The sequence below is a fragment of the Sitophilus oryzae genome, unplaced genomic scaffold (assembly GCF_002938485.1).
Source record: "Sitophilus oryzae breed Bouriz unplaced genomic scaffold, Soryzae_2.0 scaffold_476_pilon_pilon, whole genome shotgun sequence".
Lineage (NCBI taxonomy): Eukaryota > Metazoa > Arthropoda > Insecta > Coleoptera > Curculionidae > Sitophilus > Sitophilus oryzae.
This window is the reverse complement of record NW_022147058.1, coordinates 1-105023: the sequence shown is the minus strand read 5'-3', so window position 1 is coordinate 105023 and position 105023 is coordinate 1. Positions and strand designations below refer to the sequence as shown.

The window sequence follows — 105023 nt, the reverse complement described above, 5'->3', positions numbered from 1 at the left end:
AAAAAGAGAAGAGATATTCGAATATCATTTACCCTGGAGTTCGATTGGGTCCAATTTTGGTATACTTGCGTTTCTTTATAAAGATTTGTTTAATTAATAATTTTATTTATTTTATGAAACTTTTAAATTATGTGTTCGATATGTCGTGACACAGTCAGCCTTTATGCCGAACTAATCATAGTTATTAACTGTACTGTGTCACTTTTAAAAATCTACCTAGGTCTAAATAAATAACAATAACGTGGGACAAACGGAAGGAAAATCTTTATTATCAGTAGTTTGTCTTAAGTCAGCTTAACATTTTTTGGTAACTTGCATTACTTTGAAGTTAAATTCATATTTCCGATATTTCATTACTAACTGTTGTTCCAAAGATATATAGTAGACTTAGAGCATCGCCCCTGCGGTGTATGGTATGTTATTAATTAAAGGTAACCTGGAGAGGAGCAAAGGAGTGATTCTATGCTTTCGTTAAGATTATACATTGAATAAAGTATAAGTGTTATACTATGAAAAATGATATATGTTGTTTTGTAATTATTATTTAAAAAAAAAAAAACTGATTTTAATAGCCCCAAGAGGAAGAGTAAATAATATAAGGTGTATCTGACAAGAAAAAGAAAATAATGAAAGAAATCACACTACTGCATTATAGCTACCAATAAAGCAATTGGGATGACAAGTGTCAAGTTTGTTTGAATCTGGCAACTGAGCATATTTAACGCCGAGCTAATAAGGCCGTCGACGAGCTGTCGATGGACCACACCGGGAGAACGTTCAAAATTCTAATTATTATTCTGATTATATGAGTATGGATCGCTGCCATCCTAGTATGTTTGCTATTTGTGACAATTTTAGCTCTTCATTGAGTTATATTCATCTGTTGCGTTAGCTCTAGAATATTGGCTCTGTTGATAATGGCCTACTTGAGGGTGTTCCTTGTAATCTCATCGAAGCTGACCACAGCACACTTGGAGTGGAGATTCCACAATACTGAATAAAATAAACATAGATTGTCCAGTTTTGTCATTAATACTCATCATAGGGTAGAAAGTTGATTGTTTAAAGATTAAAGACTATTATCAATAGAATATTGATTTTGAGATTTAGGCTGACTCGATACGTACCGATGCGAACTTGTTTATTATCTTGGTCTTCTTCAGGTTCATTTTCCGGACACTAGGTTCGCTGCTAGTATATTCGTATAATCCTTTACACCAGGAATACAACAAAGATGAGGTATAGCACCAAAAACACACTCTACTTAAGCTTTATTGATGGACAATTGTTCGAGTCTTAAACAAACACACAACAAAAAGTCACGATGAGTAAAAAATGTATGGGCACTTTTTGAGTTTAAATTGGCACTGGTAAAACTTTCATTTTAAAAAAAAAAAAAATTAATTTTTCATTATTGTTTAGTGCAAACCGGAGAGTGGCCCATAATATCTGGTTGTAGTTTATGTCACTTAAAACCAAAATAATTAGTTTTTTGCACTACAATAAATTTAATTCAAGCAAAAATTCATTGAGTTAACAATCAAAAATCAAACCGACACAAATATGAAACGTGGAATCTAAACCCAATATCTAAGTCATGTACGGATACGCTGCATGGAAGTAAAGCAAATCCGCCCTTTGAGGCTGAATGTGGTGGCTTGGGTCAGGAAGCATCCGATTCTGGCCAGGCTGAGCTTTAAAGAGACGGGCTGTCAGGAATAATGCAACGGAGTTTAGATTGGATAAAGGTGCGCTCGTGAATCAAATCAGTGGTGGGTCGCGAAATTGTTTTGGTTCGCGACCGTTATACGCGCGATCTGGCGCTGCTATAGCGGTCGCTATAGGTCGCTAAGAACAACGGGAAACAAAAACAGAAATAATACTGTACTTCTCAGGATGTGTCAGATAGGGTCAGAACTGCTTACTCAGAAATCTTCTATAATAATACTTGATGCGCAAAATCTATAAGTTACAACCGCTCTCATTAAAGAACTTTCCGAACTGTGTTATCGGGATGATCAGGTGGATTACTGACGATGTACCTGATGTCCTACTTCTTTTCTAAGTACGAGATCGATAGTTCTAGCCGGAGCTGTAATCCCTTAGTGTATGATGTGGAATTATCTAAATTTCAAGGTTTTATTCTATCATTCCAAGTGACCAGCGTATCGATCGATTTGGTGAAAAAGTGCAGCATTAGGTAAGAAGAACTTAAAAGAAGTCTGTGGCCTAGTGAATGTGATAAAACATGCAGAAAACCATCGTGGATCCGTGGCATAGGACAGTCGTTTCTCCAAAGTTATTGTGATAGGCATGAGTATGCTCATCTAAGCATGCGTCTAAACACAGACGAATGCGTTATACTTTATAGAAGAGATATTACCGATCACTATACAGTTATATTTTAGAAAAGTAATTTTAAACTCTTTTTTTTTAATTTAATAAATAATTAGAACAAATCACTAAGTAATAAGAATTTGCTGAGTACAGGATAATTAGTGGCGCGATAGTAGTGTCAATTCGGAATAAAGCGAACAGCAGCTCCGAAAAATTTGTCTCATAAGTGTTAGGTGCGCTGTGCTTGACCGTTGCAGGAGTGACTAGCGCGCACAAAATAGTGTTTACACTGTCCTTTATGGCCACTTTCCAATCTAAACTTTGTTTCATTTATCTGAATGGTGCTTGAGTCCCTTGGACCTCTCTCGGCGAAAGCGGATGAGATTGAGGAATTCAAGAACAGGTTAAGACCAATGGCTGACATGTCTCTATCGAAAAGATCAGCCTCCACGCGGCGACTGTTTGTTTCTTCCATCAGACTGTACCATACTATAGATATTGGGCGTTAAGATCTCTGTATTCATATTTTGTCGGTTAAATTTTCTGGATTATTTTTGTTATTGTTCAGTGCACAAAAAACTAATATGAATTTGAGCGTGTTTAAGTGAGCATATAGTATTACCACGATAGGTATTACGGTCAACTATGACTCGGTCAGCTCATGTTGCTCTCATAAAAAAACCGAATATTCAACGTTTTTTAAGTGCTTTACAACCTAATAAGATGGCCCATCCAACATTTTTTATTTATCAGTAGATTTTTTGTTGTGCTTGTTTTTTTAATGTAGCTTTAACAATTCATCAACTAAAAGACTAGGAGTGCTGTTTTTTTGGTTGCTAGATCATCATATTTGTTGAATGTTCCTGGTGACAAGCGATAGCTTATACCCTAGGGGCAAGGCACCTGTTACAAAGTATCCGGGAGAGCAAAAAAATAACGCTCGGGGTACGAGTTATACATGGCAGGAGCGAGTATTCTATGTGGAATAACGACCTTCTTGGTGAATAAATTTAAAAATGATATGGAACTGCTGTGTGCTCCCACAGAGGTTGATTTTTTAGAAATCGGATTAGAGTGACTTGGACAAGCAGTATACTGTTTTATTTTATTATATTGGTGTGAGAGAGGTATCTCGCACTGACCAAGGTTGTTAGTATGGCAGTTGAAGTGGTGATCCGGATAGAGTTGCATGTTGGTATTAATCAACTATGTTAGAGTTAATAGTAGACAGCTGACGTAGTCAGGTTCTAGTAAGGTGTATTGATTGATGCTTGAGTGGTGCTGAGAGGAAGAGCTTTATAGGAATATTGTCTTAAAGATCAATGGTATAGAAGTGGATGTTATTATGTATAATTTGACATGGTTCCAAGAGGTAAAGAAAGGGAGGGTCATTGATTGTAGTGCTCTCAGAGGAGAAAGAAGTATATAAAGTATGTAATAAGGAAGAATTTGCGCGTCTTGTCTTTGGTGGTTGATAAGATAATGAATCTGGTATGTAAAGCGATAACTATATGTCAGTATGCTCCTTGGTTCGAGGAGGCTGCTGTTAGATTGTGTGATTAACTTGCGTGAGAGGTCGTTGATTTGACTATTTAGTGCCGCATACTCGAGCGTAATGATTGATGGATCGATCGGAAATAATGCTTGGATAATACTAGTGAAGCGAGGTGATCTGTGCTGGAAGATACAAGCTGCGACATCTACAACTCCGGTAGCTAATAGTGTCTATCAATACGATGACGATAGATTTAGGAGTTATGTAAGAGTGAGGAGAGGTGTGGACTTGTGTCCGTAACATAAAGGTAGCTGCCAGATGAGAATGATAGCTGCATGATTTCCTTTGTTGCTTTAATTGGGTGTCGGTTAGTTTGGAGTGTGGTGTATCTTATTGTAGCTACGAATTCTTTCGTAGATAGGGTGTGAAGGACGTGCGCTTGTATAGAAGTATGTAGATCTTGTTGAGTTGGTAGGTGGTGAACTGATCGCAAGGAAGCGCGATGTGGGGGTTCGGGCTATGATCGATGGTCCGAGAAGGAGAGTGTCGGCGATCACTAGACAGTGTATGGCGAGCAAGTAGGAATGAGGAGTACGAGATGGCATCAATGACGATCGATCACCGCTGTCTCGTAGCAGGATGTAAATATGTAAACAGTGCCCACTTGGAAATATAAGCAGTCTATAAGCTAGGAGACGATGTGTCTGTGAGCAGAGTGGAATAGTTGTGATATTTCTTGAGTGCGACACCTTGTTTCTAAAAGTCCTATGACTATATGACAGTTATTTTATTTTCTTGGATTTAGGTTCGAAAAAGGGTCTGATAAGTTTATCACAGAAGCGTGTAGGTGTGGAAGTTTTTGCATGTGTCTTTTGACGTTCTGGTGTGAGAGAGAGAGGTTTTGACTAGCGAACAATTAGTTATACTTGGCCTTTCTGGTCAGTTCTCTGGTGCACAGTGTTGTCTGCGTCATGAGTAGCATGTCTACGATGAGGAATGCTCATTGGGTCTAAATGCGTTAGGTACATGCCAAAAATTACATATAAAAATGATAGTGTTTAGCTGTATGTCGGCGAGCTAGCGCACCACCTGAGATCGAAGATTAATGTGTCTTTCTTGCGTACTGTTATGCTTCATATATCAGTTGGTATGTTCGCGCCACTGATAAAGGATGGTTGCCGAACATTGTGAGGATATCGTTTTTGCATGTGTGTGGAGAAGAAAAAAAATCTAACGAAAAATATGTGGTCCATGCTTTTGCATAATTTATACTTAGTAGTTTTAATTTAAATTGCAGTAAACCTTATGTGGTGTGAATATTTTATATGTAACTTTTTTGAGATATAATATTCGACACGTAATTTTTTTCCATATGACAACACACAACACTGAAGAAGGCTATAGTTAGCCGAAACGTTTTGTTTTAAACCAATAAAATAATGAAAACCAAAATGAAAACTTAAAATACAGCGTTTTTCCGAACCTAAAAATCCCAAGAAAAAAAAAAAATTTTAGAATACAATTTACATATAAAATGCCAGCGATCTTCATTTTCAATCACACGCAATTATACTTTCAATTAGCAATCAGCAAATACAAAATATAATAAATTTTAATATAATTTTTCGAGACATTGGTACTTGTGCAAAATAATACATATAACGAATTTTGTGAATTTCAATAATGAATCATTCACTATTAGTCAGATATTAGGAAGTGTTTTCTTGTATAATTAACAATTAAAAGTTAATCGATTTTTCAAACCCCAAAAATTTAAAATATATTCTAACATTTTACACAATATCTTATGTAATACATTTTTGGTTATATTGTAAAAACATTGCTGCATCTGTATGGTTCATAGTTTATTTGCCAAAGTATTACTTAATATATAATCAGGTATATATGTTTGGTTTATAACTGTATATTATGTATAATTTCATGTAAACTAATGATCATTTTTAAAAATACAAACCAAAAAATCGAGGAATAATTCATGTTTTCGCATGTATTTATACAACATATTTATTATCCGTAGTATCTACTAGCGTGAGTCATAAATCTCGCTCCAAGCTGTTTTCTATAAGAGGACTGGCCATTGATTAATGTCTATCGGGAGACTTTGAGGGTGCAGCCACACAATCCTAAAAACGGCGTATCGGCGTAACGGCGTAACGGCCTTGATAAGATTTCCAGTAATTCTATTGGCTGAAATTTTTGACAGATGAATTTGACAGATAAAATTTCTGACAGATGAATGTTTCAGCCAATAGAATTACTGGAAATCTATTCAAGGTCATTACGCCGTTACGCCGATACGCTATTTTTAGGATAGTGTGGCTGCACCCTCATCCGAGTTCTACGCACCGGACTGTTTGGGACTGTTCCACGACTGTTCATTCAGCCAAAAGTGTCCGCCAGGTGCTAAAACTACTCGCTTTGTGACGTCATTGTAGCCCTTGTCATGGTTATTAGTCCTTATCCGGCAACCAATAATACACACACCTGCATTATTGGTTACCGAATGCAAAACGTTCATTATTTAGTTCTGTTTAGTTTATTTATTTAAACACCTTATATGCACAGTTGCCAACTTAGCGGAATATCCGCTAGATTTAGGGGAATTTAATTTGATTTGACGGAAAACTATAAGCAGTTCATATTGACAGATGAGAGAGAAGTGTTTTACTGGTTGTATTATTTTCTCTATTAATACAAAGGCAAATTATTCATAATGTCAATACGTAGTTTAGTAACGTAGTTGTCGTGTAGTTAAAGAACAGGAGAACACATAGTTTTTGAAGAAAAACGACACGTAGTTAATTAGGTAATTTACGTCTTAATTAGCCCTACTCACTCTTTATAACACTTTTTTAGCATTAAAATAACTGTAAACAGCACTTATACTTTTACCCTCAAATTTCATTCGCAATCTTTAAAAGTAGTATCATGGACGCCAGAAAATTCTAATAATCGACCCAGTTTCCAAGACTTCACGCCCTGTAGCTACGAAACCAACGAAACACAAAGTAGAATCGGACCTATGTTGATATGACAAAACATACAATCTTATTCTTTACGTGAGCACTCCCCCCACGCAAAATGGCAACTGTTTTTTGAAAAACCCTGTATATTGTATATAGGGTCGCTGAAGTACTTATAGGACACAAGTCCGATTATTGGTAAATAATGAGAGGTATCCGCAAAAGTTTAGTACAAACTTACTAGGTTTTTTAACCAAGTATCTATTACGGGATCTCAACTCTAAGTATACAGGGTCGGTCACATCACACACAGTCGTGGCACATCAAAGTTTATTTTTTTAAATAACTAGGGTGATTTCGCCAGTAAGCCGGCCACCTCCAGTGGTCGGCCAAAATATTTTTATTGCTTATAATCTTAAATTTCCCGCGAGTTTCAGCTCGCTTCATCGGGATTGTTTTGTGTCTACTTTGACCTTTCCAGGTACAATAGCGTATCCAAATATTCTCTTTCTACTGCGGGTAATGGAGTGTACGAGGTCACGGTATATAAATCACATGGCAGGCCGACTCGCTTTTGCGGGAACGCTACGCACGTATATCCTTGCGCACGCCGTCATTATGGGTGCCAGCCAGGTGCCAGCAACAGAAATTAACCAATGTCGTAGTCAGTCGCAGTCAGTCGTAGTTTTTGTCATCGACAACAAACAGTTACGGCTAGTGAGCGTGCGGGTTTACATTATTTCGTTCTATTTTATTGACTTAACCATAACAACATTAGCCACCCAAGCTGGTTTAAACTCTCTGCTCCTCTTCTTCTGGTCCTTAAAACCTACAATATTATCACGACCACTACTTACAAATAAATTGCCTGATCATCAACTACAGAACACAAATATCGATCATGTTCATCGGTTCATCGAAACTTTTGCACTTTTCTTTTTAGAGTCTTAAATACACTAAGATTTTCTATCCAGATTTGAATATCTGATGTCTAAATCCACTACTTCCGATCATATATTCATTATTTTAGTGTCTCTGGGTCTCGTGAAAGATCTGAACGTGGAAGACAAAATAGATCTGGTCAGAGCATCTTGAATCATTTTTTGGCCCCGGGAAAGTATATCGTCAAACATTTAATAATTTAAAGTTCACAGTTACTTTTCCTGTTGCCTTTAGCTGAAATCTTTGCTTATTCTGTCCATTGAATATTAGACAAAATTTCGCTGTCCATTGAAGGGCATAATTTGTACGTAGCCTCTTTATAATCTGTTCAATATATATTTTATTGGATACTTATTTCTTTAATTCTTGTTTGTAACCTCGGGCAACGTTTTTTAATTTTCAAATTTGTTTTTTTTTTTTTTTTTTTTTTTTTTTTTTTTTTTTTTTTTTCATTTTTACTTTTTCGAGAGAGAATGCGCGTTAACGCGATTTCCCCCCTTTGTTTGTTGACAAAAGTTTGTGTGAACATAAACAATTCAGTTTCAGTCAACTACAGTATTTTTTTAATAGATTTTTTTTTTTTTTTTTTTTTTTTTTTTTTTTAAAAAATGTTTTTTGATACGTTTGTAATCCGGCCCTTGCACTCGGCACCCATAATGGTGTTTTCAAGGTCAAATTTTATAGAATTTTAAAACAATTTTTTTTTTTTTTTTTTTTTTTTTTTAATTTTTCAAGTTTATAAGCGCGAGGCGGCGGGGCGCGGCGCTGGGTAGAGAATTTTTTCCTGCTGCGAAGGGACTGCGCCCCCTATAGCGCGCTTTTGAAAAGCGGCAACGCTATTTAGCTATAGTCGAAGTGTTTTTTACTTACTGCTAAGTTAGAGTTTTTTAAAGGGCATCGAGTTCAAGGTACGGACGAAGAAGCGTATTTTTTGTGCTCTTCTAACAGAGTAAGAGGAAGAGGGGGTCAGGAAAAGTTTGGACTCATGCGATTAACAAAAAAAGAAAGAAGTTTGGAGAATTTTACAATCTTTTTCCAGATTTAATGAAAGACAAAATCATTTTTTTCAGTAATTTACAAAATATAAAGAAACATTTTACGCACTCCTCAATTGAGGGTTTTAGAAGAAAAAACACGGGGTATATCTACTCATCATATTTTTTCAAGAAGAGATAAATTACTAATCATTTTGTCGGGTAATTCGTTATTTATATTCTGATGTTTATATTAGTTATGTGGTCAATAAAAACCCTGATCTTTTTTTAATAATATTGTCAAGGATGGAATTATACGATAATATAAATAACACTATTGTAATATTAATATATTTCGTAAACAATAATTCGATTGAAAGGAAAGTATAAAACTAATTAAAGTCCTTGGCAATTTACCCAACAAAAGTAAAGTTTTAAAAAATCAAAGTTATAAGCATAATTGGCAATTGCGAAAATATTTCCTTTCAATACTACGAATTTTTAAATCATCAAATCAGCACTAAGGCGGTCATCGCACCGATATACCAATAATGCTGATTCGATGGATTCGACGTAACGAAACCAATAAATCAAAAATGTGCACCTGTTTTGGGGGAACAGTCCACAGTCGACAGTCGACAGTCGATATTCGATAGTAAGTTCGATAAGGTCGAGGTCGAGATTCCGGCATTGTCGTTACACTACCCTGACACTACCCCTGAGCCAGTGATGATGTTCGTGACCAATAAATTATAATATGGTAAGTACAACATTTAGTTTTATAATTATCCAAAGAAGAGCAGCTTGGGCGCCTGCCACCACATCACGGAGAATGTGTAATGAAATTGTTACTTTAAACCGGCGCCTCCCCACATATGTCCACACACCACGATTTTTGTGGGTTATGATTAGGGGCATAGCAAATAATCAATACTTCAATTACTTAATAATCAATTTAATTATCTACGAATAATACATTAATTATAAACACTAAATGTGTACTTAACATATTATAATTTTATGGACCCCGAACATCACTGGCTCGGGCGGTAGTGGTCAGGGTAGTAGTAGACGCCAATGGGAATCTCGAACGCGACCTTATCGAACTTTCTATCGACTATCGACTGTCCACTGTCTGACTGTGTGACTGTCCCCCCAACAGGTGACTTTTTTGTATTTATTGGTTCGTTCGTCGAATCATCGAATCAGCATAATTGGTCTATCGGTGCGATGACCGGTGCGATGACCGCCTTAGTGCTGATTTGAATGATTTTTACAAATTGTGTATTGAAGGAAATAATTCTTTCGCAATTGCAATTATGCTTATAACTTTGATTTTTAAAAACTTTATTTTGTTGCCGGTAAATCCGGCCAATTGAACTTTAATTTTTATCGTATCCCTTTCAATCGATCTATTAATTACGAAAATATATTATATTAAATACTGTTATTTTATATATCCGGATATTTATATATTATCCTTGACATTTATTAGTGTAATTTAGTTATTATTTTAAATGTTGTATGATTGTCACTTTTGTTAAATTTATTTTGGTATGATTCCAGTTGTTCTTCTTCTTAATTCTATTCCCTCAATTATATTAAACTCTTTGACTAGAAAGGCATCTTCGGTTTCCATCTGTCTCTAAGTGAGGGAAGACTAAAACAATAATCATATTCCCTTTAATGAAATCGATTTGCCCCTAATTTACTTTACTAAAATAACAATTCGCATTGATACAATAATCACTAGTTCCTAGTCAAAAAGCCAACTGAAAAGACTCGAATGCAAAATTATTTCCTTTGTGAGTACGCACACTGCAACGCGCCGAAACGCGGGATACGGAAAAAAGTTGCTAGAGAAGTCTTCCGAATTCTTGACGGAAATCCCGCGGCGCGCTTCTGCGCTGCGCGATCTAATGTGCGTTGGTCCATTTAAATACATGACAAGCAGACAAAAGAAATTTTCACATGGCGCCGCGCCGCGGCCTAGTGGGCGACAACCTTAAAGGTTTCCACTAGACCGCTGGGCGGCGCGGCGCTGGGAAGAGAATTTTTTTCCGGCTGCGAAGGAACTGCGCCCACTATAGCGCGCTTTTGAAACGCGGAAAGCGCTATTTAGTTATAGTCAAAGTGTTTTTTACTTACTATAGTTTATTTTTAAAGAAATGAGTTCAAGTACGGACGAAAAACCGTATTTTTTGTGCTCTCTATCAGAGGAAGAGGGGGTAAGGAAAAGTTTGGACTCATACGATTAACAAAAAAAGAAAGAAGTTTGGAGAATTTTACCCTCTTTTTCCAGACTTCTAATAAAAGCACAGCAGATCATTTTTTTCAGGTATTACAAAAATATAAAGGAAACATTTTACGCAGCTCCTCCAATTGAAGGGTTTTTAGAAGCAAACACTGAGTTATCTCTACTCATCACTATTTTTTCAGCAAGAGCACAAATTAACTAAACTACTTTTGAATAATTCCTTCATTTATTCTGAATGGTATTTAGTTTTTTTATGTGGTGAAAAAACCCTGATCTTTTTATATATTTAGGTTAATTTTAGAATTTAAAAAATTGGAGATTGGCACTTTTGGTTAAAAAGTGGAAGATTGCCGGTTTTGCCTCTACACCCCCCAATTATATTAAATCTTTGATAGAAAAAACATTTCGTCCATCTGTCTCTAGTGAGGGAAGACTATAATATAAATTATCATATTCCTTTATGAAAATCGATTTGGCCTAATTTACTTTAAAATAAATTTAAGCCAGTGATAGCTATCACTGCAGCAGTTCCTATGTTCTAGTCAAAAAGCCAACTGAAAATACTCGAATGCAAAATTATCTGCTTTGTGAGTACGCACACTGTAACGCGTCAAAACGCGGGAGACGGAAAAAAATTGCTAGAGAAGTCCTCCGACTTCTTGACGGAAATCCCGTGGCGCGCTTCTGCGCTGCGCGCTCTAGTGTGCGTTGGTCCATTTAAATACATGGCAAGCAGACAAAAGAAATTTCCACATGGCGCCGCGCCGCGTCGCGCCGCGTTCTAGTGGGCGACAACCTTTAGCCTGCCGTGTGATTTATATGCCGTGGTAGAGGTTTGGTTGCTACTGGGTCAAACCTTATCTCCCTAAATTGGCGCGCAAAATTAACCGTTTCGTCTGTGTCTTTGTGAACAAGTATTCAAAAATGGAATAAAATAAAAAAAAAAAAAAAAAAAAAAAATAAATTTTTACAACACGGATACGACTTCCCAAAACAGTATCCATTATTTTAACTCATTGTCTTGGTTCAAAACGGTTTTTTAAGACGATAGAATAATATGTTTTGTATAATTAATATATGCACCGAAAATATGTTTAGATTCATCACATATAGTAGAGATTAATAACATTATGACAAATAAATATAATATCAGATAAACACAGAGAAACACAGGACATCATATAGGATAACGGACACACAGACCAATAAAGGCCGTGATACTACACATACACAGAACACATACAAAAAAGGAATTTTCTTTTCTCTTTATCTGGTTAATAAAAAATTGTAATAATTTTTTTTTTTTTTTTTTTTTTTTTAAGTATTTTGTATGATATCTACAATTATAAGTTAGATAAGTAAGTTAAGTAAGATGAATAATAATACAATTTCTATAGGATGTTAAATTTGATGGCCGATTACTGACAACAGTAGAAATTGATGAATGTACCAGTTGTCGGCCATAACGCTCTCTTCTCTCTCAGGAGATCGTCTATTTATATATATATCATGCTATGACCGCCCTTGTCTGCTGTTATAATAAGCTCTCTCGAAGTAAAATGTGTGGTTATAATTTAATTCCAGAAATAATGCGACCCTAGAAACGATGTGATAGAAAGTATCATCAATATTCTGAAGAAAATATTGACAAGGCTTGGAATTCTATAAGAACGTGCCACGAACTTCGCGGTGAAAGCCTTGTAGGAATTACAGGTGTTCCACGTACACACTGTATCAGGACCGGCTTCCGGGACGGGAACTTAAGTAAAGGCCCGGAAATAGGAACCCTGATCCTTACTAAGTATTGCTAAAGACGAAAAAAAAATAAGTAATTTTTAATATATTTAATAATGATGTGGAAGAGAAAATTATGAACGCGATAAAAAAAACAGTGGAACTTATTTCGCGACCGATGCAACATAATATGGTTTTAAAAGAGAAATTAGCAAACTCCATTAAAAAAACGGCAAACAGGGAAGAGAAATGGTACTACAGTTCGTACTCCTCTTTTCGCCGTAGACATCCCGAAATATCCGACCGTTTTGCTGATATTATTAGTTTGTTACAAAACCTATCATTCATGAAAAAATAAAAAAATATACAAGTCCAAATACGGGTCTGTATTCTCAAAAGACGCAAAAGAATTTCTGACGGCCGAAAACTGGTAAGGTCGCGGCCGACTACTAGGTCATTAAGGGCCGACTACTAGAAAAAGTGCTATTTCAGAAAGAAAATAAAAAATAAAATATTTTAATATTTTCTAGGCTATTTCTTTCTTACTCCCTCTCCTAGTACATGTATATGCTTGAGAAAGAGAGGTATATAATTATTTTAAAATCAGAGCAACCCAAATTATTAAAATACATAATACACCATGATCAAAAAAGGCCGACTACTGGCGAAATCACCCTATTATATTATTGCATATTTCGATTCTTTCCTCAATTCTAAGCAAAAATGAAAATACACACAATGTACTTCAAACCAACCGTTTCCGAGTTATTTACTTATTTTGAAAATATCACTTAAACAATTTTATTTAATTAATTTCGATGTTTGGTTTCATTTAACGATGCCATTCTGCGGAAACTGTGATACTTAATAATATTTGACATTAGTTTCCAAGTTAGCATTTATAGATGTATAAAATGAGATAATTATCAAGTCTGGAAATGACTAGATTTTCGTTTAACATGTCAAAATAAAAATTTCATAATTCGGAAATGGTTGAATTTAGGTCCATTTTGTGTATTACGATTATGAACTTAAATTCAATAATGATGATCGACCCGAGATTGTTGTATTTTAATTGTTTAATTTTTAACGTTATTTAAAACATATCTGGGTCGATGTCATGAAGGTAACCGATCTCTTGGGCCTTATTATTTTATCAAATTGGTTTACTAGAATTATATTTTACATGATTTTTCCCAAATTGATATAAACCCAAGTTGACATATTTATTTAAATATTGACAATATGAAATTTATCGTGGCAACTACAGCAATGTCCAAGACCTGGAAAAAGCTATCAGGCAAGATATGAAGAAGGCTTTAAGACATTTGCAAACCCATTCCGTTATAAAAAAAGAACAATATATTCAGAGATTCAGTGGTAACAGTTTAAAAGTAAAATATTTCAGTACCAAATAAAATTTTAAAGTGTATGAATTTACTTCCCCTGGGAGATGCAAGACCTTGTCGTTGGTGGGAAGCTCCTTGTCAGGTGCTGGAGGCATCTCCTCTAGCACTGTAGCTCGGTCTAAGAAGCATCTCACTCTCTGGTCCCTGGCTGTAGTGTCGTGGCCAGGGAATTGCACCAAGACATACAACGATGCCGGACATGGCTATCCTGTCTCCTGTCCCCTGTCCATCGTACAAGGCACCCTTTACTGACTGTGGTCATGTTTCACGGGTAGAAGTGTGTGTGTGGGGGTGGGGGGGATCTTGGCTTTATTTTCGAACTTCAATGTAAGTACATCGAGTTGGCGAGTCATCAACTCGAGGGAGGAGGGTCATGGTCAGGTCCTCACAATAGGAACTGACCTCAAATCCAAGGAGGCAATAGAGGAAGAGGGACATATCCTCTATTATAGATACGGGACAACACCGGTTTCAGGGTTAAGGAGAGACCAAGTTAAAGAGGTGGAGAAAGTGGAGACAGATCTTCCAGCCTACACCCCACGGGTACCTCAGGTGGAGGTGGAGGCAAGCTCCTCGGCTGTGGAGAGAACGGAGTACCAAACTCCAACCGTGGAAGGGTGTGTACCCTCGGAGCCCCGGGCTATTACCTGTCCTAGTAACTAATTAAAAGACTAGTTCAAGGGAATCTATTTAGTCGGCAGATCCGAGATATAATACAAGGCGACGACGATGGTTCGGCCTAATCTATTGCCACAGCCGGCGTAATTACCACGGAAAATTGACGTGGATACTAGTTTTGATTTTTAGTTTGTTCTTTGAATAACTTATGGGAATATTTCACTTTATATATAGGTATATTTCACTTTATATTAAGAAATGTCTTATAAAATAAAGTAGATATTCTGCATTTTTAGACAAAAACAAAAAGCTTGAAGTAAGGAAAAATGCAATTTTTTGTATTTTTTCGTATTATTTGCTCCAATTGATTTGTGATATAGTTTTTTAACTCTGTTCTTTTTTATTTTTTTTATCTGTCATAAAAAACTTACTTATAGCCTTGTTTATATATTCTTAGTTGTTCAACCGACTAGACAAAATGTGCTGCCAACTGGAGGACAAATCGTGAACCTTTCGGGGCGAAGTCAAAAATATCGATTATTTTCGTTATTTTCCTCAGAGTAATGTAATAATATAGCCCCGGGTTTCTGCGAACTTTAATAATGCTCAGCTGATTAAGAAATTTAAACGAAACTTTTATTTTATTGTAAATTGTGGATTATTTTTGCCTGTTATTTTAAGAATTCTAAACCGTATTAACAAAGAAATTATTATTTCGATATGTTGGTACATTATTTATAATTTATGATAATGCTAATTGTTGTTAATTAATATGTAAAAAAAAGTTACATACCTATTTTAATTTGATTTTTCAGCAGGTTTATAAAAGAATCATTTCATTCTTAGATTATTTTATTCTAAATTGAGTGCTTACGAATTTTACGATATTTTTTTTTGAAAACGTAAAACTTTTTACATTTTGATGCCAACTAATTGGCATGGTATTATTGGTATGAGAATTAGCCAAGAAAAGGAAGGAATTGGCTATAACTTGTAATTGTTAGAAAGAAAACATATTATACCTATATCGTTGAAAAGCTTAAAGAATGGCACTTTTTATGAAGTCATGGCCAACTAGGATTTCCATTTAAAAAACATAATGTTTGTGTCATATGTCAAAAATGACAGGCTTTAGAAAAAAAACAGAAAACACAAACTCATTAGGTATGTGATTATCTACAACTTTTATCTGAAAACTTTTTGTCTAAAATACCATATGATCGAATAAAAACGGCGTCAGCGTTGGCTATGAAATGACGATCGATGATATTTCCCATATAATTTTCATATAAAATGACAACGATCTTCATTTCATAGCCATCGTTGACTCCGTTTTTATTCGATCATACGGTAGATTATAATGGAATTAGAGACAATTTTTAAAATAGCCAAAATTTGTGTTGTTCGAAATATCTAGTAAGCCTTGAACTTCTCCGAAAAATCCGAAAGGCGCATATTTACGCATATTTATGACCCCACAAAACTGCAATTCTTTCCCCATTTAACCGACTCTCTATCTCCAGTAGTTTCCGAGATACCCATAGAGAACATCGTAGGAAACTCATCCTGTATAGTATTTAGAAACTAACTATTATTTTTATTTGACTAGATTAATGTGATTAATAAGACTCGATTAATTTAATTTAAAATAAATTTGATCAGATTTTTTTTTTCGTATATTCTACTACCAGAAAACCAAAATTATATGATAACGCACTTTTCAACGAAGTTGAAGGAATATATTGTAGCGTATCTATCACAATACTTAATAGAATTACTACAATTAGAAGAAAAACAAAAAAAAAATACCCAAATACCTTCACCTACTACTCATGTACAAAATAAACGAATATAATCTCTTATAAAAACACTACACAACTACTTCTTGTATTTTACACTGAAAAATTATAAACTTACTAATTAACCAAACAAAAGAAAAAATAACCAAATTATCCCTTCACCTACTACTTAACTACAAAATAAATAAACTATAAAAACACTACTAAACTATTTCTGGTATTCTACACTAAACATTATAATTAAACTTAATAAAATTAATCTAATTTTACACTACAACCACAACAACTATAAAGAAATAAGAACGTTTTTTAAAACTAGAAGAAACAGAACTTCGATACGTGCGAGCAGTATAATAGATCAAGCGGTCAAAGAATATAAAATACTTTAAAAATGTGCATTCAGAAAGAAAAAATATCTCGAAAATTACCTAAACAAACATTTTTTTTTCTTTTTTTTTCTTATCAGTGAAAAACATCGGCCTCGTCGGCCTTGCGGAATTTGTCGGGTATTTACAATGGTCGAATTGTATAATTACCAGCTTTTATAGCATATCTAATATATAAAAAGTATCTGGTCGATTAGTAACCAATTGGCACAGTCCGAAAATTATCGATTTTTATTTTCTCTGTTTTTATTGGTAGCTTCAAAATTCAGAGTAACAAAAAATATTTTTCTGTAGGGAAACCGGTCCTGCCATCTAGTAGTCTTAGTCCATAAACGTCTTAGGTTGATCTACTTTAAAAATATATATACAAGGCTTATAGGTACCTACATTTTTAACATACGCAATTACACGTCTCGTTATATCTCGTACATTACAAAAATTATACAGATCATACTGTGAATGGTTCTTACTGACAACGAAACCCATTAGCAAGCAACGGGGATGTTAAGTTAGTCGGGAACTATTGTGAACTAAAGACCTAGTTCACAATAGTTCCCGAATCTAGTTCCTCTCGAGGAACTAGATATAAGGAACTAGTTCCTCTCGAGGAACTAGATATAAGGAATTAGTTCCTCCCAAGGAACTAGAATTCCCACCTCTAATCACGATTCCCATATCACAATTATGGCATGGCCTGCTATAGTCCTAATCTCAATCCTAGTGAACGCCTTTGGGGCCTACTAAAGAGGAGACTCCAAAGTCGACAAGTACCAAACGTTGGCAGAACAATTTCAAGAGGGTTATTGAAAAGCCTTTCCTCAAGAGATTATTCAGGGCCTTATTCAGTCTATGCCAAATCGGTGTGAAGAAATGCGCAAAAACCGCGGAGGACACACTATTAATATAAAAAGTCTTTCCGTTGACAAAATTTAGATAAAAATTGTTTAGAATTGTTTTCAATATATATCGTCGTTGTGTCGTCATTCATAACATCATAAAATTATTTTTTTTAGCAATTTCACAACTTTTTTCTCTATGAATACCAAGGTGAATACTACACAAGATACGTTCCAACTTAGTGCCTAAGGAACATATTGCAAAATTTATGTGTTAAAATAAATATTATATTTTCTTTCTTTAAACGAAATTTAATAAAGTGATCCCTAATTCGTTTTCACTAGTACAAAATATACATGACGGTCCGAACTGTATTCCGGAAACTTCAGCAGTATATTCTGTAGATAAAAATAAGTAAAAAAGTTCTTATTAACGTATGTTCTAAAATGCTTAGTTTCGGAGATACAGAGTGTAGAAGTTTCATTTTTATTTCGACTTTAAATATTATACAAAGTGGTCCGAACTATATTCCGGAAAATTCGGCAGCATATTCTGTAAATAAAAATAAGTATAAAAGTTAAAATGCTTAGTTTCGGAGTTACAGGGTCTAGAAGCTTCATTTTTATTTCGATTTTTTTCAAAAACTTCTTTCTTCTCAAACTCTCCTTTTCAGGAGAGAGATTTGCGTTGCCTAGGCTGCCAGGACCATTCTGGCAAAGTACTTCTCTGCTTTTCTTTTTTCTTTTTTTTGGGTGGTCACGTTTTATGAAGTTTCACCGATTTATCTTTCTTAACGACTAACAATTATTGAGGCTATTAAACAGGTTGCTTTAAGCTCTGCAACTATTCAGTTATGCATGCATTCTACGTGTACTAAGCAGCTCTAAGTCCCAATAATTACTGTGCATTTCAAGAAAATGTGATTATGACATTTCAAATTTGCGGCTAGTTTTTTTTTCTTGATTATAAAGTTAATTTTGGCTAGATATTAGTAATTATTTAGAGTTTTAAATTACTAACATTCAAAAACAAAGCGATTTGTTTTATGTCTTCTGTCTTGTTGAATTTGAAAAGGATGTCATGCAGGGAAATCGGTTCTTGCTCTATCTCATTGTCGAAATAGGAATATAAGATTTTTTGGTGATTATAATTATGTGGACAAGCAATTATCAAATGAAAGACATCAGCAACCTCTCCACACTGACCAAATTATCTCTATTAATTCTGATTTTATAGAGATGTGAGGGGGATAAGCAATGGTTTGATCTGAGTCGACACATGGTGGTTATTTGTTGCTTTGTCAAGGATTTATATTGTTTGAACCATCTGAAGTGACGTCAATATTTGGATGAAAATTGGTGCCTGGTATAGTTTTTTGACATGAGGAATTTGATTTTGATATCAGTATGATTCCTACTTATAGAAGGCGCCACCTACATATTTTTTAACTGGTTTGAAGAATAACTTTTCGTCCGTATCTGTATAAAACAACTGAGTAAAAAAATATACATTTACGACGTGTAAAAAAGGAATATTCGTTAAATTCGCTACGAGTAATGGTTCGCGAGATATTTGGAATCTAAACTACCAATTCTTTTCATAATTAACATAAATTAAACGTGTTAACTAAATAGTTATTAGACTGAAATCGTAAATATGAAATGTTTTTGTGCCAAAAGTTCAACAGAAACAGTTTTAACCTCATTTTTTTCAAAGAAAAATTTTATATTATTTTGATAAAATAAAAAGTTCCCAAATTTATTATTTCGGTCAAATAACTATCTACTCAACCCGTTTATTTTTTGTCAATAATGACATGTATTGACTATTTCCATTCTAAATATCTTAAGAACGGTTGCTCGTAGCGATTTTTACCTAGACACGTTTTTTACGTAAAAAATCACGGAAATTTATATTTTTTACCCAGTAGTTTTATACAGGTGCAGACGAAAAGTATTACTCTTCAAACTGTTAAAACACATGTAGGTGGCGCCCCCTACAAATAGGAGTCTTGTTGGCATCAAAATCAAATTTCTCATGTCAAATAACTCCCAGACACCAATTTTCATCCATATATTGACGTTACAAATAGTGATGGGAATATTGGTTCCACATGAGTCGCGTTATAATAACGACCGTTCCAGAAAAATACCGCGATTTTGTAACCGAGGTTCCAACTTCCAAAGTGTCGCGGTCCTCGCGTATGCAGTATTTCTGGCATTAGTACCTACCTAGTCCCAACCAGTATTGTCAGGGTTCTTACAATTCTACCAGCTGTTACAACCATTCGTGCCATAGACTTAGGTACAACTGATATTGGAGATGGAGAATTACCCTCTATAAAACCGTCCCAGGCTTTTGTCAAAGCCCTGGGACTGTATGATGAGTTATAACTCAAGAAAGGGGGACACGATAGATCTGTAAAGTCGCAGTGATTAACCCCCTCCCACTCGTTCTACATTCTACCAGCTGAAAATACATTTTGCTGAGATTTACTGACTTTTCCACCACCTTTTTTCACAAACTGCAAATTTTAAAAATTAAACTTTCGTAATGATATAAATTGTAGTTTTAAATTTATTATAGAAAATGATAGAAGTTCTGGCAACACTGCTCCCAACCCTGCCGTTATCTCTGTACCCCTGTAAATTCTTAAACAATTTCATAGAAAAATTTGTAAACAATAAAGATGGTTAGAAGAATTTATGACAGTGGCGATACGTTAGGTTTCAATTTTGGAAATTAAACTATTAAATAAAATAACAAAAATATGATCTATTCCTATTACCCCAAACTGACGTCTAGTTTTTATTATTTAAGCACGAAAAGATTAACTTAAAATATATACATGCATTTATTGGTATTCAATACTTTTTATTCGCCATCTATTCTTGAGAGTGAAGAATTTTTATTTTTTCCAATAATAATTTAGATTTATATTCTTTTGATCTTTTTACCAACAACGCTATTTTATACCATGCCTAGTACATACCAAAAATCGCTATTTCGAAAGTAACGTTGCGACGCCGACGGGAGCACCAACGCCAATAGTAATCGACCAAATCGCGACAGGAAAAACCGGAACCCTAGAAGCACTCCAGCAACCGCTGGCGCTGGAACGAACTACGTCGCCTACCGACGAAATCGCGACGGCTGAAGCTAAATACGTCGCTATGCGGTTACTACGGTTCAAGCTAATGTAATGGAATATTTTAGAGCAGACAACAAACCTAGCTTGTTAAAAGTTTGTCATGTGTTTCCGCCCTTAAAATGTTTTTTTTCAGAAGATCGTAAAAACTGTTTAGAATGAAGGACCCGTTTCTCTGGGAAAAACTAAATATTTTCCTGTTGGGTTTAAAATCCCACGTCCATAAATTAATATAATATTTGCTTTGAAACAGCTAGAAACGACTAGCATCAATCATTAAAGCTGTAAAACCCTAAATTTTAACTTCGAGGTTATATAAGCAAAACCCCTAGAAAGCAATAAAACTCTAAGGCCCTTCTCACGATAGACTTCCCTCGGGCCAATACAAACAGATTTTGGATAAAAACAAGTATAATTGTTAATTTAAATATTAAAGTAAAGTTCACGTAATGATATTCTGAAAGTTAAGGACTGTCCTCTTTTTTTATCCAAAACATCCAAAAGTATGTGAAATAAATAAACATATACGATAAAACAGTGGAATCTAATGAAATCAAATTATAAATGTGATTTGTTTGGTTTTTTTTAAGGACAGACCTTAAAATACACTTTAGTTAGGGTTAGATTTAATCATGTGTAGTTGTGTTTATGGTAATTATAATATTTACACGGATATATTAGTAATAATTTGGAAAATAAAGTAGAAATGGTCATAGTAACGACATCTGTGACAAGTAGGGCGAACTAGACCGGGAACGACAGGGTAGTTGAGGTTTTCTCAGACCAATCAGACGGTTCCTGAAAAGCGAACCCGGAGAGGATTTGAGAATGGCTCGGCTTTTGGTGGTTCCCTATTCTTTTTACCCGCCCATTTTAAATATTTCGAGGTTTAGGAAAATAGATTTTTGGATCAGTTCGGTACTGACTTTTAAATTAGACGGTCGAATTTACTCCGTGAAGATCTTATATTATCCAGTGGTTTCTTTTTAATGATTTTAGTAAGTTTTCTATTTAAAGATTTTCTTAAATATTCAATTCTCAAGTTAGGAAATTTTAAACATTTCATGTATAAAGATTTTTAATTTGTTGTTTTAGATTTTCTTTAATATTTTTATTAACGATTTAAGACTTTCTGTTTGTTCTAAAGGCTTTAGTAAAAGTTAGATATCATTACACAAATAATTATTTTGCAATTGTTCTTTTTATTAAATTCTAATTTAAATCCAATTGTTCAATATTTTTTTGACATATTAATTTTCTGACAACGAAAATTCTAAGAGAGATTTGAATTGATGCTTATTTTAGATAATTTAGATTAGACTAATAAGAAGAATATTTTGTATTTTTAACTTTATCACTTCTGAATTTTTATATCATTCATTAATTATTTTTGATTAAAGTTCTTTCCTTTTTTTATATTTCATTAATTATAAATGTCTTGTTAAATCTTTTTCTTTATTTTTATTTATTTATTTCTTTATATTAAATATAGTTAGGTGTTGTGAAAAATCGGCATTTTATTTCTTAATTTCACCTTTTCACTAAAATATTAAACTATCTAAAAAAACACTGTGATAACCGGTCGAGTGGTTTAATCTAAAGAATGAGTCCAAGACCGAAGCGGTAGATCTACAAGGGGATCAATGAAATCTTCGACATGTTCTTGTTGTTGATGAAATGCTGACGAATGTTGACGTAATAAGGTAAGTGGCAATAGAGTTTATAGTAACTGAATTTAGAAAGAGCCCTTACCATAAAAGTGGGATACCTTAATTTCTATTTTTAGCTGGTTATATTTTGTTTTTTATATATAAACGATAAACTATATTTACGCTCTGAAAAGACGGTGCTCTCATTAATCCAAGTTCTGCCTACCGCTCAATAAATTATTTTAATTATAATAATTATATAAAGGCCACACTACCATGATAACGGACAAAATCGTGAAAGTTTTGTCACACTAACTTCAAGAGCGATTATAAATAATTTATTTGCAAATTATAAATAATTTATAATTTTGTCGTCATTATGATCGTCGTTCTTCAGTAACAGGTTCCTGATTCGTTGTGGAGCGCGACACGACGTTACAAAAAAATACCGCTCCAAAATCGCGTTACTCAAATACCGACACATCACTAATTACAAAATTTAAAATGTTTTTCTCCTCCACTGCTAAAGTTCTGTTACAAAAAAATTGATTACCTTCCATATTATAAAATATATATATTTTCATATATGTAGTAAACTAATATACAAGTTCATACCAATTAAACTTTTAGTCACGTGATTAAGCTTGACCGGCACAGCGTTGTCCATTTTTATACAGGGTATTTCAAAAAACATGTGCCATCTCTCGTGGGGAGATTCCGCACGTATAAATAAGACTTATTTTTCATATCAACGTAGGCCGGATTCTGCTTTGTTTCGTAGCTACAGGGTGTCAAAGTCTTAATATTTTTTCGATTTATTATAATTTTCTTCCAAGTACTTTTAGCGATCCTAATGAATTTTTGAGGGTAAAAGTTACTATAAATGCGACATATTTTAACGCTAAAAACCTGTCAACATATTCACCAGGGACGTGCATGTAGGTTATCTCTGGAATATTTTTCGAAAAAAAAAACATGGACGCAACTGACTTTTTTCTCTTGTTAGCGAAATAATGTAGGCTGTTTAATGTCGATTAAAAGTTGTCTCTTGATATTTTGTCCATTTCGGCTTCCTTGATGAGATAAACGCAATTTTATTAATTTGCCTTCATCCAAGTCTAATAGCAATAATCTTTAAAAAAAAATAATATCATTAACTTGCGAAAGTTTTAAATAAGTACTCGTTGATTCCTCATCAAAAAATATGAAAAAAAGCTCCTATAAACATAGGTATGGAAATGCATAGTTTTAAAGTTACAGGATGTTAAAACTTTTTAAAATTAGGTTTTTTGTAATTATCTTCAATACCATTATTTTTTTATTTGAAATTGCTGTATGTTGGACTAATAGTATTAATAACTAACAGTAATAATATTTAACAATAAATTTTTAATGTAAAATGTATAATTTATTAATTTTATTTTAATTTTATTAATTGTGATTAATAAAATTGCGTTTATCTCATCAAGGAGGCCGAATTGGGCTAAGTATCAAGACATAACTTTTAATTGGCATTAAATGGCCACCACAATTTTTACATCAAAAGAAAAGTCAGTGGCGCACATGTTTATTTTTGAAAAATATTCTAGTGATATCCCATATGCACGTCCCTGATGTATTTATTGGCACTTTTTTAGCATTAAAATATGTAACACTTATAGTAACTTCTACCCTCAAAATTCCATTCAAATCACTAAAAGTACTTGGAAGAGAATTATAATAAATAGAAAGATTATTAAAACTTTAACACCTTGTAGCTACGAAAAAAAGCAGAATCGGGCCTATGTTGATATGAAAAACAAATCTTATTTTTACGTAAGAATCTCCCCACGAGAGATGGCACATGTTTTTTGAAACACCCTGTATACCGGGCGAGTCTCAAAAGTGGCTGACCCCTATAACTTTTTTATTTTTTTAGTTAAAAAAACGAGATTTGGTAAGTTAGTATATGACATAAATTAGGATTGATTGACGTATTCAGTTGTTTTCGGTCACTTCCGGTTTCACCGGAAATGACTACGACTTTTGATTTTTAAATGACACCCCCGGTATTTTTTTACTTTATTCGATAGAAAATGTCACACTGAATAGAATGACATATCATATGTCAACTATCATATGGTTTATTTGCAATTATAACTTGCGGTTCGTAACGAAAATTTGACTCGAAATACCAAGTGTGTGGTATCAAATTATTCCTAAAAAAAATGCTTTTTCAAAATATGCTAATGAGCCACCCTCGTTCCATTTGAAAAAATTGAGATATGATTAAAAATACGATTTGAGCATTTTCTAACTGGCCAGGACAAGACACTAAAAACTAGTAGTGAGAACTATCGAATGAATACTACCGAAACATTCGATAGTTGCAATTCATTCGAATAATTCGATAGCTAGTAAGAAAACATTCGTTGAAAACTATTCGAATAAAAATTATCGAATAGATCCGTCATCTGCCTTGAAATATTGTATTCTAGTAATTCGGCAGCAAAAACCATTCATTTATAAAATTCATTTATACGTCAGGATCGATTTTAATAAAATATAAACTGGATTTTAGTTGTCGTCCGGCGACGTAGGTTTCTTTCCGAGAAACCCGACAGCGGTCGGTGGCAATGCTATGAAAGAAGCCGGCATCTTTGATTTTTTGCGGAGTCATATAAAGATAAGGACACATTATTTTTTTTATTGAGGTGCTAGTATTTACACAGAAAATACATTATGAAGGGCGCTGTTGCCATATATTGGTATTAGTTGATATTAGCAAAGAATGTTATTGTTTAACTTGGCTTTAGTTAGTTAGGGATAGTATGTCTATATATTTTGCATTTTTTTTATTAATATTCTGTTGTTACACTGCAATAATACTTGTTATTTTGGATGTAGGAAAATGATTTTTAATGTTTTTAAGCAAAGACTGATTTAATAAAAATAATAATAACAGTAATAATTTGTTATACCTATTAACAACAAAATTTAAAATAATTTAATATAAACATTTTTTACGTAGTAGCAAAATATAAACAACAAATTAGATGTCAAAATTATTTATATTAGATCCTTTTTAAAAATAATATAGTCTTTAACTTTTTTGGCAACGTTGGTTTATTAAATAATAATAATTACAGAACTAATTTGTTATATTAACAACAAACTTTCAAATCATAAAATATAAACATTTATTAATTTCCTAAGCATGCAGTGTAATGGAAGGAGAATATAAATAAAAAACTAGAAATCAAAATTATTTATATTAGGTACTTTATATTACTATTTAAAAATAATATTTACTTTTACTGGCATTTACTTTAAAAAATAAATGAAATATTTCTTCGCAAAAAACTACATGTAAGAGAATTAGCATAAACAAAATACGAACATCGTTAACATATTTTTTAAATTGGCACGTGTAAAACTTTCAATTTAACTTTCTCATCCCATAGTTTGAGTTTGATAACCCCATTTACTTAACCACATTACTTAAATATGATTATTAAGTTCAACTAATTCATATTATTAAAACATCTAAAATACAAATATGTATTTTTAAAATTAATTCTAAGTTCATCTTATCTCTCTTAAAAATTGCTACTTCTCAAAATTTCCCATTAAAAAATAGACCATATACCATATAAAATAAAATAATTGGAAGATCGGGCTACGGAAAATCACACAAATTTTCGGAAAAATTTTGACACCTGCACACGCACACAATCGTCAATTAAAAAAAACTACTATTTTAGTATTTTAAATATTTTAATAAACGCAAAAATAGGACAGTATTTATAAGGCGAAGTTATAAAAATTTAGAAGAACTAATAATGCACTGACGCACACAAAAATCAAACGAATAAATTTCATTAATCAAAAGCATTCGATAGTCGTGGCTTAACGATAACCATTTAGTCGCACGGCGAGGTTGTCACATATGCTTTAGTATACAAATGAATGAATGATTTTATTCGAATAAAACCATTCGATAGCTGAAATCATTCATTCAGTAACCATTCGATAGTTTAATTCATTCGATAGTTCCCATCGCTACTAAAAACATTAGACGATCAAATCTATTTTTCCAACGCTTATTAATGAAGAATTAGTATTTTTAATATAGCCATGGCACTCTAGATTGAATTTTGAAATACAATTTTTTATTAAGCGAGAATGTCAAAAGTTGACTTATGATATGTCATTCTATTCAGAATGTCATTTTCTATCGAATAAAGTAAAAAAAATACCGAGGGTGCCATTTAAAGATCAAAAGTTGTAGTCATTTCCGGTGAAACAGGAAGTGACCAAAAACAGTTGAAAACACCGATCAATCCTAATTTATGTCATATACTAACATACCAAATCTCGTTTTTTAATCGGAAAAAAATAAAAAAGTTATAGGGGTGAGCCACTTTTTAGACGCACCCGGTATTGTAAAAATTACCAGTTTTTGACATTTATGGCAATACCAGTGTCCTATATTCTTTAAACAAGGGTAATACATCTTAAAACAACTAAAAAATTTGTGATTTTTGTAATAAATGTATTATCTCCAAAAATAAATAAATATAGTAAGCAGTTAAAACTGGGACAAAATAAAATGCTAACATATAATATGATTTGCTACTTATAGGTTGTTAACATCATCAGTAGATGATTAAAACCGAAAGTAGCATCATGCATTTTGTGATATTAGCGGTTGCAGTATTGTAAAATATTATCCATTTATTTTGGAACACTTTAAAGGTTCATATCGTCAAAAATAAACACTCATAGCCTTATGTTTATAAGTTTGTTTTTGGAAAAAGTTTCTGAAGGACGAAGGACGTATATAATAGGGACATATGGAGATAATAAACAAACCAAAAAAAAAAAATGATTTACTCTCATATTATTTACTTTTGTCAATATATTCTTATGAAGTATCTTGAGCCTTAGCTATTTGTTCAACATTAGCATTATTTTCACATAAATCAGACTTCCTATGGAACAAGAGTTGCTGGTACTTGACAAAACCCAGCTCGCAAAATTTGCAGAAGTATTTTTCATTGTTTGGATGTTTACGTACCATGTGTTTGCGTAAACTTTCATTATTTTTTAAGAATTGATTACAGTACCTGCACGGAACACCAGTCTTAGCATGGACAGTTCTCATATGCTTTTTAAATGCTTGTACAGAGCTGAGTATTCTGTTACAGGGAGTACAGAAGAGTTTACTCGGATCAACTGAACACATTTCATTTTCTACATGAAGGATGTAAAACTTGAGGAGTGTAAAAGTTTTATTACACTTTCCACATTGCATATAAGACAAACATCTTCTTTCATGCCTTATTAATTGGTTTGAAAAATCAAACAAATCGCCACAATGTTTACATTTAAATTTACCTCTTTCTACATGATTGGATACTTTTTTGCTCTTATGAGACAATAAAATGTGTTTTTTCAAACTAATGAGCAAAGAGAATGATTTAGAACAAGCTGAACATTGGTATGCAGAGTAACATTTTTTATAGTGGCAGTAATGCGTTAATAACCTTTGGCTACTAGTGAAATTCAACTTACACCACTTACATGCAACCACATCTTTGTTTTTCTTCGTCTTACAATACTTCTTTCTGTGCTTTTCATATTTTGCATGACCAACAAATATAACTTTGCACAACTGGCATATAAACTTTTCATGGAATTTTCTGTTGTGCACAGTATATGACATATAAGTCATAGCTGTTTTAATGTCACAATCTAAAAAAAAATTATACTAAAAAAAAGAAATATTATAGGATATATAAATTTACCTTTCTTTTCACACACAAAAGATTTCTCTAAATGTATTCCCATATGTCTAATAGCCTTTTCCCTAGAAAGAAATACATATTCACATTCTTTACAAGGAAACAAAGAAATCCTTTCACAATCTTTGACCTCATCATCTGTCATATTTAAGTGCTTATTAAGATGGAAATAATAAGATTTCCTATCTACCAATATACCACATAATAAACATTTCCTAAAGTTTTTATCACTCTTTCCTGACATTCTCACCTGAAGGAGATTGTTTTTTTATATATTTTACAGTTTATATATTGTTACAGGTAAAAGTGAGACTTCAGTGAATGTAAACAATTACTAGTAAAAGCTGACAGTCATTAATTTGCTAAAATTAAGCCAGTAAAAATCCAATAACTATTTTTGATTATAGTTAGGGGTTGGAACCTTTGGTGTTTAGAACAGCAAAATAAAACACTAATTACACCACAATACATCAAAACGGTTTACTTTTGCACAGGACGCGCGTTTCGCTAACTACATGCTTCATTAGCAATGATTAAAACTAACTTGTTTCGTTAGGTGTATTATGGTGAATTAGTGTTTTACTTTGCAACTATTTTTGAAACAAATTTTACTAGTTATTGCTAGCATTCATTGGACTGGAACGTAGTTGTATGTTTGAGAGGAAAGATTAAATTTGCAAAATGTGCATTTTGTGTGGAAATGCAAAGCAAAATGTACCGGGTGGCCAACTAAGAATGGACGCCGGCTTTATCTCAGAAACTACTTATCATATAACTTTGGAAGAAAAATTCTAATAAGTAAATCGACCAAGAGAATTCGCTGTAAATTATTTTACTATTGTAATAATCGAGAAATTTGTAATTTTTTTGATATAGAGTGTTTTGCTCTATCTCATAAAATAAAGTGGCGAGGGAAGGTTAAACTAACTTTTATTAAAATAAGGATAACTCTGGTTTGGGTTAACCGATTTAAACAAACTAGGGCTCGTTTAAAAGAGCTTTTCTTCCTTAATGATCTCCAGTATAAATTTTGTTTCCACATTTTTTTTTTCGTGGTAGCTAGAGGGCGCTGTTTGACATCATAACAGCATATTGCGCTTTTGCGTAAAAAAATTAAATAGGAGGCTATATTTCTCTTTGCACAGTTAAATAGAGCGCAAAATTTCCAAAATATCAGCGCCAAACACTTTATTACACAGGACTATATTATAGTCTAAACATTATAGTAGTAGGCTAGGAAACAAAAGAGGTTGTATTGTGTATTGGTTACGTCAAAATATCAAAACGTTTAAGTTCAGTTTTCATGCATCAGAATTTCGGGCATTTTCTTAAAAAAATGACGTCATAATTATTTAAACGTGTTTATGTAACATCATTATCCATCCATATAATTTTTACGAATTTCTTGGTTAATTATATATACGTAAGTAGTTCTCAGATTAAAATGTCCGGAAAAAGTCGAACAATCAATAATTTTATTAAAATTTCTAGGAATTTTGTGCCACCATCACCATATTGCTTTTAACAGAAACCTGCCGAATTTCGTATTGTCGAAAACTAGCGGTTTATTTCACGTAACATCATTTAATTATTAATCCATGTTCGTCCTTGATTTCACTTGTTTTCGTGTTTTACCTGTTATTTGTGTTATTTATTATTATATTATAAAGTTTATGTCGTTTGGATCGCACCAAACGAAGGTGCGAATCTTAACAATATGCACTACTGATCCAAATCTGCCCTTGATGTAAGTAGTTTAGCACCCCCCAAGACCGTTGATCGGTAAATGTTTACGCAGGAATTCTAGGATAGCGAATGATTGGACTTTTTTAATTATCTGAATGAAATGAACTATTACAGTTGAGGGTTGGAACCTTTGGTGTTACACAGCAAAATAAAAACACTAAATCACCACAATACACCAAAACACTTTTACTTTTACACTGAACAGTGTAAAAGTAAAAGTGTTTTGGTGTATTGTGGTGATTTAGTGTTTTTATTTTGCTGAAATGAACTATCCATAATTTTTAAGAAATGAATTGCCAATTTTGTTAGAGGATGAAATTGCATTTGTTGCAATTTCATCAGCATGAATGCAGTTGAGGCAGTGGTGCCGCTTATTTTGCTATGAATGTGTGGGGCTTCTTGGATACCACTTACTTTAGTAGATAGAGACGCTGGAGCGCCATATTTCCATGGCCAGCTGGGTCATCGGATTCAATATGCCTGGGTTTTAATTCATGGGGTCGAATCAAGAACGAACATGGATAAATAATAATTAAATAGCATTAAAATGAAATTAAAATATATATTTTGATATTTTGACGTAACCAACTTACCTCTTTTTGTTTCCTAGCCTATTACTATAATTTTTAGACCATATAATCCTAAGCGGCAGCCTAACATGATTTGTTCTCTTAATATCTCCGGTTAGAGAGAAGATAGAAACTTGCGGTTTGCGCTGATCTTTTGGAAATGTTGTGCTCTATTTAACTGTGCTAAGAGAAATATAGCCTCCTATTTAATTTTTTTACGCAAAAGCGCAATATCTGTTACGATGCCAAACAGCGCCCTCTAGCTACCACGAAAAAAAATGTGGAAACAAAATTTATACTGGAGATCATTAAGGAAGAAAGGCTCTTTTAAACGGTCCCTAGTTTGTTTAAATCGCGTAACCCAAACCAGAGTTATCATTATTTTAATAAAAGCAAATCTAACCTTCCCCCACCACTTTATTTTATGAGATAGCAAAATACTCTATATCAAAGAAATTACAACAGTAATATTTAAAATACCTGTTCACCTGCATATTTTTGAGAAAAACTCTGTTTTCTGATTGGCTATTAGAGAAACGCCCACTAGCGGGAAGTTTTCGAATTTGATAATAATTTCCAGCGATTTCTCTTGGTCGATTTACTTATTAGATTTTTTTTCCCAAAGTTATACGATAAGTTCTTTCTGAGATACAGCCGGAGTCCATTCTTAGTTAGCCACCCGGTACGTCAAAACGTCATTTAGAATTGCCTTGAACCTTTGAATAAAAAGATTAAGGAAGGAGTATGCTATCCATATATTAATGCATGGTCGACGGAAAGAGGACTCTAGAATGGAGATCCTTGACAGTTCTGTTTGACGATTAGGGTGTATCCATACCATCCTACTATACCATTTTTGACCGATGAATTTGACAGATGAAATTTTTGACAGCTGAATTTTTCAGCCAATAGAATTGCTGGAAATTGACTCAAGGTCGTTACGCCGATACGCCGCGCCGCGCCGTTCCGCTTTTTCTAGGATGATGTGCAGGGCCTATTTTACCATAAGGCCCATAAGGCCTGGGCCTTGGGCCCGGTGGTCTGGGGGGCCCGTTAAAGGTTGTAAAATATTCATAATTTCTTGAATTTTATTGGATAAGAGAATTTTTGCTTGGCCATATGAAAAATAGGCCCTGATGATGTGGAGGCACCCAATGTAACAATCGCATTTTTGTATCACTACTCATAAACAAGAAACTCTGTAAAACACACAAAAATGGGACACCCTCTACATTAGAATTTCAGACTTTTTAGAAAAACCTTTAGTAAAAGTTACTGTTACTAGCGACTACCAAAAATTACTATACCGGGTGCGTCTCAAAAGTATTTCACCCCGATAACTTTTATTTTTCAGATTGAAATTTGGTATGTTCAATCGAGATTTGGTATATTAGTATATGACATAAATTAGGATTGATTGACGTATTCAATTGTTTTTGGTAGTAGTACATTAGAATTTCAGACTTTTTAGAAAAACCTTTAGTAAAAGTTACTGTTACTAGCGACTACCAAAAATTACTATACCGGGTGCGTCTCAAAAGTATTTCACCCCGATAACTTTTATTTTTCAGATTGAAATTTGGTATGTTCAATCGAGATTTGGTATATTAGTATATGACATAAATTAGGATTGATTGACGTATTCAATTGTTTTTGGTCACTTCCTGTTTCACCGGAAATGACTACAACATTTGATTTTTAAATGACATCCTCCATATTTTGTAACTTTATTCGATAGAAAATGACATACTGAATAGATTGACATATCATATGTCAACTTTGACATTTTCGAATATGGTTTATTTGAAATTGCGACATGCGATTAGTAACGACAATTTGACTCGAAATACCAAGTGTGTGGTACCAAATTACTCGTAAAAAAATCTTTTTTCAAATGTGCTCATGAGCCACCCTCGTTCCACTTAAAAAATTGAGATATTATTAAAAATACGATTTGGGTATCTTTAACTGGTCAGTATAAGACACTAAAAACATTAGGATCAAATCTATTTTTCCAAGGCTCCTTGATTAAAAATTAGTGTTTTTTACACAGCCATGGCACTCCAGATTAAAATTCAAACTTTACTTTATTACAGTGATCAATATACAATAAATATAATATTACTAATATTATTTTAAAAGTCCTGAAATTTCATTATTAGACACCTAGATAGACAACCATCTGTGTGTGCCATTTTGACATTTGCATTATTGAATTGCTCTAATATAGTACTATAATAAATCAGTGTCAAACTCTCTAAGAAATAAAATATACAAGATGTATTAATTAACAATAATAAGTTTATTTATCACAATATTTACCTAAAAATAAGGATGAGGAAAAGAGTACAGTGGTAAATGATAAACTAGTAATGAAAAAATATTTAAAATTTTTAAAACTTAACAATAGGACAATTGGTGGAAATTAAATGTCTCTAAAAAGTGCATTATTCTGCACAATAAAACTTTTACAGACCTTCGAGAACCTTCTGATGTTAGTGATGCTCTTTATGTTATTTGGTAGCAGATTGTAAACTTTCAGAGCCACATACATGTGACAGATTTTAAACTTAACGAATTACAAAATAAGGCAGTATCAGATATTTATATATTATATTATATATATTTATTTATGATTTACATTTTTTTTTTCAGTTTCATTTTTATGTATAAAAATACAGATTGAAATGATATATAAGTTTTTAATATTTAAGATGTTCTCATTACATAGTAATTCTGTGGGGTAAAGTTTATTTTTATGAAATATAGCTTTAAGAATGTAATTCTGAATTACAAATAATGGTTTTAGGTGTGCTTTATATGCACCTCCCCATATCAAATAGTATACGGTATTCGTATTGCTGCACAATTTGTGGTTTATTTCTATTAGTAAAAGTTTTTTTTCTTTTATTTTCTGAATTGAGTGTTAAGTTTAATATGGGGGATTCCAGCGGTGGTGATAAAGAACAAAGAGTTACCTCTGATATTGAACAAAAAAGAAAAACAAGAAGTTTTTCGGTTGGATCGGCAGATATATCAAGAAAGGATATCGAGCATATCATCGGAATTCCTACGATAAGAGACAAGCCAAAAACAAACGTTGATAAAAAGAACAAAAAACAGGTGAATAAAATACAGACTACTGAGAAACCGAATATACCAGGGGCGCACGAGAAGACCGATCTGCACTTAAAGCAAAGCATAGATGACCTAAATGTAATATTTCAGCCAAGGAAATCAACATTACGAACTCCCCCGCATAATTATGAGAACAAAGAAGAAAAGGAACTAACGGAATATGGTAGAAGGTAGAGAAAAGAGGTAGATCAGATTTCTCACCAGACGTCGAATACTTAAAAAGACCGAGTGGTGGAACTATTACAACAGACCCAGTAATTAAAAACAATGAAACTGAACTTGATACGGAAAAAATAATTTCAAACGCATTTTCGGCACTAGAAAAAATGTATGAAGTCGCAAGTCACCCATATCTTCAGTTTCAACAAAACAGTCTCAACCCGGCAAGTTTTGTTTTTTTGTCGAGGCATAATATAAAATATAAAGAAATATACAAACACGAACAAAGAGTTAACGATGGAATATTAATTAAAGAACGCGCAACAAATTTTGAAAATAGAATTAAAAAGAAAGATAATAAAAGGAAATGTATGTGGGCTATTTGTAGGGAAATAAACGGTAAATACCCTTCTTCAGAATTTGAAGGAAGCGGTGACTCGGAATATATAGCAAACAAGTATAATGAGTATTTACTTTCAATAGTTCCAGAACTTGTGAAAATTTTAATTAATATTCCCTTTGACTGTGAAGTTATTATTATTATTTTTTTTTTTTTTTCACTGCTCAGAACAGGTTTAAAGCTGCCTTATCGGTCCTGGGGCAAGATAAGGTGCTATTGTTAATCACCTAGAAAGGAACGAACAATGTTAGCAGCATCAAGCAGCACAGATTTCTGCATTAGGCGGTAAGTATTTTCAGGTATTCCAATTACTTTTAATTGTTCTTTCAGGTTGACCGGGATAATTCCAATGGTCGAGACAATCAACGGGACTACCTGGACCGATTCCATTTGCCATATATTTTTTATTTCTATTCTCAAATCTTGATACTTTGTTATTTTTTCTGTAAACTTGCTTTGTATATTGTTGTTGTTAGGAATAGAAATATCAATTAGTAAAACTGGTTTTTTAATTTTATTTATAAGCGTGATGTCCGGTCTGTTACTTCTAACGGTTTTATTTGTTAAGATTGTTTTATCCCGGTATATTTTGAAACTATTATTTTCGACTACTGGTGGTGGATGATATTTGTAGTAGGGCTCTTGGATTTCTCGGTCAATGTTGAATTGTTTGAGGATCTCCAAGTAGATGATTGATGCGACTCTGTTGTGTTTTTCCAGATACTTTGTACTCGCAAGATTATTGCACCCTGATAAAATGTGTTCTATGTTTACACTTCCAGAATCACATCTACGGCACTTGTCTGATATATTCTCCTTTAGGATGAGTTTCCGGTAGTTGCGTGTTGGAATAACTTGGTCTTGCATAGCCACTATGAATCCCTCGGTTTCTGGGTAGAGATAACCCGATGTTAACCAGTGCAATGATGCCGCCTTTTCAATGTGATGTTGATCTAGCTCATTTGGGTACCGTCCGTGTAACTCCTTGGCTCCCCAAGTAGCTATTTTATTAGTGATTGATGTAGGAGTTGGAAAAGCATCATATTGTTTACTACTGAGGTTCAAGGGGGTGTATTTGACATCAGCTGAAGACACCGTGACGTAAAGGTTGCTGTTCTTGGTATAAAAGTATTCTCTGAGGCTCTTTATTTGCTCCCGACAGACATTAACAACATCCAGTAAACCTCTACCTCCTTTCGAGGGAGGGTTACCCGTTCCGTAGCGCTTCTTGGGTGGTGATTTCTAAATTGGTTAAGGTTGTTCGTACCAGGCGATTTAGGGATTCCAAGTCTGTATGGGTCCATTTGACTATTCCAAAAGAATATGTAAGAACCGGTAGGGCATAAGTGTTTATTGCTTTAAAGAGGTTCTTAGAATTCAAACCTGTCTTTAGAAGGGAGGTAAGTCGCAGTCGGAAGGCGGTCGATAGGCGGTTTTTAATAATTCCATGTTCTATTTTGTGTGTTTGTAGCATTCCAAGATATTTATACGGCTCAGTCGACATTGCGGAGATAATAGTTTTCTCATCTAGATTCAATTCTGGTGTTTCGCATAGTTTTCCTCTTATGATTGAAACAGTCTGACATTTGCTCGTACCAAAGGTCATTCCAATATCTGCGCTGATTTTATGAACGGTACGCAGAAGGTTTTCAAGTTGGTTTTTTGTTGCAGCATATATCTTCAAGTCATCCATGTATAGTAGGTGTGTAATGAGATGACGTCTGTTTCTCGTTCGTAGTGAGAATCCATAACCTGTTTCATTGATTATCCGCGATAGTGGATTTAAGGCTAGACAAAACCAAAGGGCGCTAAAAGAATCCCCTTGGAATATCCCTCTACGAATTGGAATTTTTGGCGATGTTATGTCAAAGGGAGCAGACCTGAGGTTGAGGGAGGTCGTCCATGAAGGCATGATCTCTTTAAAGAATCGGCAGATTTTGGGGTCAACATTGCAGATTTCTAGAACTTGCAACAGCCAGCTGTGTGGTATGGAGTCGAACGCTTTCTGATAGTCAATATAGCCCATGAAGAGATTTCTTTTGTTATGTCTGGCTTGCTACAAAACCACCGAGTCCATTACAAGCTGTTCCTTAGAGCCCATTGCCCTGCTTTTGCAACCTTTTTGCTCTTCATGTAGGATGTTATTGGTGACCAGGTAGGTATATATTTTACTGCTAATGCAGCTTGAAAATATCCTATAAATTGATGGAAGGCAGGTGATGGGTCGATATTGGGAAGGATTATCTGGGTTTTTTGTTTTTGGTAGAAGGTGAGTAATTCCCTCCGTTAGAAAGACGGGCATTTTATTGGGGTCAATCAAAGTTTCAGTAAATTCTCTCGCTAGGTGGTTGTAAGTAGCGGAAAATTTCTTGAGCCAAAAGTTGTGAATTCCGTCATGCCCTGGACTTCTCCAATTAGGTAATTTTTTTATTGCACTTTCAACGTCGCGCAAGGTAATTATTGTGTCTTCCATTCTTACGTTCTGATGTTTTTCACGCTCCTGGTTTATCCATGCGGCATTTATTTGATGCTCTCCTTGAGACGACCAGATGTTGTTCCAGTATTGATTTAGTTGGTTTGAGTCTATGGCATTTGGATGTTGGGGGTTTTCTTTATTTGCCTTATTTCCAAGGTTGCGGTAGAAGCACCTCTCGTTTTGGGTGAATTGGGCGTTGTGCATCCGTCGTAGGTGGCTTCGTTTGTACCGTTTGAGTTTGTCTGTATGTACTGCTAGCTGTTGTTTTAATGAATTTAGAGTATCGATAACAAAGTCTTTCTGGGTTTGGCCGCTTAGTTGACGGAATCTAGTCGTTATGTCTTCTGATATCTTCTTTAAAAGGGTTTCACTATCGTTTCCTTTTAGAAAGTTGTTGCATGCGACCTATGTCTCTACGTAATCTGCTGATTTTGTCAGACATTCTTTTTCCCAGGGTGGTATAGGTTTCTTATTTTCCTTAGGACGTTGGGCTACATCTTGACCATTATACCTAACTGCCAGGTTGGGGAAGGTTGACAGGATAAGGGTAAGTGGAATTTTAGGAGAGCGTGGAAAGATAGGAGGTTAGGATAGGTCAGCGGACAGCTGGCGATACTGGCAGTACCGTTTCCGCATACGATAGCGGTAGGTATACTGCTGGCTACGGTACCCTTGCCGGCCAGACTCACTTTTATTATTATTATTATTATTATTATTATAATTATTGCATATCTTAGCAAGGACTCTGCAAGACACTTGTATATTAAAATTGTAAGTTTATAATTCAAAAACTCTCTAACAGTATAAAATTTGTAGATAAATTGATTAATTTTCTTAGTTTAGTAGTCAAATAATCAATATGAGATGTCCATTTCAAGATCTAATATAATTCCTAGGTATTTGATTGTACCGTATGATCGAAAAAAAACGGCGTCCAGTTGGCTGGGAAATGACGATCGATGACATTTTCCATATAAATTTACATATAAAATGGCAGCGATCTTCATTTCATAGCCATCGCTGACGCCGTTTTTTCTTGATCATACGGTATTTGGGGATTTTAGGCTAAGTTTTTCATATGGATCAAACTCAATTTCAGAAAAAGTAGGTCTGTCCGCCATAGTAAGAGAAAAAGCTAAATAGGTGGTCTTTTCAATGTTTAGTGACAATTTAAAAGTTTGAAGCCAATTTCTAACAATATTAAACCCTTCATAACTTTCTCTCCAACCTCCTCCCATGTAACCCCTTTAAATACCAAGGTCAAGAAGTGAGTTTATGTAAATATTAAATAGTATAGGTAATTTATATATTATATAAATTTAAAATACAATTTTGTTTTAAGCGAAAATGTCAAAAGTTGACATGTGATATGTCATTCTATCGAGAGTGTCATTATCTATCGAATAAAGTATAAAAATATCTAGGGTGTCATTTAAAAATTAAAAGTTGTAGTAATTTTCGATGAAACAGGAAGTGGCCGAAAAGAACTGAATACGTCAGTCAATCCCAATTTATGTCATATACTCACATACCAAATCACGTTTTTTTATCTAAAAAAATAAAAAAGTTATAGAGGCGAGCCACTTTTGAGACGCACCCGGTATAGTAAAAGCAGGGTTTGCATAAAGGCTTTTCGAAATCCCGGACAAGTGAACTCAGAAATCCGGGCAAAATCCAGACAAATAAACTGGACGTCGCGCGTCGCAAAAAAGAAACTAAATTTATTTATAAACTTTTATAGGACGCAAATAATACCCCGTAATCAACAAAATATAAACAAAAAAAACATTCAGTTTCCAGGAGTGCATAGAAATGGATACTTTCTATCATGCATCGCTTAAGAAGAGCTGTTATGGCACTGTAGTGATTAAAACAACATTCAACAAAGTAGGTAGAAGTTAATTCAACTATAACTGTAAAATATTTTACTAAGTTAAATTGTTTTTACGGTCAGGTTTCCCGGATGCTTTTCTAAATCCGGGCCGGACTGCCCTGGACATTTTAAAAATCTGGACATTGCCAGGTAAATCTCGACTTATGGAAAATGGAAACCCTAAGTAAAAGTGAACAAATTTCTTTAAAATATAACATTCACTGGTCCAACGTGTAATTGTTAGCATTTCCTAGTAATAATTTTCACTTTTTTCAAACACCAGATTTCCAACTTTCACCTGTAACATCTCTTCTAAAAAAAAATCTTACCGCACGAACAACCTGTATTTCTCCTCTGCTTTCATGCATTTTTTTATGTTTTAAATAACTCCACTTTGTATTAAATTGCTCTGAACACACTGGACATGTTCTGAAGTAGTTTTTTAAATTTGGATGCTGTTTTTTTCGATGCTCCTGATAACTGAATCTATTGTAGAACTCAAGTTCACATAACCTGCATGAAAAACTGACACCATTTTCATGAACTGTTTTTATATGTCTGTTTACACTTGAAGATGTCGCAAATCTACCTTGGCATATCTAAAATTATATAAACTGAAGTTATTCTAAGAAGAAAATCTTAGAATGCAACCTATACTTGGCATATATACTTCTTTTCTTCCATGTGGGTGTTCATATGAGTATATAAACTACTGTTCTGTTTAAAGGTCTTATTACATATGTTACATTCAAAAGGTCTTTCATTGGTATGCACTCTTTCATGAATGGTAAGTTGTTTTTGATCTGAAAAAGCCTTAAAAAATTGTTTAATATATAATAGTCCGTTTCTATACTGAGATTTCATTTTCTTACCTTGTTACAAAAGGAACACTCATAACATTTCTCAAATTTTTTGTGCCAAGAGATATGTTTCGTATAAAGCTTCTTCATGAATAAAATTTTGGGGCAAAAAGTACACTTTAAATAATTGTTTAGGTGTGATTCAATATGCTTTTGAAACCCATTTTTTAGTTTATAACTACGCTTACAAGTAGGACATTTTTTAACACGCCTATGTATATAATGTATATTTTTGTGCATCTCGTATAACTCTATTGCCTGAAACTCCTCCGAACAATCCTCACACTAAAATAACCATATTCCAGATTATGCATTCAAGTTATTTTGTTAAAATTCTGACCTGATAATTTTTACTTTCATTATTTCTCTCATTATCAATAAATTCAATTTGTTGGCCATTTACCGCATGTTGATATTCCTCCACTAACTCAGATTTTACACTACTAACATCCATTTTTTAGTTTTAAATACAAATTCCTCCTCTAAACCATTGTGGGGATCTTGATCAGAGATAACTTTCTTACACACTTTCTTGGTAAAAGCAAGGGGTACACTGACGAAAACTGCGCATCGAAAACAAAAATACTGACGAAAAAGACCAGTTTCAATAAGTAGTTTTTAATAATAAAATTTGAGGATTATCGCGTATTTTTTAAAATATTAAATAAAAATGTTGGTAGTTGGTACCATGTTGGTACTATTTGACGCTGCGGATCAAGGCACAGATCAAGGACTGTATCACCACAGAATATACTAACGAAAAAGAAGCCCAAGTTCCTTGTAATAAATCGGTTCCATTTTCGTAACGCCATCTCTCGACAAAGCTGACATTTACAGGTTAGCCAAAGGGGTGCGGAGCCGGGGGGAATTGTAAAATACACTTTTTTATTTTAATTATTTTTATTCGCTATTTGCAATTTTATTTTTAAAACATATTATCTGAAACGATCACATAATATGTCTTAAAAATAAAATTACAAACGGAAACTAAAGGAATTAAATAATCTGAAAATCTACAAAGTTTATTGATAAAAAAGTTAGGCCACGGCATATAAATCACACGGCAGGCTAACTCTGCCCAGATCCCATTGTTTAAAATTTCTATAAAATATGACCTTGAAAACACCATTATGGGTGCCGAGTCAGGGCCGGATTAAAACGTATCAAAAAATTTCCCAGAAAATAAACTATTGCTATACAGGGGTCGTATTAAAAAATACTGTAATTGACTGAAACTGAATTTTATTTACACAATACTTTTATCTAAACAAATGAATCGTTAACCGCGCATACTCCTCAAAAAGTAAAAATGAAAAAATCAATTAAACATTTAACTTTAGAGAATAGACAATTAAAATTAAAAAACATGCCAGGAGTTACAAACAAGAATTAAAGAAATATCCAATAAAATATCTATTGAACAATCTAAAGAGGCTACGTACAAATTATGTCCATCAATGGACATAGCAAATTTTGTTAATATTCAAATTGCACAAATTAACAAATCATTAAAGGAAGAAAAGTAACTGATGAATTTAAATATAACTGTTTGACTATATTTTTAAAAACCGAGCCGTCAAAAAAAAATTTGAGCCGTCAAATTTGACAGCTGTCAAAAAAATTTCAAAATTGTCCGATTTTGATAAAAATCGGTATATAGGATGGCCATGGGCTAAAATGAAAGAAAAAAAATTGAGCTGTTAAATTTAACAGCTGTCAAAAAAATTTCAATGATGTGCCGATTTTGATAAAAATCTATATATAGGATGGCCATGGGTTAAAATGAAAGAAAAAAAAATTGAGCTGTCAAATTTGACAGCTGCCAAAAAATTCTTAAAGTAGTCCAATTTTGATAAAAATGGATATATTGGATGCTCCCTATCCCATAGTCGGTTTTCATTTTATCTGTCTCACATTTGAACTGTCAAATTTGACAGATGTCGTTTTTTTTAAGTTCTCCTTTTTTTATGAAATCGATATACATATAATTAGGATACCCATAGGAAGTTATTTAAGAAAAAGAATTGAGTTTAAGTGTGCGGCACTGAGAAACCAGCATAGCTTAAAAAGTAAAAAATAAATTTAAGAAAAAAAACTTTTTAAAAACAAGCTTTTATTTAAATACATTAAAAAGAAAAATAATAATAAACTCTTTTTTTATAACTTTTATTATGAACTTATAACGTCATTACACAATTTTATATTATATAAAAGCTTGTCGCGAGATTTGAGTGTACAGTTGCATCATAAAAATCTGGTACAACTTTATCTTGTAATTAGTTATCTAGTAATTCTTCTAATTCCAATATATTGTAAACCTGTCATTATTCCTATCCAGGATAAATTCATCCAGTTTAGAAGAACATTTAAAAACTTTGTGTCCGAATATTACATACGGGTACTGAAAATTGCCAAAATGATCTGGCAAACATCTTATTAAAAACGGCAGACCTTAATAATTAAAAAAAAAACGAGACTTCTTTTCTTTTCTCTCTGAATTGTCATGAGCTATCCATAAAAATTAAAAATAGATACGGATAATCAGAAAAACAGTAATTTAGAAATTAATCTTGTTTGTCATTTTGCAGGATACCTAATAATAAAAATTCCTTTGAATGCCGTAGACAATGACTGAGTATTAAAACTAAAAGAATTTCAGACTTCCATTGTACTACTAAACTACATAAACCAAATATATCACACAATAAACAAAAATAAAACTAAAAAAAAACAAAATATATCACTCAAGAAAAGAATAAAATAAATTAAGCCGCACGCTACTGACTCAAAGCTGCCGTAACTGTATGTTCTCGATGACAAAGACTACGACTGACTACGACACTGGTTAATTTCTGTGCTGGCACCCATAATGGCGGCGTGCGCGAGGGTATGCGCGCGTAGCGTTCCGCCAGTTGAGTTGGCCGTGAGTTGGCCTGCCGTGTGATTTATATGCCGTGGTTAGGCTATGCAAATTGCTATATTAAGTTTTGGTATAACATTGTTAAACAAACATTAACAAATCATAACATATCAGATCATAGAACTAAAAAAAGTACTATTACATAAAAACAGGTGATATAATACTTCAAAATTAATTTTAACATAATATCACAGAATATCTAGCTACGCAACAGAAGCCTCGTTACATGTATAAAATCGTAGGTCTCAAAAGGAGACAGGCTTTTAAAGCCTGTCTCCAAATCAGATATTTTGATGCGGTAGTTTCGCTACTACATAATAGAGGGCGATAAATTTAAAAGAAAACAGTTTTCTACAAACAAAATTTAAAAGAATTTTATGCAGTGTTACCATTGTGTAATTTATATTGTAATACTTCCTGATAAAGCCTACCTTCAAATTTGCTACATCATTTAAACATCTTAAAATAGATTAGAGCTCTTTTTTTTTCAAACGTTTAAGTATTTAACTTGCCATGTTAGTTGGAGTTAAATCTTACGAGCTGAATTAAAATCACTTCCTGACTTTTGATTCTAACTGAATCCTGAATTTTGATTGTAATTCGACTATTATGACACCACTTCCTGACGTTCGATTGTGTTCATACCGTATGATCGGGAAAACACGGCGTTAGCGATGGCTATGAAATGAAAATCGCTGTCATTTTATGTGTGAATTTATATGGGAAATGTCATCGATCGTCTTTTCCCAGCCAACTGGACGCCGTTTTTTTCGACGGTATTTTTTGACGGTATTTAACATATACTTGCGTATTTTTCATGACATTGCAATATTATGGTACCATGAAGCATATCCAGTGATACCGTAATATAGTACCATATTACGATACATGGCGTTCGATTGGGCTTAAACTTCTCTTCTTCTTCAGGGTATATTACGTATCTTCAGTGACATTGTAATATTATGGTACCATGGAGCATATAAAGAGGTACCTTCTATAGTACATAGGAGGTACCATATACGATAGTGGTACCATATACGATACCATTTCCTGGCGTGCGATTGGACTTATACTTGGTATAGTAAGCATTCGGTGACATTGTAATATGATGGTAGTATGATGCGATATAAAGGTGGTACCTTAATATAGGGTACCATATTACGATACCACTTCCTGACGTTCGATTCATTACTCATATTTGATTATACTTGCATATTTTTGATGACATTACAATATTAGCGTCCCATGAAGCATATCAAGGGGTACCATAATGTAGTACCATATTGCGACAATTTTACTCTTGACGTTCGATTGAGCTTAAACTTTGTATGCCACTACGTATTTTCGGTAACATCGTAATATGAGTGGCACCATGGAGCATATAAATTCGTACACCTTCTATAGTACTACCATATTGTAATATACCACTTCCTGACGTTCATTTGGGCTCATATTTGATATATACTTATATATTTTTGATGACATTTACAATATTATGGTACCATGAAGCATATCAAGAGGTACCATAATAGTACCACATACTCGTGATACCATTTCCCTGGCGTTGCGATTGGGCTTAGCTTGGTATAGTAAAGTATCTTCGGTGAGACATTTGTAATATGATGGTACTATGATGCATCTACTATGATGCATATATAAAAGTGGTACCCTTAATATAGTACCACATTACGATACCACCACTTCCTGACGTTCGATTGGGCTTATATTTGATTATACTTGCGTATTTTTGATGACATTGCAATATTATGGAAGCATGAAGCATATCAAGGGGTACCATAATGTAGTACCATATTACGATACCATTTCCTGGCGTTCGATTGGGCCCAAATTTGATATACTTGCGTTTCTTTATAAAGATTTGTTTAATTAATAATTTTAATTTATTTTATGAATTTTAATTTATTGTACGATGTCGGTGACAGCAACTTTTATGCTTAAGTAATATATTATTAATTGTACCTGTGTCACTTTTTAAAATCTACCTAGGTCTATATAAATAACGTGGCAAACAGAAAAAAATTGTTATTATAGTATTTTTTAGTCAATTAACATTTTTTGTACTGCATTTTAATAAATCGTTTCCATTATTATTAAACGTATATTTCATTACTAACGTTTCAGCATTAATAAATATCACTATCAATCGCCCTGTATATTATTAATTTTAAAGGTAGTTAAAGTTATTTTCTTAGTTAACATAATAAAGTAGTGTAGATATATTAAAAATGTATTTTGAGAGCATATGTTTTCTAATAATATACTTAAAATTAAAACTATTTTAAAAGCCAAACGAATAATTAATATAAGTGTATCTGACAAGAAACGAAGAATAGAAAGGAATTATTATACACCAGAAAAAGAATGGGATGCCAGTTAAAGTCTGTTTGAATCTGGCAACTGTGCATTTTTAGCCGAGCTTCAAGGCCGTCGACGTGCCGTCGATCTACATCGATCCAAAACCGAAAGTTGAAAATTTCCAATTATATTCTGATTATGATATTGTCGCGCCATCTAGTATTCTATTTGTGCAATTTTAGCTCTTTCATTTCGAGTATTTTTCTGTTGCGTAGCTAGATATTCTGTGATAATATCAAAACCGAAAAATCAAACTGCAAACACAACCACACCATAGATAAATGCAACAAGTTTAGATTGGAAAGCCCGTAAAAATGTTGGGTCGCGAAATTATTTTGGGTCGCGACCGTTATACGCGATTTGGCGCTGCTATAGCGGTCGCTAAGAACAACGACAAACACAAACAGAAATAATTTTCTCTTGTCAAAGTCAGAATCTTCAAAAATCATAATAATCTTTCAAAATCTAAACCGCTCTCATTAAAGAAATTCCGAAAAGTGTTTATAGCGTCTATTTTCAAAGTAATAATTGCTATCTTGTGAGTTTAATTCAAGTTTTATATACTCCAACCGGTAATAATTGTGAAAAAGTGGCATTAAAAACTTAAAAAGCTGTGCTGTGAACTGTGAACTGCAAAAACCATCGTGGATCGTGGCATAACGTCGGTTTCCAATGTTTCATAGGTATTTCATACATGCGTCCTTATATAAAATAAAGTTTCTTGTACGCAACACACTGTCTTTTATTTATAAAATTAAACGAAAATAATAATAAATTTGAATAAACAATATTTGGCGATATAATTCCGGAAAAAGCCGAACCGCTCCGAAATTTTCAAAAGTTTTGGGTCGCGACCGTTGCAAGAATAGCGCCAAATAGTGTTTACATTGTGCTTATGGGCACTTTCCAATCTAAACTTGTTTCATTTATCTATGAACCACACTTATCACGGTAAAGGTGTGGATCCGGTGGCCAGGGTTCGGAAGTAGTTAATTAAGACGTAATTTACTTGATTAACTACGTGTCGTTTTTCTTCAAAAACTACGTCTTTTCCCGTTCATTAACTACATGAAAACTACGTTAATAAACTATGTATTGATATTATGAATAATTTTCATTTGTATGAGGTGTAATAGAGATAATATGATGTAAAATATTATATTTAAAGCCATATTTCTTCTGTTTTCTTAAATATATTATGTGTTTTTAAAGCTTCAACTTATTATAACCTCACCTCAAACCTTTGATATTTGAAAGTTACATACATAGGTTACATAAACTACACCCTCTACGTAAACTACATTAACTACATGTAATGTAGTTTATGTAGTTTTTAAAAGTATCATGTAGTTTTCCGAACCCTGCCGGTGGCTGACCTTGAAGCCCATATTTGCTGCTTTTGATCATCGATACTACGCAAGCGCACATCGTCGATGTTGCCAAATTGCAGTTTATTTTCGAATTATTTGCAGTTGAAATTTTTTTTTGCGTGTTAATCAATAATAATACAAATTCTATAATTTCAGATTTATCTTGATATCCAAAATTAAGGTAAGAAAGATAATGAAGATTGTGAAATGAAAGTATTATGAATATATAAAATTGTAATAATAATAACATATTTATTTATATATCTACATTAAAATTAAAAATGATCATTTACGTATTTTTTCTTAATGGTTTTAAACTTATTAGAATTATTTTATTTCTTTCAAGTTATTTAATTTCTAGTTATTTACAGGCAACAACAGTTTTGATTATATGTATTGATGTATCGAAGTACTACCATGACGAGTCTTATAGAACAATACACGTCAATGGGAGATAGAGGTAACATTTTACCTATAATGTTACTAACATATACTTTAAAATATACTTTGATTATAACGTTTGTATCATAATTTCTTAAAAATATCAAGTTAGTGGATTAATAGCAATTTTAGACATATATTTTATCGAAGAGTGTGCTGATAAGACTAAAATAAGCTTTATGTTTTATCTTTTTCTCTTTAGAAGGGAGATTGTGTCGTAGAATACATTACAGTATTTAATATCGTGTATTTTGATATTCTTTTCTTAATTTACTGTAATTTCTTGTTTCCAATAATGCCAAATCTTGACAATATGGTGAAGGTTGAGTCTTATTTTATACCTCTGTTTATACAAAACCAAATTAAGACTTAGTTTGTGATTTATATTAATATCTTTCTTATAATATTTGTTATCTCTTAATCTTAATACTATATTATAAAATAAATGTTAAAATATCTTAATTTTGCATATCCTATTCCATCCTTCCATTAGGAAAAATATGGTTTATAAATCATATATGCTATTCTAAATTAGGTGTAAGAATAGAGAAATCTTAAGGTAGCAGAAATTAATGCAATATATGTATAAGCAGAATTAAACAAGGTAACTGTTAATGTTGCTGAAGCTGATTCTACAATTTTAATTACGGAGGCTAAAAGGCCTTTTAAGGCCTCCGTAGTTTTGATGGAATGTTAAAAAAATCTATTATGAACATGACATGGAGCTACAGCATTTAAAAATTAAAAAAAAAGAAAAAATGTGGACACATCCCTTTTAATATCTCGAATTTTTAATAAAGCACTTTTTAAACGTAGCATAATAATCTAGATAGGAATCTAGAGTTTTATTTCTATATAATTTTATTGACTGAAAATACATAATAAGCGTTCACTTGTTGTGCGATATATTAAAATAATATACCGCGTACTATGATTGAAAAAAAATAGCGTCAGCAATGACTATGAAATGAAGATCGCTGTCATTTTATGAAAATGTCCTCAATCGTCATTTCCCAGACAACTGGACGCCGTTTTTTCGATCATACGGTATATATTGACAAAAAAACACTGAAAAGCATATATTTGTTTTCTACTGAAAATAATTCCAAAATAACTCACAATCTGGCAACATCGAAGATGTGCGCATGCGTAGTGTCTCTGATTATATGCAGCAAAAACTCGTTTCAAGGTCAGCCACCGGATCCACACCATTACCGACATATTATAAGATTGTTTCACATAATATGGTTTAAAAATGAAATTGCAAATAGCGAATAAAAATAATTAAAATAAAAAAGTGTATTTTACAATTCTCCCGGCCCCGCACCCCTTTGGCTAACCTGTAAATGTCAGCTATGTCGAGAGATGGCGTTACGAAAATGGAACCGATTTATTATAAGGAACTTGGGCTTCTTTTTCGTTAGTATATTCTGTGGTGTTAATTTCTGTTGTGATAAGGGTAATGGTGTGGATCCGGTGGCTGACCTTGAAACGAGTTTTTGCTGCATATAGTCACTGACACTACGCATGCACACATGTTCGATGTTTCCAGTTTACAAGTTATTTTGAATTATTTTCAGTAGAAAAACAAATATGGTGCTTTTCAGTGTTTTTTGTCAATATATACCGTGTGATCGAAAAAACGTTCATTGGCTGGGAAAATGACGAGATTGATGGACATTTCCCAGGTAAAATTACACAGCGATCTTCATTTCATAGTCATCGCTGGCGCTTTTTCCATCATGAGTACTCGGTATATTATTGTATTTTAATATTTCGCACAAACACGTGAACGCACAGTATGTATTTTCATAGTCAATAAAATTAAATAGAAATAAAAACTCTAGATTCCTATAGCAATTAATCTAATTGCTCTAGATTGTTATGCTGTATGCTTAAAAGCGGCTTTATTAAAAAATTCGTGAAATTAAAAGGGATGGGGTCCAAGTTTTTTCTTTTTTTAAATTTTTAAATGTTGGTAGCTCCATGTCATGTCTCGTGGTTTTTTTTTAACATTCCATCAAAACTACGGACGCTTAAAAGGCCTTCTTTAGCCTCCCGTAAATAAGGGAGAATCGTAGCTTCCAAACAACATTAGCACAGTTATACATATAATTTTGTTTAGAATTTTGCTTATATATATATTGCATTAATTTTCTCTGCTACCTTAAGATTTCTCTATTTCTTACACCTAATTTTATGTGATTTTCTAGCATATATGATTTATAAACCATATATTTTTCCTAATGGAATGGGATATGCAAGAGTGTAAAAATATTTTAACATTTATTTTCCAGAAAAAGTATAATATAATATTAAAGATTAAGACATAACAAATATTATAAGAAAATAAGACATCTTAATATAAATCACAAACTAACTAAGTCTCAATTTGGTCTTGTATAAACACGAATTATAAAACTAATAAGATCATAACTCAACCTTCACCATAGACATGTCAAGATTTGGCTATAGGAAACAAAGAAATTACAGTAATTAAAGAAAAGAATATCAAAATTACACGATATTAAATACTGGGTAATTACCAAATACTGTAATGTGTTCTACGACACAAACCATCTCCTTCTAAAGAAAAAAGATAAAACATAAAGCATATATTTTAGTCTTAATCACACTTTTCGATAAAATATATGTCTAAAATTGCTAAGTAATCCACTCAACTTGATATTTTTAAAATTATGATACAAAACATTATAATCAAAGTAAATTAATAATCAAAGTTCACAATCTTCATTATCTTGCTTTACCTTAAATTTGGATATCAAGATAAAATCCTGAAATTATAAAAATTAATTATAGAATTTGTATTATTATTGATTAACACTAAAAAAAAATTTCAACTGCAAATAATTCGAAAATAAACTGCAACTTGGCAACATCGACGATGTGCGCTTGCGTAGTATTGTTGATCAAATACAGCAAATATAGGCTTCAAGGTCGGCCACCGGATCCACACCTTTACCTAAATTTGAATAAACAATATTTGGCGATATAATTCCGGAAAAAGCCGAACCGCTCCGAAATTTTCAAAAGTTTTGGGTCGCGACCGTTGCAAAAATAGCGCCAAATACTGTTTACATTGTCCTTATGGGCACTTTCCAATCTAAACTTGTTTCATTTATCTATGGAGTTATCAAGAATAGGTGCCCAGAGACGGCGCTGGCTGCCGGAAAGCAGAAACCTGCCTCCACTATGTTCGTACCCTAAGGCACAGAATATCTAGCTACGCAACAGAAGCCTCGTTACATGTATAAAATCGTAGGTCTCAAAAGGAGACAGGCTTTAAAAGCCTGTCTCCAAATCAGATATTTTGATGCGGTAGTTTCACTACTACATAACAGAGGGCGATAAATTTAAAAGAAAACAGTTTTCTACAAACAAAATTTAAAAAGGAATTTTATGCAGTGTTGCCATTGTGTAATTTATATTGTAATATTTCCCTGATAAAAGCCTAGCTTCAAATTTGCTACATCATTTAAACATATTAAAATAGAATTAGAGCTCTTTTTTTCAAACGTTTACTTAGAATTATTTAACTCGCCATGTTAATTGGAGTTAAATCTTACGAGCTGAATTAAAATCACTTCCTGACGTTTGATTCTAACTGAATCCTGAATTTTGATTGTAATTCGGCGACAATATAAAGGTGCGTATTCATTATCCGCACGAACGAACGAACGAACGAACGAATGTTCGCTAGTGTTATGGACGGGGACCGCACGATAGGACCGCACGAGAAGACCGGAGGCATTTGTTGGCGAACGCCTTTGATGTACCGGACTCGAAACGGATGGTCGAGCGACGGACGAACGAACGGCCGCATGCGTTCGGTCCCCGTCCAACATACCGCAGCACTTTCATTCGTTCGTTCGTTCGTTCGTTCGGATAATGAATACGCACCCTATTATAAAGTATTGTTCTACTATTGACACCACTTCCTGACGTTCGATTGTGTTCATACCGTATGATCAGGAAAAACGGCGTTAGCGATGGCTATGAAATGAAAATCGCTGTCATTTTATGTAAAATTTATATGGGAAATGTCATCGATCGTCTTTCCCAATCAACTGGAAGCCGTTTTTTCGGTATCGTACAGTATTTGATATATACTTGCGTATTTTTCATGACATTGCAATATTATGGTACCATGAAGCATATCAAGTGATACCGTAATATAGTACCATATTACGATACATGGCGTTCGATTGGGCTTAAACTTGGTATATTATCTTCAGTGACATTGTAGTATTATGGTACCATGAAGCATATCAAGAGGTACCATAATAGTACACAGAGGTTCCATATACGATAGAGGTACCATATACGATACCATTTCCTGACGTGCGATTGGACTTATTCTTGGTATAGTAAGTATCTTCGGTGACATTATAATATGATGGTACTATGATGCATATAAAGTGGTACCTTCTATAGTACCATATTATGATACCACTTCCTGACGTTCATTTGGGCTCATATTTGATATATATTTGCATATTTTTGATGACATTGCAATATTATGGTACCATGAAGCATATCAAGAGGTACCATAATAGTACCATTCGATTGGGCTTAACTTGGTATAGTAAGTATTTTCGGTGACATTGTAATATGATGGTACTATGATGCATCTACTATGATGCATATATAAAGTGGTACCTTAATATAGTACCATATTACGATACAACTTCCTGACGTTCGATTGGGCTCATATTTGATTATACTTGTGTATTTTTGATGACATTGCAATATTATGGTACCATGAAGCATATCAAGGGGTACCATAATGTAATTTTCATATTACGATACCATTTCCCTGGATTTCGATTGGGCCCAAATTTGATATACTTGTGTTTCTTTATAAAGATTTGTTTTAATTAATAATTTTTAATTTATTTTATGAATTTTAATTTATTGTACGATGTCGTGACAGCAACTTTTATGCTGAACTAATATATTATTAATTGTACCTGTGTCACTTTTTAAAATCTACCTAGGTCTATATGAATAACGTGGCAAACAGAAAAAAATTGTTATTATAGTATTTTTTTAGTCAATTAACATTTTGATACTGCATTTTAATAAATCATTTCCATTATTATTAAACGTATATTTCATTACTAACGTTTCAGCATTAATAATTATCACTATCAATCGCCCTGTATATTATTAATTTTAAAGGTAGTTAAAGTTATTTTCTTAGTTAATATAATAAAGTTGTGTATATTAAAAATGTATTTTGAGAGCATATTATGTTTTCTAATAATATATTTAAAATTAAAACTATTTTAAAAGCCAAACGAATGAATTAATATAAGTGTATCTGACAAAAAGAAAAGAAGGAATAGAAAGGAATTATTATACACCAGAAAAAGAATGGAAGGCCAATTAAAGTCTGTTTGAATCTGGCAACTGTGCATTTGTAGCCGAGCTTCAAGGCCGTCGACGTGCCGTCGATCTACGTCGATCCAAAACCGAAAGTTGAAAATTTCCTGATTATATTCTGATTATTAAAGTCCCTAGATATATAAAGTACCGCAAATGGTTTGTTCAATGTTATTGGCGCCAAAATGGCGGATTTTTGGGGTATTTCTGGAAAAACTGTAGTGGTAGGACTGTTTAAATGTCACATTTGTCTGAATTTGTCATGTCAAATGTTGAGAAGCTGTCAATTTCAGGATAAAAATATTTATCCACATATTTTAAAATAATTATAAAGCCACTAAAATGCTACAAATTTATTAGTTAATAATGTATAGGCGTCGATATCTTTAGTGAAGAAATGTGTATTACACGAAAAATTTGATGTGTTTTCTAACATCGTCGATATTCAATATACGTTAGGTAGTGGATTGAATTTATTTATGCTCCAGTGAATATTTTTAACAATCTTATTTGTAGTATAACCTATTGGTACATAAACTTCATTATAGAACAAGACAAGACCACAATAGATCTGAGAAGGTCGCAGTGGGTCAGGCCGAAATCAACCTCTAGAAATCTAATCTAGAACAAGACAAAGACCTTACTTGCAAACTACCATACATATCTTTTAAAAAGGATGCTAAGTGTAAGTGAAATCTCTACGTAATCATTCCCTAAAATGTTTAGTGTAGTTTAGTTTTCAACATTTTGCAGCAAGAAGTTTAGATAAATCTACAATATATTATCATCAGACCAAACGAAGGATAATTATTTAAAAGAATAAGTTATGTTATGATACATATATAGATTTGGATGACATCGCTTCAGGTGGTTTTACCAGTCAGGACTAACAGGGATATTAACCAAAACAATGAAAAAAAGCTCAAATAAATTTGATCCTAATAACAAGAATGTTGTTTATGCATATGCTAACTATATAGTTATTTTCATGGACTTAAATAGATTAGTTTTTATGTATTTATTGATAGTAATTAATATTTTTTGGTTCATATTGTAATTACTAATAAAAAGTAAAGAATATAATGTAAGCATGTAAAGTTATATTTAAAAATTTGGTCTTATACTGTCAGTTATAAATAAAAGTGTGTGATTTAAATTTGATTTTTATACATGGCATAAAATTGTTAAGATTCGTTTGAAGTTTTACATATTGTCGAGGTAAAATTATGCCTACTTAATTTATGTATAACAATAATTACAGTTATTTCAATGTTAAATTTATAGCAGTATAACTTTTTTATAATAATGATACTTAAACATTATGACTATGACACTTGTTGTTTTAAAAATATAACATTAAATTGCAGAGCAAAATATATTTTAATTGAATTATGTGGTATTAACTTGCTTTTATTCAACTAATAATAAATTTGTTGTATAAACATGACTCCATAACATACAAACCTTAATTATACAGCACACATAAAGAGCCCCTATGTGTTTCAAGCTTCTTTCTAAGTTATTTATAAAATAAGTGCACAATTACATACCTAAAATGCTGAAACTACCTGAAGTCATACTAACTGAAACAATCTTTCTATCAATATATTAATATATTTCAAAAATAGCAGGTATGTATCATATCAATTTAATTATTACATTTATTTGTTTCAACCATGGTTCAAAATTTTCTCATATAAAAGCCGGCCTTCAAATTTAAGTTTGTAGCTTATTCATAGTTCCAAAGACTTTCGTTACATCATGCTTATTTGTCAAAACTAACTACAGCATAACTGGTATAATAGGAAAGGTTTACTTATGGTATAGGTAGCCCGTTCTTATCAACAAACAAAGTTTTTCCAATTGTTTGACTGAATTAAGTACTAAAATGCTAAATGTTATTCTAACTTTATTTCTTCTTACCTATTAACTTACTTCTGTTGGCGTACTTTGCGCTAAAAGGTAACATAAATAAATGCTAATACAAAATGAAACACACTTGTACGGGAAACCATTCGTTTATAACCTCTTAACATATATAGGCCTAAAAAATTAAATTTATGAATTGAATATTAATATACCACCTGATATTACATTAAAATGAAGGTAAACTGTAGATAATAAACGTAATTCTATTACAATTAATAAATATTTTATTTTACGGCTTGCCTGTCAATGTTGGTCGGCCATATTGGCGCCGGACCGACCAGCTGCTTAAAAAGCCGAAACAGCGAAATGTTGGCCTCTTTTTTAAATTTGCCGCTAGTTTTGGCGCCAATATGGCGGTAATTGCGGTACTTTATATATCTAGGGACTTTACTGATTATGATATTGTCGCGCCATCTAGTATTTTATTTGTGCAATTTTAGCTCTTTCATTTCGAGTATTTTTCTGTTGCGTAGCTAGATATTCTGTGCCTAAGGTTTCCAAGCTTTAACATAGGGGTTTTCATTTCTTTCAGTTAGTTATTCTATGGTTGGCACTTTTGGTAAATGACAATTGACAAGTAATTTTGAATTTGAAAAATAAAAGCTGACGCTAGCTTTGGCCTGACGCTTGTTTGAGATATTTGTAAATAGAAAATCATAGTGTTTAAATTTCTTCATTTTTTTATAATAATATTGTGATCAAAAAATTTGTGAATGAAGAATTAGATGATGAAGAACAAGATTAGGGACATACTTTCTAATGTTCAGGAAGGTCCAGTAAACCATCAAAAATATATCAGATTACTCAAAGGAATTTATGAAACAGTGAGAACAGTTGGATAATTTTGATAGAGAAATAGTACCAGTGTATGTTTTTCAGGCTGACTTCAATGAGTTTTTGGAATATATCCTCAATTGTATACAGTATGTTTTACAAAAGGACCATAAAAGTCCCACTGTTAGGTCTTTCTTAGATTTTATAGCAAAATTTATTGGACATATTAGCAAATCACCAAGCAAAAATAATGAAGATTTTGAGTTTGAAACCCCAACAGATCCCTTTTTATCTAGAACTATTGAAGTGGTTCTTGACGTTAGTATACAAATATACAGCCACAACTAAAATAATGAATATTACTTTTTAGTATCATAAAATTGAGAATCAAGATTGTAGATACAACACGTGTTGTTTCATATCTACATTGTTACAAAATATGGATAAAACTACAAATTTAGATGACGAATTGTGTGATTTAATTGAGTCCGCTATGTTAGAAAATACAAAAGTAGTACCAAATTATATGTCTGATATTTTGTTACATAACCATTTTTTAGGACCCTAAACCTATTATTAGGTTACAAGCATTAATTGCGTTAGTAAGGTTGCAAGATCCTATGAATCCTGAGTGTCCTGTAATACAGTCTTTTATGTCATGCCTTAAAGACCCAAGTCATATAGTAAGTAGTGTTGTAAAATGCTTGAGAATTAATTTTTGGAGAATATACCAAGAGCAAATGCTGCAAATTTATAATTGGCATATAGAAAATAAGTCGAAATAATGTCAGTTATCATTAATATCAGACTTTTTCATTTTCTTTTCTGAATTTTCTTGTTTTTTCTTATTCTCAAGAAAAATGAGAATTTCAAGAACATTGAGAACTAAACAAAGAAAACATTAAGAGCAAATAGTCATTCAAAATGATTGAAATAGTTGGTTATTCTAATTTGTCATTTAATTGGCAAAGGTTTTAAAAAATTCAAATATTTAACAACTGTTGGTGAGAAGCTCTTCACAGACACATTCTCGTACTGAAATGAGCGTCACATATTCAGTGACTTTGGTGAAGTTTTTCATCTTTTGTTGACAGATCCAGTCTACCGCAAGCCTTAGGCCATACTTTTGCTCTAAGAAAAAAATTGAATTGATTTTTTACATATATTTAAGAATGTCTTATATAGTTGTATAGGCAAGCATTTTTGTGTAGGACAGGCCTTTATATTTTAACATACCTATAGCAAGCTAATACCCTAACTTTACACAACATTCTATAGCAATTAAAAATGATTTAATCAGTAATCAATTATTGAGCGTTAAAGCAGAAAAGTCACAAAAAATCAAAGTATATGTCTAAACATAAGCATAAATACTTTTTTTGTACCTTAAGGTAAATCTTAGCACCTTAGGTATCCTATAAGTATACAGATAAAAATCTTGTCTCTAATTCGTGGTACGAAAATTGTTTTTTATGACGATGAGCACACGAGTAAATTTTCTTGTGCGCAAAAATAAACTCCCGTATAAACAGCGTAATAATTGGGCTGGTCACAAGGCCAGTCAGGCGCTGTACACAATTTTAGAGGCCATAAGTAGGCGTGCTTGTGCGCAAACTTGTAACCTAACTAGTGCGCGACACCGTAAATTGGAACCACGAAAAACAGTGCCTTTGACGATAAGTTTATAATCTGATAATCTGTGCTAAAATAGTAGTTTAATAGAGTTTTTTAGAAAAAATGAACTCTTAATTCAGAGATATTTTAATTATTATATAAGCTAAACGAATTTTAATACAAGGTGCGACTCAAAAGTGGCTCACCCCTATAACTTTTTAATTTTTTCAGATAAAAAATCGAGATTTGGTATGTTAGTATGCGATATAAATTAGGATTGATTGACGTATTCACTTGTTTTCGGTCACTTCCTGTTTCATCGGAAATGACTACAACATTTGATTTTTAAATGGCACCCTGCGTATTTTGTTACTCTATTCGATAGAAAATGACACTCTGAATAGAATGACGTATCATATGTCAACTTTCTACATTTTCGCATATGGTTTATTTGAAATTGTAACATGCGATTCATAACGATAATTTGACCCAAAATACCAAGTGTGTGGTACCAAATTATTCTTAAAAAAATGCCTTTTCCAAATATGCTAATGAGCCACCCTCGTTCCATTTGAAAAATTGAGATATGATTAAAAATACGATTTGGTATCTTTTAACCGGCCAGGACAAGACACTAAAACATTAGGCGATCAAATCTATTTTTCCAAGGCTCCTTGATTAAAACTTAGCGTTTTTAACATATCCAAGACACCCTAGATTGAAATTTAAAATACAATTTTGTTTAAGTAAAAATGTCAAAATTTGATATGTCATTCTATTGAGGGTGATTTCCAGTAATTCTATTGGCTGAAAAATTCATCTGTCAAAAATTTCAGCCAATAGAAATACTGGAAATCGTTTCAAGGTCGTTACGCCGATACGCCGATCCGCTTTTTCTAGGATAATGTGGATGCACCCTCAGAGTGTCATTTTCTATCGAATAAATTAAAAAATACCCAGAGGGGCCATTTAAAAATCAGAAGTTGTAGTGATTTCCGGTGAAACAGGAAGTAGCCGAAAAATACTGAATACCGTCAATGAATCCTAATTTATGTCGTACACTAACCTACCAAATCTCGTTTTTTCATATGAAAAAATAAAAATTGGCGCCGGGAGGCACGTATACTAAACGCCCATACTAAAATATGTTAATAAAAAGTTGGTAGGCAGTTCTTTTAGTTTCAAAGTAAAGGAATTTTTCCAATTTTTTTTGTCTCAAAAACTGCGACTTTGACTGATTTTGATGTTACTACAAATTTTGTTGCAAATATTATTCCTAATCTTAAATTGAAAACCGCGTTTCGCTAGCTACGGTAATTTTGGAGTTACGATTTTTTAAAATTATTAACCCCCTCCCAAACCCCCTTACCAACACCCCACCCCCCTCAAAAAATAATGGCCAGATTTACGGGTGCCACAGAATTGTTGTGCCAAATTTGGTTAAAATCGGTTTAGCGGTTTTTGAGTTATCGTGTTACAGACAGACGGACAGACAGACAGACACCATGAAAATATTTTGTATTTAGATCATTTATGACCCAAATAACTAATAAAAAAACTACTACTACTACTAATACTACTGTTAAAAAAAAAAAAAAAAAAAAAAACTACTAATACTACTGTTGATAAATGATGATCGTGAACGTTAGCGAATGTTTGCGAACATTCCCTCATCATGAATTGCTATTTTGAGTGAAATTAAAAAACCTTTTTTTTGCCGATCTGAATAGCCTACCATACCTGTTGGTATGGTCGGCTAAAAAAGTTATAGGGGTGAGCCACGTACAGACGCACCCGGTATATAGGGTGGTCCGAACTGTATTCCGGAAACTTCGGAAGTATATTTTGCAGATAAAAATAAGTAAAAAGTTCGTATAAATGTATGTCCTAAAATGCTTAGTTTCGGAGATATAGGGTGTAGAACTTTCATTTTGATGTCAAAATTTCCAATGGTTTATACAACCTAACCAACCACCGCTGTGATACAGTGCTCTTTAGAGGCTTTTCGCATCTCCTAGAGGAAGACTAGGTATTTTTGTAAAAGGCTTATGATATTTAGACTTGAAATTAAATTGCTTTAAAAAATGTAAAAAAATAATAAGGGACGTTCTCGTTTGTACCCACACATACTGTTGATAAATGATGATCCTGAACGTTAGCGAATGTTTTCGAACATTCCCTGATCATGAATTGCTATGATTTATGTATTGCAACACGAGTAGTAAATAATCTTCTTTTCAGGTTCGTAGAGAGGCAGTAAAAAGAATTGCACCGAATGCTGTGACTATTCCAAAACTTAAAGATCGTACAAGAGACGTTAACGCTAATGTTAGGTGTGCAGCTTTTATTCACTGTGGCGACTTAGGTTTGCCCTTATTTAGAATCATTCAAAGGCAACATATTCTTTGGAGCGGATTTAATGAACAGAATTCAGTTGTAATGAAGGTCTTTTTGAATTATTTCTTACCAAAATGGTTATCTTCAGTCAAGGGTGACTACATGACCTTTTTTAATGCTATACGCTTGGATTCAGATGAAACGGATGTTTCTGAGACTAGACAATTGAGTAAGAATCTAATTGAAGTATTTGCAAAGTAAGTTTTTCATGTCTCTATTTATTTATCTTACTTTATTTATTATCTTTCTTCTTTTATTTATTTATTTATAAGGACAGGGATGCAATAGAAAAAATACAAGACACCCCCAATTTACAGTGGTTATAACTTACTTAAATGTCTTAATATAACAAAGTTAAAAAAATAAAAGAGTACTATAATCTTTGTAAAAATAAATCTTTACTTGTTTCTTAAAATTAAATACTGCCATTTCCAAAATGTCTCGCTTTCACTGTACAGGGTGAGTCAACGATAGATTAAAGTCCATTATCTCGTTTGTTTCGAGGTGTACGAAAAAATGTTAAATATGAAAAATTCAAAATTGTTATAGAGTATACAGGATGCTTCAAAAAAGTGTGGCTGATATTAGATATGTTTTTTTTTAAATGCAACGTCCTATTTTTATTTTATTTTTAGTTTCTGCATAAAATTCTATAACTTTTTATGTATAATGTAATAATAATACCTAAAACTAATAGTTTTTGTAATATGTATTTCAATTTTTTTTAAACAAATGTTAGATTTCAGTGTGGTAAAAAATTGTCAGTGCTGATATTGAATCCTCCTTACCTAAGATACTTAAGTTCTAATTTTGATAAATAATGATACAGGGTGTGTCATTAAAATAAGACATTTTTATTTTTATTATTATTTTTTTAAGTACTTACGACGCCACTGGATAAACAACAGGTTAATTATCAATAACCAGTTATAACCAATTATCAATTATAATTTATCAGATTTGAAATAAATACTGTACTAAGGGTAGTTTACTCTTGACTCGAAAAATATCAAACCCCATTAAAACGTACGTCTATGAGGTACCGCATATCTTACCCTTGGCAAAATGTACGTCTTATAGCCATACAGCATCCTGCCAAAAATGAAAAAGATCGCTCGACAAAAATCAAGATATTGGCTTGTATCCATCTTAAGTGGGACACCCTGTATATACATATATGAATTTTAACTATTTGAAATTAAAAAATCTCAAATTTTTTAAATGTTACGCCCTATATATTATCATTTTTTCTGATACATTATTATACAAAACTCTTCAACTTTTATTAAGTATGTCATAACCTACTTCTAATAGTTTTGCGATTTATTCCAATTTTTCTATTTTTTCCTATATTTGTAATACAATAAAGAATAATAAAAATTAGGCTATAACATCATTGACATGACAAAAAGTAGTAATTATAGTATGTAAAGTAGTAAGTATAGATGGTAGACATAATATTTACAGATTTTCCTAAAAATGACTTAGGCAATGTGACTGATATACTGGAACAAGCCAAGAAATAAATATTTTTTCGGTTTAGTACTACAGGGTGCTACAAATTCGAGGTACGAGCATTAGTATCTCAGTAACCGTAATAGATACGAACATGGTTAAATTGGGGCAAAGTTGCGTATTGGAATGTTCACCAAGATGCCATTATAAAAGCTTTAAAAATTTCAAGGATTGCTGAGTTTTTTGGAAAAAACTGATTTTTTTGAAAATCTATTTTATTTTTTCCTGTTGTTACTTTTTAGAAAATCAAAAAACTAATTGCACATTCTCATAGCCACTTTATTAGGGCTATCTGATAGTATTTTTATATTATCAAATTAGCTAATAATTTGTAAGATACAGAGGCATATAAAATGCAGGTCCGTATTTAAAAAAATTAAGTTGGCCTCTGTATCTCACAAATTGTTAGCTAATTTAAAAATCTTAAAATACTACCAGATAGCCCTAATAAAGTGGCTACGAGAATGTGCAATTAGTTTTTTGATTTTCTAAAAAATAACGACAGGAAAAAATAAAATTGATTTTCAAAAAAATCAGTTTTTTCCAAAAAACTCAGCAATCCTTGAAATTTTTAAAACTGTTTTGATGGCATCTTGGTGAACATCCCAAAGCGCAAGTCTGCCCCAATTTAACCATGTTCGTATCTATTACGGTTACCGAGATACCAATGCTCGTACCTCGAATTTGTAGCACCCTGTATATATTACATAGTACTTTGCTAAGTACTATAGAACCAAGAATAAATGTAGATCATTTAAAAAACATTTTCAGTCTGTAATGGGATGGTCGCGGAAGTAGTAATATTATGAATTATAAACCAGAATTGCTATGAGAAAAAAAAGTTTATGTTGAAGAAAATTCTTATATCAGTAGTTGTCAACAACTAGGTAATCTACTATTACCGTAATCTACGGCTATTCGACCCAAGGGAAAATTCAAGTGTTATCACTCGTAATATTAAAATACACATATGACATAGTATTCATATACATAGTTGAATAAAGTTAATTAACATAAACTAATAATAACAGTTGTAAATAATTAGTAAACTACTTCTTAATAATAAAATGTGTAATTTGCATTAAATTATTTAAAATACTATTTATTTAAAGATTTTCTATATTGAAAGGTTAGGTTAGGTTAGGTTTAGGTTAGGCTTTAGTAAAAATTCGTTAAAAAAGACTTCCAAGAGTCTTGCAGCAAGACCAAGACCAATACTGGACTCTGCAAGACAAAGACCAAGATTATTATTAGACTGCAAGACTCGCTTGGTCTTGGCTTTGCATTTGCTCTATACTGAAACTATTCAGCCCTAATTTTTATAATTACTGTTTAAAAGATAACCATACTTTATAGGACAGAACCCATCAATAACTTGATTGGAGTTCTTCCATTGAACGATAAGAAATTATTACCTGTTGAAAAAGTTGAATGTGAACTAGTGCACTACTGGGACGTGTTGACAAATTATCTGAGAAAAGTAGATGACCTGGAGGAATTTCTAGAAGACATTATTCCAGAATTAACAGCTTTTTGTAATTATATTGAGGAGTAAGTATATTCTGTTAAAAATTAAGGCATTTTTTATAACCATTTTTTTTTCCAGTCTGGTTAAAATAAAGACATCGAAGGGCATGAACGACACAGAATATATGAACTTTGAAAGCATGCTGTATTATTTGTTAGATATGGCAGAACATTTTGATCTTTCTGACGAAGTAGGTTTTTCAAAATTAATTATATTTTTTTTTTATTTTTTCACTTTTAAGGTTGGCAGAAGAACTTTGGATATATTGACAAGGAAGCTTCTTAGTGATCATTGGTTGCAAAAATCGTTACTTACAAAAATTATACAGATAAGGAGAAAAATGTGCAGTGATGTGAATGCATTTGCAAAAGATATATCAAATGTTATCAGTGAAAAACGAAACCCAATTGTTGAAGCACCAAAAAAAGAAGATAATAGCAAACAATTGTGGGTAAGTTTTTATAACTGTAGTATCACTAAAATATATTATATAGTTTATATTTACTTGACAAGTAAAAATTAAACATTTGAAAGTACAGGGTTATTTACGGCGATGGTAGATTAGACTCTTATGGTGATATGTGAATTATTGGATTTTTACATCAAGGCACTTTTTTTTTTTTTTTTATTGGAGGTGTAAAATACCTTTACGTACGGAGTGTGGGACTCAATCTCTCCTTAAGCTGCCTGGAGGACACTATCCACTAAACGTCACCCCCTCGCTCCTGCCACGTCGCACCCGCTGGACGCATCTCCTCAAGTAGACGCCAGACTGTTCTTTTTTTGTCATTACCCCTGCTCTTCGCTGTATTTTGCCTCTAGTATATTTTGGGCCAGTTTTGAGATGGCTTCAAAGTTTTCTCTTCTTTCTGTTACCGATTTTAAGAAGGTATCTGCGGAGATGTTGCCACCAATCGTCATGCGTGCCTCACATCTTTCCTGTTCCCATCTTGGACAAGCAAACATTGTGTGTTCTGGAGTATCATTGGGTTCAGCACAGTATCGGCATTCCGCGACTTCCCCCTTTCCAATTTTACACAGGTAACTCCCAAAATTTCCGTGGCCACTCAATATTTGAGTAAGATAGAAGTTTACCTCTCCATGCTTTCTTTTAATCCACATATTTATATTTGGGATGAGCTTATATGTCCATCTTATCTGTCCTTTTTGTGATACTTCCCATTCTGCCTGCCACTGCTGCACTGTGCGGTTTCTCTCCATCTCTCTGCTTGCCCTGGTTTGTACTTCACCCTTGAGAAAGAGTCGTTCTCTTTCTCTTGAGAGAAGATGCAAGGGCACCTGACCCGATATCACCAAGGCTGCCTCAGTTGAAGTAGTCCGATACGCCGAGCAGACCCTCAAAGCCATGACTCTCTGTGCACCTTCAAGTCTTTTTTTATTTACGTGCATATTGGTTGCTTCGTTCCACACAGGTGCTCCATACATACTAATATTCTGGCACGCATATGCTAACACTCTTCTCTTTGCTGGTGTTGGGCCCCGAACGTTTGGCAGTATTGCGGACAACGCTTTAGCAGTTCGTTGTGATTTTAGACACACCTCCTTGATGTGCAGGCCCATCGTGAGTGCACGGTCTATGTGGAATCCAAGATAGTTGACTTGCTTTACTGGATTTATTATTATATCCTTAAAATTAAACCTTATATGGTCAACTTTTCTCTTGCGGCTCAGTAAAATCGCCTCTGTTTTTTCCACAGCTATTTCGAGTCTGTGCTCACGCATCCATCTGGCTATGATCTTTAGTGTATCATCCACAGTCTGCATTAGGTTGGGGTCGTTTATTTTTTTGTTTCTTTTAGTTTTTTTTGTTATTATCACAGCAAGATCATCGGCGTAACAGATCAACTCTGTCCCACCTGGTACAGTAAGCTCCATGACACAGTCGTATATGTTCCACAGAGTTGGCCCCAGCACCGAGCCCTGTGGGACGCCACCGAATACCTCTCTTTCATCTTCTCTATTGAGAACTATAAATCTATTATCAAGATAGCTTCTTATTATGTTCACCAAATAGCCACTTATGCCTCATCTTCTAAGTTCTTTAATAATTATTTCCCATGACGCGCAATTAAATGCATTTTTAACGTCGACTAAAATCAAAGCTTTATGCCAAGTGGCTTTTCTTTTCACGATATCCGATATTTTCTTCATTGCATGTGTGGTAGATTTCCCCTTTACAAATCCATACTAGTTTGGATGCATACCATTTCGTTTCTTCCTAATTTCTTCCAAGAGTCGCGTATTGATGAGTTTCTCATAGACTTTCCCGATTACATCAATGAGGCAAATCGGACGATATTTTGGTGGATCATTTAGGTGCTTCCGGGGTTTCTCTATTAGGGTTAATTTGGATCTCTTTCATTCTTTAGGGAATTCATTTCTCTGAAGAAAGTTATTGAAAAATGTTCTAAAATATTCTACATTGTCCAATATTAGCGTTTTTATCACATTTGGTGGCAAATTACACAGCCCGGAGATTTGTTAATTTTTAATCAAGGCACCTGGGGTGGAACTCTGTAACTAAATTGCGATTGGTAGCGATGAAGAATACTGATCTTGGCCGTAGAAACTAAACGGCAAGCGACAGTATTCTTCATCGCTATCGATATCGATCGCTATTTAGTTACAGAGTTCCACCCACTTGTAAAAAATTACAGTGTAATATTTCCTTTATACACCTCTACAGGGTTGTTCATCACATACGACACAGAGTATTGTAGCTAAACGATTAGATTTTTACAAATTGTAAGTTTTGGGTTCGTTGAAGGACTATTAGAGCTACAATTTAAAAATATTTTTACAAGATACGGAGTGTCCCCAATATGTAAAAAATATTATAGTTGTATTTTTTTTTAAATGGAACACCCTGTATATTATTCTATTTTTAAATTCTACGATTGAAATAAAGGTAAATTTTACTAAGGTTTATCACACTTACACCTTACCGTTTTTGAAATATTTTCAATTTTGTGAAATTGCAGTAAAAATTTTAAGGCTTCGTTTCTCCAAGGGTATCAAAGTTTTTAATACTACATATTTACTGAAGATTATTTATTGATCAGATATTATGTTGCAATAATAAAAATTATAGTTCCTTATACAGAGTGTCCAAAAATTTATATTAAATAATTACTAGTTTTAACCGACAATAACTTGTTTAATTTAAATGGAACACCCTGTATATTTTAGAAGAATCAGATGCACAATTTAATTGTCTATCAAATTGTATTATACAATTTTTTACCTATCCCTTCAAGTTTTCGTAGAAAATGCATTTTCTTATAAAATAGACATCATTTATCAATATACCCATGGAATATTGACATTTTAGATTTTGTTTTTAAAGCAACAAATGCACAAAATGTACAGGTGCTAAAAACGATAATATTACTGCCAATTTCTATACAAAAAGAAAAATATTTAAATCTTTGTAAAAGAGTATACCAATTAAATATACCACCATTATTTCCGCTCAAATATTAATTAATTATAGACTTAATTGGGTTAGTTAATAAATTATTCTAAATAACTGTGGATTTGAATCGGAAGTCAATATAATAATAAGTTATGAAAATGAACGTCTCTGTTGTTGTTAATAAGCATTCGTCAAAAAATGATATAAAATTTGTAAGGTGTTACTTTTTACCATACTGTCTAATACACATACACAATTCAATTTTTTATTTTTGTATTTGAACCAATTATTATTAATCAACGCAAACAGCCAATTAATGTAGTTTGAATACTGGAATCATATTAATTGGTCCTCTTTAACAAATATTTAAACAGTTTTTTTTTATTTTTTAATTAAATAAACGAACTATATTGACAATATTAGTATCTGTACTCTTTAAAATTTGTTACATCTTTAAAAATAATCTAAAATGTCAATATTCCATAGGTATTGATAAATGAGGTCTTAAGAAAATGTATTTCCTAGGAAAACTTGAAGAGATAGGTAAAATATAGTATAATACATTTTGATAGACAATTAAATGATGCATCTGATCCTCATGAAATATACAGGGTTAATTAAATATACCATTTAAATTAAACAAGTTATTACCGTTTAAAGCTAGTAAATATTTAAAATAAATTTTTAGACACTCTGTATAAGGTAGTATAATTTTTATTATTGCAACACACAACTTAGTAAATAGAAATACTTCATTACAATATTTGGTTATAAAATTAAACTTATTAAAAAAAATATTTTGACAAAAACCTAAATATTTCAAAAACGGTAAGATTAAAATGCGGTCAACGTTAATCAAATTTACTTTTATTTTAATCGTAGAAACTAAAAATGTAATAATATACAGGGTGTTCTATTTAAAAAAATACAACTTTGATATTATTTATTTATTTGGGACACTCTGTATCTTGTAAAACTATATTTAAATTGTAGCTCTAATAGCAAAATAAAAACACTAAATCACCACAATACACCAAAACACTTTTACTTTTACACTGGACGCGCGTTTCGCTAACCATGTTAGCATCATCAGCAGATGATTATAAACTCATCCGTCAACAATCCCAAAACTTACTATTTGCAATAATCTAATCATTTAGCTACAATCTACAATACTCCGTGTCGTATGTGGTGAACAACCCTGTATAAGATTGGAATAAAAATCTCTAAACATAAAATGATTTGGAACTTTTTTTTTGAATACTCAGCCACTCTGTATCTACATGCATTTTAGTTGGGATAGTAGGGGGAATATTCGTGTTTCAAATTCAGCTCTCACCATTTGAATTTCGGAAACGCAAAAAAAATTAAAAAAAGACATGAAAATATAGTTGAATTCTTTTGAAGTCCTAAAAAATAAAATGCGTTTCTATGGTAATATCATTTCGTTTTCATCTTTGAATAAAACGATTAAGGAAGGAGCATTATCAAAAATCTGAGATCAAACGCGACGGGGTCCTAAAATGGCCTACTTAAATTCCGGTTTACAGTGCCGTTCTAATTTTATTCAAAACGTGTAAAAATGTGATGTAGGGTAGACTCCATAATTTGTTTTGTTTAACGTTGCGAATAAATGTTGGTAGTTATTAAAATTGTTATAAAAATATATAATAGGGTCCTTGCACGTGTCGGGTATAATTTAAATATTTATACATTTTTACCTAAAACATATATATGTAAAATTAGTTTGTACAAATTCCATCTGGAAAGTACTTAAATTAATGATTGAAATTCATTGAAATTCGATTGGCGCGAAAACGAGGCGTGACGTCAAAGATCTAATAATTTTCGGCTCACAGCGAACGCATTCCATTTAAATAAAGGGTTGTACTTTGTTTAGAATTATGACAGAACCAGTGTTGCCAGAATTACAGGATTTCCTTCAATATGAACAATACAGTCAAATTTCGTTGATTAAAGGGCCATTTTTGAAGGATTTTTATCCAAAAAGAAGACAATATGAAGGTTTCTGGCAGCTTTGCACAATAAAAATTGTTAAAATATGTAGTAGGAGTATTTATTGTTATATCCTACATCTATTTTTTCACTTTAACGGTGTTTAATTAAGGATGAGGTTAAAAGCAATTCAAAAAGTCCATAGTTCAAAAGATTTTAATATTTAACAAAAAAAATAATAGATACATTTTTATCTTTCAACGCGTTTTATTACACACATACCAAACTAAACCAAAGTTCTTGACGTTGAAAAGAAATAAATGGGTAAACGGAAAACATAAATATCTAATAAGTCAGCTGATCATGGCGTCTTGATTAATTATTTTAGATTGAAGCAGCCATTGTAAGAAATGAATTTTTTGAGACATACTTTATAATACTGCTGTCGAGTATCTATCAAAGCATTTTTGATAATGTTATTTTTTAATAAAAAAATTATATAAATACATCAGTGTACCAAAATTACCAGAGATAAGTAGATAAGTTTTTAAAAATTTTCTTCTTATTATAAAATAAGTAAAATACACGAAATTTGGTGATTTTTACAAGATTTGGATTTTTTTGTGAAGATGAAGGAATATGAAAGGTTTTTAACGCTCCGTTGAAGAAATTCGCTCGAAAATATCTGACAACACTGCTCTTCTCTATTTGACGCATGACGCATACATCAAGTATATTCTATGGCATACATGCTCGTGATACAGGCAACGTCAATCTCATCAATCTGCAATTTGTAAATCGTCGAGATCTAAATAAAAGTCGATAAAAATAATCCATAAAGAAGGCAAATAACAGTTAAAATAGGTAAAAAAAGTTTTGACGATGGCATTGATATAATATTAATGATATTTTATTACAGGTTATGGAAGAGAAATACGTATAGGTACTGTACATCTGCTGGATCTGTGTCTATGAAAGGAATGCGGGCAAAAAACATATAAATAAACAGCAATATATTTTATACGTCGATTTGACGAGTGCGTCACCGCAAATCGCTCCGCCCACTCACTTTATTGGCTACTTGCAAATTTGTCGAATTTTTATTGATGGGACGCGTCGTCTAATTTTTTACGAAAAACATCGAGACAATATCGTTTCCCTCACGGATACCCCGGAGCTACAGAACGGACAGACGTACTGTAGATAGAATCAGATAAAATAGTGAATGTGAAATTTCTATATAAAATATTAACAAGTAGTATTGTATTTAAAGGTATGAATTGAGATAATTAAATGCTAATTATTTACTTAACCTATAGTTTTCTTTAAATATATACATATACTTACTGTTAATGTTAAAAATATTCATGGCATAAATGAAAAAGGGCAAAAACATTCAGGAAATGATTAATTAATAGAAAATAAGAGGGATTTTTATGTAAACCTTTTTGATTTGATGTTTTCATACGTAATAGCTGTTAGAGTTTAAAAGAATTTTACACGAATCTATTTTGTTAGTTTAAAAAAACAATGAACATGAAATGGATGAAACAGTAGAAACCGCCGGCCCTGAACACCAGTCCAATTTTATAATTAAAAATGCTTGTTCAGTGACGAAGTATAACTTTATAAAATCAATCAAAATACATATAGTAGGACATATATATTATTCACATAGGCTTGTTGACAAGTTGTAAACATAAATCGTCTACCTACCTATTTACTTTTGCTCCTCCAATTTTGGCAGAAGTAAAAAAAAACATTCTGCGAAAAATAATAGGCGATTATCGTAAAATCTACTTCCCGTAGATTGTCTGTGCTTTATTATAATCCGGTTCTGTCATAATTCTAACAAACTGAAACTCCCAGTGATATCTAAATAAATTTGAAAAACATCTAAATAAATTAGAAATTATTTAGATGTCAAATGTCATTGGGAAGAGCTTATTAAAATTTAAATGGAATGCGTTCGCTGTGAGCCAAAAATTTTTAGATCTTTGACGTCACGCTTCGTTTTCGCGCCAAGCGAATTTCAATCATTAATTTAAGTACTTTCCAGATGGAATTTGTACAAACTGATTTTACATATATGTTTTAGGTAAAAATGTATTAGAAATCATAAATATTTAAATTATACCCGACACGTGCAAGGACCCTATTCTAATAAAAATAGATAAGTTATAATAATTATTTATTAACACAAACATCCGATAGGCTACTGAAGCAGCTAAGTCAAATTGACGTATCTAAATTCTTTGACATCTAATTTTTGACTAGTAGTAAATAAAAGCAAAAATGCAAAAAATATATAATTAGGTAATTTTAAGTGAATTTGTGCTAAATGATCGTTTTACGACACTTATGTATATTATATAGTCACATACTAGCGAAAAGTTATTCCATTATTTCCCTAGATTTTTGACTGAGATCTACCGCACGCTGCACTACCAACTATTTTACAGTCTTTTTCGATAAATCGCAATAGTGTCACTGTTAATTTAAGTTCTGTCACAATTTGATTCTAGATTTACCTTTAAACAACGAGCAGTAGTAGAATAAATAATAAATAACATAAAATAAGCTCAGTAAAGAGTGGCAAATCCACAAAATTTCAAATTATTTTTTTTTAATCAAACAGAACTGTCACGGGTCCCCACCCTAAGGCCCTTTGTGCGTCTACCATGCATGAATACATGGATAGCATTATACAGGGTGGCGCCTCTCATACGCCGCGGAGGCTCCAAGGAGAACGACAGTTTGTATTGAAATGAAATTTTGTAAGCGTATGTAGGTTAATTCAGAGCAGTTTTTAAAAATATAGAGAGTTCTACAGGGTGTCCTCCCAAAAAATTACATATCAAAGTTGTGTTTTTTGTAATGGAACACTCTATATATAAATTGATTTTCGGATTCTGGGAGAAAAATAAAGCTGAGTTTTATAAGAGAAGTATATGACCAAAATGTAAGGTTTTTGACATATTTAACATTTTCTAGAAATAAAGAACAATTTTTAAATTACAATAAAAGCTACCTAAATTGGAATTTACCCGGTATAACCTGTATATGTAGTTAAATTAACTATTGTACTTTAAATCAAATTAAAACTTGATCCAAAAAGTTATACAGGGTGAAACAAAATTAATATTGAACATTGGTCACCTTTAAAAGCATGTTACTCTCTTATTTTAAATGGAACACCCAGTATATTATTCCGATATTTAATGGAGAATTCATGTCTCTTCAAAATACTATTAAGGTTGCCTACCCCTCAAACAAAGATTTTCCTAGATATTTTTATTTACATGATTTGATCTGAGTAGATCTTTATTATTTGATAAAATCTAGGTGGCTGTGATATGTCTGACGTTACTTCAACATAGCTGTCTAACTAGTCCAACTTTAACAACTAGTTATAATTTTTTGTCAGTTAAAACAAAAAAAATTCTCAGGAATTTGCCGAAAATGCAAACTTATCCTACATCAGAGAAAATTGATATGATTCTATTAGTTGAATGCAGTGTGCATTCACCAATTAATAGAATACTTAAATGCTCCTGATTTTATCTACTTTGGTTTTTTTTATGCGGATATGTTAAAGACGAAGAGAGAGATGTTGAAGAGTGTTTAAAAAACTCGTGTCGACAACATGAGATAAATTATTGTATACTCTGTTCTTTTTCTCAGGTAAGGTTTCGACAGACGATAACAGAAGAAAAGCAGATGACGTCCCATACCAATCTATTTATTTTACTAAAAAAAGTTTCTAATAATTTTTAAGTTAACTATGGATGGGTTTAAATATAAATCCGTCACACGTCGTCTCTTGTTGTTTTTAACCGGTTTTATTGGTTTATTTCAAAAATGACAGATCGTATTTCAATTTTATTGCTTTGCCGGAACGATGAACGATAAACGGACGCCGATGCGTATGAACTCGCCTTTAGATTTTTGACGCTTGTCAAAGTCTTGCCAAATTAGAGGTTATAATTTTGTGTCAACTTTTGTTAGTTTTGTCAAATACCCTGCGTTTTGGAAGATGATGCATTTTGATTCGTGTTATTACGTGTGTTTTGTGTCTTTTGAAGTCAAGTGGAGGAAAAATCGAGTGAAAATTAACTGTAGACCCAGAGCACAGTTTTTGGTTAATACTCGCTGCCCAGGCAAAAAGTCTTATACAACAATAAAGTTACCATCTATAAAGTTCGTATATCATCTCGTCGTAGATAAGTGCATCTCGAATATGGTAGAAGGACCATACTAAACGCATACTAAAAACTGGAGTAGGTGTAAAATATCGACATCACACGATAGGTAAATAATAGATTTTAGTACTGCACAAGAAAAATAATGCCAAAGGTACTGGTTTAGTTTGGTTTTAATAAAATAGTTTGTTTTATTTATGTTGTTTTCTTTATTCCTGTGGAATATTACAAATTTGTATTTGTACATAAGTTATATTGATAAATATAATCATAAATGCGGGAAGTTTCATAAAGCTTGAACGAAAATAAGAAATAGTTTGTATGTAGTTTTGTTTTACGGCCACAGCTCCAGGACTATCCGGCATAAGAAATAGTTCTTTTTTATATTTTTTTGGTATGTAGTGTCTTGTTCTTGTTTGTTTTGTATTAACACATACCGTTTTTTATTAAATTAAATAACTCGATTACTTTTTTTCAGTTTTATAGTTTTTTTCACAATATTTTGAAGTAATCACTTGTCAGTCAAATTTTAAATATAATAATTTCCTGCTATGCGTTCTAGTTGTACCAACTTATTTCTTTGTAAAATAAAATAAACTACTTTGAAATTAAAATGACAGACACATCTGTCACTGTCAAGGATCTTCTCGTTGGACAGACTATAGCTGCTTTTCGAGGGAGAACTCCACATATTATGCCTTTTAAAATGAAAATATACTTTTGAGAAGACAATGATTTTATGCAGTTCACAGGAAAGGAAGCATTTTGAGCATTTGATTTCATCTAGCTAATTTTTGTCGCATAATTATAGGTTTATATTTAGTTTTATTTCTGTAATAATTAAAATATGTTTTAAACGTATATTTTTTATTGCCCTTGAGTATTTTACTCCACAATCTTTAATTTTTGTTAAATTAACAAAAGGTATATCACACAGCCACCTAGATTTTTTCAAATAATAAAGATTTACTGACGCAAAATCATAAAAATTAAAATATCTAGGGAAATCTTTGTCTGGGGGGTAGGCAACCTTAATAATATTTTAAAGATATATAAATTCTCCATTGAACACCGGAATAATATACTGGGTGTTCCATTTAAAATAAAGGAGTAACTTGCTTTTAAAAGTGACTAATGTTCCATATTAATTTTGTCTCACCCTGTATAACTTTTTGGGTCAAATATCAATTTGGTTTAACATACAATGGTTACTGTAATTAAATATCAGGCTATACAAGGTCAACTAAAATTTAGGTAGCTGTTATCGAAATTTAAAATTTACTCTTCATTTTGACAGAATGTGAAATATGTCAAAAACCTTAGATTTTAGGTATATGCTTCTTTAATAAAACTCACCTTTATTTTTTTCTAGAATCTGAAAATCAATAATTAATATATAGGGTGTTCCATTAGAAAAAACACAACTTTGATGTGTAACTTTTTTTGGAGACACCCTGTATAATTCTATATATTTTCAAAAAATGCTTTCAGTTAACCTACTTATGCTGCCAAAATTTCATTTCAATATAAACTACCGTTCTCCTTGGAGCTTCCGCGGCGTATGAGAGGCGCCACCCTGTACTCCTAATAATCTGTTTATTCAAAGGTTTTAATCCTTTGATAGATTTTTCTTGATAGAAATTTGATTAACGTCATATTTTTTGCTGTTTTAAAATGTTAAAGAAGCTCAAAATTTATTTAGTTTAATGCTATGGAAATAGTGATACGTTGTCGGAAAATATTATACTTCACAAGAGCAAAAAATATGACGTTAATCAAAATTAATAATAACTCTTTGCGTGTTTAAGCAACGGCCTAGCTACGTTGAAACACCGGTTCCCATTAGAACAGCGAAGTTAAGGCTACGTAAGGCGATACTGGTGGATGGACGGGTGACCGGTTCGAAACTCTGTTTCGTGCTGTTGTTCAAGGGAAAAGTGTAAAATCTATTGATACACACTGCTCATTCACGCCGGTTCGAGACCGGATGAGATCGGATATCTCGTGAGTAAGAGTAGATTTAGACACTTCCTAAGTCGTGGCCATTGACCATGATATGGTCAATTCCGTATGATTCGGATTCCGCGTAAACAAAGTAGGCCCTGTCCAGATTAGCCCTGGCAGCAAAAAGGAGACGTTAACTGAAATCTTTACTTTACTTTTTGCTTGTTTAAAGGTAGTAAATCTAGAAGGAAATTGTGGCTTAAATTAACAGTGTCACTATTGCAATTTATCGAAAAAGACTGTAAAATAGTTGGTTGTGTAGCGTGCGGTAGATCTCGGTCAAAAATCGAGGAAAATAATGGAATAACTTTTTGCTAGTAAGTCGCTGTATAATATACATACGTGTGGTAAACCGATCATTTATAAAATTTACTTAAAATTAACTAATTACATATTTTTTCTTGTATTTGCTACTTGTCAAAGATTAGATGTCAAAGAATTTAGATACGTCAATTAACCAACTGCTTCAGTAGCGTATCGGATATTTGTGTTACTAAATAATTATTATAACTTATGTATTTTTATTAGAATAATTATATATTTTTATGACAATTTAAAAATTACCAACATTTATTGACAGCGTAAAATAAAACAATTATTGAGTCTACCCTACATCATATTTTTACACGTTTTGAATAAAATTAGAACGGCACTGATAAACCGGAATTTAAGTCCGCCATTCTAGGACTCCGACGCGTTTAATATTAAGATTTTGATATGCTCCTTCCTTAATATTTTTATTCAAAGTAATAACCATATCTATCAAAGATTGAATTCGAAATTATATTACGGCCTTTAGATTTCTAAGACTTTAGAAAAAAAATTCAACCATATTTTCAAGTTTTGTTTTAATTTTCTCTAAAACGGTAAAGAAACTTGGAAAAGCATAAAGGGGATTAACCATTTTAGATGGAGAAATGTTTTTTATGAAAAATGTATTCTTCTCAAAATGTCAATATTAAAAAAGTGTTTTCTCTTCTAAAAAAAATCCGGGGACATACTGTATACATCTAAAAATTAATCAAGCATATTTTTCGAATTTGAATCGCGAATTTTCATCTTGAGTTTCCAACCTAACAAACCAACTCAATTTTTCTTTTATTAAAAATAATATTTGAACTACATATAAACTGCTAGCGAATTTACAATTTTGACAGGCGTCACCAAATAAACAATTTACTATTGAACTAAATTGACAGTTCACAATTTGTCACTGTCATATTTTCTTGTTTAGGTTTTTGACAGGCTATATGGACCATCTAATGCATAAATTCAATATTTTCTCAGATATCTAAATTAAAAGTGGAGCTTCTATGTTTGAAATCTGACTTGGATACTGCTGTATCAGATAGCGATTTCCAAAAAGCAGCGATGTTAAAAGACAAGATCACCGAGCTCAATAAAAAATTGGAGTCGCTAAATTCGGAGAACAGCACTGATGTGATCAGATCGAACGAGCCTAGAACAGATCAGAAAACTGTAACTTGGTGTTTGGACCTTTTGGTATGTTTGTTGGGTCAAGGAAGTTTTACAAACTTGCCACCGCCATTAATTACGCTAAGGTAAGTAGAAAAGTTTAAAAATTACAAGATAAATTAGTAGTCCATTTGTACCATATCATATTTAATAAAAGGAATATAATAATTTTTAATTATTGTATAGTTTTTCCTAAGGTAAAATGTTTCAAGGAGCGATTCATCAGATCTTTTCATTTATTTAAGTTTAAATTTCCACCTATACCTATACAGGGTTATTCACCTCATTCCGACACCTGGTACTGTAGTAAAATGATTAGATTTTTAGAAATTGTGGAAATTGTTGGAGTGAATAACCCTGTAAACCGCGCTGGCTATAGGGTCTGTTAGCGGTTTGAAAAACGCCCGGTATGAGGCGTGCTGATAAGTTACAAGGTGGTCCCAGCGTGATATGCGGGCTGTAGATAGGCAAAAATATTTTTAGAATGTGCGTCGCTATTGTCCGTATATTTTATAAAAAAAGACTGGAGTTTAAATCTCAAACCAGAAACTTAATATATACAGGGTGGTCCGAACTGTATTCCGGAAACTTTGTTAGCATATTCTGCAGATAAAAATAGGTAAAAAGTTCTTATAAATGTATGTCCTAAAATGCTTAGTTTCGGAGATGCAGGGTGTAGAATTTCATTTTTATTTCGATTTTTTCCAAATAATTTCTGAAGTAACGTCAATATTTAGATGAAAATTGGTGTCTGGGAGTTTGACATGGGAAAGTTGATTTTGATGTCTATATGACTCCTACTGGTAGAGGGCGCCACCTACATGTGTTTTAACTGTTTTGAAGCGTAATAACTTTTTGTCCGTACCTGTATAAAACTACCGAGGGACAAAAAATAGTGTTTTTTTTACGTAAAAAATATCTCTTTGTAAAAATCGCTACGAGCAACCGTTCTCAAGATATTTAGAATGGAAATAGTCAATACATGCCATTATTAACGAAAAAAAAAACACGTTGAGTAGATAGTTATTTCAATGAAATAATAAATTTGGGAAATTTTTATTTTTTCAAATTAATCATATTTCTTCTGCAAAAAAAAATGATGATAAAACAGTTTTTGTTGAACTTTTGGTACAAAAACATTTCAAATTTATGATCTCAGTCTAATAACTATTTAGTCAACATGATTAATTTATGTCAGTGATGACAGGTATTGATAATTTCGATTCCAAATATCTCGAAAACCATTACTCGTAGCGATTTTTACCAAGAGACCTTTTTTACGTAAAAAGCGGCGTAATGTATATTTTTTACTCAGTAGTTTTATACAGGTATGGACGAAAAGTTATTACTCTTAAAACCAGTTAAAAAATATGTAGGTGGCGCTATCTACTAGTAGGAGTCATATTGACATCAAAATCAAATTTATCATGTCAAAAAACTCCCAGACACCAATTTGAATGCAAATATTGACGTTACTGCAGAAATTATTTGGAAAAATTCGAAATAAAAATGAAACTTCTACACCCTGTATCTTCAAAACTAAGCATTTTAGGACATACATTTATACGAACTTTTTTACTGATTTTTATCTGGAGAATATGCTGCCGAAGTTTCTGGATTACAGTTCGGACCACCCTGTATAGCTTTTTCGTAACTCTGGCTCACTCTGTATACTATTTCTAAGCATTTCTAGAAAAGACAGTGTTTTGTTTACTTCAGTTAATTTAATTTTTTTCCAGGGAGGACTTTGTGAAGCCATTGATTGCCCACACCGACCTAGAAATTCAATGGCGAGCGTTTAGGTGCCTCGCATCGTTTTGTATATTTGACGAGGATCTGACCAAAGAACACATCAAATCAATTCTAGCACCGGTAAGTCTTAGGAAACATTCTATAAAGACAAGGCTTTATTTTTTCTTCTGTTTTCAGATTATTTCCTATCAGGTAACGCCCAATTACATTAAAGAGAACGTAGTGTCCTCTATACAGGCTATTTCGGACTTGTTACGAACGTACGGACCGAAAATATTTGATTTTGACGTGGAGCAATCGAATAGTACCAGACGTCGGTTGTACGACCAAGAATCTGAGGACGTTCAAGATGCCACCAACCAGATATCCCTGGACATCCTGCTCAATTTTATTCTGGATATGCTTGACGACGAGGTAACTTTTTAATCGCAATTAGTGCGAATGTATTAGCCGTAGCAGCTGCGGAAAAAAATATTTATAACTAAAAAGGCTATGGGAAATTGCTGGAAAGTATTTTCTAGTTTGTAGAACGACCGCTAGGGGGCGCATCTGCAACAAAAAAATTAGAAAATGGAGTTTTTACACAATTTCGCCTAGATAAGGTGTACTATAAGTAACAGCTTCATAATCTTCAGTAAATTTTGAATATTTTTTGTTAGAGCCATTTTCCCCTATCTACCAAAATAAAGTGGTGGGGGAAGGTTAGATCTGTTTTTATTTGAATATTAATAACTCTGGACTGGATGATCGGAATCCAACGAGCGAGGGCTCGTTTAAAAGAGCGTTTCTTACTCTATATTGTACCATATAAACAATAATAATAAGCTTTTGAACGTAGACGCTAGGGGGCATTGTCTTACAATTTAACGAACATTGCGCGTTTTTTCAAAAAAATTAAATGCAATAGTATATGTAATTTTAGCTGATAGCAAAGAGTAGTAAAAGCTTAAAAAGTCAGCGAAAACCGCATCCTGATATCTTCTTTCAAACCGAAGATATTAGCAAAATTATAATAAATACAAAAAAATAAGCGCTTAATTACCTTATTTTTACAACACGTAGCCCTGTTGATTATGCCCATTCTAACCTAAAAATAAGATAAAAATAGTTATTTTATTTTAAAATCGACAATATACCAGAATATCATAATATCAGATGTATTAATATCTAATAATTAAGATATTAATAATAGTGAACAAGAAACGATGATTCAGTGAAGTCATGGTAGGCTTTGGAAAAAAGTTGTTTTTGACGTAATAGTATAAACGTCAAATTCTTATTAGATCCACATTTTGATAGTCTTAGCAGCGTTTTTGATCTTTTGATTGCTTTTTCAAAATGCCAACAACTTCAACTACTTCAAATAATAAAGGCATTTTGAAAAAGCATTTAAAAGATAAAAAAGCGCTGCTAAGACTATCAAAATATTAACATACTATCGTATTTAATTTTTTGAAAAAACGCGCTATGTTTGTTAAATTGTAAAAAAGCGCCCCCTAGCGTCTACGTTCAAAACCTTATTATTATTTTTATGGCATAATATAGAGTAAGAAACGCTCTTTTAAACGAGCCCTCGTTTGTTGGATTCTGATCATCCAGTCCGGAGTTATTAACATTTAAATAAAGATAGATATAACCTTCCCCCACCACTTTATTTTAGCAGATAGGGGAAAATGGTTCTAACAAAAAAAATCCAAAATTTACTGAAGATTATAAAGCTATTATTTATAGTACCCATTATCTAGGCAAAATTCTGTAAAAAATCTATTTTCTTATTTTCCATAGCAGTTGCGCCACCTAACGGCCGTTTTACAAACTTGAAAATAATTTCCAGCAATTTCTCATAGCCCCTTTAGTTATAAATATTTTTTTCCGCAGGCTTTACGGCTAATACTTTCCCAGATACAGCCGAGAGCTATTCTTAATGGGACACCCAGTACAGTACAATCGAAAACATTTATGGCCAAGCGGGATTGATTAAAGTTATATATCTGTCTTACTCATTTAGTATTGAATGTAAATTGTGAAATACTCGGTGGTTGAGTGGAAAGCAAACCTTATATACAGGGTGTTTCAAAACAAATGCGAAAAACTTCAGGGGGTGATTCCTTGTTCAAAATAAAGGGTAGTTTGCTTCATAAACGTTGGTTTTAACCCAACCATTAGGGAGATATTGCAGTACAAAGATGGCGGAAAAATAATGTTTTTATTTTTTATTGAAAACGAAAAGAGGTAGACTAATAAAATTTTATGGAAGCATTACTGTTATGAAAACACACTTTCTGGTAATTTTTTCACTTTTTTAAAATGAGTGGAAGGGGTTGAAATAAACTACCCCTATCATTCTTGTTAACGAAATTTAAAGAAAAATCTTATCAAATACATGCAAAAAAATTAATTTGGATAGTTTAGTTTGTTTAGAAACTTTTTTATCTCTTGTATTTTTTGATAAAACTCACCGATTTGAAATTAAAAAATAAAATGTAAAGCATTACATGTCAGGACAAAAACATTTTCTGATAAAGAATCTAGTGGGCTGTGTAATTTTTTAGGAAAAAATCTAGTTGGCCGCTGTTACTTTTTAGGATGTTCCTAATATTATTTTATTTGACATTACTCTACTGCAATACGTTATTATCTAGATGATTATTATTATCGTTATTATCACTAGATTCTTAATCTAAAAATGTTTTTTGTCCTGACATGTAATGCTTTACATTTCATTTATTAATTTCAATCGGTGAGTTTTATCAAAAACACAAGAGGTAAAATTTTTTAAACAAACTCTAGTATCCGCTGTTACTTTTTGGATGTGTTTAATATTATTTTATTTGACATTACTCTACTAACAATACGTTAATCTAGATGATTATTACTATCGTTATTATCATAGATTCTTAATCTAAAAATGTTTTATTTCCTGACATGTAATTACTTTACTTTAAATGACAATAACTTATTTAATCAAAAAAATGGAGGCCCTGTATATTTTAAACTAGAATCAGATGCAGAATTAAGATTTTTCTTTAAATTTCGTTAACAAGAATGATAGGGGTAGTTTATTTCAATCCCTTCCACTCATTTTAAAAAGTAAAAAATTACCTGTAAGTGTGTTTTCATAACAGTAATGCTTCCATAAAATTTCATTAGTCTATCTCTTTTCGTTTTCAAGATAAAAAAATAAAAACATTATTTTTCCGCCATCTTTGTACCGCGATATCTCCCTAATGGTTGACTTTTGACCCAACGTTTATAAAGCAAACTACCCTTTATTTTGAACAAGGAATCACCCTCTAAAGTTTTTCGCATCTATTTTGAAACACCCTGTATATTTTAATAATGCTTAAAATAGCCAGTATAAACTCTACAATGAAACTGCGTCTTAATATATAAATAATATTTTATATATCGCAGAACTAGGATAAAATCAACATTTTTTTAATTCTTTGTACCTACAAACATGATGTAATAATATGTATAATATATTACATTCTCCCCTACTAATTAATGTTACATCTGAACAATTTTTAAGAACAATCTTTAACAATTTAAAATGTTATAAATAAAAAAATTCTTTAACACTTTCAAAAAGTAAACATTAATTAACAATTTAATTTGCATCTTACACAAAAAATATATTATAAACATTAATCAAATAATTATTATGTGATAATAATAAACAATAATTTCTTACACTATAAATTAACATACTAAGAAATTAAGGATTGTAAAACTAATCTATCTGGAGGTTTTGTACATCTTTTAGGCCTCCCTGTAGATGTAGAAGGTACATCAAAAGGTATATTAACATTGGGTAAATCACTATTTTCAGAATTATTACTAATCTCTCCCTCCTGATTTTTTTCTATTTGAATTGCATCATTATTATCGCTATTTTGTATAGAAACTTCAGAATCAACAATACCCCTTTGAATTTTTGTTTTTCTTATTTGATTTGATTTTTTTTTGATTTGTATGTCGTTTCCATTTTTTATTGATCTCAGGAATGTAAACTATGTATGTACATTTACCGATTATTTTTAGAATAGTACCTGGTATCCAAGAAACCTTATTTACTTGCCTATAATCTTTTACTAAAACTTCGTCGCCAAGCTGAAATTAATTTTTTAAAATACCTCCAAAATTCTTTATTTGAATTTTTTGCTTGTTAAGAACTCGATTTTGAACGTTTTCATTTGAACTGTTGTTCAGATCAGGGTTTAATACCGAAAATCTTGTTCTTAAATCGCGACCAAACATGAGCATTGCAGGAGAAATACCTGTTGTAGAATGCGGAGCATTTCTAAAATCAAATAAAAAATTCTGTAATGCTATATTTATGTCTATTTTATTAGGTTTATTCAGAGAATTTTTTAAACAATTTTTTATAGTTTTAACTGCATTTTCCGCAGCTTCGACTGAGGAAAAAATGGTGCTATTGTAATATGTTCAATATTATATTTTTCTAAAAATATTTTAAATTCAGAACTTGTAAAATTTCTGGCATTATCGGACACAATACACTTTGGTAACCCAAATCTTGCAAATGTACTATGTAATGCTGATATAGTGAAATATGATGTAATATTATGTATATATTACATAAATATTTTCTATTATAGATGGAGGAATTACGGGACGCCGCTGTTATGGCGTATTCCAAACTAATACTTAACGGATTTTATGTGACACCTACTGTTATGACGAGATTAATTTTGAAATGGTACAATCCAGCAACAGGCAAGTATTATTAGTTAATTTAATTTTTTCGAATGTGGTAGACAATGATTCAGTATTGAAAATAAAAGGATTTCGGACTATTGCGCCATTGTCTTTATTTATTTTAGTTCGGAGTACCCTGTATATAAAGGTTGCCATATCGTAGGTATTTCGGTACTAGGGTTCCTAGAAATGTTGTTATTGTTTGCAATAAAAACAAAAGAGGGTTGTCCACAGGGAGCCTCATTGGAAAAAGCGTAAGTTTAAAGAGGCCGTTTTTTTACAAACAATAACATTTTTAGCAACCCTAGTACTGAAATATCTACGATGGCGGCCCGAGTCCGAAACATGCCGATACAAGAGACCTCAAGATGCCAGATACGAGAGCGCCAACGAGAGTATACTCTCGTGTACAAACTTTGGATTGGCTGTGTTGTTTATTTCGTGCAAACTTGTGCTAAACATTTATAGGGTGTTTCAAGGATATATCATATTTCTATACCTAAGCCTTCCGGTTTATTAAGTAGAGCTCTTTAAAAATTAATAATTCTATTATAGTCTCATTTCAAAAATTTCATTACCATGACAATTTTAGAAATTTAACAAGTAAAGTCTAATTGATACTTATAAAGTTTGAATATTTGTCATGGTAACGGTGTTGTTTAAAACAAAACAACTACATATAGTCTAAGAGCTAGCGACGTTTTCGAGAAAGTATTTTAAGACGTCTGGCTCTTTGATATATCTTTTACTATGCTCTCTGGAACAGCATGCGGCCCGTCTGGCTGCCGATACCCGTTGCGTTCACTACTGCTCATTGGAAGAAGATCCTATATTTTTTATTAATTTAGTCCTATAAATTCTAGTATTGAATATAAATCGAACATGTCTCCATAGCGCAGTGCGTAGAGTTGCCGACCACGAACCGATGATTCAGAGTTCGAATCCGGGTCAGGGCAAAGACTTTTTTATTTTATTTTCGTTTATATTCTGATAGTAAAGTATTAAATAATTCTGGTGATTCAAAAAAAAACAAACAAATATTATCGGTTCGTGGTCGGAAACTCTACGCACTGCGCTATTGAGACATGTTCGATTTATATTCAATATTAGAATTTAAAGGACTAATAAAAATATAGGATATTCTTTCAATGCGCAGTAGGAAACGCAACGTTTACCGGCAGCCGGACGGGTCGCATGCTGTTCTAGAGAGTATAGTAAAAGATGTATCAAAGAGCCAGACTTAAAATACTTGTTTTCCGACGTTGCTAGCTCTCGTACTAATACAGAATTATTATCTTTTAAATGGCTCTACTGAAGAAACCAGAAGGTTTAGTTTTATGAACATGATATATCGTTGAAAATCAGTTTTATTTATATTTATATTTTTTAAATAATATACATAGGCTTGAATTTACAATAACAATGATTTGGGCGATTTTAAACAAACGGCGGTTTACTATGTGAACTTATGTGAAATATACCTGGACCGGTTATCTAGTTGTCTCTGGCTCGGCTTTAATTCTAATACATTGCAGGTATATGGAATAATACACAAGTAGATCGAAAAGTATTTTGATTAAGCAAGCTTGTTTGATGAATGATGGAATCTACTTGGTCAAAAACACTTTTAATACTTAGATCTTATAAACTTCGTGGATGCCATATGTATATTATACATGATTTTGTTTACGGGACTTTCACATGCATTTTTCCATTTATTTCTTTCTAGAACAAGATTATCGTATAAACCTATCCTTCTCTATGAATACGCTACTGAGCATGCGCAGAACGATATTAGACGTGAATGCTAACTTGGAGCGTTTTTTCGCTGCGTTAACAACAATTACTAAAAATATAGACCATTAAAATTTTTTAATCAAGATATAACTAATACGTGTATTTATTATTTTGAAAATATTTGTCATATTATTTCAATATACTTCTTATATAAATTTTAAACAAAAATTAAATCATATAACTTCTTTTTTAAAAATGCTTTAAAATACTACTTTGAAAAATAGCTATGATGAATGGGCTACACAAAAGTTTATAAGATCTAAGTTTGTACCGTGCTTAAAACAAATAAATAAAACATTGTCTTAGCTCCACATACTACTGACTCTGCTTTTCTGCTTTATTTACTATAGAGATGATATCGTACTTTTTCGTTTTTTGTTTCTAAAGTAGGCAACTCACTAGCGAACATGTTGAGCAACATGTTCTCGAACGGAGTTGTCGTCAACACGTTCCTAGTGAATGTGTTGGTTGGTCAACATGTTAAGCATCTTGCTCTAATATGTTCCTTTGTGAATGGCCTATTTAAGAAGCATAATAAACAATTATTGTTTATTGATTACATACAAGGATGAATATCGTTTAAATATTGCCACAATAAATATAAAATTGTTTTGCTTTTTAAGGAGTATCGAAAGCTGCACCTGAAGGGGATAGAAAGACAATTAACATAAAATCTGGTACTTACCTCAAGTTAATTTTGTGTAGTTCTGCTTATTTTTTTGTGTTTTTTTTTGTAAAATATAGTCTTGGAATTAATAACTGAAAAATCTGGAAAAAGTGATTAATAATAATTATATTATAATTTGTTGAAATGTTTGTAAATACTTTTGTTATATGTTTTAAATAGATATTTTTTACGTATAACAGGGAGAGATATAACTCTTGAGATGCTTTTTTATTGTTTCAGTAAGATGTATAAGTTTCTGTATAAGTAAAAATATATTGAGATAACCTAAATATATTTCACGTAATAAAAGTTTTTATCTAATGCTCTTTTTTGTGACATATACAGGGTTGTTCACCACATACGACACGGAGTATTTTAGCTAAACGATTAGATTTTTACCAATTGTAAATTTTGAGTTCATTGAAGGACTATCAGAGCTACAGTTTAAAAATATTTTTACAAGATATAGAGTGTCCAAATAAGTAAAAAATATTATATGTAGTTGTATTTTTTTAAATAAAGGTAAATTTGATTAAGGTTTATTACACTTAAACCTTGCCGTTTTTGAAATATTTGCAAACTTATGAAATTGTAGTAAATGTTAACGCTTCATTTCTCCAAAGCTATCAAAGTTTTTAATACTAAATATTTACCGAAGTTTATTTATTGATCAGATATTGTATTGCAATAATAAACAATATACAGAGTGTCTAAAAATTTATATTTAATAATTACTAGCTTTAAATGACAATAACTTATTTAATCTAAATGGAACGCCCTGTATATTTTACGAGAATCAGATGCAGAATTAAGATTTTTCTTAAAATTTCGTTAACAAGAATGATAGGGGTAGTTTATTTCAACCCCTTCCACTCATTTTAAAAAAGTGAAAAAATTACCAGAAAGTGTGTTTTCATAACAGTAATGCTTCCATAAAATTTCAATAGTCTATCTTTTTTCGTTTTCAAGATAAAAAATAAAAACATTATTTTTCCGCCATCTTTGTACCGCGATATCTCCCTAATGGTTGACTTTTGACCCAACGTTTATAAAGCAAACTACCCTTTATTTTGAACAAGGAATCACCCCCTAAAGTTTTTCGCATTTGTTTTGAAACACCCTGTATAAGATAGTATAATTTTTATTATTGCAACACAATATCTGATCAATAAATAATCTTCAGTAAATATTTAGTCTTAAAAACTTTGATGCCTTTGGAGAAATAAAGTATTAAATTTTTACTGCAATTTCACAAAATTGAAAATATTTCAAAAACGGTAAGGTTTAAGTGTGATAAACATTAATCAAAATTACCTTTATTTCAATCTTAGAATCTAAAAAAAGGATAATATACAGGGTGTTCCATTTAAAAAAATACAACTATAATATTTTTTACTTATTTGGGACACTTTGTATCTGGTAAAATTATTTTTAAATTGTAGCTCTAATAGTCCTTCAACGAACCCAAAACTTACAATTTGTAAAAATCTAATCGTTTAGCTACAATACTCCGTGTCGTATGTGGTGAACAACTCTATATATTCAGATTTTTCAGTAATGAATCCGCCACAAAATTATAGACATTATTATGAGATTTTAATATAAAATTTTTGTTTAGAACGTATACTACAACAAAAATTGGGTACAATTATCAGTGTGTTTGTGGAAAGAATTAAGGAAGCCCGGGGCATTATAGCTAAGTGTATAGTACCAGTTATCACAACCATAGCAAGTGCTCCGAAGTCTAGTCCTCTGGTTGAAGTCGATATTGACAACGTCGTCAGGTTTTTAGCTACCATAACTCAAGATGGATCAGATGTAAGTATATTTGTATTTAACAATTACTACGTTTCCATGGAGTGTTGAAATAGTTTTGAAACAGTTTTGGTATCGAAATCTCGTCTTCGAGTTTTAAGGTCGCTTCACTTTTTTCTAGTGTCTGATCGAGATCGAGATAGCGAAAATAGTATGAAATTATATTTAAAAAAAATTTTCAAAAATTTAATCCACGAAATTTTAATTGAGCTGGTAATTTCTTGTTAAAAAAGGGTTTTTATATCATATGGAACTTTTTTATTTATCGGCTTTGATTTAGTATATTAAAAATGACATAAGAAAATTTAGCCTGTTGCTCTCGGGTATCTGTCAAATTTGACATTTAAAGTAATAAGTGGCTAAAAAATTGGTTTCTTGGCCGAATTTCGAAAAAATTGTATTTGAAAAAGTTTTTTATTTTTTATAACGTCGTAAATTTTATTATGTCATTATTAATCTATTTTAAAGCAAAAACTAACGCCAAAGTTATATTTGACCTATTTGTACCCCAGAAGCAAACTATCTTAAGTCACAAAACAGTTTTGAGAAAAACGAATTACAAGTTCTTTTTTGAGATTATTTCCTAATTACTCCGTTATTTTTAAACCTATACGATTGTAAATTATAATCGTAGGTTTAAAAATAACAGATAATATTACAATTTGTAATATTTGGTATATTACTAACTGATTTTGAACTTAAATGAAATGTAAAATAGTTTTTTAAATAAATTATATCAACATTTTTGAAGTGACTTAAATATAATAAAAACTGTGACACGAGAATTTTATATATTAGATGTATATCATTATTCACTTAAAAATTTCTAAATCCGCTCCTGGCGTGACCCCCACCAAAGGAACCCAGATCGGAAAAACAGGCAGCCTTCGCGCATTATAAAATAGAGCATTTGTTACCTCTTTCTCTTCTAACCTCTTTGGCTATAATATGTTTTTTTTCGAAAAATGACGGAGTTACTTGTTACTAGCCACTTTTAGTAAATACAATACAAAATATAAGGTTACTGGTTTAAAAATTTAAGATGCCAAATTTCGTTGGTGTATTCTTTCTTTTGCTATATCTATTAAAATTGTTTAAAAAGGCATATTCTGTATATTTTATGACTTTTTATTATTTTGTTTGTTAGTCTGTAAATTTGGTCCACAAAGAACTGGTGCCTATAATTCTAAACCATATCAATCTAAATCCTGATGAAGTTGCTGTACCATACCTATCAAGACTGTTGTGCAATTTAAGTATAGACTCTGCAGATATGGTTGTAGTAAGAGAATTAATAGACCAAGCTGACCTGTTACATAAAAAGGTAACCCAAAATTCACAAATACTCTAAAATTTTCTTATTCTATTCATTTTTTACAGGAGGATTTGGACAAGACTTCAAAAAATAACATTTATAAATTCATTAACAAACTTAGAGGCATCACCACCACAAACACAACTTTAGCAACTGTATCGGAAGAAACTTCTATAGATTCTAATGTACTTCATAATATAACGTATGCAGAAAGTCAACCTAGAGGCATTACCACCACAAACACAACTTTAGCAACCATATCGGAAGAAACCCCCACGGAATTTAATGAACTTAATGATATAACTTGTGCAGAAAAACAACCTAGTTTTAGAAATGAGATGGTAATTCCACTGGTCGATTGTATAATATATGATTCAAATATCATTTCAAATGATTTACCCACAGTTAGTAAATCTACAGAACTAAGTTCCAACAAACGAAAGTCAAAAAGTACGAGAGAACTTGAAACGAGACATGATAGTAGTAGTTCAAGTTCCCCCGTTCTAAGAGAGCCCACAAATCAGGGAGTTGATTCAGAAAAGTCACCTACAATCACCAGCAAGAGTTCAAATAAATCACCCACAGTTAGTAAATCTACAGAACTAAGTTCCAACAAAGGAAAACAAAGAAAAAATACGAGAGCACTTGAAACGAGAAATGATAGTAGTATTTCAAGTTCCCCTGATCTAAGAGAGCCCACAAATCAGGGAATTGATTCACCTACAATCACTAACAAAAGTTCAAATGAATCATCCACAGTTAATAAAACTACAAAACTAACTACCAGCAAAAGACGGCGAGAGATTACCAAAAAGGGCGATTTAATAAGTGACAGTACTAGTTCAAGTTCTCAGGAGGAGGGTAAGGCCAAAAATCAACATGTCGATCTTAGTTCAAATAAGTTACCTACAACCAACCACAGTAAGTCAAGTGAATCATCCACAGTTACTAAACCTACAGAAGTAACTAGTAACAAAAGAAGGCGAAAGATAAATAAAGCGGTTGATATGATATACTACAGTAGTAGTTCACGTTCTCAGGAGATGGGCAAGGCCAAAAATCAAGAGGTGGATCTTAGTTCAAATGAGTTACCTACAACCAACCACAGTAATTCAAGTGAATCATCCACAGTTACTAAACCTACACAAGTAACTACTAACAAAAGAAGGCGAAAGATTAATAAAGCGTTTGATATGATATATGACAGCAGTAGCTCAAGTTCTCCAGTCCTAAGAAAAGCCAAAAATAAGAGAGTTGATTCTAGTTCAGATGAATCATACCCAATCACACGCAATAGTTCAAAGGAATCATTAACTACTATAAAGCTAACTACTAACAAAAGAAATCCAAATTTTTCTAAAGCGGTTGATATGATAAATAAAAGTAGTAGTTCAATTTTCCCAGTGCCAAGAAAGGCGAAAAATCAACGAGTTACAAATGGGGGAGTTTTTAGAACTAATCGTGCTCAGAATGGTAATGAATCCTCGTCAGAAAATTCAAATATTTTGCTAAGTAAACAGAATGGGTTGCAGAGAAAGAAAAAAATAGATCTGAGGACAAAGAAAGCTGTAACAGGTAAAAATAACTTTATACTTACTAATAAAGGTTTATTTTAGTAATCTTGAGAAATTTAAAAGCCACAGGTGTAAAAATAAAGTTTAGATTAGAACATTATTTACTACAGAGTAATGTCTATACTTTCGAGGCGTGTTAATTTCTTGCAAGGAATTCTGGGTATTTGGCCAAATAAAAAAATATTTGAAGACTATTCAAGAAAACTTTAGTTTTTTAGCAGATACGTCTATTTGCGTCTGCGTCTATAATAAAGTGTTGGCAATAATAAATGAAACAAGTTTAGATTGGAAAGTGTTCATAAGGACAATCAGAGAGGACAATGTAAATAATATTTGGCGCTATTTTTGCAACGGTCGCGACCCAAAGCTTTTGATAATTTCGGAGCGGTTCGGCTCTTTCCGGAATTATGTCGCCAAATATTATTTATTCAAATTTATTATTATTTTCTTCTCATTTTATAAATAAAATACAGTGTGTTGCATACAAGAAACTTTATTTTATATAAGGACATGTATGAAATAATTATAAAATATTGGAAACCGACGTTATACCACGATCCACGATGGTTTTTGCAGTTTACAGCACAGTTTTTTAAGTTTTTAATGCCACCTTTTCACAATTATTACGGTTTTGAGTAAATAAAATTTAAATTAAACTCACAAGACAGCAATAATTACTTTGAAAATGGACGCTTTAAACACTTTTCGGTATTTTTTCTCTGAGGGCGGTTTACATTTTCGAAGATTTTATAATTTTTGAAGATTCTGACTTTGACAAGAGAAAATTATTTCTGTTTTTGTTTGCGATTGTTCTTAGCAACCGCTATTATATATTTTGACGGGCTTTCCAATCTAAATTTATTTCCTTTATCTATGAGTGTTGGCGTTCTGTTAAACTGACATTATATGAAGTCATACTTTAAACCAAAGCTTCAAACTAAGTTACTACCTGATAACAATTAATGAGATAAAACCAAAAAGCTTTAAATTTTCGGTATATGATCATTTTTAGTTTGTTTTTAATTTTTACTTATGTTTATTAAAATACCGTGCTGGCAACTGTTATTCTTGGGTCGGTATTTACATGTGTGGAAGTAAATCGCATAGGGATCTTACTAAGTCGGAGTGAGAGAAATGCGACGGAGTGCTGTTGCGGCGTTGCCAGTACGCCTTTCCTTTAGAGGTGGGCTTTCTAGTTCCTGGGGAGGAACTAGTTCCTTAGTTCTAGTTCCTCCAGAGGAATAGTTCCTTGAACTAGGTCTTTAGTTCACAATAGTTCCCGACTAACATTGACATCCCCCTTGCTTGCTAATGCGTTTCGTTGTCAGCCAGAACTATTCACAGTATGATCTGTATAATTTTTATAATGTACGGAGATATAACGAGACGTGTAATTGTGTATGTTAAAAACATTTATAGGGAAATTGGAACAACTTTCGTTGCACGTCATCAATGACACCATGCGTCGTCTTATGGAGTTTGCTGGTGGTCGTATTATGATGTGCAACGAAAGTTATTTTAATTTCCTTAGGGAAATTGGAAGAACTTTCGTTGCACGTCATTAATGACACCATGCGTCGTCTTATGGAATTTGCTGGTGGTCGTATTATGATGTGCAACGAAAGTTATTTTAATTTTCCTTATAGGTAAGTTTTATTGCAGATAAAAAATATAAAAAAGAAACTCAAATCAGAGTTTAAAAAACTATATCACATATCAATTAGAGCAAATATTACAAAAATTTTACGAAAAATTGCATTTTTCCTCACTAAAAATTCAGAATATCTACTTCGTTTTATAAGATATTTCTTAATTTTAGGGACCTAAAGTGAAACATTCCCATAAAATATTTAAAAAACAAACTAAACATTAAAAACAGTATCCACGACAATTTTCTGTGGTAATTACGCCGCGCCGGCTGTGGCAATAGACAAGGCCGAATCCATCGTCGTCGCCTTGTATTATATCTCGGATCTGCCGACTGAATAGATTCCCGTGAACTAGTCTTTTAATAGTTCCTCTATGTCCGGATCCGATAACATACGGCTGATACTCCCCACGCCTGCAGCATCAATCGCGCTGGCTGATCCATACGTAAACTAGTCTTTTATTTAGTTCCTCTAGTTCCTTTAGGTCCGGATCCGATAACATACGGCATATGACTGGCACTCCCCACTCCTGCCTAGCATCGATTGCGCTGGCCCGATTCGTACGTACGTAAACAAGTCCTTTATTTAGTTTAGTTCCTCTAGGTCCGGATCCGATAACGTGCCGCTGGCACTCTCCACTCCTGCCTACAATCGGGCTACGCGCGCTAGCCGATCCGTCGCATATCATTCTATATCGGTCAGTCTCGATCCTGGAATAGGTCCTGAGGAACTAGTTCTTTGAGAAACCAGGAACTAGTTCCTTTCATTCCGGGGTCGGAATAGTTCATTGGAACTAGTTCGTTCTCGAACTACACACCTCTACTTTCCTTATCAAGTAAAGTAAAATCACGATCGCATGCCGCTTATTCTCAAAAGACTTTTTTTCGAAAAGATAACTAGATAAAATCATTAGAAATGTTTTTGAGCATCTGAAATGGAATTATAAGGATATCTTTAAGGTATCATTTTTTTTATAACGAGGAAACGTCAGTAATCGCAATAATTTAAAAACTCAACTTTTTAACACATAACACGCCATAACACAAGAAACACTTTAGATAATGAAACTTTTTTTTTATTTTGAAGAGAGGATCTTTTACAATATGTTTACATAAGAAAAAATCGATAACGTTGTTTTTTTCCATTCAAAAATTGCAAACAACCCATCTATTTACTTTTATAGCATAGCAATTTTCAGCAGTCGTGTAATTTTTTATTGATAAAGATTTTAACTTACTGTCTACGAAGAAAATTTAGCAGAAATATTAATAAAGGTTTTGAAAAAACTACAATCAATTATTTCTAATAGATTTCGAGATATCGATTTTTCAATTCAGTGTTCTAATAGCCCGACCACTGTCGAAAACCAACTCAATTCCACTTGTTTTTACCAAAAATGCAAGTGTTTCTAGCTTGCACTTTTAAAGCTATAGGGAAAATTACAACGACTCGTTAATAAATAAACCAATAAAGTATCACGAGACGTAATTAAATCGTGAGGCTGAACGCATGATATACACCTTTCCCTAGAACTTAAAGTTTTTTTTTGGAGGTGTGGACTTTAAGTACTGACAGAGGTACTGATTGGGTCGACCGGTCAACTGCGACAAATCTGCTATATCCCCTTCCACGTCTCTTAGCAATGTGCACAGTTTCTCGATTCATTTCATACGTTTGGCAACGTGTTTACTGTTCTTTCTTTGTTCAGTACATTATAAACGCATTGTACTCTTCTTACATACGGAAATCTCGACCCAAGACTAACCTATGCCAGCCCTTAGTATATCGCTTTAGTGATGGGTTGTTATTTAACTATCTGTTATTTTATAACAATTATTTAGAAATAACATAACGCAACCGTTACTGCTTTTAAAAAATAACAGATATAAAATAACGACAGGCAGAGATCGAGTGTTCGTGAAACGAAGTCGGCGCTCTGCACCGCCACGAAATTCGATGCTGCTCGAAGCAATTCCAAAAAACAACTAGTATGGATGGAAAACCTATTATTTCGACAACCATCGATACAGGCGGCGAGATACAACGGACAACGGAGTGGGGTATGCGCTACGGCGCGGCGCGTCGTGTTGGGCTGACAACAGCAAAAAATAATAGGATATAAAAGAAGCAGCTTTTTTGAAACAGTTGCGGGCATAACGCCTGGCTGTCGAGATAACAGGAGTGGGAAAGGAGCGCTGCTGCATCGGTCGATTGTCGATGGAGGCTCGCAACGGGTTGGAGAATAACGCATCAGTTGTTTTAGCTATGTTGTTTTTTTACCTGTTACGAGCATAACAGAACGGCGTTCGAGATAATCGGAGGTTTGAAACAGGTTGGAGAATAACGCATCAGTTGTTTTAGATACATATTGTTTTTCAACCTGTTACGAGCATAACGGGCGGAGGTCGAGATATTATGGCGCTGTATGTTTCAATACTTTGTTATTAAGTTTCAATATTTAAGTATTTATTTATTCTGAAAAATTTTCAGAATAATATTTTAAGATTTTTTAAAAATGTATACAGGGTGTTTTGAAAAATCTGGTCATTGATTAATCACGATCCTGCTTAAAGCCCTTGACGTAAAAAGCTGATTTTTGGAAAACGGATTGACTTTAGGGTGTAGAGGTGCGATAAGAAGGGATTTTTCGAAACTCAAATTCTAAGGGGGTGAAACCACCCTCAAATATTAGAATATTTTTTATTTAAAAACTGGTGAGTTTTTCGAAAAAACTCTTAAACACGTATATTTTATTTTGTTGTTTTACATATTTTGAGATTTTTACAAAATATATACAGGGTGTTTCATAAAATATGACCACTGAGTAATCACTATTCTGCTTAAACTGCTTGACGTTTAAAGCTGATTTTTGGTAAACGGATTGACTGTGGGGTGTAGAGGTGCGATAAGGAGGGGTTTCTCGAATCTCAAATTCCAAGAGGGTGAAAACGCCCCTCAAATATTACAATATTTATTATTTAAAAAACGGTTAGTCTTTCGGGAAAACGATTGGACACGCATAATTTATTTTGTTTTTTTACATATTTTGAAATTTTTTAAAAAATAATACAGGGTGTTCCAAAAAGTTGAGTAATTGATTAACCACGATTCTGCTTAAACTGCTCGACGTTTAAAGCATATTTTTGGCAAATGTGAGAAAATTTTATCCAGTTTGTATGTTAATGGAAATTCTTGCTTTGCTTTATCATCACCATTACAAATTAATAATTCGATGCGAACGAAGTCGCGGGTACAACTTAACAAGTATAGCTAGAGACGTGAGAAATATAAAATAAGAGACGCCCCCCGATGCGCAGTGGACATCCCACAAATTTGCTTCAATCAGATTTTTCGTAGCGTAACTGCATCTCTCTTCCGCCGAATGCGTTCTCTCTCTATCGTGTGCGCGACCGGTGCTATCCCCAAGTCTCTTCCTATATTTGTCAAACTGTACATGCTAGTTTAAGTGTAAAATTAATTCGAACTCTAGTGTGTAGTTGGTTTACTTATGAAGAATATACTACACATTTTCTTATATTGCTATTTTTTGACCGCAAATGGTAAAATCATAACGAAGAGCTTCTCGCCCGTCGAGTGAGATGCACCCTGTACACTGCTACGCAATTCAGAATCTACGCGGATCGAGGGGTAGGGCGTAGGTAGATCGGAATTTATAGATATAGACGAGTGGCGGCATTTTGGCTTTTTTATATCGCAATTTGTAAACAGCGCTTATTTGTAAACAACCCCCGTTTTTAGAGAGGTATTTTAGATAACAGTCGATATTTAGAAATGTTATGACACCCTGGAATAAATACGTTTAAAATAAAGTATACGGAGGGTACCGCTTAAATTCCTGTCCCGATATTGAAGGATGGCTATAGAATTTCAATGCATTTCCTACATAAGTCTATCCTTGGTTTGTAGGAGGTTTCACTAAACAAGGATGAACCTATGTCTTGAACATTCGACTCGATTTTCTGTCCTCCTTCAATACTGGGACGTAAATCCTCTCATTGCTCTTATGGGGAGGCCGTCGTATATTTTATTTAAACGTATTTGCCCTGGAAATACTACCACCGAGCACGTCATTGTTGCAACTGCGTTAATACGCCTGGCGGTGACCGCCTCATATTCTTTCAGATATTTAGCAATAAAATAAAGAAACCTGTTATTTTTAAGCTGTTATTTTAAGCTGTTTTTTATAAATAACTATAACAGTTTCAACTGTTATCTAAAAATAACAGTTTTGCCCATCACTATATCGCTTCTTTGATTTTAATAAACATAACATAAGTAAAACTTAAAAACAAACTAAAAACATTCACACAGAAAGCTTTTTGGTTTTACCTCATTAAGTAATTGTTAATTTGAAGTGTGACATTATATAATGCCATTTTAACAGAACGTCAACGGTTTATAATAGACATACATATCTGTTAAAAAAACTAAAGCGTTTATGAATAGTTGGTATTTAGATTTTAAATATTTTTTTTATTTGTTCTTTGATTTTTTTTTCTTTTTTTTTTCTTCCCTGAAATGTTAAGCATTTTTTGTCATTTCTTTTTCTAGTAGTCTATACCCAGAATTCTTTTCAAATTTAAAAAAAAATATATTACCCCATGTTCTTTCTCCTGAAATTTCATGACAGTATCTAAGCTTTGCAATATTTCCAGTTCTTGTATTACCCACATTCTGCATATTTTTATGTTTGTAAGTTTACAGCAATTTTAATTGGTCTTACGGATTTTTTCTGTGAGAATTTTGACCATAAACGTACAGTTGCCAAAATTCTTGAACCACTATTACCATTATTATTGTTTCTATATAATTTTTATATGTATATTTTTTGTCAGTTAACAGTACTAAGTTTGAGAAAACACCACAAGTAAAGAGGAAAAAAAATAGAGAAAGAACGGTAGTAGAAGATGTAGATGTAGAAAGCTTCTCGGATTCGTCAGATCAAACTCTACACACCATTATAGAAGCGTCAGAACCTGAGGTAAGTTCAAAATTTGTTCAATTGATCAAAAACTGATAACAAATAAATTTGATAACAATTATTGTTCAAAATCCTTTAAACTTTTTTTTATCACCAAATTCATTAAAACTGATTATTGATGATGCCGCAAGATGTACACTTAACAATATATTAACTGCTCTTTTGTCTTCTTTAATAGTTTCTTTAACTGATTTTAATCTATATATACCGGGTGCGTCTAAAGAGTGGCTCAACCTAATAACTTTTTTATTTTTTTCGGAGAAAAATACGAGATTTGGTATGTTAGTATATGACATAAATTAGGATTTATTGACGTGTTCAATTGTTTTTGGTCACGTTCTGTTTCACCGGAAATGACTGTAACTTTTGATTTTTAAATGGCACCTCGTCGGTATATTTCTACTTTATTTGATAGAAAATGACACATATGTCAACTTTTGACATTTTCGCATATGGCTTAATTGAAATTGTAACATGCGGTTCATAACGAAAATTTGACTCGAAATACCAAGTGTGTGGTACCAAATTATTCGTAAAAAAATGTTTTTTTCCAAATATGCTAATGAGCCTCACTTGTTCCATTTGAAAAAATTGAGATATGATTAAAAATACGATTTGGACATCTTTTAACCGACCAGCACAAAACACGAAAAACATTAGGCGACCAAATATATTTTTTCAAGGCTCCTTGATTAAAAATTAGTGTTTTTAACACAGTCATGGTACTGTAGATTGAAATTTAAAATACGATTTTTTTTAAACAAAAATGTCAAAAGTTAACATATGATATGTCATTCTATTCAGAGTGTCATTTTCTATCGAATAAAGTAGAAATATACCGAGGGTGCCATTTAAAAATCAAAAGTTGTAGTCGTTTTCGGTGAAAGAGGAAGAGACCAAAAACAATTGAATACGTCAATCAATCCTAATTTATGTCATACTAACATACCAAATCTCGTTTTTTTTATCTGAAAAAATAAAAAAAATATAGGTGTGGGCCACTTTCGAGACGCACCCGGTATATCAGTTGTACTAACTAGAATTTTGTTTTTAACAAGTTAGTGATTAAAAGCAGTTAAAATAACTTATTCATCATCTGTTATTTATAAAGCAATATACAGGGTGGTCCGAATTATACAGGGTGGCGCACCTCATTCGCCTCGGTTAATTATACAAAAACGGAAAGATGTAGAAACAAAATATTTTACGGGTATATGTGGGAAGACAATGTGCATTATTTAAAATTATTTTGATATGTACAGGGTGTATGTCAGAACTAAGATCCATCCAAAGTTATATTTTTTCTTATGGAACACCCGGAATTATTTATTTTATTTTTGATTTCTAGAGTATAAAATAAAGCATTTATTATAAGGGTTTAATATGTCTACAAGCTTTGGTTTTTGAGATATTTAAAGATATTTAAATATACATGCTATAATAAAAAAATTGTCAACACCCTGTACATTACCTTTCAGAATTAATTGATGTGTAAAGACAAAGAAAATAAATTTTACTAAAAAATTTTGTTGCTTCCTTAAATATATACCGAGGTATCAAAAATTGCTGGTCTATTTTAAATATTCATTTTGCATAAAAACTTTGTTATTTCAAATGCAACACTATGTATTTTTTAAAATAAGTCGAAGCAGATTTAAATGCTCTTTCAAACTATATTAGGGTTTCCAATACCTATCTGGCTCAGATTTTGAATAAAAAGCGACTTTTCAATGAAATCGCTGGTGTCGCCATGGCAATTTTCTAGTGACAGTAGCTGTGACAGTAGTAATTTAGTTTGAAAATCGACATTAGTTTATGGACTTTATATAAATTTATAATAGTTTACTTTTATTTAATTTACCTACAATAGTTTAATAAGTATTTATTATGTTATCAAGAAAAAATGAAGAAGTAGTTCCTTGATTTATATTACGATGACTTGTAGAATACAGGGTGGCCCATCGAAAACGTTCCGCAAGGCATAACGGCCAGGGTATTTTTTTTTCAAAAAATCCAAAAACACGTCAATTTTGTTTGTGAGGGGGACAACTTTTGCATCAAAAATGATTGCAAAATTTTCAACCCTCTAAGCGGGGGTGTCATCCCCCAAATTTTTTCAAAGGGGAAGGGGGGTTAAGTGGCGTCGCAATGAAAAGGGCTTTCTATTCTCTATATTTCCCCGCTTCGTTTTTAAAAATCGGTCGAGTCATTTTGAAAATATGGATTGAAATTTGAAAAGTACTTTTTGCAAAAAAAAACGCATAAATTGAATTAATTAAAAAAAAACTTACCTTATTAATGAAGCAAATGCTGAAAATGTTGCCCGTCAACCTCCATACAGTAATACAAATTATTTTCAACCCGTTCTAGAACATTCTGAAGAACTTGCGGGGTCACTTCACTATCCAAACATCAATAATTCGTCTTTGCAGGTCTTCTAATGAGGCGGGTGGAGTGCTATACACTTTACTTTTTAAGTGTCTCCATAGAAAAAACTAAAGGAGTCAAGTCGGGTGACCGGGGAGGTCCTCAATTGCACCCCTTCGTCCTATCGACCGACCGGGAAAGGTATTGTTTAAATATAATTACGCACATTTTGAGAGTAATGTGGAGGTGCACCGTCTTGTTGAAATATTAGTTCCGCTTCAACGTATCCAGGATTGTTCTCTATGATGTCACTTAGGGCTGGGTCGATGGTATTTTCCAGTAAATCCAAGTACATATCACCTGTTAGATTTCCAGGAAGAACAAAAGGACCCACAATAGAATTTCTAAAAATAGCAGCCCACACGTTCAATTTCTGAGGGTTTTGTGTGTGCATCTCGTGAAAAACCTTGGGGTTGTCCTCAGGGGCCCTATTCTGTATGTTTTTCGGTTTCGGATCCGAAAATTCGATTCGGTTCGCTACCGAACGATAGAGCTGCCGAATGTTACGTTCAGTAGCGCGCATCGTGATTCTGTATCGCTTTTCGGTAACCGTTCGGTTGGGTTTCGAAGCAACCGAAAAACAATCATGATTAGAGCATGACAGTAGGGCGTGATAGTGACAGTGACGCTTTCAAATTTTGTATATGTTCAAATTTACCTTTTTATAACGCTTCTGTTCAACTTTTTCTAAAGGTTTGAGGATAAGTGATGATGACAGATTTACAGGTAAATAAGATCTTTTTTCCAGAAGGAGTAAGTAATATTAAATATTCTTTTAGGCACCGAAGGGAACCCGTGTGACTGTGCAGTAGAGAGAAGTTTCGCTTCGCTTTATATAAGTACATGAAAATTTTGCAGAAAAAAAGGAGAATACTCGCTGTTGAATCTTCTTTGGCAATATAGAAATAGAAAAGCCAAGCAGTTGCGAATGCAGCAACTGCCATTGCAAATACAATGAAGATGTAAATCTGATAAACAAATATACTTTTAAAATATACATAGTGTACAGAAACGTAAAATATACTTTTTTATGATGATAAGGATTTTGTGGCTTCATTCTCTGCGTATATGATTAATAGTTCATTTTTTCTTTAGTAACAGTTATATTAAAACTTGTGTTAAAACTTAATTGTATTCATTCTAAATTAAAAAAGCCCCTAATAAATAATCACAATATAAATGTAATAAAATACAACATGTTAATAAAACGAAAGTATATGTTTGGTACTCTTTTTAGCCCGTTAACCAACATCTGCGCACTGATTATATCCATATTCCTGACAAATATTACAAATTTTCACTTTATTCAACACTTTACAGCTATCATTACTACTATTTAAATGATAATTTCGAGTGTATCGTAAATAAAACCTTTGCAATAACACCATAGAATAACACGCAATTTCTAGCCCTTTTTCGAAACTGTCAAAGCCCTGACAGAAAAATGAATTGTTGAATAGAATAATTAATTATTATTAGTTACCAAGACAATTAGAGCTTTCGGTAAGAGAACCGAGGATTCGGTAGGGTTTCCGTTCGGTTCGGAGCTACGGACTAGCTTTATGTGCTACCGAATCGAATATGTCGTCACAACCGAACAAATTCTACCGAATCGATCGGTAAAATACTTACAGAATAAGGCCCATAGACAAACAAATAAAAAGAGACTAGCAAATTAAATGGCAAAGAGAGGGACAACGTTCCCGTCATGTTCCCGTAGCACAACTCAGAACGCAAAATTTCGTTCTATTTATGTTGATCTGCGCAATGCGTCTATTGCGCCCACTATCTCATTCTAACATAACAAGAGAGAAAGAAGCAGCCATATAAAACGTAATTTCTAAATAGAAATTAGAACAATCGCCTTTCGTTTTCGTCATCATGACAACCAAGATGACTGTGCAAGATGACAACATCATGACAATTTGTCGTGTTAATTTTTCTTTTGGTGATTTACCTTTTTTTCTAAACTCTCCATTTTATTGACTTATGAATATGGATAGGGAACAAATTCCTTTGTTCCATATAGGTATTTATATTTTGTTACTTATAATTTTAGGTTATACTATTTGTTATTTTATTTGCTGCAGGAGCCAGTATCATCTATTTTCTATATGTATTGGTGCCCCCTTTCTCTGATAGATATGTTAAAGTCACCCGACAAAATAAAAGTAAGTAGTTATATTCATCATCTTACTAATAAAAAAGTAGAAGTAGTAGTGTCAAAAATATTTCGAACCTCTCTTAACATAACAAATTAATACAATTAATTTTTTTCATTTTTTGGGTAGGTAGTTTATAGCTGGTTTATAGTAACCAGAAACTTTATTAATATACCTATTTTAGTTTTTATTAAATTTAATTTATTTATTTTGTTTAGGATTAAAACTGGACTTGAAAATGGTTCAGGATCATGATTCTCGTAAAGTCTTCTTTGCTTGGATATTCACTTTGTTATTGCAATTAGGCAGTTTTTTTTCGAAAATGAGATTTTTTTAAAAAATTGGCCGATCGTTTCCATGCAACAGTCAGTTCTTCTGCAGTTAAAATTGGTAGGTGGGTGGAATAAACACTGTTGTTATTATATTATAAAAAGTTTATTTATTTTTATGTATAAATAAATATGTTTATAAAACAGTACAATTTTTGCTTTTTTTATAATTTCCCTTATAATAGTAGTATTCTTTCGTTCTAAAAGAAACTGCAAATTTTCACTTAAACTGATTTATTCCCTACATCACGTTCCCTTTACGTGGTATAGGGATTAAATCAGTTTAAGTGAAAATTTTCAGTTTCAGAATGAAAGAATACTACTAATAATGGCTAATTTATATTTTCCGCCAGCCAGAATGTGCGATAATGTCTTACGATACGTTTTATACCTATCTCTTTCTCTTTCATATAAAGCACACATAATAAAGAAAGATAGCCATAAAGACGTACGTCCTGCCATGGTCCTGCTAATTGGTTTCAAAATTGTTATTCTGAGTTGCGCTACGGGAACGCGGTCCCACTCTTTACCATGAGATTTGTCAGTCTCTTTTTATTTGTTTGTCTATGATAAGGCCCCAGCCCAGTACCGACAGTTGTGCCGATTAACTACACCGTTCAAAAAGAAAGTACACTACCTAACCTGATCGTTCAACCTTGTGGAAAGTGAAAAAATGCTTAAACATCTAGAAATATTAAAAAAAGACAGCAAATTGGTCGAAGGAATTTATCCTTATTAGTTACTCTGATAAATGTTTAATAAAGTTTTCAAATTTCAATCCTTCATATTTTCTCAACGACTTGACCGATTTTCAAAAACGAAGCGGGAAAGTATAGAGAATAGAAAGCCCTTTTCATTGCGGTACCACTTGACCCCCCTTCCCATTTGAAAAAAAATTAGGGGATGACACCTCCGCTTAGAGGGTTGAAGATTTTGCAATCATTTTTGGGGCAAAAATTGTCCCCCTCACAAACAAAATTGACGTGTTTTTGAAAAAAAAATTGCCCTGGCCGTTATGCCTTGCGGAACGTTTTCGATGGGCCACCCTGTATAGAATTTTCTATAAAAGAGCCAATTATGGTAAATTCATTTTTTTCACTTTGTGACGATTTTTCTGTCGTTACCCAAATAGAATGAAAAAAAAAGTCCGTTGCTCAGGGTTAGAGGAAAGTTGGGTTCGTAGGTAAAGCTTCTGACTCACAGTGACTTTCTAATGTTGTTAAAAAATAAAAAAAATGATAATATATAGGCTGCAGAGATTTTAATATTGATGTTAAGAATTCAAATAGGTATGGTCAAAGACAGTGAAAAGGGCGCCACTTACTTTGTTTATGAGAGTGGTAAAGTAAGAAACCAAAAAGAAAAATACGATATCACAACATAGCTAAAATAAAGTAATCAACAGCATTAAGGGTCTATTATGTTTATCAGGAATAAAAGTCAGAAATAACTATCCAACATTAAACATTTATTGAAAACGAACACAAGTATCATCAATTAGTCACAGTGATCCCAATAAAACCGCAAGTTATTTTAAATAGATTCGAATTTAGTAACTGTATTCTTTGAACTAAGTAAGCTACTTAATATAAAAACAGATGAAATTTATCTATGTCTCAATACGATGATATTTCGAAACATGTCGTGTACAAAAACCTTTAAAATGAATACGTGTTAATAATTTTCATATAAAATATCATAGCTAAGTAAGAGTGTACTGTACGAATCAAATTATAACTTATAACGTTAAATAAAAATAATTTTGACTACAATATGTGGGATAAATAGTGATAATTTACCAGGTTATTAAATCTGTTGTCTCAAAATTATAAAATAAAAGCGTACCTTGTGTATCAAACTTAAGACTTATCTGTATATAGTTTCTCATGATGTAAACAGGTAGGTAGGTATTCTCCAGACTAACAGAAGTGGATGCAGATGACTATGGCAGGAGAAGTCTTCGATATCAGCCAAAAGAACGATTGTAATGTCAAGAACACTGTCTTAAGGTCTGCATAGGTCCATACAAAATGAAAGTGGGTGAAACATACAATAATTACTGCATTATTACTGCATACCATGTGGTAATTACTACTTGAGTACCATGTGGTAGTTACTCTATAAATAAAAAAATAGTTCTCAGGACAGATACTCAATAAAAAAAAACAACTTACGGTCTGAAAATCAGCTTTACATAAATATATTCAAACCATATGCCGATCCAAACCAGTAATTAAATACTCAAATAAACGAAATAAAAAACGGAAATAACTGAAATAGAATTTAGTTAGATAGGGCTATATAAAATGGCGGATAAACTTACGGTGATCATTCCAAGAAGAAACCAAACAAATGCGATCTATACTCTGGATTGCATACTTTACAAGGTTTTCAAATTTCCAAATCGGATACCCATGCAATGGAAATCGAAAAGTGGATTCAGAGTGCTTTTCACTGAAAAATTTGTCGGACGCCGAAACACGCGTTTTCTTCAGATCCAAATTTTCAGAAAAAAAAGACCCTCTTCTCAGTTTCAGAACCGAAACTCAAAACCTTTTCACCACAGACAAAATGAGAGAGAAAAAAGTGATACCATATGATCGAAATCATTAGAACAGAAAATCGCGCAATCCACAGCGAAGTGAGATTCGGACAAGTGAAATGCAATTAAGGAAGTTTGGTATATAGCGAATAGATGGCGCTAATAAACAAGATAAGTGAACTGTAATAAATGAAGTTTGACATCTAGCGAATAGATGCGCTAATAAAAATTAAATATCGAGACAAGTGAGCTGTAACAAATGGAGTTTGGTATCTTTGGCATCTAGCAAATAGATGGCGCCAATACTAAGAAATTTAAATAAAAATAGATTTTTAAATTCAATTTTATTAAAAGAAATAAAAAATGCTACAACTTCCAACGACAGGTTTCTGCCTAATAGGTTTTTCATATATCACACTATCAGCTCTGCGAAATAGAAAAGGTAGTTTATCAAAGGAACGCTTATCAAGACAATTCCTATTTGGATATCTTTGAGCATAAACCCTTCAGGCCAATATCAATTTTCCTCACAAAATAAAATCACTAGTTACATATCCATTCCTTCTGCCAGCAGATACTGCTTCATTTTTCTTGAGAAAATAATAAATACTTATTTATTGAACTATTGTAGGTAAATTAAATAAAAATAAATTGTTATAAATTTAAATAAAATCCATAAACGAATGTCGATTTTGAAAATAGCTACTGTCACTAGAAAATTGCCATGGCGACACCAGCCATCTTGAAAGCCATCTTGATTGCCATTTTATTAAAAAATCGCTTTTTATTCAAAATCTAAACCAGATAGGTGTAGGAAACCCTAATATAGTTTAAAAGAGAATTTAAATATGCTTCAACTTGTTTTATAAAATACAGTGTTGCATTTGAAATAACGAAGTTTTTATGTAAAATAAATATTTAAAATAGACCAGCAATTTTTGATACCCCTGTATAAGTTTAAGGAAGCAGATTTTATAGACTTGGTAATTTACGAAGATGTTAAACATTTACATAATAACACATTAATTGATTTAAAAAAAAGTTTGTAATTATTATTTTCGTTATTTCCAGATGAGTTTACTTGAAGACTCTCAACAAAGCGTTAGAAGAAGTTCTCGAAGAATAAAAGTTATTACTACCTTATCAGATTCAGAGTAAGTATTGCATTCGATATCTTTGGGAAACTACAATGATTATATTGGAGACTTTTGACACACTTAATATTCACTTGTAGTTTAAATGTATAGGTGCCTCATATTTTTGTTAGATATTCTATAGGCTTGGTGCATTTTCCGTCGGTGCTGCCCCCATCGGAGAATATCGTAAACAACCGGCATATATAAATACACAGGTTTAAATAGCGACTGTACGAAAAATAATTTATTATATAATTATCCTAAAAGTGTTAGGAAGTATAATTTGTGAAAATTCTAAAAATAAAAATAAAAACCTAAATCTTTGCTGAGATAAAAAGTTGATATATTCAGGTTTAATTTGTATTATAATTTATTATTCAAGCTAATAAAACATTTTAGATGAATTCAACTGAGTGTTTTATAGTTTCAATAACTGCACTAATATAAACTAAAATACATACTTAATAATTATGACAAAGGCCACGATTTTAATTTTATTTCAATGCGATCAACATCGGAACTGCGTGAAATAGAGAGCGAAAACTTCTGATTTCTGACGTATCGAGCGCTGCGGTCGGACCATAATCTGTTATGGTTCAAAATTTCACCGTAACTTATTTTACTTATTTTGATTATTTTTAGGAATTAAACTAAAACTTACTTGAATAACTTGAATAATAACGTTTAATTAGCTTACTTCTTAACTGTACATATAATTTCTAATAATATCTTATCTATAAGTCTCATCATCACAACAATTTCTTTGAGATGGAGTTGTTGATATAAAACCTCATTAAAATAATATCAATTTGTCTGTTTAAAACTACCTTTCTTTCTACAGTGGTTACTAATTCTTTATTTTTTAATTTTTTTTATATTACGATTTACAGACTGACGTTTCAATTGTTTGTCAGCTGATCGTGTGACACCGGCGTTGAAGGTTGACAGATGGATCTTTGTAAATTAGGTTTTCGATCTTTTTAATGGTTTTTTTATGATCGGAAAATGTATTAATAATTTTCCGAAGATATTATGTTCGTATAGGGATTATTATAATTTTATTATGATGTAATAAAATGTTTCACTCAATCCGTATGCATTAAATAAAATTTTATGTAAAATTTTATTTTGGGTCTTTTGTTTTACTGGTTGCCTGTGTTAAATTTTATGTTGGTATTTCTGACTTGGAATCGAGCATGTTCTGAGGATTTTGC

The 105023-nt window shown here is 32.4% G+C and overlaps 2 protein-coding genes across 3 annotated transcripts; one reads left to right on the top strand and one right to left on the bottom strand.

The window, feature by feature from the left end:
* Nucleotides 1-27427: 27427 nt before the first annotated feature.
* On the bottom strand, nt 27428-40297 carry LOC115886222 (zinc finger protein 91-like). Its single transcript, XM_030905308.1, has 6 exons — nt 39917-40297; nt 39589-39861; nt 39374-39529; nt 39046-39315; nt 28359-28605; nt 27428-28305 (listed from the first exon to the last, which is right to left on the bottom strand). The coding sequence occupies exons 1-6, from the start codon at nt 40028-40030 to the stop codon at nt 27476-27478; spliced, it is 1890 nt and encodes a 629-aa protein (XP_030761168.1). The 5' UTR covers nt 40031-40297; the 3' UTR covers nt 27428-27475.
* A 14300-nt stretch (nt 40298-54597) lies between these two features.
* Nucleotides 54598-103827, top strand: LOC115886220 (condensin complex subunit 3; the record flags this gene model as incomplete). Of its 2 annotated transcripts, XM_030905305.1 has the most annotated exon segments (18): nt 54598-54842; nt 54898-55110; nt 55163-55303; nt 55353-55475; nt 58648-59000; nt 61675-61869; nt 61925-62036; nt 62088-62297; nt 74732-75006; nt 76660-76792; nt 76850-77086; nt 81295-81412; nt 83815-83868; nt 85477-85676; nt 86821-86997; nt 87054-88563; nt 95068-95213; nt 103745-103827. In XM_030905305.1, coding segments are annotated over 18 exon segments (4379 nt in total), but the record flags the coding sequence as incomplete, so codon positions are not given.
* Between the last annotated feature and the right edge of the window lie 1196 nt (nt 103828-105023).

Excerpts from the sequence above, each read along its gene's own strand:
- LOC115886222 (XM_030905308.1), bottom strand. The coding sequence starts at position 40,030 with ATGGATGTTAGTAGTGTAAAATCTGAGTTAGTGGAGGAATATCAACAT. Across the intron at positions 39,862-39,916 it reads ATGAAAGTAAAAATTATCAG|TGTGAGGATTGTTCGGAGGA; the intron begins GTCAGAATTTTA and ends TGGTTATTTTAG. Across the intron at positions 28,606-39,045 it reads AAATACAGGTTGTTCGTGCG|GTGAGAATGTCAGGAAAGAG; the intron begins GTAAGATTTTTT and ends AATCTCCTTCAG.